Here is a 144,179-nt window from a genome sequence, read left to right on the forward strand (position 1 = left end):
TGAGTAATTCAGTCACATAATAGGGAAGGACATAGGAGAGCAGGGCCGGACTGACCGTAGCGGGCACCGGGCAATCCCCCAGTGCGCCGCACGGGTGGGGGCCGGTTTTGGGCCCCTGGGGCCGTTTTTGTTACAGGGCCGTTTTTGCAGCATAGCTGCAAAATCGGCCCTGTAACAAAATCGGCTGAAAACCAGCGCTATATGAAATCATAAAATAAATAAATAAAATAAACCGGCCCTGGCAAAGAGCTCGGCGGCACCCCCAAGCGGGGGCACTTTGCCAGGGCCGGTTTTGGTTTCCAGTCCGGCCCTGTAGGAGAGATAAGGTTAAACAAGAAAAGGACTCTAAAAGAGTCTTTTTCATACTTAAGAGAGTGCTTCAGTGGGAAAATGATGCATGGAGTCCTGGACAGCCGTGCAGCACTCCTGCACATACTTCTGAGGAAGCAACACAATGAATAAGAAGTTACTAAATGGGGAAGATATAACAGAAATGACAGGAAGCAGAAGCAGTGACTGACAGAATATGCAGAACTCACACGATGCCACCTTGTCGAATCAATGAGTCATTTTTAGTTTTGGGAACTCTTTTTTTTTTTTTAAGAATGTCAGTGTATTATGTTAGTTCATCATAAGTCTTTGTGGTACACACAACTCTGTGACTGTAAAATCAGCTGTGAGCATTGCCAGCTCTCTTCCGTGCATTCAGCTGATCAGGGACTACTACGCATGGACTCGTGCCTCGCAGGCTGTCGCGGAGCTCTTGAGGGCAAAGATGATGGAGAGGGTGTCCTGTGCCCAGGGTTTTAAGTGGGCCGGGTCCTGCCGGAGGTCAGCAATGGCAGTTTTTAAAAGCAGGTGCCAAGACGGGTCCCTATCAGACTCTCCATTTTTGACCTTGCCCTCAGGATGAAAAAAATATCTTAACTCTGCAGCAGTGCCATCCTTCACTGCCTCTGATGAAACTTCAAAGAGACTCGTTATAGTTCTTTCACACTCATCATTTCAGAACTGAAGCATTTTCAATATTATATAAAACGAAGCCATAATTGTTGCTTATTTATCTTATGCAACTAACAACCATTGGCAAAGCCAATAGACCTGACTTGTTGTATGTATAATGTTACTTGTTGTATCATATATCTGGATGTAATGATAGAAACAGCAAAATGCCAGTCGGGCAGCACACTATGATAAGCACAGATTTTTAGCTTAGGAGTTATAATCCACGCCCTTAATTACATCAAACATGCCCCTTTGAGAGACCCCCCAGTTTTTTCATCCCACTTAAAGCCCTGCCTGTGCCCATGTGTATTGGCATGGTGCCCTGTGGTGAAAAGTCCCTCTCAACTGGCACAGGCCTGGTCCGGGTTCAGTGAACAACAGTTCAAACATACACTCACTTAGCTAAGATAAACATGCATACACAAGTGGGCAAGTCGTAATCACGAAATACACACAACTCGCCACACAGTGGCATCACAAAGACCTAGCACACAATATGATACCGTAGGCATGTTGCCATCTGCCACCCATTACGAGCATAGGAGCGCACAAATGGGCTCCACGACTCAAGTGAAGAGGTCTCCATTGTGTCATTCGGGGCCAGTCACACATTATCAACACATTGAGCACAAATCCATTTACTTTTTCTGTAGATCTTAATAAACCATGGATACTGTGTATCTTTGTTTGCTTTTTTATTTACATTTTTAAAGAGCTTTTATCTAAGGCGGAGGCCCCCGAGCCCCCGGATAATAACGAAAAGATGAAAACACATATCCAGTTCATTAAGTACTCAATTCTGAAAAACATATTTGTTCAATTAAGACTCCATAGAGATGCGCAGGACGGCTTGTTCCCAGACCTGGAGTGGCCACAACAGAGAGAGGGGGCCCTGGTAGGCTGCGGAGTATGGGCCTTCTTTCACCCAGCACTAAAAGCAGCCCTGGAGAAGTGTCTCCCAAGTTTCTCATAGGCACACACATGATGGGTTCTGCACAGAAATAATGCTCCTACATATTCTGCCAGTCCCAAATCTATTTACATTTGTCACCAGTTTTTCTCCGGTCTTGTGGGCTCCTTTGAAATTCTCAGATTTTCGTGATTTTATTTGGGTAAGTGTGGTCCCATCTTAGTATCGATATAGCTTTATTGGCTCCCAGTGCTAATCCCTTGGAACGAGAGACAGAGCCACCACGTTCAGGGACCGGTGTCAAAATAATTTTTAAGGCTTCAGCTCCCGCATGCTTGCTATCTAAGATGTTGACCCAGGTAAAGCAATCGAATGTCCTTGTGCTCGGTCTGTGTAGGCAGACTAGGTGCCTTACAACTGTCACAGTGACGCACAGGCCTGGACTGGCCATAGCGGGCATCGGGCGCTTCCCCGTTGGGTCAGAAGGTTGGGGGCTGGTTTTCGAGCGGTGGGGCCTCTATTTCTTACTGCAAACCGGTTTTGCAGCAGTGCTGCCTGCTACAAAATTGGTTCCTTGTAACAAAAGCTCGGTCGAACGTAACTTCCAGGGCTGGTTTGCTATCTCAGTCCGGCCCTGGTGGTGCAACGAAACCTGAGGGGGCTCCCCTGTAAAGTACATGGAAGCCGCCCCCAGAACTCACTTAGGAGCTCTCAGGCCAGGGTACTGTGCTGAGGGGGCCCCCTGGAGCTCGCACCCCACTGCACTGCGGGGCTACGAAGGCCTTTGTTACGCCACTGAACTGTAGTAACATAAAGTACATGAGTTACATGTTGCCGCACTATGGTCTTCCTCCTGTGACCCCGCCGCACAGGGCAGGGCTGGGTATTTTAAAACTACATTTGTCCCCTTTCTAGGAATGTACTGAAGGGGAGCTCTCATTGGAGGTGGGTTGTTGAGGGGGTGGGAGGAGGTTTCTGGGACTCAGACCCCTTCCCAATGGAAATATGTCTGTTTAGGGATGCTGGTCTTCTGTTGTTTCAGGATGTCTGGACATGCGGCATATTCCAGCATCAACTTCAGAAATTCCAGGTTGTCACCTGGTACCAGTAAGCAGTATTTGGACAGTGCAGGTACCAGTGCTGCCCTCAGACTGAGGCCCAAGCTCAGATTCGAGAGAGAAGAAACGAGGGCTGCCGACAAAGCGTTAGGCTTAAGCAAGCATTAACATAAGTCTGGCAGTCCCCTTTCTTCGTGGAAGGGTGGGGGGCTGTAATGGGGATACACTACTCTGTGTGGTCATTATAGAGGTAATATTAATATTGGCCATGTATCATAGGACAAACAATTTGTTTTAAATAACAAAAAAGGTAAAAATATTTGTTGGGTCATAATTCTGCCTATGAGTGTAAGATGTGGTGAAGTGGTAGAGCAGGCGGAGGCTCGGGTCAACAGTCCACCTCATCCCATCACAATGCGACTCGTGGTATCTGCAACTTACAGAAGAGTATGTCACTGCACAGGAGAAAACTGACCCGATCACTCAGAGTGATAACTGGATGAGCTGGGACTTGAACAGAGTAATCCAACGTCTGAGGCACCAGAGGACACCTCTCGCCCAGATGACAGAGGCGTGACAAAGGTAGCGGTCAGGGTATGAAACACTGATAGGAGTGCAGCGGCAAGATGCGTGCATCAGCCTGACACAGCTATCCCAGTCTGTTGTTTCTTAGACTACTTGGACATGATAAATCTGTGATTGTAGAGTCGGCACTGTGAGCCGGATATACAGAGTTAACTTACACTTTTGCATAAGTTTACACTTAAGAGTAAATTTACTAATTTACTACTTTTTTGTAGTGACAAACGGTACTTTTGTAGAAACATACACATTTGCACTAACTTCCACTTTTGTAGTAAGTCCAGCACTACACGTGGTCAACCACTGGTACTTCACAGCCTCCCATAAACCATAATGAAGGTATGGCGGACTTACTGCAAAAATGTACGTTACTACAAAAGTGCAGTTTGTGAATACTGAAAAGTAGCAAACTTACTCAAAAGTGAAAGATACTACAAAAGTGAAGTTTGTGAATAGGAATAAGTAGTATGTTTTCTAGTACTACTGTAGTATTAGAAAACTTACTTCAAAGTACAGTTTGTGACTCAGGCTCACAACACTAGCATTGCATTCTGTGGACAGGGAGATTCTCTTCCCACAAAGACTTCGAGTTGAAAATAACACAATGTTTCAGATAGAGGTATTGTGGTTTAACATCTCAAAAATGCTCACAGTGGCAAATCTGGTTCCTGATTACAAGTTGTTACAAGTGTTATCTTTTTATGAAGATTAATATCAGGTTCTCAAAGGAGTTAAGACTTTAAGATTCGAGCGCCTAAAATCCATAGGCATGAGATATTCCACAGCGGTGCACCCTTGGTCACTAATGTCCTTCCAGAGTGTGAGTGCTAGTGACATCCTCCTGTCACCGGTGAGGACCAGGGTGAAGAGCAACTCACAGACTGTACACCTCATTTCTGGGATTCCTTAGGTCCTCCATGGCACTGTCCATGGCCAGTGTCCCTGGAGAAGAGGCATTGTTCTGCCCACAGCCGGGGCAATTTAGTGTTCACCAGAGAGGCCCGCCATTACCCTAGGCTCCAGTCTCATACAACCCCGTTGCGCATGGGGTGAGTCCGAACTCTGTATATGATCACGGCTGTGGCCGGGCAGAGAAGCAAGGACATCATGATGATGATGGTGGCCAGGATGATGAGGACGATGACCCAAACATCCAGGATGTGCTTGGGGACAGCGGCCGCCGTGGGATCTGCAAGGTCGTTCATGCTGGCCCATTAGTTCTCGCCGTCTCTGCAACAAAATTAACAGGAAGCGTTACTGAAAGCTTCAACTACCACAAGAAGCCTACTGCAGGTCTTCACACACTGCCCACCTCTCTTGCACGACATTATTTTGAAAATTATATAATTGCACATTTAAATGTTTATGGAAGTTGCTATGCGGGAAACGCACACTCATTCAGCCATGGTCAGTGGCACCACACTCATTGTTTTGGTAGAGTTAAGACTGCCACCTCGTCCCATACCTGCTGAGTTTTCACTCAATATCCAGCTCCGACCATGTTACTGCAGCTCCTACGCTTGCAGCATCCTTCCAGCCTGGCAGCAAAGTAATGCACAGAATGTACCACTTATTCTATTTAACAATAGCGCTCTTGAACCACAAGGCACTAGTGCCCTGTACAATAAAGTGGTAAAGGCCCAGAGACAACAACAGTGACCATCAACAGAGCTAAAAATATAACTTTCCAAAGCAGAGTGAGGATAAAGTCTTGGGGGCCCCGGGAAGGGTGTAGGGGATTGGAGTGGAAATCACAGTGGTTGATTTTTCGACCTATGGGAGCCCCTAAATTAGGTCACGGTTGTGGATGTTACTAAACTGAAGATCCGTTATGACAAAAAAAAATAGTTTATGAAAAAGCAAAATGCACCAAAAGAATAACTAAACTTAGCGCTACCAAGTGACCCATAAGAAAATCACAGTTTTGGCACTATAGGAGTTAGGAGTTATTTTTATCCTGCTGCAAGTAGTTTACTGAAATGCATCCTAAAAAGTGATTAACACATTCATCCTAATGTTCCTTTCAAGGTACGGTGAGGTTGAGACCCCACCCCTGTCATCTTACAGCTTTGCTTTTCACAACTGATTTGAACACATCTCTGTTTGCATTCTGCACAACTCTCTCCGGAAGCGAAAGAGTTACGTAAACATGAAATCGACTGGTCCAGGCAAGCTGGAATTGTCATTTTCCAAAAAAACAAGTGTTTGGCAATGGTTATAATATGACAATGATTGGCAAATCCAATATGTCTCACCTTTCGAAGGCATTACCCAACCTTTTGGCTTTGATGCTTTTTGTCAATACTTTTTCGGCATCGGCAAAAAGAAACAAGCATTGCAACTGCAATAGGTGTCGCATTTGTTGGAGTCTAGGTAAAAAAAGATTATAATGCCAATAACTCCACCTCCAACAAATGCGAGACCTGTCACATTTGAAATGCTTGTTTTTGTTGAGCTCTCAGAGAAGGAGTAGAGTATCCAATGGGCCATGACAAATGAGTTACATGCAAATACTGCCTGAAGGAATATAATAAACAATAACTTATGTATTTTATGCTCAGCGCTTCATACAACGGTATAAACTGTTGGTAAGGGCAGTAAGTAACAGGTAATTTACTATTATAAAATGAAAAGCACTTCATTAAACGACTTGAGACAGACTGTCCGAGTACCTTGTTATGCAAAAAGCGACTAGGACGTCAGAAAAAAAATTAACTAAGAACATGGGCAGCTGAAGAGAAATGTTACAACTTCAAAAAAAGAAAAGAAAGCAATACAGCCAGTAGCTGGTGTAACTTTCGTGCAAGCAAATGAACACAATCATTTGCAATGCAATAGGTCTCGCATTACTGAAAGTTTGAGCTATAAGCTTGGCTAATAATAATGCAACGCCAGTAGCTCATACTTTCTGTAATGTGTGAGCTATTGAATTGCAAAGCAATCACAGCACTTGCGCTTTAGCTTTAAACATATTATGCTAAAGTACGGGTGGCGTGATTGTTTCAAAAGGAAAGCAATAGAAAAAAAGTGTTTTTTCTATTTCTTTACTTTTGAAGCAATCGCAGCACGCGCGCTTTCGCTTAAGATGTTTAAAGCTTAAGCGAAGTGCCGCAATTGTAACAAAAGTAAACAAAAAAGAATGGCGGACGCACACCACTTTTTTTTCTATATATTTACTTTTGGTACAATGGTGGCACCTGTGCTTTAGTTTTAAACATCTTATGCGAAAACGTGGGAACCGTGATTGCTTCAAAAGCAAAGAAATCGGAAAAAAATGCACATTTTTCTTTCTATTTCTTTACTTTTGAAGCAATTGCGGCACCGGCGCTTTAGCTTAAGATGATTAAAAGTGAGGCGCTGGTGCTGCATTGTAAAAAAAAGTAAATAAACAGAAGGAAAAAAAAGACATGCGCCGCGTTAAGTGCCGCAAATAACAAAGGAAAGGCGCAGCCGCCATTATTACAGCTGCGGAGAATATATATATAGCGATGTGGGAGAGCATGTCTACAGCAGGCAGAAAAAGCCATTTTAAAAAATAGTGCTGGGAGGCTGTATTTAAAACGTACTGAGTAACAACACATATAACAGGGGGTATCCTCATGGGACGTTACAACAAGAGAAAAGGTGGTACTATGGAGGGATTACTAAACCTATTGACCAATGACAAGCCACAATTTACAAAGGACAGTGATAGAAGCCAATCAAAAAGATGGGTGGAAAGTGGGTGGAGCGTCATGCCCATATCCTGACTACAGCATGTCTCAAAGAGACAGTGCCAAGTGTTGCCAAGGCGAGACCTAAAATGAAAGATTTGTTTACCTATGCAAAACCGCATCGGCAAAAACAACAAGGAATGGCAAAGGCAACAGGTCTCCAGGTATTGGCTTTGGGAATTGAGTGTGGGGCTGGATAACGGGACGGTTAAAGAAGCGCTATAAGGCCAGTTCTGTCTGATAAATTTAGCTTTTTTTCTTACCTTCTGTCAGCTGCAAGGGGGAAGAATAAACAGAGACCGGGAGGGTGGGAGGAGGATAAGAATCACGGACAGGGGGAAGAAGAAACAGGGACAAGAGGGCGGGTGGGAGAGGGTGGAGAAACAGCATGGTTGAGAAGAAGCGGGCCAGTGGGGGAAGAAGAAACAAGGACAGGGTGGGGAAAAGCTAGCAAACCAATATGACGCAGCCAGCATTGCCTGCGTCATATCGCTTTTTTTGGGAAGAAATAGTAAGTGAATACCAGGATACAAGTCATTCAATCAAACGAATAATAAAGAAGGGAAGTGACAAACACAAGAAGAGAAATGAATACCACTGAATAAGATCCAACCACATGAGGTTGATGAAAAATACAACCAATGGATGAACTGGCACAAAGTCCTCTGTAAGTATTGGTAATGTCAACAATAGATCTTCAACAACTAACAGCTAAAAGATGTCCGAAGGCGAAACCTAAAAAAGGAAGGGAAAAACTGCATCCCACCAACATTCTTGGCACAGGATTAACATTGCGATAAACAAAGCAGAGACTTGCTTCCTCTTCTCCAGTTACAGTTCTCCATTTCAGAACCTCTAGGGCTCTCATCGCTGAAATGTGTAGAGCTCACGGTACTTTGAAGCAACTCCCTCCCCTAATCTGTTACAGCAAATGCAAACCAAATGTTTCCATAGGGTTTTCACAAAAGCTGCACATCTGGCATGTCACTTCCCGCCATTCCACGAAACATGAGGTCTTTCACAAACAAAGCCACTCTATGAAAACGGATTTTCAGTATATAAAGTAGTGAATGGACCATATATGTGCTCAACAAATAACCCAATAACCAATTACGTACCTCACAACATTAAAGACTCTGACAAAGCACTCACTTTGGCCTCCAAAACTATGATCAGCCCACGGCTATGAACATCAGAGAAGTGTACTGAGGCCTGCCGTCAACCTATGTCGACCTCAAGGAATGGATTTAGCTTTTCCACATTTCATCTAGATTAGAAACAGAAGGCCTTTAAGAACGTTACCCGCACCCATGAATGTCAGTTGCAGTGGCACAGCAAAGGTAACACGGGCTCTAAGTCAAGGCAGGCAAATAGGCATGTCTCCTGGTGTGGCAGTAAAAACAAATAGCCATAACTGGGGTGTAGTGGATCGCCTATACCCATAGCCCTGGTGCCACTGCACGGGCTGCACCGTTGATTGCTACCACTGCACGGGCTGCACCGTTGATTGCTATGCCCCAGATCATGTAGGTGTTGCCAGTCTTCAAAACCACAACCTGTGTCATTTCCCTCGCCACCCTTATGCTCCCGAGACGCTCTGCTTTAGATGAATAATCCCATGATTTGGAAGCACTCCTTGACGGCTGGGTGGATTACCTCATTTATATATTGCGCATTGAATGCACCGCATCTTGCCACGGATCTGCCTATTGGATGACCAATGTCCAACCCAAGATTTACGGAAAAAGATACGGTTTTATAACTCTCTGAATTGCATGTGTTTCTTCCCATGCCTGAGGCAAAGGGGAGGGAATTCCAAAGTCTAGGTGCAATACTTGAGAAACTCTGACCTCCTAGCTGCTGATGCGAGTGTCTATGAGTAATCAAATCATTTTTATTTGATGACCTCAGCTTACACTTTGACCAATCTTTTTGCATAATAATCCTTCCGGTATGTTGCATCATCTCAAGTGATAACTTTGCAGGAAGCACATAGGACCTAAATCTTTCCATTTCGCTTTTTTCAAATGGATAGGTCGCCAAGGCATGGTGACATGGTTATGTTATTAAAGTCCTGATGTTACTCTTACTCTAGCATTTTAGGTAACCTATAATCTCACTGGGTAATGCTTTGACAGCCCAACCAGTAGGGTGTTGGCATCATCTAGCCACAGATCACCCATAGCACCTAATATTGTGTCTTAGGTGTCCTGGGATGAAAACATGCCACTCCTCAGCATCGCCGGATGAACAAAAACCTGTTTACCATCTGACAAATGTGAGAGGACATTGTTAGATCACTATCTAAGATAACACCCAAATGCTGTAATTTGTCTGATAGTAAAAGCGTCTGCAAAGAGTCCACGAATGGCATCTCGCAACACTGAGCTCTCAAGTGGTTTACCGCCCCACCGAACCATGTAAATTCCATTTTACCCCATTCAGTTGAAGCCAGTTGTTGTTCATCCACCCTTCCAGCTACTTCAAACACTCAGCCAAAATGACCTATTAAGAACTGGACCCATCAATCACATATTCCACCTTGTAATCATACTCAATAATGGCCATTTATTACAACAACAACAAAAGACAGGGAGAAACTAAGCACTTCGGTGGCATGAGCAGGCAGTGGTGCCCTCATCGCATCTCCTTGTAGGACCTGTACTCACCAGTTGCATGCTGTAAGAGTATGGCTGCTGCTCCCGTGTGCACAGTACTTTCACCCTTCCTCCACCCCAGAGAGCAGCGGAGACCACTGTGCCATGAACGGCTCGTATCACTGTCTGTGTCCTAAACTGGCGGGAATCAATCACCGTCCATCAACACGCTGCAGCCTTGAATTTTCAGCATTGATGTTTTTAAATAGATTATGCCATTGTACCACATCAGGCTCAAGGGATGTAAGATGCCAATAGCTGTCATTCTGGGGGCTACGGGAGGATGGAAGCGTGGGAGGGCCATTCCTGCAATCCCTGTGATCAAACATTCCCAACGCCCCTTCCCTTGACACAAGCGCACGGGCAAGGCCCTCCTGCGGCATCCAATGGCATTCGAGCAGAGGTGCACGTGCGGAGTTACCCACTCTAGCGTGTAAGTGGTTTATAACTGACGCCACAAACACAGGGAGGAGCAAGGCGTGGAGTTTTAGTTCTGCTTCCCTGCTGGCTTTGTGCGCGGCCTTCGCGGCTTCGATGAACTCGTGGTCACGGCCTGACAACGCCGAGGCTCCTGCGCGCCCCAACAGGCTCGGGCATGCAGCAGAGCAGGAGGCAGGCGCCCGATCACAGCGTTTGCCTTCCCGCGCCTACACACGCAGTCTGTCAGGCGAGGAGGCGTTTCTTAAAGGGACAGCCGTCTACAAGAGGCACGGGAAATACAGAACACCTGCTAAATGTTATCAGATAAGAGTTTTCAATGAGATCGTCTTCATTTCATTATAATAACACATTCGGTTTGCCGACGTGCGTGAATTCAAAGTTCAAAAATGATAAGAAATATAGGAGGTGCAGTGCAATGCAGAATGCAGGGCCAATTCAACGTTATATGCGGAGGTTGGTGCAGAGGGTTCGATGGAAAGAGAAGTGCGTGTGGAAGGGGTAAGAATAGAAATATAGTGATAAAAGCGAAGATACGAATGTAGTGAAGGGATCTCTCTGACCGGAAGAGCAGCACAAAGGTGAAAAGTAATAGCGTAAATGGACTTTGCAAGTTCAAAAAACAGCTGGCCGAGAGGGTGATGGTGCGCCTATGGAAACTGCTTTAAGCGGGATTGTCTGAGGAGAGTTCAATTAGCACAGATTGACTGTATATGCGCAAGTACAGCAACGTGCCTTTTTGTCCTCAGCAGACATTTGTTCTTTCAGTTTGGCAGTTGCACCGTGGCTCATGATGGAAGCAGGCCTCTTACTTCTCTGCCAAGAAGTGGGCGGTCATCAGTTTGGTTCTTTCCAGGCCGGATCCCCTCATGAGTGGCCGTATTAATCTTTTGCAGGCTTGATAGGATGAACTGCATAAGAGCACAAAGTGGATGAGGGACTCCGGGTGATAGCGGCAGCATGGACATGAACTCATCTTCATAGAGCTGCATTATATCTTCCAGAAGCAGTAAACTGTGTTGGGAACTTAAATCAATGTTTTACCTTGAAATCTGAGGTATCTAAGGGACCCTAGACAGAGTGGATGGTGACAGCTGATAGGATGGGCAGAACACCCACCAAAAGCCAATATACTTCACCAGAAAAGAAATAACTTTCTCACAAGGCCTCAGGCCCATTTAGCAGCGATGAAATAAATATGTGTTTGTGCGCTCGTCTGTCATGGCCTCTCTCGAACCTCCCTGTACCGGTCTCAGTGCAAACAAGGGATATGCTTACAGGAAGGGGCACTAAAGCTGTACTGGATCGCAAATTTACCTCCAGAGGATCCTTTCTCTACAGACCTGCAGACTGCAGCATAAGGCAGAAGCACAGACCTCTTCAGGCTGAAAACCCCGGCCACCTGCTCCAAACTGAGAACACTGCTTCAGAGCCTCACAGACGAAGGTAGTGCAGCCAATCTTGTTCCCTGTCCAAGGGTTCCCACGGTGGGATCAAATCACACAGCGGAAGGAAGCCCACCGACCGGTCAGAGGCCCCATTCATCCGTGGTTGATGTCCTGTGACACAGCATAGGGGGCTAGGGACCCTACTGGAAGAAAGGAAATGTGCCCTTTGCCCCAAGTTGGATATTAAAGCACAGCCATAAATGGGGTGCAGATGGCCCCTCATTCCCATGGGCCCGGCGCCACTGCTCCCACTGTACTACAAACAGCCACACCTGTTGCTCTCCTTGCTGATAGCTCTCCAGCACTGATAAGCAACCACATCAGCGTAGGCGCTGTGTAGACAAGAGATATTGAACACACTTTGTACTGCAATAAAAAAAAACTATGTGCTGCATAATTAAACCTGAACGTTTGCCACCGGTGCACCTAGAAACAGCGTGGGCAAAGAGCCAGTAAGATTGCTGACTATGCACCACACTAGTCCACCAATTCTAGCAGCCTAAACTGCGCTGCCATGATAGAAAGTCGCCAACGGGCCACGCACTGCAGGACCTGGAACCTCTCCCAGTGGAGGTGGTTCGGTGGCTCCAATAAATATAACATATTCACATTCTATATTTTAATTTCTAGAGTATAGAGCACCACACCCTTCATACAGGTTCAACATATTAACACAGCTGAGCCTTCTTTCATTATGCAGCGGTAACATTTAGTTACCTCAAACAGAAGGTCCAGCACAACTATGGCAGGAAACAGTCAGTGAATGTGTCCATTAAGAGAACAAAGCAGTGGGAAAGATATAAAAGAGCAGAAGGCCATGATGGGGTATGGAAGGGGACGGAGCCCTGATGAACTGTGTATCTCATGAGGAGTACAACATGGAAGAGGGGTGACTGTATAGCTTTCAAGCCTTCCTCGCCCCTGTCACAGCAGTCCACATGAACCCTGTTCATCCTGCTTTTCCTGGAAACAGAGTCCTTTCACAATTAGTCTCTGTCCGGCGGAAGAGTATACACTTCTCTCGAATCCGCTCCAGACCTTGGATCTGTTCCATCAAAGCCTGGAGCCATTTTGCGTGCTCCACAGCGTTACCGGACAGGGCTGCTCCACTCCTCCTCAGCGCAGAATGGGTTTTCTAACAGGAGAGCTACGAGGACTCCCTTTTGGCTGGCCATCCTTAGCGGCATCCTGCACATCTGAAAGAGATGTAGAGGGCTTGCCGCCACTGAAGCACTCAAGACATTACTCACTGATGAATTATGCAATGCTGTCCTCTCTTTCACACGAAGGCTTCGAGAACTGCTACTGAATGAACTAAAATATGCTACAGACCCCTGCACTCCTTCTGACCGTAGCATATTGCTCCATTCATACATTCGATAATATGGAACCTTCCTTTCTGGCCTCCCTCATTAGAAGATACACCGATCTCCATCCTATGTGCGAAGAAACAAGGGATTTGGGTTGTTGATAAACAACTTACTATGTCAATTTGATGGTAATAAGCTGTTTGCATCAGTTACAGATCTCAAAATCAATTTTTCATCTCTTGTCTCTGGTGCAGAGAGTTCAAATTGTAAATGCGTTCAATCATCAAGGCTTGAACACTGTAATACTATCTAGTTTGGTTTACCTGCCAAAACTCTGAATAAATTCCAACTCATGCAGAACTCGGCATTTAAACTAATATTCAAACTCAAAAGGTCCAATCATATTTCCCCAGCGCTAGCCAAGTTGCACTAGTTACCAGTAAAGCAGAGACACCGGTTTAAAGCCTTGTGTTTGGGTCATAAAGCTTTTTGGATTGGTTTTCAGAATACTTTATCTCAGAAGCTATTGATATCTAAACCGACTCGCTTCTTGAGATCAGAGAACGCTTTTCTGTCTAATGTTCCCAGATTTTGCAGAACTATGTTGGGAGGGAGAGCGTCTTCGGTGGCTGTGACAAGACTTTGGAATACCTTGCCAAGAGCTACGTGTGTACAATCCTCGCTAGCATCATTGTGGAAATGCCTGAAGACATGGTTCTTTCCAACATGTTCGCTTTTGTCTAGTTACTCTGTGTTTGAAGCATGTTTCTGTGATATCATTTTCCAAACGGCTGTGCGCACCAATATACCTTTGGGTGAATGTTGCGCCACACAAATATCAAAACTAAACCTACACTGGATAGGTACAGTTTGAACTCCTCTATTTGCCCTGGTACCCTTTTCTTGTACAGGAGATATGTGTGCCATGCTTTTTACCACGATGAAGATCTTTTGGGCATTCCCTTTCGATACCTCTTGGAACGGTAGCAGCAGGTAACCTGGGAATATGGCCAGAGCTTCCAAAAAGCGAGCTAAGCCAATAGCATTTGGCACCACTTAGTGGTGGCACCGAATCACTGCATTCTGCTTTTAAAAAAACTACTTATTTTCGGAGCAAGGGGAGCGCTCCAGATTGGAAAATTCTACTTCACCTCGAGCTGATTATCTTCACTCTGTTTATGCCTAAGAATGCTAGCTTCTGGTTTTCTTTCTTTTTTGCTCTTCTTGATTTCCACCCTGGCAAAGTTCTGGTGTTGTACATCACAGTGGCCTCCTGCAAGGTTTTTGGTCTGTAATGACGCTGTTTGCAGCACAGTGTTAACATTGGCCTTGCACATTTGACAGATCTTCATGTGTCAGGGGATCGACCAAATTTCTGAGTGAAGCAGAAATCACAAAAACAGCATGAAGCCACGTCCAAACTGTCTACTTTTCTGACAAAGATGGGCAAGCCACTAAAGGTTCAAGCTAGGCTCGAGCCACATGCCTCAGCTCGAGGTCCTCTTGGATCCTCAGCATCAAAAAGATCTGAGGTTTCATGTGGCTTCTGCCTGCCATCCAAGCTCAAACCTGATGTACCAAGAATCAAGTATAAACCATTAATCTTTGATGTAAAACAGGAGCGAGAAAGGGATATTCATCTATGGGCTGAATGGCACATTGTGGACCCAGAAATCCTGGGATCAATCTCTGCTTCCTTATTTAACCAAAGTGTGTGATCCTAGGCAAATATTTTATTTCAGCATGCCTCATTATTTTTCAACATTAGATTGTGAAGCACCTTGAAATACATGAGTACAGAATGTGTGTTGTACAACAACTTCTTGTGTTTGAGTTAACAGATTATAATTTTGCTCCACTTATAATTGGAATCTAGGACACATATAATTTGCATATGACAACTGACTTGCCTGTTACACAGCGAACTTAACAACTATTGACAGATCTCCCTACTCCGGTTCCTGGCCAAAGTATTAGAAAAAGCCATCAACCAACAACTCTGCTCACATCTCCTACTAGACTCCTCCCAATACGGATTCCGCAGCAACCACAGCATAGAGACAGCCCTCTTGCAGCTACCAACGACATCTGAGCCCTATTCGGCCAAGGAGAGACTGTGGCTCTGATACTCCTAGACCTCTTGGCAGTCTTCGATATGGTCTCCCACCAAACACTCATCACAAGGCTGCACAACATAGGCATCCAAGGAGTTGCTCTCAGATGAATCGCCTCTTTTCTCATCGGAAAAACGCAGAAAGTCCACCTTCCCCCTTCACCTCCGAACCCAAGGAAATCAACTGTGGAATACCCCAAGAATCCTTGCTCAGCCCCACCCTCTTCCACACTTATTTGACAACTCTGGCCAGCATTACCAAAACCCATGGACTAATCATTATATCCTACAACGACGACACACAGCTCATCCTCTCCTTCTCCGAAGACACCACCAACACCAACTTCCGTAACTGCATGACAGATGTCACCAACTGAATGAAGGACAACTGCCTCAACATGGACAAGACAGAGGTGCAGATTCTCTGATACAAAAGTTCCCCATGGAATGAATCCTGGCGGCCCTCAGAATTCGGACCTACGCCTGCCCCCACTGACCACGCTAGAAACCTAGACATCATTCTGGACAACAAGCTAACCATGACGTCTCAGGCTAACTACATCTCCTCCTCCTGCTTCTTCATCCTCTGCATGCTTCGTAAGATATTCAAATGGCTACCCCTAAGTTTAAGACGCACCATCACCCAGGCCCTCATCTCCAGCCGACTGGACTACGGCAACGCTCTCTACTCAGGGAATGCAGCTCAACTCCTCCGACACCTACAGAACACCACAGCTAGACTCGTCCTGGAACTCCTTAGACAACCCCACATCACCCGCTACCTCTGGGAACTCCACTGGCTCCCTCTACAGAAAATATGCCAGTTCAAGCACCGGACCCGGCATACAAGGCCCTATACAACTATGGACCCACCTACTTGAGCCACAACCTAAACTTCCATCAGCCCTTTCTCTAAACCTCCCCCCCATATCCGACGTAGCAGATGAGGAGGCTGCTCCTTCTCCTACCTACTAGCGCAGACATGGAACAAGCTACCCTTCCATCCACAGACCTCTCCATTTCTTCCAGAATTCCAAAAGAACCTGAAGACCTGGCTATTTGGCTAATCAACTGGACACTGACGGCACCTGGATACCCTGACGGGTGACAAGTAGCGCTCTATAAATCTACTGATTGATTGATTTGTAAGTTCACTAATGGCATTGTTGTCAAGGTGGGAGAGGCATGAATGTTACTTACTTCATGTTTTAAAACCATCACTTTTAATAGATGCCTATGAATACATTGTACTGGTCTGATCTGTTGTACCAAGGTCAAATGCTTCTGCTTGTTAAAGAAACACACTTTTTTGAATTATTATATTTTTATATGATATTTGCTACATGGTTTTTATGGCAAACTTTTTCATGGATGAGTTAGTGCACATGATCTTAGAGCCTAGCAAGACCCTTGACTCGACTTTCACTTTTAATTTGCTGGCTTGCCCACCTCTAATAAAAACAAGACCTCCTTGTAAGGGTAACAAGCCATACCGAGAAGCTGGATACCTAAGGCTTACTGCAAACTAAATACACATCAGGAAACTCTGAAAATTGAGTTGTTCAGACCATCACTTGACCAAGATCTGGACACATGAACGAGTCACATTAGATAGCTGTACTCCATCTGCAAGTGCTCAATATAAACTGTGTCCGTAAGCTACCTGAAACGAAAACCCATTCCTCTATTACAAAGAACTACTGACCCAGAATAGTGGGACTAGTTCTGTCACACTATTGTTGATGGCTGGGACTAAAGAGTAACAACCCAACCCCAGTGCATCATTTGTAAAAGAATAGGTGACAGGCCCAAAGTTTGCTCCGAAGCTCACAGCCAGTCCTATCAAATGTTGGGTGCGAATACCAGGGCGGCCTAGTCTTGATTCCATCTCATGCATCTTTCATCTACATCAGGCACTCCCTGACTCTTTATCTCGCTCGTGTAGGTTCTTGTTCGCACTGGGTTTCATTTTCCACAGGTTTTCTGTTTTTCTCTTCTGCCTTCTTTTCCCCATGTGTGTTTCTTTCTCTCTTGATTGGCGTCAAAGTCTGATGAGAAAAAAATAAGTGTTGGTCCCCAAAAATGAGTGCCTGGGGACCACCGGCTCAAATTAAGCACCGCCAACGACAGTGACCCACACGTAATCGCTGCTCAACTACATCCACAACAAATGTATTCGATACGGACATGCCACTCCTAAAAGGCTAGTACAAAGCAAATGCGTGATAAAAAAAACACCAAAATAAATACATGTATTTTGCCTATTTTTGTTCCGAACCTTGCGATTTGCCCACCTTCTCCAAAATAAAAATAAAATTCTTCAATGGTCAGCGTTGACTAATGAAAATTCCAAGAACTTCCCGCAAAGGTAATACCCGGCTGGAGTGTCTCTAATATCTGCAAAAAGCATCAGCAAAGGGTTCTTCATTCCTGGAGTCAGAGTTGTGTGCTTGCGCCAAGATTCGTCGAAAGACGCCGGGCTGAGAGGGAAACACGATGCTGCTGTTCGGTTAAAAAAACGCGCCCGACAGCTGTTTTGAATCGTCTGAGTGCACGCCACAGGCCCCTGCAATTCTCAGAATCCGTATCCAGTGATATTTACCCTACCACGCCACTGCTAAAAGCAGGCAAAGAAAACATGTTAAAAAAGTACCTCCTGCGGTTTATTGTTTTGCACTGCGTCTGGCACATGGTATTTCAACCTGAACTGGCGGTGAATGTTGCTCCAGCGAGCCCAGGCCTGATGTTAACGACTTCCATGCCATATTTCCAGAACTCTGATTCTGGAAAAAAATTACATCACCAGATCCGGAACAGTATTGTTTAGATAAGCCTCAAGAAGCAGCTCAAGATGTGGCCTAACGGCTAGAGCGGTCGACCTCCAATCGGGGGAACGGGGTTTGAGTCTCGACAAGGACGCCAACATCTTGTGAATCCGGGCAAATCAGAAATGAATGTGTCCTCATGTAGCGCAACTGGTGCTCGTGTAAAGAGTTCTGATATCTTCGGGTCAAGCTCCGCTGCATAAAACTCCGTAAAAAAACAAAGAGCAATGCAAGGGAGGTATTACCGCAGCCAGGGCGCTCAATGATACACAAAGCCAGACTGAAGAGGGGCAAACCCCCTGTCCTATCCTGAGTGTTCTAACGCTTGGAAAAATGTTTTAAAACAATCTGCCTCCCTTAAACCGAAGGCAGGGGGGGGGGGGAGGGGTGGGTAGGTGACATCCCATTTCTCAGCACACCAAAGACACTTAAAAGTTTTATGTTTTGTCAAAAGCTCCCCAAATCAACATGCAAACCAATAAATGAATACGTGAATAGCTCCTATCCAGTATCATTCTCTACAAAACACATCAGCGAATCCCCGGGCAGTCATCCTACATGAGTGATGTTCAGATTATGCAAGTCTAAACAGGAGGGCCACGCTGTATTGTGGGGTCTGGTGCACTAAACTAGTGACCAGAGGTAGGTGCGCCATACCCCTGCTCCTAATGTGCGAGCGAGCGGCTGCGTGTCTCAATTCAAGGCCTACCCCAGCTTGCCTGGAACTTGTACCCATGAGGGAAAATGATGGAGCCTGGAACATGCTGCGCCCAAACTGGTCCTTGGGAGGATAATGTCAGTGTTCAGCGTGATGAAGCCGCTGGCCGCGAAGGATGCAGGAGTCATAAATAATGTCCAGTTACAGCAGATTAGTGGTATTTTCCGGCAGACAGGACTTATACAATAGCAGCACTGCGGCTGGTGCCTTCCTTGCATTGATGCATTGATGCACATGTATCTGCAGAGCACAGGCCTATCCAGGGAGCACCGGAGCCCTGAGCAAGGGCTGGAGGTCAGTATTACCACTTAAGATCTTTTCAAAAGCAGAGTACATATTCCTGTCAATCTACTACTGCTTCCTACTGGCCCTCCTAGTCTTACCACCTATGTATGCATTTATACATCATAAATGGGCATCTGTAGAGTAAGTTAGGGAGGAACAAAGCACTGAACACTGGCACACGATTCTAACAGTGGAGCGGGATCATCATATGAGGTGAGTCTTAGTGCGCGGATATGAGGTGTTCGCTGAGGAGGAGGGTCCTTCCTGAAACACAGAAAGTTTGGGGCAGATCTGTTTTTCTCTTTTTGGCCCTTGTCTAGCGTTTCTAATCTGGTCATGTCCTGGTTCTGCTGTTATGTTGTGAGCCAATGTGCTGGCCAGGCGTGCAGGGGTTCTAGGGCCCTGTACATAACGCAGCCAATCATGAGGATGGTGCAGACAAGGAGGGGAACCAGTGCAGATCCATTCGGATTTATTTAATACAAACACTGCTGGAAATCATCAGAGTGCGTTACACAGAACAACAGAAATGCAAAGTCCGGATTCTGTGGGGTAATCTATTCAGCTGCTGGGAGGATCACGAGTTTCTTGTGAAATGGAGATGTTTGAGAGAAGTTCTTGGTTCCTGTCTGAAATGGAACAGGGAAGAAGGGAGATTGATGTGCTGAGGGATGTTGTTCCTTACCCTTGAAGCACAACCAATGGATGCTTGTGTCTTGTTTTTAGCTCTTTGTTGCACTTCTTGATATTCAGTCTATCGATATTGTTGTTTACTTTCTGCCAATGGCCACCCTTGATGCTGGTTTTTTTAAACTGAGACCTGGTTGCCCCTGCAGGCTTTGAGGTTCCTGCAGATGTGTACATTTAGCTAGGATGTGCCTGGAGGGACCCAGTAAAGTCATCGCATTTCTTGAACGCTTTTTTGGTCAGCTGGACAAATACATGCTGGACTCCAAAGAATTCAATTGCTATCTAGACACCGACGAGCAGGGAATTGCCATCTAGCAGGTGGGAGAAGGCCACTGCTGAATGGTGGTTCAGTAGTCAGCTTTGGAGGCCACCTTTGCTTTTTCACCACATAGAATAAAAATGTAGAATAAAAAAATTGAGACACAACATCCTTAAAATAATGTAGCTTTTCAAGGAAATACGTGAAATATTCCAATACTGGACAGGCTGAGAGAACCAATGTAGCATCATATTATTTCTTTAAAATATTTTTGAAAGCGCAAGGAGTGCCCATTGAGCCAGGTTAGGACTGGAAAGACCAGCGGCACACAGATGTTTTATTGTAATCTAAATGTATCAGAGGTGGCCCACCATTGGAGCAGAGGAGTGTCGCCCCCCTGTTGCCAATGCAGCAAAAGTGAAAAATAAAAATTAATAAAATGAATTGCAGTTTTGTTTTTCACTGCCCCCAGCCCGAGCAGTGTTTGGGGGCGGGGCACTGCTGCTGACTGGCAGCAGCGGAGTGATGATCGCTCCTCCAGTTTACACTGCGCATATCACTTTGGCCAGCCATCTTGCGACGAGCAGCCTGACTTGTGCAGTGTAAACCTCTCCACCCAGCTAGGTGGAGAGCAGGCACAAGCCTCCTCTGCCTGCTGGGGCGTCGAGGCAGCCTGCTCCACCCAATCCTGGCGCTGCACTCATGCTTATTGTGCGCACCATGAGAGCAGCGTCGGGATTTGCAGAAGGGAGTTGCCTGAGGCTTCATGATGTGCTGTGGAGCTGGCTTCAGAAGAAAATAGGAAAACATGGTGCAAAACTTGGGTAGGTACTTTAAAAAAAATATCTCTTCATCCACCCCCCCCCCCCCCACCCCCCCACTGGGAATGTCTCTCGGTCCCCCTGACGCCCCTCCAGTGTTGAGGGTCATGGCCCGCTACTGAAATGTATATGCTTGAAGATTTTCAAGTATCTGTGGACGTGTCTGAAGTTTGCTTTGAGGCAAAGAGGCAAAGGTTAGGACAGGCAGTTGCAGGGCAGAGCTTCGAGAATGCACAGACCAGACAAACAACATTTGTATCTCAGAGCAAGAGAGCCAGTGAGGAAAAGACATTGGGAGGTCAACGTTAAAGGTCTGTTCCTGTGGGAGAATCCGTTTGAAAAGGTGTTCACTAGTGGTGGCTGGTGACATTTGAAAGTGGTAAGGCATAAATGTTGGGTATTACTTTAATGTAGCTATCGAAGCCAGCAAGCTTAATGGACAAACCTGGGTTCCAGGGTGGGTCCTCCTTAAGAGAAAAATGTTAAAAAGATTGACAAATGGTGCATTTGAAAGCAAATATATTTAGTGAGAAAGCAAGGTTTGTAAAGCAGTGGGAACGTATAGTCTTGAAACATTAAACACATTAAGCCATATCTTACTGTATTAATATGTTCAGCAGTTACTTTAATGTGCACACTGTGCAGTGGGACACCTTCAGGCACTTTAAAAGTGTGTGCTTGCCCAGTGTCTTACATTGCATGCAGCATCAGCTTTGGATGAAAATGCTCTAACTAGGCTTTGAGAAGCCCCCAAAGCTGCTGGCAGGAACCAGTCATTTACAAATATATGCAGACATTTTTTTAGTGGGATGAAAAAAAGTGAGGGCTCTCTAAAGGGGAACATGTAAAATACATTTCTATGATTCCCATAGAGTGCCACCAGACTGGTATTTTGGTTTCTCTCTGAGATGTTATTACATCCAGATATATAACACAACAACTGACATACACCAAAGACCTGTCAATACGATTGGCTTTGTCAATGGTTGTTAGCTGTTTATGATAAATGAATACCAACAATGATTTGTATAAATAATTAACATTGGAAATGTTTCAATTCTGAAATAGTGAGACTGTGAATTACATATTATTGAGGTCAACCTTCAATTATGTTTACTTTATGTTAGCTATGCATGCCCCTTTTCTCTGCACATCCCATACATCTGCACATGTTCAACCTCCTCTCTTTTCTCTTCAGCACTCTCTTGTCACTCTCCCCCATATGCACTTCCTCATAGATCCCTCATTTCACCACCCAAAACATGCACTGCTCTCCCTCACATTTTAGCACTTTATTTCCTTTTTATTTTGCCTTGTAGATATTGTGACATCTCTGCACACCTTCACACACATTTAAATGGAATTTCAATTGCAACTGGAATCCATGATCATTGTTCTGCGTGCTCTTCAGGGATGCCAACCCATTGAGAGGCCAACCTTTGCCATCAGCCTCGGCGCCAGCGCTCTCAATCAAAGCTCCCCATAAACACCTAGCACAACTCAAAGTATGGTATGCAGGAGAAATAAGATGCACAAAAAAAAGAAACACAATGCGATGAAATAGCTAATTCTCTTGGAGAATGCAAGAGTAAGTAAAATGTGAAATATGAGAGGAACTAAATCACTGGCATGTATTCCCATAACTCTTTTCACATTCATTGTTCGTATATCAATCCATGTTTTTGACATTAATGTTAAGCGCATGAACACAAGGCCAGTTTTCAAGCCATGCAGCAGATAACAGTCTTTACTGTAAGTACATATTTCTTGCTTTTCGCTCGACTTGGATATTTGGACCAACTTTGCGAGTGAAACAAAAACACTGCTCGTATTTTGGATCAATTTTGCAGGCGACAAGCACAGCAGCTCCATTTCCAAAGAGCCAGTGTCCTACAGCCAGAGCCTGCGGTATCACAGTGGGGGAGGTTAGCATGACAAGGAGTCTCAGTACAATATACATAGCACATGATTAACATTATAACACTTACCATTAAGGAGGACAAGGCACCAAATCATGTGTGCTTGCATCCACTTCTACGTGTGACAACTGGAAAAGGGTAGGATCTATGCCTGTGAATGACGGACGTCTGGCCTCAGGCAGGGACGCACACTTTGGCGCCTGAAACCGTGTGTCTGATAGCTACACTGGCCTACAGCGGATACCACCACAGACCACAGTGAAGGCTTTTAGAAAGGTAAGCCCGGCTTCGTGCGTCACAGTGCAGGAAGTTTGATTTGCTGCCTGGCTCCTGACTCCTGCTTTAGAGCGAGGCGTGGCACGCAGCCTTGGACTGAAGCCCAGACTTAAATACGATACGATCATCTCTCTAAATAAATCGATCTACTTAATATTGTTTGATGTAAATGTGTAGGAATTTCAGAGGAGTGCAGCCCCAGAGCCATAAAGGAGAAACCACCCCTGTCCTGTGCCTTGGGATAGGAGTAAGGTTTGGAAATGGGATTATGGTCATGGCAACCAGTGGAGTGACGTCAGTGCAAGTGCTCTGTGATCAGAATACAACAGATGCTGGAACGTAAAGCAAAGAAGGAATGCTTCCTTCCGGGCACTAGCTTCTCGGTAGAGCTGGTCTACTCTTAAAGGGACAGGACTCACCGGCAGATCTCGGTAGAGAGTGGTTGCTGTAGAGAGTGAGCACCACTAACCATTCGCTCTGCCAGTCTGAATGTCGCGCTCGGGCTGTAGAAAAACACCGTCAGGGTACACTCTGTGCTCTTTCTCCAGTCCCCAGCTCAGCATGCAGACTGGCAGACTGAGAGTAGCTAAAGATAGGGGGCGCCACTGGGCAGAGGGCGCCAGCTGATTAAAAGAAAATGAACATTTCTAAATATATGTCAGAAACGGTACAACATTATAACTAGGGCTCCCAGTTTTCAGTTTTTACTGATTTTTACAGATAAATACAGACAGAAAACAATGTGTTTCTTGTCTGTATTTATTTTTAAAAGTGGAAATATACTGAAAATTGTGGTGATTGGCAAGACTCTCCATACTATCTTTCATGATTTCCAGGAACAAACTGAGCAGCTAGACCAAGAGAGAGTTACAAAACAGGATCATAATTCCTTAAATACAGGCATTAGTTAACATATATTTGTAGCATAAAGTTGATATGCACCTATCGGTGTAGTGTTTTGTTATATGTGGCTGCTTAATTTGCTAAAACGCAACAGGCTTCCTCATATGAGTGCATTTCCAAGAGTTAAATAAATATGGAAATATACCATTTTACGCGTCCATTTATTCTAAAAACCCAAAATAAATATGGATAAATACATACGGAAATAAAAAATAAATACCATAAAACCAGGAGCCCTAATTATAACACTGAGATTTCGTTGTCTCTTGTGTATAACTAGATCATCAAGCCTTGGTTTTAACTGCCTGTTCGGGCACTGTAGCTGTAAATTTCAAATGAGAAAAGCAGGGATAGAAGTATCAGGAGGCAACTAAACAATGAATGATTGTGCTACTCAAGTCTGTAGCAAGTTGGGCTCTCTCTGTGCCATATATCTGGGTGCTCTTGTGGTGCTGCAAGGAAATGCCTCCAAGTTACAAGGAAGAATGTAGACCGAGATGCAACTTGAGACAACTTCAGACCTTCTAACTTGTCCCATGAAGGGTGACAGCAACCATCAAACATGTGAGTGTCAGTAAACTGGTCATTAGTAGCAGCCTTCACTTACAGCACATGCAGTCAGTAAAACTCTACTATGACGTGATGCATTATATAGTCGGGGGGTCGGGTTGCAAAAACCCACAAAGGTGGGCCCTTACAAATAACATCCTGCATACCAACTGAGAAGTCTGAATTATTAAGTGCCCTTGGGCACAATGTCACTTCATACTGGCAGCGATCACCCCGACCTCCTCCGTTCCTGTCAGAAGCCTGGGACTCACTCCACTTTTCCTTGATGTACCCCTCAGTGCAGTCAAGGGTTAGTCTTCCTCCCTGTACTGTGTTTTCACCCTATTATGTTCTGCCTCCCAAAAATGTCTCGCTGTATTGCACCCTGTGTATGCGATTTGCTGATGTCAGGCATTGCTGTAATCTGCAATCAGATGAGCAAATCACAGCATGGGCACTTTTAGTCTTTCATACTTATGCTGTTAATAAAATTAGTCCTGTTATCTTGGGCAAATGGACCTGCCGTTTACTGTGCTTACAGCAGCAGAAGACACGTATGACTCACTACATAAAAAGCAAATTACTATTATGTTTATTTTACTTTGACGTGATTCGCTGCGTGTTTACCTGCAATAAATTTGAGTACATTTAATTAACTCTGTGCTCTGCGTGTATTGAGGCATTGCGTGGCGTCTTGTTATGAATGACGGAGTCCGTGTGTAGTGAAGCCTTTAACCATCCACTCTCTTTCTGACTAGCGGGTTTCTCAGCGCCACCTGAAGCCTCATTTCCTGTGGTGCCCCTTTCAGCGCTTTTACAGGGTCGAAGGATATGTGCAGCCCCCCCCATAAACTCCGTTAGTTTGGAAGTTGCCAGCTCTGACCCATACTTCACCTCTGCTGTCAGCTTCTACGGTGAATTACAAAACTATTTTAAAAAGTCAGAAATGCATTCAAGGTAAATTTATTTCGATGATTTGAGATTTCCGGCTTTTTGAAAATCAGATTACCCCTGAAAATCAAAGCAAGTCCTACATTTCTATGACTAGTTTACACCTCCATGAAACTTTCTTCTGCTGGTTGTGAAAATTTACGTTTCATTTCCCCTCAAGGAAAATATTTTTTTCTGATTGAGAAATCTCCTCCCAAGATCCTATGCAATGTGGGGGTTCATATTGAATTTTTCACTTCACTTACGCAATTATTCTAATATTTTGTAGAACAAATCTGTTTGTACACGAGGTTTAAAAACAACAGAAAAGTCTTTAGAATGCACAAATAGTTTATACTTTACAGGGTGCTCACTGTCTTTGCAACGGATGCCCCCAATGTTCCCACCCTTCTACTAAGACTTTATCTGCACAAATTACTTCCTTAGTTTACATGTATACTCACCAACAGATGCACTTTAAAAATAGTTGTGCTGAAAATACCAAACGGAACTTTTATTTTCCATTAAAGACATGGTCAAGAGCTCTATGCTTGATTTCCACCATGCTCCAATCACCTAGTACCACTGCAAAGATTTCTGCTAGTGGCAACAAAGGACACTACACAACGCTACAGCAGGGACTCAAGCCACGCCTCCCCCGACAAGAAAAGGCTGCTAGAGCATACCTCAACCATACTTACCAGCAGCAGACGACACCACCATCCGAGAGTACAACAGCTTGTTCCAGTCGCAGAAAAAAACAACAGGATGTCCGCAGGTAAGGTATAGGGTTATGGTCCACAGGATGTGGACGTGGCCTAGAGGGTAAGTATGGGAGCAGGGGAGTTTCAGCTTGGGAATGTCTGCGGGGAGGTGCTGGTTTAAAAAAAAAACGTACCTTGCTCAGCCAGGTCCCGTGTCTTCTCTCCTGCTCGCCTGTGTCCGACTCCATGTCGGAAAAGGAATCAGGCAGCCAGGCTCCCACCACTAAGCCAATCACAATGCTGCAATGGAGAATTGTGATTGGTCGGAGCGCCGTGACACGGCGCTCAGCCAGGGAGGGGCTGAAGGGGTGGCATGTTCTCCATGCACACTGTAATGCAGCCTGCATGGAGTACAGGCGAGTGTGCATGACTGTTTTGGGTGGCCAGACTAAACAGTCACTGCGCACAGGAGTGTTCTACCACTCCTCCCCTGCAGCTCCGCCTCGCCACCTCACGCACTGCCGCAGCAGGAGGAAAAAATAAAATGATAATAACATTCCATTGTTATCATTTTATTTTTTCCTTTCTTTGCTGCTTTCCTGGCAGTGCGGCGACGCTCATCCACCTTAGTGGAGGAGCCAACACTGCAGGTGGGTGTTGCATCCTGTGTCACGGAATACTCCTAAATGCTTCTAAGCACTTTTAACCACCAGGAGGTATTGGGCCCAGCCGAGAACCTGCAGCCTACTGCTACTGCCGTTTTAGCCCTGATGAGTTTCAGTCCAGTAAAATCTTCAAATATATGAAAAACCTGGAAGGCTCTTGGCCCACACCATTCAGAGTATTGTAATCAAATCTAGACATTGTCAGTATATAAGGCCACTCAGTCTGTGGCACTTGGAGTCTATTTGAAATGCCTCGATGGGCATCAAACCATATCCATTCCACCAACTGCTTGATTACGGTGGAGGGTAATAGATACAATGGGCAGCCGTGCCTGGTGACTCGTCTCACCAGGGAAGGTTCGGAAGTCCCACACCCCACCTTTACTCTTGCCGAAAGGTGCGTGTATAAAAGTTTATTATTTTGAATGAAATTGGGATCAGTATTAATTTTGTGTAGTAGAGCAAATACATAATCCCACTCTACTGAGCCAAAATCCTTCTCAGAATTGGCCACAAGCAATGCCCGTGAACCGGCTAATCTGTGTGCAAGGCGTTGCAAGAACTGCTTATATTATGTCTAGTAGCTCCTCCCAGCATGAATCCAGACTGGTCCAACCAGACCAGTGAGCATTTCACCTTTTATAATATACTGACTAAGGCTTTGGACAATATCTTAGCCTTCATATTTAGGAGAGGAATTGTCTGACATGAGAAGCACTGTTTGTGGGGATCAACCCTGCTTGTTATTTACAGCTATTTCAGCCAGCCTCAAGTCTGCTGGAAGTTCCCAGCACTGTAGTGACTCCATCAGGATCTCCACAAGTAGGTAAAATAAGTTTGGATGAGTTGAACTTCAAATATTTGGCAGGGAAGCCCTTGGGGACAAGGGTCATACCAGTCTGTAATTGACTCAAGGCCCATGCAAATTCCCTACCAGCAGTGCTTAATTTGAGTCGGTGGTTTCTGGTGCTCAGCACCAGTACTTAATCATCAGCACCGGAGCTTGAGCACCGATTAAGGACACATTAATTTTTTGTGAGCACAGGGAGATTAGGTGATTCACCCAGAATCAAAGGATGTTGCGCCTACAACAAGACTTGAACCTGGTTTCCCAGCTCCGAAGTCGGCAGCTCTGGCCATTACACCACATCCCCTCCCCCCTTGTAGGGTTTGTTGGTTCTGTGTTAGGCAGCGCTAACTGGCGAAATGGGCTGGTCGAAGCTGCCTCCTGACGAGAGCCCTGGCACTTCTTTTTTTTTACAAATTAACCACTGCCTACCAGTAATATCCTCCTCAAAAAGAATTTTCTCCTCATCTGGAAGCCATCTCACAGAGATATTATTCATGAAGCTGGCCAATGCATCAGGGGCTAGAGTAGCTGTCCATGAGTGCAATGCAGCAAAAAAGGATGCAAAGGCCTGAGTGATTTTCCGGCCAGCTCTGACCTTGGAGCCCTGATGGTTAACTATGTACACAGTGGGATCTTCTTTGTTTACAGTTTCAGCACAGCCAATGCAGTGTATTGCTGGCCTATTACCCTATTGGTAGATGTCATGGTGCGCAAGATTTTACCAAGAGCTAGGGGATTCTAAATATTGATATTTAAGGAGTCAAGCCTATAGGTAGTGGTCGCTTTTTGGGGCTTACAGAATCTGCCTGTTAAGTAATTAAGATCTCCCCTTATCGTGGCCCTATAAGACTTCTGAGAGCACCCTGAATGAGCTCACTGAACACGGTATTTTCAAAGTATTTGTCTATTGCATCTGTAAAGCATGTTCTAAATTCTGTGTCAGGCAACCACCATCATGTATTCACTACCCACAATCCCACCTCTGTTGACAATTCAACTGGCAAGGGATCCGTTTCTGTGGATCAGCAACCCGATAAATCTCTGAGTTCAGCATCAGGAAGAAAACCAGCCGAGAGATGGGATTGTGATCCCCGGAGTGACATGTAATGCATTGCTCGCTCAGGTGAAATGTTCACCAAACATCTATGGCCGCAAGGGCATCAAGGAATTTAGCTAGTGGAGAGAGGTCCTGCTGTGTAGGCCCTGTCATCTCTGTCCTGTCACCTTTCCAATCAGCAACCCCATTTATGTCTCCACCCAGGACTCACAACCCAAAATGGATTTGTGCCAGCTTTTTACCTATTGTCCCCAGGTAAGGAGAAGGACTAAACATTCATCAAATATAAGGGCTTCCCAAGCAAAACACCTGTGATTACCACAAATCGCCCCAAATTGTTGTGCCATACCTGTGTTACGGTAAAGGCAAATGACTGGATTAGTATGGCGAATGCCCTCAATCACTGCTGAAATCCGCATGAAACACCTGTGAGAAGCCAAATCGGGTCAGAAATGTACATCTGAAACCCACAAGATGAGTTTCCTGTTGAAGATGTAAGCCTGGGTTGAGTCATTTGGCTGCCCTGAGGAGCACACCTCTTTCGATCTTGTCGACAAGACTGTTCACATTCCAGGATTAAAAGTTGTCCCTCTGGAAATATTCAGTTTGGTCCGGCCATGGGAATTTAAACAAATGAGATGTCGGGATATTTTAACTAAAACATTGGAAGTAATCCCAACCCTCCCTCGACTCTACACTTCAAAAATATGAATTATCTGTTGCGGGATGGAACAAAGACCCCCACTAATGTGGCAAAAGAGCAAATCAGTTTCTTTGTTTCCTGTAGCAACTTCCCCCCACTCTAAACATGATCAAATTAGTGAAATGGGTTCCTATCTGTGAGGTACCTGCTGTATGGGGGAAACACTAAACACCTAACTTGCTTGCCCAACCATCTCAACCACCTGCCCCATAACTCATTGGTCTCACCCTTCTCATTAGTTTATACAGTTCCCGGAACAACTTGCATGAGGAACCATCATCCCCCAGACAGGTCAGCCCCTAGTCAATTGTTCGATTAATCAGTTTTCAATCAGACGCGATCTTGCCAGTATTCAATACTCCGGATGGTGTCCTCTTGATCAAGATTCATCTGAGGTGGAGTACCTGAGGCTCTGCAATTTCAAGATTGGGAGTGGTTTCTGTTTCAAAGGTAGTTACGGTACGCCCTAAGCAGTAGAGCAGCCGTGGAAGCCGAAGATCCAGCAGCGAGTGCCAGGTTCTGTGTGGTCTGATATTGTATCTCTCCTCCACCCATTTCCAGGGATGTGATACATACATATAACAGAAGAGTGAGGTCTATGTTGCTTCTGTTAGCATAGCCGTACCAGTCACAGGCCAAGATCCAGGGCACACTAGCAGAACAAATCTCAGTACATTTCACCATTAGGTCAAAAACACCACAGTCATTGAGGCCCCGCTAGAGATTGCGCCTATAGTACAGCATAGGGAGAGTCCACTCACACTCCCATTGTTGCCACAATTAGCCTCAGTGGGTCATCAGCAGATCCAGCATGACTTCTCCAGCCCCAGCGGCATTAGATTGGCCGGGAAGGGCAGATGAGAGTCCGGGATTTGCTCTGCCTCCAGCTCACCTCGCAGTGCCCGATTCTGTCGGTGCCTGACTCTCACCACCAGGAGCTGTGAGCAGATTCCCTGAAAGTGGCCCAAGCCATCACCATCAGAGCAGGAGCCTCCTCTCGACTACTGTCAGTCTTTCTTTGTCACGTGCTCTCCACTGTACCATAGCCAACATCTCACAGGGCCACAGGGTGACATTGACGGTCCTCTGTGCTTCAAGTAACAAGAATCGCGCTACGGCGGGTACTGACCTTCAATCATTTACCGTTCCCGGTTGCCCAGGGGGTCGGGGTCGAGGCAGGCAGTAGGATTTTGGAGACTTGTGAATGGGCGCGGTGCAGAGTTAGCAAGTTGAATCCATCATCTTGGTTAGCAACCTGAGCCTACGTTTTAAGGATGGCTGAGATATGATCAGCAAATTAGGCCAATGGAAGATCAAGCGCCTTTCCTTGATAGTTCCAAACCTCTCTCCATTATGAAGATCTTCAACCAGGCAAATGCCTATACTGGACCAGTTTAGCAATTTAATATTTAATTTTGAGGCGATGACTGTGCCATAGAGTCAGTGAGAGTGGCTAGTCTGCTTGAGTAGACAACAACCCAATGCTTGGAGAAAGCAGCTTATCACAAATACATTTAATTTTTATGAACACAAAGCAGAGAGTGACTAACATCCATATGGGGGTGTCACAAGCAACTTGCAACCTTCATCCAGCCTCATAAAATTAAACAGAACAGAGATCACTGGTTCCGGGAGTTCCTAACAAATTTTATAAAATGGTCTAAATCCAGAGCCTTAAGTGGATCATTATATTTAATAAACATCTTGCAAACATGCTTGTTATTGACTAGAAAGGGTCACATTTGCGGTCCAAGAGAAAGAGAGAGATTAGTGACGTGAACTGAAAATAAATACTTAAGTCCCTAATTGATACTGTTTAACTTTTACACAGGCCCTGACCTCGAGTTGCATGGTAATGCAAAGTCCAGGAATTCCTAGAGGAAATGGTATATCTGGAGGAGAACAGAGCTGTTGAATTTTCGCCACCATCTTAAAACAATAGTGAACACAAGTTTAGAGTGGGTTTCTTGGGAATTACCACTTCATCCACAAATGATAGGGATTTCCATTAGCACCCAACTCTGGATCAGGCTGGTAGTCTATATCCCTTAATGCAAGAAACCTTGATAAGCTTCACAGTTAATTGTGATAAACGGAGGAACAGGCTAGTGAAAAAAAGACAAGGAGCTGACCATTGACAACAGTGAGCCCAGTCTTGCCAGGATCTCATGTTAGCGCATGAGATAGTGTTATGGCAGATTTAATGGTCACAGGCAAGTCATCTTTCTTTTAACATCCACAGGCTGAAATGATGCACTGAGTATCAATAAAAGCACTATCATGCTTTGAACTGTACGCTACAAAACCCACATCCGTCTGCTGATGCTACCAACAGCTCCCAGGCGATGTCTTCCGAAGATGATGCTGCAAAGCGGGTAACCAACACACTACTGGATTTTCTAAATGCAGTGAGGAGTCTGAGTATTAAGGATTTCTGTTCACTAAAGAACTGGTTGAGTAGATGTTTAGGTCATTTTCCAGGGCCTCTACTCTATTTCACATCTTCCCTGAATGGAATACACACTCACAGGTGTACTTTGTCTGTCTTGTCACCAGTTCCAGTGCCTGAGGCATTTTTGTTGAGAACATATGTCAAAGAGGTTGGTCCTTTGATGGCGCGCTTAGAAAGGTAGCAGGGGATTGGTTGTTGCATTGCAGGGCATCGAAATCAGTCCTTAAAAGGGTCACCAGTAGAAACATAGTAGAATGAAAGTGTTTTTATCTAAACTACCCCAACCAAAATTACCTCCTAATGACATAATTTCCAAAGACAGGAAAAACAGAGTTTTCGAGTATCTAATATAAGCGTCTTATTATAGCTGCTCAAGGAATTTCAGATAAAACACTTAGTGGGACAATAGTAAGGAGGGCCCTACTCCTAGAGTTCTCCATGGATGAAGTCACTGGATTGAAAACGTTACTACTCTGGGCCTTGGCTGCCTAACTTTCCCAGCCGAGATACCTAAGAGAAATTAAAAACTTAAAAGATCGAGTTTAAGAAACAACGTATTGTAAAGTTACACACTTAGAGCAGAGAGGGAAATGTGTAGGGGAAGATAGGCTGACAGGGTAACAGAGCTGGTCCATCACACCGTTTATGTTAGTGAACACAGTTTTAAAAATACCAACACTATTGTAAAATATGGACTTCCCGGAGCTCGCACTGTACCAGTACTGGAAGTGTACTGCTGAGGACTCGAGACACAGGACAGCCTCTGGGATACCAAATACGGACTGTGTAACATATATTGCAACGTCTTTCTTATATAAAAAAAAACTTTGCTGATTGCCAGTTTTCAAAAAGGGAGATTACTTAAGAACGAAGGACACAGTTCTCATTAATAATTCAGGTATATACTTGAGGCCTTGCTGAGAGGCAATGTTTCTAAATTACCAAGAAATCAATCAATGTTTCCAGGCATAAGGCAGGAGAGCGCTGCAGCGATGGAGTATACACTACAATAAAAGGGTTTCAGCCATGAAGAGAAACGAGTGACGCAGTCAAAGCAGTGATAAACCAGCGGTACCATAGGTACACATGCAATTGGAAGAGGAGCTTTAACCAGCACGTTTCCTCATCTGACAATGTGCAGTGTGAGGTCTTGTACAGTCCGACTAGCAAAACCCACTGTAGAGGTACGGGGGGCAAAACTTTCAATACGTGAATTGCCGCCCTGATTTAATCTGCGAGGGCTCACAGATCACGGAGTCACATTGTGCATTTCTTAAAGGTAAGTCTACTCAGAGCCCGGGCCGGGTAGGCGAAGCCGGACCCGTTAGGGGCCCGGGCAAAACGCCGTCCGGGGGCGGCGCCCCTCCCCCGGCCACCCCCACAGGAATTTAAATGAAGGGCTAGGCCGTCGGGGGCCAGGATTGGCCCCGAAGGCAGGAGCGAGCCCCCCCCAATCAGGGGTCGCGCTCGTGGGCCAGGGGGGGGAATAAAAGGGGGGCCACCAGGGCAGGTCTCCACAATTCCCCCTCCCGGGCCAAGGGATGGGGGTTACTACTACGATAAGTGCCTCCCCATGGGCTGCGCAATATCATGTTCACATTTTGAGGCTTTTAGCAGTTTCTTAGAATGGGAACTGGGGCAGCGGACGCCAAGTGGAGGGCGGGTCCACTATCTGGACGATTTTCTGTTCGTGGGTAGGGCAGGCACAGAGGACTGCACCAACCTCCTCGCTAGTTTCAGGGCGCTGACGGAAGAGCTCGGGATCCCGCTAGCCCACGAGAAAACAGAGGGTCCCACAACAAAACTGACATTCCTGGGGATAGAGCTGGACTCAGTGGCAGGGACATGCAAGCTGCCACCTGACAAGATAGCGGACATGCGCAACGATATACGTAGGCTGAGGCAGCAGAAGAAGGCGACCCTGGGAGAGCTGCAGCAGCTACTGGGGAAACTGAACTTTGCCACAAGGGTCATCCCCGCAGGACGCGCTTTCGCCCGGCGGATAGCCTGGCTCACGAGGGGTCTGGCACACAAACACCACAGGGTTCGCATCACGCAGGGAGTAAGGGACGACTTGGTCCAATGGGAGAGTTTTCTAACAGAGTTCAATGGCACCCTGATCTGGCGGGCCCCCTGGGCTCTGGCTTGTGAAGTGGAACTCTACACTGACGCAGCAGGGGGTTACGGCTTCGGGGCCCTGTTGGGGACGGCGTGGTCGGCAGGGGCTTGGCCGGAGGCATGGCGCACAGCAGGGTTAACCTCAAACATATCTCTACTAGAACTGTTTCCCATTGTAGTAGCTTTCCACATCTGGGCCTCCCAACTAGCGAATAGACAGATTACTTTGTGGTCAGACAACCACGCAGTGGTGCAGGCGATCAATACAGGAACAGCGCGTTGCCCAGCAGTGGCGGCCTTGCTGAGAAAGTTAGTGGGCTGCCAGTTGAGAGGGAACATTGCATTAAGGGCCAGGCACATTCCGGGCGTGGAAAACTTAGTGGCGGATGCTATTTCTCGTTTCCAGTGGGACAGATTCAGGAAGCTAGCTCCGGGCGCAGACGTGCAGATGACCCCGATGCCGGAGGAAGCGTGGGCATGGGTGGAAGCGGTTTGAGATGGCTGCTGGAGAATGCACTGGCCCCAAAGACCAACAGCCGGTATCGAAAATGCTGGGAAACTTTCAGGGCTCAAGCTGGCCTGCGGAGGGGGCAGTTGGCCTCAAAAAGGGACATCCTGGAGTTCATCGAGTGGGCTTTCCAGGAAGGGAAAACAAAATCTTGGGCACAAGCACATTTAAGTGCAGTAGCTTACTACACGAAATTGGCAGGGCAGGCCGATCAAACAGGGGGATTTGAATGCCGCATGGCCATGAAAGGGTGGGGTAGGTTGCAGCAGGCACCGGAGGATGCAAGGCGCCCCATCCATTTCAGATTACTGCAGGCAATGCTGGGGGTCCTGGACGGGATATGCTTCTCGTGGTGTGAAGTCAAGCTGTTCCGGGCGGCATTTGCAGTAGCTTTCTTCGGGGCATATAGGGTCAGCGAGGTGGTAGCCCCCTCGGTGGTAGAGGCAGGAGCAGCTTGCTTACAGAGAGAAGGGGTGGTCATGCAGGAGGAGCACATGGACATACTGCTAAGGAGGTCCAAGACGGACCAGACAGGCAAGGGAGCATGGACCAGACTGCGCTGCACGGACAATGAAGACCATTGCCCGGTATGTTTGCTAAAGAGGCACCTAGAGAGCGTGCAGGGGAGGACGGGGCCGCTATTTCAGCACAAAGATGGATCTTTCCTCAGCCGCTTTCAGTTTATAGCAGTAATGAGGAAGGCATTGGAAGCGTTGGGCCTCCCCGCTTGGGAATATGGGTCGCACTCCTTCAGGATCGGTGCGGCAACGACGGCGGCAGGGCTGGGCATGGGGGGGGGCGCTATTAAGGGGATAGGGCGGTGGGCATCCGGCGCGTACAAGCGGTACATTCGCCCAGCAGCATTCTAAGCCCCCCCCTCCCCCCCTCTCCCATCTCTTCTAGGCTCGGAGGCTACACGCAAGAAGGTGTGGATCGTGGGGCACTCGTACGTTACGCGGGCACAGCGGTGGGCAGCGGCTAGACGGGACTTTGGCGGTATCTGGCTGCGGGACACCGACATAGAATGGTGGGGGCGCCCCGGGATGAGATGGGGGGAGCTGTTGTCCATGGTGCAGGAGGCACTACGGCGGGGCAGCAAGCCAGACGCAGTGGTGGTCCACTTGGGCGGGAATGACTTGGCGGCAATGGGGCGAAAGGCACTCCTGGAGAACATGCGGAAGGGCCTCACAGCATTAGCAAGAATGACACGCCCCGCGGACATAATTTTTTCAGAAATCATAGTGCGGAGCACCTGGCGGGGGGCGATTGACCTGGGGGCCGTGGAAAAGTCTAGGAAAAAACTTAATATCACCATGGCAAAAGTATGTAAGGCAAATGGCTGGGGCTTCGTGCGGCATGGGTTCATAAACTTAAGATCCCCGGGGTATCACAGCGGAGACGGAGTTCACCTCACAGGGGTGGGTATGGATATGTTCCTGCTGAACATCGTGGGGGTTCTGGAACAGAGGGGTTTCCTATGACAGTCGGGGGTAGGAGGCGGCGAGGGGGGAGCTCCCTCTGATCGAAAAACCATAGGGAGCGTGGCGGAGCTAGGCAGACTAAGCTAACAAAAGAAAGGGGAGAACCCAGTAGAAGATAGATGAGAGGCTCTCGCAATGCCTTGGGGATGCCGCACGGCAGGGGCACTGAGGGAGCCAAAAGGGCGGCACGCCGCCAACAAGGATTAGAGACAATACTCTCCCCATGACCCTTGGGATGCCTCACGGCAGGGGCTCAGAGGGAGACAAAAACAAAGGACCCAGTCACAAGAAGTTACAGTAGATACACAAGAAAGGCCCTTGGGATGCCAGCCGGCAGGGGCCTCGGGGAGAAGGGAGGGCCCCTGTAAGGTCACAGGGCGAGCGGGACGGCACTTGCGGCCCGGGCAGGTCTAAACGGAGATCCGCCCATTCGGTAGCAAGCTGAAGCCTAAACCCGGAAGCAGAAAGGGTTCCCTCCCCTCCCAGTTGATTGACAGAGCTGGGACAAGATTAACCATGCATTATGTACATGACCTTGAACAATGCGTTACGATTGTATAAAGTTTTGTGATATGAATAAACTGCGACCTTTTCAGGCACCCAACAGAAGTTGTCAGTGGTGATTTGAGGTAGCAGAGCATAACAGGTTGGAAGAGGGGGGGAAGCAGGGAGGGGAGATCCGACGCCTGGATGGGGTTAGAGCCCGGGCCGGGTAGGCGAAGCCGGACCCGTTAGGGGCCCGGGCAAAACGCCGTCCGGGGGCGGCGCCCCTCCCCCGGCCACCCCCACAGGAATTTAAATGAAGGGCTAGGCCGTCGGGGGCCAGGATTGGCCCCGAAGGCAGGAGCGAGCCCCCCCCAATCAGGGGTCGCGCTCGTGGGCCAGGGGGGGGAATAAAAGGGGGGCCACCAGGGCAGGTCTCCACAATTCCCCCTCCCGGGCCAAGGGCGAGTGAAGAAGAAACCCACCCACCCACACCTAAGAGTCGGGCGTCGCAGCTGCAAGGTGGAGGGTAGCGGAGCTAGGCAGGCTAAGCTAACAAAAGAAAGGGGAGAACCCAGTAGAAGATAGATGAGAGGCTCTCGCAATGCCTTGGGGATGCCGCACGGCAGGGGCACTGAGGGAGCCAAAAGGGCGGCACGCCGCCAACAAGGATTAGAGACAATACTCTCCCCATGACCCTTGGGATGCCTCACGGCAGGGGCTCAGAGGGAGACAAAAACAAAGGACCCAGTCACAAGAAGTTACAGTAGATACACAAGAAAGGCCCTTGGGATGCCAGCCGGCAGGGGCCTCGGGGAGAAGGGAGGGCCCCTGTAAGGTCACAGGGCGAGCGGGACGGCACTTGCGGCCCGGGCAGGTCTAAACGGAGATCCGCCCATTCGGTAGCAAGCTGAAGCCTAAACCCGGAAGCAGAAAGGGTTCCCTCCCCTCCCAGTTGATTGACAGAGCTGGGACAAGATTAACCATGCATTATGTACATGACCTTGAACAATGCGTTACGATTGTATAAAGTTTTGTGATATGAATAAACTGCGACCTTTTCAGGCACCCAACAGAAGTTGTCAGTGGTGATTTGAGGTAGCAGAGCATAACAGGTTGGAAGAGGGGGGGAAGCAGGGAGGGGAGATCCGACGCCTGGATGGGGTTATGTCTGTGCTGGGTCTCACAATCTGCTAACACGAAGGTGCACGGGCGACTGTGCAGAAGTGCAGAGATAGGACACTAGAGAGGGAGCCGGGACGGGAACCTGAGCATCTGTTGCACCCTGGGCGGGTTGGATACTTTGGGATGTTAGCCCAGACTAGATGGTGTGAAGTATGGTGGATCCGGGGATTCTAACATGGGCAAGTGAGGAGGAAGCAAGGTTGTCTGACCGTGCTGACACCGGCGTTAGCTATCACTAACCTTCTCTTGACAATGAGACCTCAGAAGAAACAAACATGGAGGCAAATCCCAGAAAAGTCCACTGGCCCAAGCTCAGGAACTCACTGAACCCACTGGTAGCGTGGAAACAAACTACCTCTGTTTCAAGAAAGACCTGAAAACATAACTGTTTCACCATAAATTCAGCCAAACTCCAAATCACCAGGAAAAGTGATTGAAGAACATCGGCCGGGGCGCTCCTGTCGCTCAGGGGACTTTGAGCACCGCTTTCTGTCTATCACCTACTTGGTTCATTTAGTGCTTTGAAGTAACCACAAGGAAACCTATAGCACTTTATATACCGGCTCAAGTTCTTTCTATGAATCTGTTTCAATCGAGATTGCTCCCCTGCACACTCCGAAGCACGCCCTCACCTCTCGCTTCGTCAGTGTTACTGCTGTACTACAGGAATGGATATCCTGCTTGCTGTGGTTGTTTGTATCTCTGTTTTCTCTCAAAAAGCCCTGAAGTTATCAAAGAGAAGCAAGAGTGTAATGGCCCCTAATGTAAGCAAGGAAAATGGATTAGACTGCCCTACAATGTTTTTTTTTGTGAAAGCGACCCATGCCGCGCTTTCACTTTAATGGACACCCCTGTCTTTAGAAGTGGCTCTTCCAAAGAACGGTGAGCAGCTGCCACTAAAGTGAAAGCTGGGTATGGGGCACTATTTTTAAAAAACAAGCGTTTGTTGGTCAAGTTGACAAACAAATATTTTTTTTTTGTAAAAGCAGCCCATTCTGTGCTTTCACTTTAATAGCAGCTGCGCACCTTTCTTCAGAAAAGCCGCGTCTAAAGAAAGGGGCGCGGCTGCCATTAAAATGAAAGCTCAGCATTGGGAGCTTTAAAACCAAAAAGTTAATAAATAGGAAGAAAAAAAACCATGAGGCCGCGTTCTGCACCGCACACAATAAACCAAAGGCATGGCAGCAATTATATCAACTTAGGCGTGCCGTGTTTAGAAAACCAAAAAGAGAGCCATTTAACCAAATAGTGCTCTGAGGCTGTAATTGAAGCCTACCGAGTAACAACACATGTAACATGGGATGTCCTCATGGGAGGTAACAAGATGAGACAAGGCGGTACTAAGGCGGGACTACTAAGCTTATCAACCAATTAAAGGCCAAAGTTTACAAAGGACGGCAACAGGAGTCCCTTAAAAAGTTAGGCAGACAGTGGGCGAAGCTTCAAGTCAATAACTGAATACAGCATGTCTCGAAGAGACAGAGCAAGCGCTTTTTAGGCGAGACCTAAAAAAGAAAACTACAAGGATACTCCAGGAATAAATGAAAAATAGGGGGATGGAGGAGCTGATACAATCAGTTAGGACTTTTTGGCTTGAAACAGTTCTCTCCACAGTGGCTTACATATCTGCAGTGCTCATACTGCTGTAGGGACTCACTTGCTCTGGTAAAAGTGCCTCCCACAGGCATCAACGATGTGCATTATACACACTACTGCATCTTATTCGATGGCTTGCCTTCCTCTTCTTGTGTATGACCCTGCCCTAGGGTCATCCTCTTTACTATCCTTTTGTTTGGCAGACTTGTATCATTTGACTGGAATTGTTCCACTAATCAAAGTTAGAGAACTATGTTTTTCTTTTTCTTTAAGCACTTCATGAGAGTGCGTGTTTTCCAGCTGTCTCCTTTGAGTGCCTCACTCCTCAAATTACCTGCCTTGCACACTTTTAGTTGCTCTCTTCCCCCACTTACGCTCTCCCTTGTGTGATTTTGTGTCAGTAATATCTGCTCCTTTGTTTTCCCATTTACTAACTCCGTCAAGTGCTATGGTTTCAGTCTATAGAGTTCCTCGTTCCTCCCTTATCCGACCACCCTGGCTTTTTTTAATTACTTTTAGTTAATCCCCTCGTCAACTCAGTATTGCTACCTCCCCAATCCATCACACTTCCTTCAACCTCTCCTTTTGGGCTTGCCCATCCTTACTGTGTTTTTAAAAATATATTTTTTGGATGGCCCAGCCTCTCTCATTTGCTGCAGGGCTGCTTAGGTTTCCGAAATGTAATTTAGCGCAAGTGAAAATATATGTTTTTATTTGCCACCTCAAGTGGATCTACCATCCTGAATCTGTAAAAAAAAAAAAAAAGGAAATAAAATGGCACCTATGTCATTTAGTGGACATGAGTATCACACGTGTGCTTGCCTACTGAATGATGCATTATGCCAGCAGCGTCCTAATGCGTTTGTACTCATATGAGTATTGCCTTATCACTTCTTTTTTTGTCAATGCTGTACACTATGATACTGTACAACATCGGCAAAGCCAATAGATCAGAAAGGTGAGACCTATTAGCTTTGCCAGTGCTTGTTCCTTTCAGATGTTTCTTCTCCCTCTGCATCGGCTCTGCCTCCTCTTACGTTGCCTCTGAACTGGGTGAAGCTGTTTCAGCCCTGTTATGGTCCTGTCACTACTCACCACTTTCAACTCTCCCAACACACTGCCTGGGTAAATGTTGGAGGTTAACAGTAAATTTCAGTGGTGACTCTTTCCCTATTTGGGCCTGTTAGACATGGAAATGACCTATGGCCAGAATCCCTGACACTCCTCTCAGCCGTCATATCCAACTTCTTTGACCTTTCTCAGAACCTCCACTCAATGTCTGCTCAAATATTGTACCTGGTAGTATCACATCCTTCCCTATGAGCTGCACCATAGCATTTCTGGGTACCCCTATAGACTAAATTCCACTGCATATAGCCTGTCATGGACTGAAAATGTGTCACTTCTGCGTACAGCTAATAGATCCACTACTGGTGTAAATACCTTTCCTGGGCAGAGCAATTGTTGCTTCTGAATGCATCATATGGCTAGCCCCTCCACTGCAGTATTCACTCAGTAGAGCAATTGTCACTTCTGGGTTTTCCCCAAGGACCCACTACCAGAGGATTTAACCTCCGTTAGGGTAAGTCATTTTCTTCCTGGGCGGAGCCTTTTCCCCTACTGTTTATACCCAATCAGACCGGCCCTTAGGTTTATCACTTTCCAGTGCGATAATTCCACTTTACTAGAGGGAGCCATCACCTCTTCTGGGTAGTCCCTAAAGAATATTCACTGGGGTATATAAGTTTCCTGTGGTGAAGTCTTCATTGCTTCTGGGTGTTCCCCATTGACCCAGTGTCACTCTTGATGGAGATTGTACCTTTACTGGATACAGCCATTGTTGCTTATGAGCATTCCTAGTAGACCCACATCCAGGGTAAAAATGTGTCTTTTGTGACTGTTTTTCTCCTTGTTATACACCATAGACCCACTATTGTGGTCTGTGAAACTCCTTTGGAAACCTGAACACTGGATTTGAGCTGACCTTCTGGTCTTCTTGCTCCTCTTCACACTGGTGTTTAACCTTCAGAATCATCATGGCTGTAGATACTCCTTAGCAAGCGCTATATAAATGAAAACCCTTCCCTCTTCTATCCCTCCACTATCCTTTTCAATCCAAATAAAAGACTAACATATCCACCACTCAAATTAATTTCATATTTCACTAAACTAATTCACCATTAATCCTTTTTGGCTTCCGGAGTAGCATGCTACTCGCAGAAAAAAGCACTTTGACGCTTCGTCGGGGTAGTAAACGCTATATAAATGCAATTTCAATACAATAGAACTGGTTATTGTCACCATTATTCAACCTTTCACCTTAGCCCTCACCACCCTCTTTAGCTCTGTCCCTTACAATTGCTCGTAGTTCCCCTACTCTTACCACAGCCCATGCACCTCGGAAGCCCCCCTGAGACATCAGCAAAACTTGGACACAAGCTTCCCAAAATAGAGTCACAAAACTTAGAAGCCACATTCTTCCATAGCGTCACCCCACTAACATCCTCCGCGAGCTGAGCCAAAACCCAAAGCCTCTGGATTTTCTTCTCCTCCAAGACCCAATGTCTGAGAAACCAAACACACACAGGTAAGCTAAAATCTCATCAGGGTAGGGTGGAACATCGAGACACAACCTAAGCAATACTACTATCATGTCTGTCGAACATTTGTCTCAGCATGCACTACAGCCAGATCTGCTACGCACCCACTCTGACCTAAACAGAAACACCCGAGCAACATCCCATTCTGGCACAGGAAATTTCCAAGACATCACAACAGAAAACCTTTCACACTAGTCAACTATCTGTTGTGACATTGACAACGTTCATACCAAGTAGTAAGTCTATCACTAGTATGCCAGATGTCATACTATGATTACAAACAACAGGAGCCACCCGAGGGCTCTGTGAACCTGGGTCTATCTTTATGAGAGGATCAGTGGTTTGCATGGATCCCATTTAAACAATAGTAAATTTTACACAGTGAAATCACTGTAGGCAGTAAATGCATATTAATATAAATGCAGGTTTTAAATGTAGAAAGTGGTTTATTGCATCATAAACTAAATACATTCCGATTTATGTGACAAAGTCCAGGAACAACGATCCCAGTGATTAGAAACCACAAAATAAACTTAATACATTCCAATTTATGCGACGAATCCATGCGGAGTGATCCCTAATGAGAAGAAACCACAAAAACGGGTGAACAACGGTACGTGAATAAACAGTTGTGTGTTGATATACAAATAACTCAGACCGTGTTATCTGTTACAACAGGCCAACAGTCTGCTGTGTTTGGGTAATTCACGAAATGCCAACAGGTTTGTCTGTATGTAAATTGTCTATGGCGTTTCAAACCCTTAATCCCATCCAGGGGTCTCTTCTGGGCATGAGGATAACTGGGGGCACCTAGGAGAGACCAAGGGGTCAGAATTACAATCTGGTATGCAGGTAAAACTCCATGGTAAGGAGGAAAGATATAATATGTTCCTTGTATGGCTCAGGGGTATTGTGATGAATAATAGATGACTGGGCAGGGCTGCGAAACCACAACGTGCACGCTGCCACTGAGGTGAGTCACCTAAGTGAAAGGAATATATCTGCTCACTGGTTTAGTAACCTGGTCGGAAATTATATACACAATAATATCCTAAAAATTAAGCTAAGAAGGGGGTGGAATACCCATCTTACCCATGTGTGGGAAGCGTGCTGCCGTAGCAGCAGCTGTGTCCAATCTAAAGGGCAGGAAATGTTGCTCCAACAATAGGATCCAATCCAGAGGGGGGCAAGGATGGGTATGCTGCCCTCGTGAAAGTCAATCCAAGTCTTATGTGCCAAGACACGTTCAGGGGCAATTGTGTGCCGCTTGAAGATGACGTGTGCTGGGAGTAGAATGGACACACTGATCTCCTGGGACATGTTTTAGAAGTGAGTGGTAGGGCCCTAAGGTGGATCAGTTCCTACGGATTGTCAGGAACAAGCACATTTAGATCAATACACTTCACAGCAGCATCTTTGATGCGCGGCATATCTGGCGCTTTGCCTAATCTAGAGGCCATATTTATGACTCATGGTCTGTCGTGTCAAATGTACGCTGAAACAACGCAATTCTGTTGGATCGTACTAATAAGTCTACCAGCAGGATTATTATATCACAGTGTCTGATAGCACTTAAAAATTGGATGGCGAGATACGATCTCTACCGCAATGCTAGAAAAACTATTTGCCTAACGCTATCTCTTAATGTCTCAGTCGACTGGCTTACAAAACTTGAACCTCCAGCTAAATCTATTTTAGCAGTCTGGAATCTGGGTGTGATCTTTGATATGGAGTTGTCTTTTATTCCCACCTGTCTGTTAACATACTTTACAACCTTCTATAACATATAACAAAGATTTGCCATTTGTTGAGAACTAAGCAGAGATTGCCTTTGTTCAAGCAATTGTATTTTCAAGTCCTTGTTACTGTATGGAAATCTATTTGAATCTTCCATAGTTTTCTATGACCATGTTTCAAGCAGTATAACACCTATCTATAATACTTGTGTAAAATCTAAGCATGAGCATGCCTCAAGATGGAGAAAGAATTTGGAGTGGCTGAGTCGCACTATCCCCTAAACGATTTTACAGCTGAATTTAAAAAGTACCTTATGAATCAAGAATAATTTAGTCAGAATAAAGACTTGTACATAGTGCTTTATACTTGTTTTATTTCTTTTTTCTTTTATATATTTTTATTTCTTGGAACGTATTTGTAAAATACTTTGTTATACATTGAGCCTAGAAACTATATGTTTTCCTTGTACTGAGTCTCCATAAATGCATAATAAAACGAGGAGGGGTAATGAAGAAAACACCTGGGCTGCTCCCTAAAGACCCCTTGTTATGCTGGATTCCACTGTGCCTGCCTTTTATACACTCTGCTTGCGTTTCACGACAAGGGTTCATTCTAATCCATCATAATCAGATTAACACAATGTTCTGGTCTGAGGAAACACAGCTTTGGTAGGACATTTTAATAAACATGCCCATATGATTTCTGTCTTGTTTGTGTACATTCCGAAATATATGCAAAAAAAATCTGAAAAGTAAATTGAATAATTGCCCAACGGCAATCTTGAATGCAGTCCTGTGTCCCTTTATGAGCTGTTAATGGCCGTACATCTGTGCATGATGGATGACGTACGGATGTTCAGTGCGGTCGCATCCTAAATTGGTGATTAGTTGCATTAGCAAACAAGAAACCTCTTTGGGCTCCGCTAATTTCTCAGACATCATTAAATTCCCCTGACTCGTTAGCTATTCGCTATGGCGATGCTGGCTTTTCTCAGGCGCATGAAACCGGGACGGATTCATATCGTCTGGGGGCGCAGGAAGGAAGGGGAAGCCCCCCCTGACAGGATGGAGCTGGGATAGAGGGAAATAGATGTGTTGACAAGCTGCGCCTCTACAAGTGCAGTAAGGCTGGGGCACAGTCAGGTTTCTGGCTTCCCAGAAGGCTAGTATTTATTAAAGGATGTTAGGGCTGGGGCAGAGTCAGCCATTTATCATTTTAATTGGGTTTATGAAAGTCGGTTATGACTGGTGTTGAATTAGCAGGAGTGGTGGCGCTGCTTGCTTCAAGTGCGCATGACAGTTTGGCCTGCTGTGAAAGCCCGGCCAAACACTCATGCACACTTTGATCTCACCACCCCATCTGTGCTTTACAGCCGGGTGGAGAACAAGCAGAGGGCCATAGACCCTTAGGGCCAGATGTATCTAACAGGCACATGCATCAAAGCTATTTGCGATCGCAAACGGCGCGAATCGCAAAAATCGGCCGTTTGCGATCGCAAAAATAGCTTTTGCGATGCATGAAACAACTTGCCACTCGCAATTTAAGAAATCGCAAATTATTGTGATTTCTTAAATAGCGATTGCATTTAAGGAATCCCTAATTGAGATTCCTTAAATGCAATGCATTACAGTTTCCAAAATAGCGATTTCGCTATTAGCGTGAGCAAATTACCATGAGGCTGGACCTCATGGTAATTTGCGAAAACTTAGAAAAATGCACTTATTTGCATTTTAATAAGTTTCATGTTGCCCACACACATGCCCTTAGAGCATGTGTGTATGCAACATTTGTGCAGAGTGAACATACATGGGTGCAATAGGGTGTCATTTTGACACCCTTGCACCATCGAAATTGCGGGAGCAATTTGCGAGTACCTACTGGTACTCGCAAATTGCTCCCGCAATCTCTAATTCATTCCTATGGGCCTGGAGGCCCATAGGAATGAATGGGAAGACATTCCTTAATTGCGACTCGCAATTTGCCAGTCGCAATTAAGGAATTTGTGGGAATCGCTATTTCTTTAGCGATTCCTACATGCATAGGGTTTTGCTATTCCTTAATTGCGATTCCTTAATAATCGCTATTAAGGAATCGCTAAACCCTATGATGATGCATGTGCCTGAAAGGGTTTTATCCATTCTGTGTCTATGGGGAAATGTGTTCATACATATGGCCCTAAGTGATGCTGCTCTCATGCTGGGTAACACCAGCATGAAAGCCGCATCTGGATTGTCGTAGGGAACCCTGTGATGACGGGAGACGAGGCTTAGGAGCAGAAGCCAGAAGAGCACCGATGCTGGTGAATGCAGGTAAGCATTATTTTTTGTTACATTCATTTACCCTCGCACTGCCCCCCTGTGCTGCCCTATCCCCACCACTTAAATGCCACAGCAGCTGCCACTGCCTATCGACTTTGCCAATGCCTATTTATTCCAACCTCCTAATTGTTCTATAATTTTCTTCCTCCTAATTTCCCCCTTTTCAGCTTTTATTTCTCTTCTCTGGGTCAAAGTCTCATGATGAAAAATAAGTCCCAGTCCCCAAAAATGAGTGTCCCTGCCCACCACCTGAAACTACCAGCACAAATTAAGCACTACAAATACGTCTAACCTTAGATCTGAATCTACTTGTGAACATTTACTATAAGCAGTGCGGCTTCACAATGCAAACAACTTATTTGGAAGCTTCTATTGCCCACTGTGAAACATTGGTTCGCCCCTTTTCGTGTAATTATCGAGATTTTTAAGTTGACACCTGACAGGTGTGATATGTACAGCCAGTCATGGCCTTTAAACGTGCACTCATTTGCAACCTGCTTCTTGTAGTTTTACTTCTCCCATTATAGATGGAGTGCTAAAAGTAGCAGGATGCAATCGGATAGAAGTTAAAAATGTACTGCAAGATCATCACACTCTGGCTGCAGGATTCTAGGTCAGATGTACAAAGAACAGATTCGCAAAAGCGGTCGCAATTTTGAATTTGGGAACCAACCTATGCGCTAATAGGTCTGTTACAAAAAACACAATTTATAGTGGGTCACAATTCGACCTACCTCATCAGTATTCACGATGCAAATGCAACTCACTCTAATTAGATGGCAACACAAGGATGGTGGCTTGCTCATGTCAGCTCATGTCTGTGATCGCATTTTAATACAGTATGTTATTTAATGCAGCTCCTTCAAGGAAACAGGTCTGCATTAAAGATTTTTTTTATTTTAAGGGTTGGCATTGCCCTTCTCTGGACCACTACTACAAAACAAACTTTTTTCCATTTACATAGGGGAATGTGTCACATTGGACACCTTCCCATTTTGTTACAACCTTCTTTAAAGAGTTGGTGGCTAACAAATTGGCGGTCGCAAACCATTGACACCAAGCATTCCGAATCACTTTGGACTTCTAAAGGGCTTCGCAGATTAGACAGACAAACAACATGTGGTGCTTCTCCATGCCATCTGGGCACCTTTCACGGCTCCAAAATAACATTACGGGATTACATTGAGAGGGGAAAGTGAGACTTGCGAAAACTAACCACCCGGAAACGAACAGTGACGAGAAAAGACAGATGTTTACCGAACACAACAAGGAAGCTGCAAAGAACAGGTAGTTGCTGGCGGCGGAATGGAAATTCTGAAAAGAAGGTCCGTTCATTGAACTACCCCGGGTGGCACTCTTCTGTTTCTTTGTCTCTTTCTCCCCCCAGGGTCCCTCCCTCTCCTCACCCTCAGGCGCCACCACGCACAGGCAGTATGTTGCGACTAACTTCTAACTTCCTCACTCTGTGCAGAAGGAGAGTAAAGATAAACGCGTGTGTTGTTCTGCGCTACCTCTCATTCACGCCGATAGTGATATGTGTGTTTTACCGTAACTTGGAAACAAGGGGCTCCATGGGGGTTATTGTTTAATATAGCGCCTCAGAAACGACTTAGTAGCACTTTAAGCCCTGGCAAGGGAGAAGACAGCGAGAAGTAAAGACTAAGGGCAAAATAACGGGGGCAGTGAGATTTCAATGCACCGAAAGAGAATCGGGGAGGGGAGGGGACGCTTCAGTGTGCTTCGGAGTCTCTTCTGAGATGGTGGCGGGAAGTTGCGGTGGAAATGCGGAGACTGAGGTAAAAGGAAACATTCACGTCCATAGTAGAGAATGCCCTTCAGTACTCCCCACAAACCATGGGGCTTGAATGCTATAAATACAAGACACCGCAAACGTTAAACACAAGACTTTCCAGAAAAGATTGTTTAATAAACCAATACATACCTGCAGTACTTCCAGGCGCAGATGTGGCTCAGCAGCCCCCCATGGCTGGCAGAGGCGGCTCCGTCACACAGGGGTCCTGCACGTGGCAGAAGGCTACCTATGACGACATCCCAGGCACGAAGCACGGCGGAGACAAGGCTTCGCAAGACTGCTGCCCCGGCCGGCGCGAGCACTCTCCAGGTTCCTCCACTCCGCAGACACAAAATCAGAGAGGGAGAGATCACTCAGGCCGGGACTTCTCACACTGCCTGGCAGTGACTGCCAATTTACGTTTCCACAATCCCCGAGGGAAGGAGAAAGTACACGAGCTGCCTATCAGCAGCCGCACAGGGCACTCTTTGTCTGAGGAAGGCTGGAGGCCGCCTAGCGTAGAGAGGCGCACAGCACCCGAGGCGCGCGCGCACGTGTGCAGGCGGACGATCACAGCAGAGCATCCGGCATCCGGGCAGCCTGGGGCAAAGCAATGAATGTCTCCTGTCCTATGAAGACTGAGCCTGCAGAAGCAGACTTTGCACCCCACATGGCGAGGCTACCAGTTCTGCTGATTCGTGAAATAGCACATTCCGTGCCAGTACTGAGCCGTGGACCGAGATAAGGGACAACGAATGAATATAACACATGACATATACAACAAGCATTGCAAAACGTCTGGCATTTGTGACAGTTTGAGCTGTTAGCATTGTAAATTGCAATGCCTTTTATTTATGTGTTTTGAAAACCTGCACGCGTAAGCAAATACTTTAAATACAAAGTGTGTGTTTACGCACCGCCTGCCTTTTTTCCAAACATAAATAAAAGTCAATGTCATTTACAATGCCAATAGCTCAAATTATTGGAAATGCAAGACCTGTTGCATTGCCAATAGGTCTCGCTTTTGGGACCTAATAAGTGTGTGGTCAGAGCTATTAGCTTTGCCAATGTGTTTAAGGTATGTTGTAGACCAAGATAAGCTGTACAACTGACTGTAATTGGGAAGTTCGGGGGTGGTTACACTCCGTTAATTTACAGTTGCAAAGAAAACAAGCATCTGCAATGCAATAGGTCTCGCATTTGCGAGAGTTTGAGCTATTGGCATTTTAAATGACAATGCCTTTTATTTATGTGTTGGTTTTTAAAACATAAATAAAAGGCATTATCATTTACAATGCAAATAGCTTAAACTCTCGAAAATGTGAGCCCTATTGCATTGCAAATGCTTGTTTTGTACAGTGCAGAGTTCGAGTTACTGTTTCTGGGAACAGACAGGGGAAAAGTCATGAGCTGGGTTGCTGGGCACAGAATATCCCATTTATAATTCAGCTGACGGACCTCAGTGAGAATTTACTCATGTGACTTCGCCTGACACAAAGAAGAAGTAGATAAAATAGACACCAGAGGTCCAATAAGAACCAAAAATAACATTTACAACATCAGTGAAAATAATGCTCGGTTATTTCAATGCAGCAATCCTCTGCCAACTTCGCTTTTCCTCGCCTCTTGTATTGGCATCAAACACTTGTTTACTTTGCAGTTTTTTGTAGACAAGCTACACACGAAGAGGAGCTCTGCAATTTTTCCATTAACCCCTTCGCCGCGGCAGGAATTCCGCCGCGGCGCTGGGGGGGGTTTGGGGGCAGCGCGGTGGCGCTGTGCTCGTGACGGAACCACTCCGTCACGAGCCACGGTTGAGCTGTGCTCATGACTGAGTGGTTCCGTCACGTCTCCGCCCACTGCGCTAATCGCACGCACAGGCGGGGAATTAGCGCCGCGTGGGAGGAGCGGCCGCCAACGTCCACATCATGACGGAACCACTCCGTCATGAGCACAGCGCAACCGTGGCTCATGACGGAGTGGTTCCGTCATGAGCGGGGAAGGGGTTAAGCGAAAAAGCCCTGTCAGTGTGAATGTGCGTTCTCTGTTTGGTCAGCTGCCGCCGCGCAGGTTGAGGCGCAGATAACGACTGCATAATAATAAAGTCCAGGAGTTCACAGTACACAGCAAGTGTTAAACTAATGGTGTGAGAGAAAATTGACCTGCAGCGGGGACGCGCGGTTCTTTTCCATTCTTCGGCTTCCACGGACTGAGGTGCAGATAACTTGTGCGTCATAATAAAGTCCAGGAGTTCACAGTACACAGCAAGTGTTAAACTAATGGGGTGAAAGAAAATTGACCTGCAGCGAGGACGCGCTGTTCTTTTCCATTCTTCGGCTTCCACTGGCAAAAAAAACAAGCAAAAGCGAAAGCACGTTGTGCTGAAACGCCGCGACCCGTACGTGTGCACATCTCCTGTCCGTACGCGTGCACATCTCCTGTCCCTCTTCGGAAGAAAAATCGATGACAATAGATCTCGCAAGCGAGCAACGCATGCGCTGCGTCGCTAGGCGAGCCTTAAAAAAATCACTGGCTTAGTTAAAATAATTTCTAGTGATTTAGCTTACTTCAAGCGTTCCATCCTTCACTTTTTGTCTAGCCTAATCATGAGTGGCATCAAATAAAATACTTATGTTATCGACAACCACTGGAATTTACAGTCTCAAAAAAACAACACTAAATCTTCTATGACACCTGAGGGTAAATATTTTGGGTTGTATTGTGTTTCGTTTTCAAAACTGTCTCAAGAATATGATGACCGGGAATCTTGGCTAATTGATTATGACTTTTTACCCACAGCAACACAGACAGAATAAAAAAAGTACTTAGTGGAGCGCCCAAATGGTGGGTGAAAGGAGCATGTGCACACTATCTAATTTGACACAGTGCTGACATGCTACTACTGAGGGAGCGAGCTGCAGTGTACAGCTAGTATACAACCTCTGTGCCTCAGTGAGGCCGACACGTGATCTCTGTGATTTTTATTTAGTGTTTTCTATAGCGCAAACATGACTCAATCCTGGGTGTCAGAGAGCTTTTCAACTGAACAGCAAGTAGTTACGTTCCTAGTTTACAAATTACAATTAATATGCATATTAAGTCTTACTAGGTGACCACTCGGGTTATAGTAGTACATGACATGACATATTTGCATATAAAATGTAAAACCATTCCTAAAGAAAACATGGAGTCAGAACTGGATGACCGTTACAAGACCAGACCAATATCAATGTGGCTTGATAGAGGTAACTTCATTAGCCAACGTCCCTGAATCTTGCGTATGTACTAGGGTATCCAAACAGGTCTGACTATGGTCCATATGAGAGACTCGATGAAAGCCCCCCAGACTTGTGCAATCCTAGGAGTCATTACTCTGATAATAGCAGTACAATCATCCCGTTTATCTTCACCTATTAGCACATCTGAAAAAAAAGTAGCTTCAGGAATGACTCAAGGTCTCAAAGGAGCCGTGAGAGCACCCTAGTTAGTTAAGGGAGGAATTTACGCATGAGAAAGGACTTGGCCTCTTTTTTGAATCGCAAGACGGAGGTTATTCCTCTGATATTCGGTGGCAACGCATTCCAAATTCTTGGCGCAGCTCCCAAAAATGCTCTGTCGTAAGTTCTCTATTTTTACTGAAACTTGCTGGTTTCAGCAGGAAATCAGCGGTCCCTCTCAAAGATATAAGGCCTCCTGAGATCATAATTTTCTGGGCAAGGTTTTATAGTGTAGAGCTTTGTGTGTAATACACGCCATCTTTAGCTAAATTCTTGTCTCGTACAGTAGCCAGTTGAGCTCTTTCAGATGTGGAGTGACGTGGTCAAATTTTCTAGTACCCGTTACGAGTCTCGCAGCAGCATTCAGGCAGGCTTTTAGTGGAGCTGTAGAAATCTTAGGAAGTCCTGCTAGAGTTGTGCATCCATATTCAATCCTTGAGATAACCAAGGCTTGGACAGCCGTTTTCAGGTCAGTAGTGTGGATGAACGGTTTCAATTTTCTGAGATAGCTCAGATGGAATCGGGCATTTTTTGCCATAGTGTTGATGTGAGCTTGCATGTTTAAATCTTTATCAAGTATGATTCCAAGTGACTTGGTAGTTTCAACTAGAGTCGGAGTACCATTTAGCGCTGTGATCAGTTTGGTCTATTCCTTGATCATCGTGGAGGATTTAGGGGGAGGGGATCAGAAGGAATTCTGTTTTCTGTGAGATGAGTTTAAGATGATTGCTTGAAAGCCAGTTAACGGTCTTTTGTAGAGCTTGGTTCAATGTGTTGATCTCTTCAAACGATGTGATCTTCATATACAGCTGAGTGTCGTCTGCATACATATGGAAGGAGATGTTAGCCTGCTGCAGTACCTCAGTGAGTGGCTCAATGTACAGGTTGAATAGGGATAGGGAAAAATATGAACCTTGAGGAAATCCAATGTGATTCGGGATGGAAGGTATAGCCCGTGGTTCACCAAGAATCGTTGCGATCTGTTCTCTAAGAAGGAATGAAACCATTTCAGGGCTGTACCCAACAGACCCATCCTATTCTCCAATCGGTCTAATAGTTTGCCATGATTCACAGTGTCAAATGCTGAAGATAGGTCGAGGAGGACTAGTAGACAGGTTTCGTTACGGTCTAGAGCAAGAAGAGCATCATCAACTATGTGCAAAATTGCTGTTTCCGTACTGTGGTCTGGTCTAAAGCCTGATTGGCAGTCATTTAGTAGCTTATATTCAGTGATGCGATGGTTCAGTTGTTGTTGGGCAAATATTTCCAAAACCTTGGCCAGTATGGAAATGTTTGTTAGCGGTCTAAAGTTGTTTGGGTCCGAAGGATTCTTGGTAGGTTTTTTTCAGTAGAGGGATGACCTGGCCTATTTTTAGGCAGTCAGGAAAGAAACCTTGGGAATGCGAGGCATAAATAATTTTAGTCCAACTAGGGATGACCATGAGGTTGACCGTAGGCCAACATTTTGCGGAAAGAGGATTCTTGTAATGGTTGTTCGGTTTTAAGCACAGTAAGGTTTTGGTGATGTCTTCCTGATAATAAAGTTTGAAGGTTGCCCAATGGGCATTTTTTTTGGGCACTGTTTGTGCAGGCTGGGCTGGCTGTTTCTCTTTAGTACTCTTTTGAGTCACAAGTTTGCCAGCAGTAACCTTGAGTTCACTTTCCAGGGAGCTAGCTTTGGAAGTAAAAAATGCAGAAAAGTCTTCACAGCTCAGAACCGATTGAGCTGTTAGTTGGGAGGATTTGGCCAATTTGTTCGACTGATCCTTTAGTAGATCAAAGAGTTTTCTAGGTCTGTTCTTAGCATTATTAAGTTAATTTCTAAAAAAGTATTTTTTTGACTGGAGTACACTTTTATTGTAGGCTTTCCTGATCTTTCTTAGCTAATTAAGATGTGGTGATGATGGGAGCTGTCTCCATTTCCTTTTTGTGAGTCTGAGTTTCCGTCTTTCTTCATTCAGAGAGCCATTGAACCATGGGTTTTTATCTTTAACTGGAGTTCTTTTAAGTTTTAAAGGGGCAATGTTATTGATTATTTTAGACATTGTACAGTTGTAATGATCCGTAAGCTCGCTGATGTCCACCATTTCAGGAGGAGGTTGAAGTTCGTTCTCGCAATTTACTGTTAGCGACTCCATCTTCAGGCCTTTTGTATCTCTACCCATTGCTTAGGCTTGACTGCTTGTGTGGCTCTTTTCTTCTTTAAGGATGTAATTTGGAAGGTGATGATGTGGTGATCTGACCAGTCGCAAGGGACATTAGCGATTGAATCTACCGCCCTTTTTTTGGAGATGATCCAGTCTATTGTAGCGCCTTTAGAGTGAGTTGGACCACAAGCCTGCACTAGAGAGTGATCTGATAGGAAGTTTTAGAAAATATTGACCTGATTATCTATAATGTTATTTCAATGTAGATTGAAGTCCCCTAGAAAGATATCAATGGAATATGGATCCAAATTTACTGTAATAATTTCCATTAGTTGGTCTATGAACAATGCATTTTTACCTGGGGGTGGTAGAACGTGTGTAGGTTAAAGTGTTGATTATCTGAGAGACTTAGGGCCAGATGTACGACCTGCAAAATAGTGCATCGCAAATTGCGAGTCATTTGCGACTCACAATTTGCGAGGCGCTTTTTTGCATGTACAACAGTGTGTTTACCACTGTTTGCGATTCCCAATGGGGTCGCAAATTGCGAGACTCATAAATATTAATGAGCCTCTCGCAATTTCCGGGCCCATTGTGAATGACAGGCCCTCCCAGGGATGGTGGCCTGCTGGGCTCAGCAGACCACCATGTCTAGGACTGCTTTTGTAATACAGGAAAACAGGATGCATTTAAAAATGAAAAATGAAACTTTTCAGTTTATTTTTTTTAAGGGCAGGCAGTGGTCTCTGGGACCACTGCCTGCTCTTAAAAAATATTTTCCAACATACTCACAAAGGTGAAGGTGTCCTCTGGGGACCCCTTCCCCTTTGTGAGTGGTTTACCACCTACTTGAAGTAGGTGGTAAACTGAGAGTGTTTTGCGGCCGCAAATGCGGTCGCAAAACACTAGTACATAGCATGTTGACTCGCTATTAGGAAGGGACGCCCCTTCCTAATACCGAGAGTCACAAATGCTATTTTGCGAGTCAGTGACTCGCAAAATATCATTTGTACATGCTATTACCCTTTTTTGCGGCCACAAACGGGAGGTTCTCCCGTTTGCGGCCGCAAAAAAGGGTCGTACATCTTGCCCCAAGAGAGAGCCTCAGGTATTAACAGGACTCAAGAGGGTCAGAGTGAACTTTTGAGATGGATATGTTTGATCTGTGGATACAGGTCACTCCTCCACCTGTTTTGTTTAGCCTGTCTAGTCTCACAATATTGTAGTTTGGCGGAACCAATAGGTCTAGGCACGGGGACGAGGCATTATTAAGCCACGTTTCCGTTAGAATAGCTACGTCAACACCCTGGTTCATAAATAAGTCGGCAATGTCTGGTGCATGTTTCATTGCTGAACAGCAATTCAGTAGTAAGCACAAAAGCTGTTTTGGAGGGATATTTTGAATAGAGTCTTGCCCTACAGGTATTAATGTTATTTCTTTCAGGTTGTTGGCATTTAACTTTCTAGGATTCACCTGTGTTATTCTGTTTACATTGATCGGAACCGCTCTAATTGGTTGATCCGTTCTCTTCGGGGGCGGGGCTGGATTACAACTCGTACGATTGTAATAAGGATTGAGTTTCGGAGCCCATCAGATAACTGAGGATTTTAGGAGGACGAAAAATCCTATTTAACAGAGGCAGGGGGGTCGTGTTAATCTTGTCAAGTTTGGTGTGTAATGAGTGTATTGATTTTTGAATCTGGATAATTTTGGAGAGATAGCTTTCTGAGAGAAGTAGAATATTCTTCATGTTCCTGAGGGCGTTTTGCATGTCTATTGCTATCCTATCGGTCTGGGCATTGAGGGAATCTAGCTCAATTTGTGGGGGAGGGGAGAGAAGTGGAAGTTGCATCTTGTCTGCAGTCATGGAGATGTGAACGCTAGATGTCTCTAGTTCCACGTGATTGTGACTATTTCGTTTTCTTCTGATGATTTTTCCTTCAACTGTAGGGATAGGAACTGATAGGGATTGGAAATGTAATTAAAGTGTGATGGTCTAGTAACTTGTATTGTATATGGTTCACTGTTAAGTATGTTTCTGACCCTCGGGACAGATCGGAATCAGGCTAGAAAATCTATAGTTACACAGATGCAATAAAAAGCAAAGATAAAAGTGTGGTGCAGGGTGTCACGGGGGAGCAGCCTACCTGCGCAGCAGCCCCTCGCATAAGAGCTGGGAGGCCTGCGTCTTTGCATCACAAATTAAACAAAACAAACAGATGCCAGTTAAGCGTAGCAAAACTATAAAAGTTACGTTGCTTTCCAAAATTGAAATTGTTTCTAAAGAACGATCTTCTATAACACCTGAGGCTAAATAGGTTGGGTTGTATTGGGTTTCAGTTTCAAAACTGTCTCAATAATATGACGACCGGGAATCTTGGCTAATTGATTCTGACTTTTTACCCGCAGCAGCACAGACAGTATAAAAACAAGCATTTGCAATGCAACAAGTCTCGCATTTACGCAAGACCTATTGCATTGCAAATGGTTGGTATCACGGAGAGCAGGAGGGTGGGAGGAGAAGGCATGGACAACGGGATGGAGGGCGGGGAGAAAGCACAGACAGGTTCGGGGGGTTGGGGAGAAGGCACGGACAATGGGAGGGAAGGTGGGAGGGGAGAAGAAGGCACGGACAACAGGAGGGAGGGCGGGGGGGTAAAGAAGGCACCAAAGCATGTCCTGCTTGAAGTAGGAGAACCTCATTAAAGAAAATGGTGCTCAAAGTCTAAATAACACGCACCGTGTAACAACCGAAGTAAAGGGGACAGCCGCTACTATGGCCAGACAATGACACAAGCCAATGGCAAATATGGGCGGAGAGTGGGCGGGGCTTCTATTTGTTACTCCACCACAACAAGTCTCGCAGAGCAGCACATGCACTCTGGCTCTAGGCTCGACCTAAAAAGAAAAGGGCAGTTTGTCCTTGAGATGCACTTCTGTGATTGCATTTACAAAAAGAAAGGCAGTTTGTTGTAATAGATGCACTTTTGTGACTGCATTTACAGAAAGAATAGGGAGAGCAGTTTCTCCTCTAGGTGCACTTCAGTGATTGCAGTTACAACTAGGATATTTTGCCATTCATGTTTGAACTGCTCTTGTGGAAAAAGGGAGAAGTGCTGATGACAAACTCCATGGCTGGGAGACAAATGGCTTGAGATTCCACTTTTCTGCATATTTGGAAGATTCTGTGATTTGAAACGTATCCCACTTTGGGAATGTATTTTAATGTCAATAACTCACATCAAACCTTAAATAAACATGTGTATCCATTGGTTAAATTAAATAACGTAATAAGCTGTAACCTGTTAGTGAAATGGGAAACAAATACTTAAAATTGGGATATTTTGCTCTTTCTGCCACACCTCTGACTCCGCCCACTGACCCAATCCAGGGGTTATTCCCGCCCTCTGATTCTTTGCCCACAGTTCCCCTACTTTTTTTCCCCCACTTCGACCACTACGTATCAATTACAGTGTTTTAAAAAAATACTAATTATGCGTCTCTGAACAATATTAATCCACTCTAGCCATTTCAATGCGAAGTCCTGGTTCGGTCATACTTTGGATTACCAAGGAACCTTATTACAAGTTCAGAACTACATGCCTTTTGGAGAGATAGGCATATGGTACAAAAGAGGTACTGCCAAAGTTACAAAAAAGCATTTGCAATGCAATAGGTCTCGCATTGCTGAAAGTTTGAGCTATTGCAAACAATAATGCAACGCAAATAGCTCAAACTTTCAGTAATGCGAGACCTATTGAATTGCAAATGCCTGTTTGAAATCTTCCGCTTGGCTGTTCTTAAATGTTGGCATGTATGCACCCTTGGGCCCCGGCGCCACTGCACCTGCTGCGTCATTGATAACTGTGCCCATGAGTTGGAGGAGAAGGTTGCCAATATTAGAGATCATTGTGTTAGTAAATTGTAGTTAACTGTCTTCCTTCCGAGTCTTTCAGGAAGTAGTGACACGGGCGGGAAGTCGCGTTTTGTTGTTGCTAGAGTTAGAAAAAAAGCCCTAGGGCAGGTAGACGCAGGCAGACAGAAAGCCATTGTCTGCAGGGCTCCGTGTTCAGCCGTCCGGACTGGGCATGAGAGCCGCGGCCCGGGGGCGGAGGGTGGGGCACACCACTTCCCACGGGAGGGCAGGTTCACGTCCGGGGCGGAGGGACGTGTGCACCGCTCGCTGCGGGAGGAGAGCTGCGCAACTCGGCACTGACGAGGGGTCCCCGGATACAACGCCCCCCGGTAGGTTATGATGATTCTGAATGTCGCTTTTCTCGTTTTACTTAGATCAAGGTCTGAACTGCTATGGTTACTAAACTACTTTGGGGGTCGCGATAGCTCGTGCACACCTGCTAAAGTAGCTCAGAGAGTCAGGTGCGTGCTGCAGAGATCTGTGCGAAACCAACAGAGTCAAATCGCGAGACGAAAGTCTTTTATCCTTCTGATGTCGATAAAGTGCACACAGTTAACTTGGGTAATATTAACATATCATGTGCACGTGCATACGAATCAGCAACCTGTAGTATCGGCCCTTCGGTTGCAGTGTCAATTATCACATACACTGATGTGATGATAATATTATATTCACCTCTTTTATTTATTTCGCAGTTATGTTAAGAGTTTTTTGTTGTGACCATTTCTTATCTGAGAAAGGCTTGCGTTTGTACAGATTATGCATAGCTGGTAGGATAGCTCAGTGAGTAAAATGCCTGATATCTGCATGAAGCCACATGTTCCAGGTGGAGATTCTGACAGGGCTGAGGTAGCCTTTCATCATTTTGAGGTCGATAACTGCAATAAAAACAAGCCGGGTAAAAGTGGCGACGAACAAAACACGGCTTCTTTCATTTACTTGCTTCCCCGTGAAATGGATCCCCCCCCCCAAAAAAAAGCCAGCGAGAGGTGCGCGCCCGCCACAGCGAGCTGTGGTTTCAATTATCGCGCCCGTGTCTGGGCACGATAATTGAAGCCACATGGCCTATTGGTGTCTATTATGCGCACCAAGTGCGTAATAGACACCAATAGGCCGTGGGCGGAGCAATGTGCCCGCCTTTGGCCAATTGTGTGCAGTCTTTTATAAAAAGACGCACGCAAAGGCCAATGGGGTAGCACTAAAGGAATCACACACGCATGAGCGTGTGCGATTCCTAGGTCAGTGCTAAAACCCCGTTTTTCACTCACTAATGGTCTCGCGCTGCGCGAGCACTGTTACGCAGTGCAACGCAGGCGCGAGACCTAAAAAGTACTTAGTGGTGTGCCCCAATGGTGGGGGAAAGGAGCATGCGCAAGCTATTTAATTTGACACAGAACTGACGTGCTACTACTGAGAGAGAGCAGCAGAGTACAGCTAGTATACAACCTCAGTGCCTCAGTGTTGCCGACACGTGATCCCGCAATGTATATTTTGATTGGAGTGTGATGGTCTAGTAACTTGTATTTTAGATGGTGTGCTGTTAAGTATGTTTCTGACCCTCGGGGTGGATCGGAATCAGGCTGGAAAATAGTTACAGAGATGCAATAAAAATTAAAGATAAAAGGGTGGTGCAGGGTGTCACGGAGGAGCGCCCTACCTCATCAGCAGCCCCTCGCAAGAGTTGGGAGGCCCACGTCTTCGCAGCTCAAATTAAACAAAACAAACAGACGACAGTTAAGTGTAGCCAAACTATAAATGTTACGTTGCTTTCCAAAATTGAAATTCTTTCTAAACTAATAAATCTGCTCTGTAGACACCGAGTCTGTGACACCACATTCTACCATGCGCTGATCTCTGAGGTAGATGTCTCACTTAGGCAACACATGCAGGGCACAAATCCTAAACAAACATTGGTCAATCCAAGAAAATATGCTACAGTGAATAGAACTGGAAGAAAAGTAAGTGGTCTGCACAGGAACCAATGAAAAGGCAAGAAAGAGAGGGGGTGGGATGTAAACGCTTTGCAGGCCATACCTAAAAAACAAGCCGAATTACTGTTAAAAGGAAGCCCAAACCAAGCAAATATCTTACTAGAAAAAGCCCAACTGTAGGTGGAGATCGAAAAGTGCAAAAAGCCTCATCAAAAAATACAATCAATGGAGCGGGAGCCACGGTGGGGGAGAAAGCAGTAAAAAAGGCAGCAGTAACACAACTGTGGCAATAAGAGCAGGTGGGAGCAAGAATGCTATATTTGAATGTAAGCAGGTAGGGCGCTTAAGCTAAACACAAAAAAACAGTAAAAGAGCAGGAATCAAGAAAAATATAGCCCACCAAAGAACAGATAAAGGATCATAGCGGAATGAGACAGTACTAAGTCCCTGCTCTGTGGGAGGAACAGAAGAGAGAAAGGAGGGACAAAGAGGCAGGACTGACCACTAGCAAGCAAGGATTTTTAAAGGCCACAAAAATAGACAAATGAAAAGCATTGGCAAGTAGGGGGATGGACTTGAAGCCCACAGACTGATTACAGCAGGTGTTGAAGAGACAGCACATGCGCTGTCTAGCTTGACCTAAACATGTGTGTTACATTCACCCTGAAGCAACAAGTCAACAGATCTACATGGCTTCCAGTGTTGGAATTGGAAAAAATACACTGGGGTCAATGAGCAGCAGAGGAAAGGGATGAAAACACAAGGGAGAGAGTCGTGAAAAGCGGTGTCTGACAAACATTCTATAAATTTACTTTTAATAAATATGCAGCCAAGAAACTGGAAAGAAGAAAAGATGTGACGGTAAATACGTTCTGCTTAATTAATTGGCCACAAAGAGCTGCATTTTAAAATATTTTGTAGGCTAAGGCATCTGCTGCAGAGATCTGTGTGTGACTAGCAAATTTCAGGGCATAATGAGAAAGGTAAAATAACTCTGTTGGTTAATGCACTTTCTGGAAAGATTGATGTTTTGTCTAGCCCCAGTTTTGACTCATAAAGTTGCATATGGAGTTAATGTGCCTGCTGCCAAGTATACTGTACAACATGCAGATCACAGATTTGTATTTTACTGAGATAGGTAAGTGGGTTATTGCTTTTGAAACAGATCCTTTTGTTACTCCCAGTTTATAAGTTGCAATATCATACATGCAATCCTAATATCACACAAGGTGCTATTAAGCTGCATTAAGGTGCTTCATGCACACTGCAAGTCATGGGTTTAGATCCTTACTGTTTTTATTCAATCTGTTATTGTTCTAAGTTCGCAAACAAGGATTCTTTTCTGTAGCAACAAGGGGGCATATGTACAAAAGCAGTTTTGCAGTTGGAAATAGGTCTGATTGGCAGGATCGGGCCATTACTGACTGCAAAAATGCTTTCCCATATGTACAAAAGCAAAAGGAACACATTTTGGACAGAATGCTGAACAGTGCAAAGATTTACCCCCAGTCACAAAGATCTGGGTTTAATCCATTGTTCTTTTGCTCACCACACCACCCCAGTGTCGACCCGGCAATATGCCAATAAGTCTTGACCCTGTTCCTCATGCGAACAGTCCAGCCTGAACTGCCAAGCCTGGTCCTCCCTGGACCAGAAACAAGCATACTGGGACCGGTTTCGGGGCATCACCCCTCATTAGCCAGACTAACTTGAATCCAGTGGCACACTGAGCACGGGACCCACGTCTGGGCATACCCTTCCCACTTAGGGTGACACAAGCAAAAGGAACAAATGGTGTACGGAATGCTGAACTATGCAAACATTCACCACCAGTCACAAAGATCTGAATTTAATCCATCGTTCTTTTGCTCACCTCGCGGCCCCAGTTTGGACCGAGCCATATACAAAACAGTCTTCACCCTCTTCCTCATGGGAACAGTCCAGCCCGAACTACCAAGCCAGGTCCTCCCTGTACTGGAAACAAGCATCTTGGGACCGGTTTCAGGGCATCACCCCTAATCAGCCAGGCTAGCTTGATTCCTGTGTCGCAGTGAGCAAGGGACCCAGATCTGGGCATACCCTTCCCATTTAGGGTGACAAAAGCAAAAGGACCAAATGATGGACGGAATGCAGAACAATGCAAACATTCACCCCCAGTCACAAATATCTGGATTTAATCCATTGTTCTTTTGCTCACCACGCAACCCCAGTTTGGACCCAGCCATATGCAAATCAGTCTTGACCCTGCTCCTCATGGGAACAGTCCAGCCCAAACTGACAAGCCAGGTCCTCCCAGGACCTTAAACAAGCATCCTGGGACCGGTTTCGGGGCATCACCCTTCATCAGCCAGGCTAGCTTAAATCCAGTGGAGCAGTGAGCACGGGACCCACGTGTGGGCATAACCTTCCCACGTGGGGCGACAAAAGCAAAAGGAACGAATGATGGGCGGAATGCAGAACATTGCAAATATTCACCCCCAGTCACAAAGATCTGGATTTAATCCATTGTTCTTTTGGTCACCACGCCACCCCAGTTTGGACCTAGACATATGCAAATCAGTCTTAACCCTCTTCCTCATGGGAAAAGTCCAGCCTGAACTGCCAAGCCAGGTCCTCCCTGGACAGGAAACAAGCATCCTGGGACCGGTTTTGGGGCATCACCCCTCATCAGCCAGGCTAACTTGAATCCAGTGGCACAGTGAACACGGGACACAGATCTGGGCAGACCCTTCCCATTTTGGGTGACAAAAGCAAAAGGAACAAATGATGGATGGAATGCTGAATAATGCAAACATACACCCCCAGTCACAAAGATCTGGGTTTACTCAATTGTTCTTTTGCTTACCACACCACCCCAGTTTGGACCCAGCATATGCAAATCACTCTTGACCCTGTTCCTCATGGAAACAGTCCAACCCGAACTGCCAAGCCAAGTCCTCCCTGGAATGCAAACAAGCATCCTGGGACCGGTTTTGGAGCATCACTCCTCATCAGCCAGGCTAGCTTGAATCCAGAGGTGCAGTGAGCACGGGACCCACATCTGGGAATACCCTTCCCACTTAGGACAAAAAAAGCAAAAGGAACACATGATGGACGGAATGCTGAACAATGCAAACATTCACCCCCAGTCACAAAGGTCTGGGTTTATTCCATCGTTTTTTTGCTCACCTCGCCACCTCTTTTTAGACCCAGCCATAAGGAAATCATTATTGACCCTTTCCTCATGGGAACAGTCAAGCACGAACTGGCAAGCCAGGTCTCCCTGGACCGGAAACAAGCATCCTGGGACCGGCTTCAGCTCATCAGCCAGGCTTGCTTGAATCCAGTGGCGCAGTGAGTATAGGACCCACATCTGGGCATCCCCCCCCCCTACTTAGGGGGACGAAAGCAAAAGGAACAATTGGACGGAATGCTGAGCAATGCAAACATTCACCCCCAGCCACAAAGATCTAAGTTTAATTTATCGTTCTTTTACTCACCACGCCACCCCTGTTTGGATCCAGCCACTGAAGTCAAGCTAGCCTTGCTATTGAGGGGTGATACCATGAAACGGTTCCTAGTATGCTTGTTTCCAGTCCAGGGGGGACTTGGCCTGGCAGTTCGGGCTGGACTGTTCCCATGGAGAACAGGGTCAAGACTGATTTGTATATGGCTGATTCTAAACTAGAAAGGCATACGGAGGAAAGAAACATTGGATTTAGTCCCAGATCTCTGTACTGGGGTGAATGCATGACATTGTTTAGCATTCTGTCCATCAATTGTTCTTTTTGAATTTGTCACCCCAAGTAGGACGGGTATGTCCAGATGGGGTACTGTGCTCTCCATGCCACTGCAGTCAAGCTAGACTGGCTGATGAGGGGTGATACCCTGAAATTGGTCCTATGCTTCTTGTTTCCAGCCCAGGGAGGATCTGGCCTGGCAGTTAGGGCTGGACTGTTCCCATGGAGAACATGGTCAAGACTGATTTGCATATGACTGGGTCTAAATTGGAAAGGCACGGGGAGCAAAAGAACAATGGATTTAGGCCCAGATCTCTGTACTGGGGTGCACTCACGTGACTGATAGTTGCCCGTCTGTGTAATTACAAGGACAGAGAGACCATCCTGAGGCTGGCCAGAGAATGACATTTGCTTGCTTGAAATTCATGCTCGCAAAGCACTTCCTCCAGAAAGCAGCCACCTACTCACTTATATATCCAGGCAAGCTGTGCATCAATCTCAATGGCAAAACCCACTATATCACAGATTCCAATGCCACTGTGAAATTCTCTCTCAAATTGGCGACCCAAGTAAACAGTTTAGACTCGCCCGGAACTGAATCTGGTGGGCATCTTAGTGACAACAACTGACGGACACCCTGGACCCGCTGCACAGGGACACCATAGGGGGCAGTGCGGTGACCTGGGGCGAAGTGGCAGAGACCACTCCTTGGTGACTGAGGGGCTTTCAACTCAATTCAGGCACATCTGCGTTATGTCCGCAGACAGTGGAATTAAGACCAACCTAGCCGCAATTTTCAGATATTGCACTGCTTTATAGCCTTTTTTCTCTCAATTATAGAATTTTTTGCCCTCTTATGATTCTTTCGGTTACCCTCGGCCACTGGATTTAGCGCTTACTGGGCTGTTGGCTGGACCTCCTGTGTCACCTGGTATGTATCCCTTTATGTTAACTGAGAATTGAGGTGTTGGGATAGGTGAGGGCTGAGAGATGATCTTTCAACCGGCTGCAAGTTTTGAAGTGGGTGGGGGGTGGATGTTGAGTTGTTCTTTCACAGTTGACTTCCCACAGGGCGTGATCACCCGTGCAGTTAAACACGCTCATAATAGTACCCAGATGCAACAAATACGTCTACTATGCATAGACTTTGGAATACACGATCCCTTCTCAATCAGCAGCTAATATTAGGTGCTTGACTTGGAATGTCGCAGGGTAAACAACCAGCACAAGGCGAGACAGGTACTCGCCTATCTCCGTAGACACCTCATAGTTATCTGCTTTCTACAGGAGCTGCATCTGACTGATGATAAACGCCCCATATTTTTGCTGGCTGGATTACGAAAACACATGTGGCCGCCTAATCCAATTATGCTTGCGAAATAGCTATTCTCATCTGGAAAGGTACAATGTGGCACACATGCAAGGTTCTAAGCGACATGGAAGGCAGATGTGTTATACTGCATGGCATATTGCAAGGCCATCTGGTCACCCTGCCCTCCATATATGGGCCCATTAAAGATAGCCCTGAGTTTTTTGCGGCTGTATGGTCCCTGATTCCTGGCGCTGGTCCTGGGACGGTGCTCTGGGTGCGAACTTCAAAGTGATATCCAATCATGTAGCAGTCAGATCCAGTGACATCAGATGCCCACATCCTGGGGCCTCTGCTCGTCTAAAAATCATCATGCAAGATAGTGACCTTATAAATATATATATATCTATATCTATATCTACATATATATTCACTGAAAAAACCATGGGTTTCACACACGTTATAGTTAGGAATTAGCATTTAAAAAACCTTTGAAATTCACTGAAAAAACCATGGGTTTCACACACGTTATAGTTAGGAATTAGCATTTAAAAAACCTTAGAAATTCAATGAAAAAACCAAAGGTTTCACACATGTTATAGTTAGCTGGACATTTCACTCGTAAAAAACCAATGAAATTCCCCCGTTATAGTTAGTTCAGCTAACTATAACTCGCGCGCCCGCAATGCACTACTGATGACGTCACATATTACATCACTCATGACATGGTCAGTGACATCACTCATGACATCACTGATGACATCATCCAGTGAATGTGTGTTTTTCTGAAAATTAAATATGTTTTATATATGTATATCTCAAGGTCGATGGAAGAATAAATGAGTATATAAGTGTCTAAATTGAGGATTTGTTTCTGAAAAATTGATTGTATAACTGACTGATTAAGTGTATCTTTTTGAATACATGGCTTAGTGAGTAATGTTTAAATGTGTAAATACCTGTATCAGTCTCTCACTTTGTATATAAGTGGCTGCATGGGTTGGTGAGTAGCTACATGAGTGTCTATATAGGTTAATAGTTGGTTTTTTGAGTATCAGTATGAGTGTCTGAGTGTCTTCATGGTGCGGTGGGGGGTATTACGTAGTGCATAGATGCATGAATGAGTGACTCACTGTTTGTATGTGTTGAAGACAGCATGTGTGCAGGACTGTATGGGTGGATGAGTGTGTGCATGGGTGTGTTAGTGAGTGAATGACTGTCTCAATAGTGTCTTCATAAGTAACTACATATGTTTTAAACTAGTATATGTGACTATTGGTGTTTATAAGTGAGTATATGTGAGAGTGAGAGATTGGAAGAGTTCCTGTATGAATAAGTATGTGTTTCTATAAGTGATTGTTTAAAAGACTAAGTATGTGTAAGTTTCTGTAAAAGTAAGTGTGGTGGTGTGTGTATAACTGTATATGCAAGTAAATGGATGTTTGATTCTTTATTAGCATGAGTGACTATGTGTGAGTAACTCTATGGATGAGTGGCATTGTGTTACAGGATGTTTAGGTGTATGAGTACATATGATGTGTGAGTGCATGTATGAGTGACTGTATAGGATTGTTGGTGGATGAGTGGATGTGTATGTGGATCTTAGAATTACTGAATAGGTTGTTGTAATTGGTATTGGTATGTCCATTTTTTTGAAAATTTTAGTCTCTATTTTTGAATGTTTGTATCAAAGGTTATATTAGGGTGAGAGGAGGTCTACCACTCTGTCACAAGGATAATGTCATCAGTGATGTCATTTGAGATGTCATCAGTGATGTCATGAGTGATGTCACTGACCATGTCATGAGTGATGTAATATGTGACGTCATCAGTAGTGCATTGCGGGCGCGCGAGTTATAGTTAGCTGAACTAACTATAACGGGGGAATTTCATTGGTTTTTTACGAGTGAAATGTCCAGCTAACTATAACATGTGTGAAACCTTTGGTTTTTTCATTGAATTTCTAAGGTTTTATAAATGCTAATTCCTAACTATAAAGTGTGTGAAACCCATGGTTTTTTCAGTGAATTTCAAAGGTTTTTTAAATGCTAATTCCTAACTATAACGTGTGTGAAACCCATGGTTTTTTCAGTGAATTTCAAAGGTTTTTTAAATGCTAATTCCTAACTATAACGTGTGTGAAACCCATGGTTTTTTTCAGTGAATTTGCAAGGTTTTTTAAATGCTAATTGTTTTTTTTTTCTTCTTTTTTTTTTACATATTTTTATTTTAATTTTCTATCCTTTTTTAAAGACTATGGTTAAATTTTTAAAATTCTACAATATGTTTTTTTAAACATTTTTTATAAAATAAACAGGTAAAATTTATTAGCAATACATTTTTTCCTTTTTTTTTTCTTTTTTTTTTAGTGCACGTACGGTAAGCTTACGGTAAGCGTACGGTTTACGCAATGTCCGTAATTTATCTACGCTGTTTGCGTATAGTTACGCAATTTGCGTAGCCGCGCGTACTCCGAGTGGGGCGCGTACACGTGTACGCTACACGCGCACGTTACGCGGAAGTGTCGGGGAGTGACTGTTATGCGCATGCGCGCGAGCGCGTGTCTTTTTTACGCGCATGCGTACTTTTGCCGTAAGCGTACCGTAAGCGTACGGTAGGTCATGTGATCATGAAACACAACTTTTGATTGGTTGAAACTACTTTCAGTTCTAGAACTCTCCTACACCACACCCATTCCCCTCATTTCTGCTTGTGATCCCTTAGGAGAAGGAGCTGGGTTGTCTTTGTGATACGATGGCAGAACAGCAGAGCTCTTCTGAGAGTGAGGCTAGCAGCACTACCTTGAGGCAGAGAGCGAGGAAACAAAAGACCTCTTACGTATGGGAGTATTTTACTTTTCCAGAAGGCCAGCAAAAGGTAAATGCACCCTTAGTGACTTGCAAGCTGTGTAAGCGTGTACTTTCAAGAGGTAATCCTGACAGGAAGTATTCCTTTGGGAATCACACCATGATGAGACACCTTAAGGATGTACACAGAAGGACACATGCTCGACTTACTGAAGGTAACCCTTCAGTAAATCAACCAAGCACATCCACAGCAGCTCAGCCTGGACCATCATCTGCAGGGCCGAGTCCTTCTTCTGCAGGTCAGGTGAGCCCTTCATCTGTGGGGGGAGCATCTCCTTTTTCTGGTCCTCTGGAAATTAACCCTCGGTTTGCGAGGGTTGAAGTACGGTGCGCCACTTGTCACGATCTAATTACTTATAGGGAGACCAGTGTTTCCCTAGTGAACAGTAAAATAGATCAGCACACTTGTCGTACCGTCTAATATTCCCAATCTTTCTTTCCTCTGTCCCTGCATGAACACAACGGCTCTTTTAAGAGCCAACCTTACCTTTCATCTATTTTTTATATATTTTTTTTAAAACTTTTTTTTTTTTTGTTTTTTACGGTACGCGTAATTGTTTTTTTTTTTTTTTTTAAAAACACTAAAAATCAATTATCACATTACAAGGTCCTTGAGAGACTACAATTAAAAACTGAAAATGTGATTGTAGAGAAGTGGAAAAAAGGGACCATGACATTATTGACTTACCATTCCCACTCAAAAAAAGATTTATTCATTTAATTTTTTTTTTTTAATTGCTTTAAAAATGGTTCTAGTTTTCGAAAATTTTCTATCTCAATCTGAAAAAAAAGAAAAAAGTATTAATATTTAATAAAACATTTAATAATACAGTACACATATTTACATATTTTTCAAAAAATATTTTTGCCTTTTTTTTGCTGTTTTCAGAAAATATTGCATTTCACTATAAATTGTGAAAGCAATTGCATTCATCATTTAACAGCAGGCAAAAAAAAAATTAACAATCTCAAAGATTGTTTTTAAAAAAGCCCACAATCTCTTTTTGCATGAACATAACTTTATAGAAATGCATAATATTCTTAAAAAATATCATCTAATATCAATACTTATTTCTTTAAAATACCGTCTGATATTTTTGTTTCAGAAGTATAATCACAATAATATATGTCAAATAACTCCACAATACATCTGGTTCCATTTCCTTTAGGCCAAATAGTAATTTTAAAATTCTTTTTTTGTTTAATTTCCAATGGTAATCCAATAAAAAACAAAAGTTTAAATTGTACAGATGTCACCGATTCTCTGTAACATTTTGGTTTCCGAAAGATTAATTAATAATTAAATAAGTCCACAATAGAATTGATTACTTTTCCGCATGGCCAAATAGTAATTTGAAAAATCTTTTTTGAAAAAATTTCCAATGGCAATCCAATAACATTCCAAAATTTAAATTGTGCAGATGTTACCGATTTTTTCGAAATTTTTGGTTTTCCAAAGTTTCCTTAAAAAATGGAAAAATTCCACATTACAATTGGTTACCTTTCCATTAGGCCAAATGATAATTTGTTAAATCTTTTTATTTGTAAATTCCAAATGGTAATCCAATAAAATGGTAAAATTGTTTTGTCCAGATGTTGCCAAATCTCTCTAAAATTTAGGTTTCAGGAAGATTAGATAGGAATTTGCTAAATCAAAAGGCAAACGTTGCTTAAAAATCAATTGGGAATCATTACACAGTGTCCAGCCTTTTTCACATTTAAGATAAACTGTGTAATGACCAGAAGTTACAGTAGGTCCATCATGGAAAATTATTGCAACTGTTACAAAAGTTTTTCCTGAAATTGATAATTGCTGTCCTGTAAACTTCTTTATTAAAGTATCCAATTTTGAACCATCAGCTCTACATCGTTGCATCATTAAAATTACATACTGTCTGTATTCCTTTAAAATTAATGTTGAAAACATGTCAGATTTACACTCACCGCATTGCATGCTATGATTAGCATCTTTAACTAATTTAGCAAAAGTGACTGTTTTACTCTCTGGCAATGTTAAATAAATAAACCTTTCAGAATCAACATTAGAGCCACATATATTATAACAGTTTTCACAACTATGTTCCCATTTATAAGAGAGACCAAATACATTTTCAATGGGAACCCCTTCTTCTTCCAGTACCTGAAGAAAATAAATCAAGAATTCCTGTGCGTCTTGCTGTACATTTTGAGAAAACTGTGTTCGTCCTGAACATACATCTAAAACTTTTCTAATTTCAGTAGCACTTTCTATTTGAGTTTTATCATTACTCAGCTTTTCAAAAAGGAGACTCAGCACAGAACAGAATCTTTTTCCCTGATTTACTATTATCTGCTCTTGCAAACTTTCCAGATAAAATGCAACATTCAGCACTACATTAGCGTAGCAGTTGACACCAGAGCTATTTTCAAAATAACATCCTACAACCTGTTCTTTTCCTTATTCTTTTTGCTTGCAATTACATCACTCCTCTTTTTTTTCCTCCTCTCTACATCTTCATTACAGATATTCTCATTTCTCCTTTTACGAGAAACTACACGTTTCTCCAACACAGGATACTGACCTAAATGAGGAGCATAGCTTCTTCTTAATCTATTATACTCCTTTACACAATTTGTATCAGCACTAACTTTTGAATCATCAAAGTCTATCATGAATAAACCTGATAATGTTTTCACTCGTGACAAAGCAACATATGCCATACCTTCTTTGAACACAGTTGAACCAATGTTCACAAATGCACAATCTACAGTCAATCCTTGAGACTTGTGAATAGTTACAGCATATGCTAGCGAAAACGGAAACTGCTTCCTACGTACATATAAGTCTTTCACAAGCATGAAACGAACTGAACAACGACAAATGTCTTTAACTTCTTCTATCTGATCAAATTTTATTTTTAAACATTCAATTCCATCTTTTTTCTGATAATTAATAAAACCCACAACTCTTCCCATAGCTCCATTAACTAAACCTTTTTCAACATCCAAATTTCTCCTTAAAAATACTCTACAGTTCATGCAAACATATAGATTTTTTTCTAATCCAGCTGTTTTGGAAATCTTCTTCTCTAGTGAATCCAATTTATTTTTCAGTGTGCCTGTTAATGTGACAGTAATTCTTCCATCCTCAATTTCGTCCACTGCTTCCAATTTCCTGATATCTTCCTTTTCCAATTTCAAAAGCTCCTCATTGAATATTGAGCATTCACGTAGAGTTGGCATTAAGCAGATGAAACTTTTGTTTTCTGCAATGTTCTTGTATATCTTCTCTGCAACTATTTCTTCCTTTGGAAATAATTTATGTAGCAGCCGACTCTGTAATGCTTTTTTGCCAGCTTCTGTGAGTAGTCCAATCCTGATATCTTTCAGAATACTTCCATATTCTTCATCGTTTGCTTGCCTCATATTAGTTGTAAGTTCCTTGTACTCAAAGAAGGACCAAATATTTGTATTACCGATGCTTCCCAATGACTTCTTCGTGTCTTCATGTGTCACAGTATTAAACACTGGTTGTCCTTTAACTGGAGTAAGTTGCAAAAGATCTCCAAAAACTATGACGTGTTTTCCTCCAAATAACACGTCATAGTCTGTCTTCAGAATTTGCTGCATTCTTAAATGCACAAAGGCAAGCATTAAGTTCGATACCATGCTCACCTCATCAATAATGAGAACTTGCATCTTCTTCAATACTCTTGAAACTTCCAAGCATGCTTCTCCAGTTAGCTTGTTGTATTGTATTTTGTTCTCATGCTCCACTGGTAACATTAGCAAACGATGTAAAGTGATTCCTTTTATGTTATATGCTGCTAACCCAGTTGGAGCAGTAACCACACAAGACAAAGTAGAATCCGTTTTTAGCTGTAGGTAGCTTCTGATGACTTTTATTAGGAAACTTTTTCCAGTTCCAGCTTGTCCGCTTACATACATCCTGATTGGATGAAATTATGTGCATGAGCACTCTTTTTTTTCATGTAGAAATCCGTGATCAATTTTTTTTCTGATCTCTTCATAAATTTGTTGCTGCTCTTCGTTCAGTTGTCTTTCCAAATTTTGTAAGTCTATAAATTCTCCTTGAGCTTGATTCATAGCCGTTTCCACTTCATTCATGGCTATTGATGCTTCATTTTCAACGATTGGTTGTCCTAGGGGATCTTGACTGAGTGTTCCTGAACTTTGGCTGTCCTGAGAACTGTCTCTAGCTATTTCTGCTGCAATTGTAGTTTCCTGTTCAATTTCTTCATTTAACATTTGCAGATAAGTTGTGAATGTATTGCATTGTATGCTGTCTTTGCAAGCATTAAAAGAATCTTCATAGCTTTGAAATTCTCCCAGTAGTTCATCCTCTGTACGCCATGGTTTAAACAGCTGTAAAAGAGCCAAGTAGTAAAATTCCTTTTTGTCAGTAGTGTCGCAACTCAGCTTCCGGTGATTTATCAAACTTCCTTTTGTTTGCTTCACCAAACATCCTTCCTCACCAATGACTTTATATTTTCCATTGTTGATGTCTTCTGCGGCTTTCCGTGAATAAATGTAGTTCTGCAGCACTTCATAGAGACACATGTTCTCCAGATGATGACTTCTCTTGGGATAATATGTGTCCAACATGTTTGATTTCAAAATATCTGTACTTTCTGGGTCATTCTCGGCCAAATATTCAATTTCTCCAACAGATTTCAGTACCCGATTTCTCATTGCTGCAAGGCCTAAACTTGCCCAAATTATTCTTCTTGATTTCGAGTAGAGACTTGCAGAAGATAACCTATCTGAACATTCGTAGGATCCAATTTCTCGATGCGATAACATCTTCAAACTGAAACTGTACAGCTTCTTACTGACAGTTTTCTCGTGAGAAATCTCTTCCCACATTTCCTTCAATTCTGTTTTTTCTGATTTCGTAATGTAAGACGTTACATATCGAGCAACAGCAATGGAATTGTCAGCTACATACTGTATATCCATGTTAGCGTTCCACATGGATAAAATCACTGGGTTGTAGTCATTTATATTTTTTGATTCTTCTTTTCTTTTAAGGTTGTAGGTATTCTTAGGTGATTTTCTTGTGATAGTATGTCTCACAGATGACATAAAACTGTTAACTCTTCCATTTGAAAGAACAGGTCTAGGAAATCCAAATCGACATTTAGTGTAGTATTTATCTTTGCTCTTGTATTTCCGTCGACAGTATTTTCCACACCGATGACTTTGGAAACGTAAAACTTGCTCCTTTAACTTTTTCTCTTCTGTGCTTTTTGGTATAGCACATGTTGCATATTCTTCAATGTAAGATAACACTGCTTCATCAGTATCTGTTCCAAACTTTGGGGCATCCTTGATCCACAACAGCATATGAATATGAGGAGCACCTCTTGCCTGGTACTCTTTTCTCCAAAAGAAATCCACTACTTCTCCTAGAGGTGGATTTTTTTTATTGCAGATGAAGGACATCATAGCCTCAAATCTATGATTGAAATATCTGCAAACATTAACCGGATCCAATGAGCACAGTTCTCCTGCTGTCTTGTATTCGATGTTTTTAATGTTTGAATTTGCCTCTCGTAGAAAATCCAGTAAATCATCCCAAGCGTACTCCGCACAGCTTAGGGTAACGAACCATGTTGGTGTTCCTAAATTCCGTAACATGCATTTTAATTCACCATGGCGTCGGTACCAATATTCATTTGTCCCACGCTGACAAGCCATCAGATTGATCAGTTGTGTTTCCAAATGATCATCTCGGTGCTGCACTTTCTCCATAAAATCCTTAGCAGACACATTTTGCAAATGTACTCCACTTTTTAAAATGTGATTTACTGCATAAGACAATGCGGACAAGTCGCTTTCAAATAAAAGATGGAACAAATAAGGAATACTTTGTCGAAATCTGGGATCTTCAGCATATAGTCTTGTAGTCCGATACTCAGAAGCTGGAATCTGTTCCGGACGTTCATCGTATCGTCCTCCTTTTCCTTTAGGAAACAGCTGGGGAAAACATCGAGCTTCCAAGCTCTCCTCCCATACACTCACGGGAGTTCCTTTTGCTTTCTTCATCTGAAATAGATCAATATTGTCTCCCATAACTTCTTTTGAATGAAGAGGATGTATGCTAAAATGTTCATAAATTTCTTCTTCCTTTGACTTGTCCACTTTTTCAATTTGTCCAGTTGGTGTTTCTGTGTCTTCTTGTAAATCTTCTTCTTCTTCTTCTTCTTCTTCTTCTTCTATATAAATTGATTCATACCATTTGTTATTCCTTTTCAAATACAAATTTGCTCTTTGTACTTTCCGTACATCTACCAGCTCCTGCCAAATCTTCTTATTCTTTGTAGGTACACCATTAACCAGAATAATTAATGGTTCAGTTTCCAAAGTATCCGCATCAATAGTTTCCATATTTTTTTTCAAATCCAAGGGCAAATACACCACTCTACCTTTTAAACCTCTCAGTAAATCTGAAGGAGGTAATTTACCAGTTTTGGGCTCCATACGTACTATGGTCTGGAACGGATGAACACATTGAATGAGTATAGACTCATATGTATTTAATTCAGAAAGTTCAGCAGGAATAGCATCCAATTCTAAATTATTATGTACAGCTCTGGTCGGCATTCTATTTTCCTCTAACTTGTTGTAACAGTATTTACAAATACGCTGAACTTCACCCAATTCAAAACAATTTTCAAGAAATATATATGTGGCAAAATCCTTCCACTTATAATTATCTTCATTTTCACTCTTTCTGTAGAGATCAACATACCTGGTTTGTTTTCTATAATGAGTTCTGCGGCAACAAATACAAGTAATATTTGGTCTTTCATTAGAGATTATTGCAAATTTTGTTATGTGATCATTAAATGTCTTACTTACAAAGGGTTCTACATTCTCTTCCACTTCTTCCTCATTTACTGTGTCCTTCTCTGCACTGTTTTGTTCAGGGCCAAAGTAACAAAACTGAATTTCATCAACAACCTTCTCTACATCTGATACCGTTCCACGGAACAGAGCCCTATTCAATTCATCTAACTTTATTGCTGGACTTTTAGCAAAATACAACCGTCTCACAAACTTTCTCATTTCAGTATGATGAACAGCCAGCATCCTAAAATGATGGAAAACACTATTACACACTTTTCTAGATAGACAAGCCAGAGAATGACCCTGCAAACCAGTATTCTCTCTCACTCTGCATGGATCCAAACTTTGAAGCACCTTAATCTTCTGTTTTACACTTTTTTTGCTATATTCTCTTAGAAACTCACGAAATTTATCAATAGATTCCTGACGCACAGTGCAAATACTACTACAATTCCAAGTGTACACTGGGGCTTTAGGACGTCTCCCCATAGCCTCATCCGCCATCACTTGTACCTCATCTCTTGGAACCATTATCTCCTTCTCCATTATGCAACCATTTTTCACTTCATAAGCACGACCTCTGGTGTCAACTGCATGCAGCAAACTATTACTTTGAAAATAACTCTCTTCATTAAAAAAAGGTTCACTACTTGAACTATGCATCCATTTTCCTAAAAACACTTTAGAAAAGTTTGTTCTGTTCACTACTCTTTTCCTTTTGCTATGTGATTTCAGTACATTAACCATTTTGTCTAATGTACGCATCCTATTCAAAATTAAAATGAATAGTTTCCTTTTTAATTCTAATGCCTTTGCTGCAATGGCTTCAATTTCTTTTTTTCTCTTATAAAACTTAGACTTTTGCTTATATTTCTTCACATCCTTTATCAAATTGGACATAACTCTTCTCTGAAACATTTTTCTACGTATCTCTTTAAACGCTGTTTTTCTGTTTAAGTTAATCTTTTTAGTTGCAGAAGGTATATTTGCATTAACTAAATTCTCAATTTTTTCCTGTGCTTTTCGATTGAAATCATTCTTTCCAGTACAGACATTTTGTACATTTTTCCTTTTTTTGAATATGTTTTTTAGAATTTTTTTTGTCTGCTTACCAGAAGATTTTTTCTTTTTCCCAACATGAGCATCTTCAACTAACTTAGGTCCTCCAGTTGTCTTCAAATATAGGTTTTTTTTGTGGTCTTTTTTTACTCTGGATTTTGTAGGCATCTTAAATTTTGTTCACTGCTCTTCAGCAATACCTGAAAAAAACTAAAAAAAAAATTCCTTTATTTTATTTAAATATATTACTACATTTGTTTTCACATTAGTCACAAAACGAAATTTCTTTGCCAATTTGAAAGCACACTTACTGCTCTTTTTTTTGGCAAGTGATAATCACTTTTACAGACTGACACATTATGAATCCACTTTTCAGATTTTTTAAAAAGCACATGTCCAAACTGCTTTTTCAGACCATCACCATTTGTAACCTGGGTGACTGCCTACACTCCAGCAAGGGCAACCAGCCTTAGTGATGCTGAATGTATTTGCATTACTGACTGAAACCTCAAACCCCACTCGCTTGTGAATACTGTGCATGATTCCACATGGTAAGCAGCTGGGTGTGTGCTAAGAGTCTGCTTCTGCACCAAAAAATGGCTCCCCCTTTCCTTCTAATGCAACTGTGAAATCACCAGAGCAATACGCAATAAATCTCTGCCTGTAATTCCTATTTGCACACAGAGTCATGTTTTCACATTAGTCACAAAACGAAATTTCTTTGCCAATTTGAAAGCACACTTGCTGCTCTTTTTTTTGGCAAGTGATAAACACTTTTACAGACTGACACATTATGAATCCACTTTTCAGATTTTTTAAAAAGCACATGTCCAAACTGCTTTTTCAGACCAGCACCATTTGTAACCTGGGTGACTGCCTACACTCCAGCAAGGGCAACCAGCCTTAGTGATGCTGAATGTATTTGAATTACTGACTGAAACCTCAAACCCCACTCGCTTGTGAATACTGTGCATGATTCCACATGGTAAGCAGCTGGCTGTGTGCTAAGAGTCTGCTTCTGCACCAAAAAATGGCTCCCCCTTTCCATCTAATGCAACTGTGAAATCACCAGAGCAATACGCAATAAATCTCTGCCTATAATTCCTCTTTGCACACAGAGTCATGTTTTCACATTAGGCCCTTAAACGAAATTTCTTTGCCAATTTGAAAGCACACTTACTGCTCTTTTTTTTGGCAAGTGATAAACACTTTTACAGACTGACACATTATGAATCCACTTTTCAGATTTTTTAAAAAGCACATGTCCAAACTGCTTTTTCAGACCAGCAACATTTGTAACCTGGGTGACTGCCTACACTCCAGCAAGGGCAAACAGCCTTAGTGATGCTGAATGTGTTTGCATTACTGGCTGAAACCTCAAACCCCACTCGCTTGTGAATACTGTGCATGTTTCCACATGGTAAGCAGCTGGCTGTGTGTTAAGAGTCTGCTTCTGCACCAAAAAATGGCTCCCCCTTTCCATCTAATGCAACTGTGAAATCACCAGAGCAATACGCAATAAATCTCTGCCTGTAATTCCTATTTGCACACAGAGTCATGTTTTCACATTAGTCACAAAATGAAATTTCTTTGCCAATTTGAAAGCACACTTACTGCTCTTTTTTTTGGCAAGTGATAAACACTTTTACAGACTGACACATTATGAATCCACTTTTCAGATTTTGTAAAAAGCACATGTCCAAACTGCTTTTTCAGACCAGCAACATTTGTAACCTGGGTGACTGCCTACACTCCAGCAAGGGCAACCAGCCTTAGTGATGCTGAATGTATTTGCATTACTGACTGAAACCTCAAACCCCACTCGCTTGTGAATACTGTGCATGATTCCACATAGTAAGCAGCTGGGTGTGTGCTAAGAGTCTGCTTCTGCACCAAAAAATGGCTCCCCCTTTCCATCTAATGCAACTGTGAAATCACCAGAGCAATACGCAATAAATCTCTGCCTGTAATTCCTATTTGCACACAGAGTCATGTTTTCACATTAGTCACAAAACGAAATTTCTTTGCCAATTTGAAAGCACACTTACTGCTCTTTTTTTTTGGCAAGTGATAAACACTTTTACAGACTGACACATTATGAATCCACTTTTCAGATTTTTTAAGAAGCACATGTCCAAACTGCTTTTTCAGACCAGCACCATTTGTAACCTGGGTGACTGCCTACACTCCAGCAAGGGCAAACAGCCTTAGTGATGCTGAATGTATTTGCATTACTGAGTCCAACCTCAAACCCCAGTCGCTTGTGAATACTGTGCATGATTCCACATAGTAAGCAGCTGGGTGTGTGCTAAGAGTCTGCTTCTGCACCAAAAAATGGCTCCCCCTTTCCATCTAATGCAACTGTGAAATCACCAGAGCAATACGCAATACATCTCTGCCTATAATTCCTCTTTGCACACAGAGTCATGTTTTCACATTAGTCACAAAACGAAATTTCTTTGCCAATTTGAAAGCACACTTACTGCTCTTTTTTTTGGCAAGTGATAAACACTTTTACAGACTGACACATTATGAATCCACTTTTCAGATTTTTTAAAAAAGCACATGTCCAAACTGCTTTTTCAGACCAGCACCATTTGTAACCTGGGTGACTGCCTACACTCCAGCAAGGGCAAACAGCCTTAGTGATGCTGAATGTATTTGCATTACTGAGTCCAACCTCAAACCCTTAAACTATTCTTTTATTATACCAGTACACCTTAATTTATTGTGAAAACATAGTCCATATTATTTTACTTGTTCCTCACATTTAAATTTCTCCCAAAACAGAAAATAATAAACACAACTTCAACAAAAAGAATTGCATTTCTATTATTCATTTCTTAATTTACCATATACATCCCCTCTCAAACTCTAAACTCACCTTTAAAATTAGTTAGTTGTGAAAGAAATGTGGCACTCAAACAGCAGATTATCAGAGCCAGGATCTCTGTTCTTTACACCTCTCTCCTCTCAGCAGAACCAGATAATGGCAAACTTTCCCTCTCTTTTTCCACACATATACATGTTAGTTTCAAATCTCAGTGCTTGCCCCTTTTTTTCAAATGGAATCACACATTTCTATTGGTTGAAAACCAACCCTTTTCCAAAAGTACCCTTCCCCCAACTTGACTTCTGCCTAGTACCCTTCCCCCAACTTGACTTCTGCCTGCTACCATAGCAACAGCTCATGGAACACTGCTGTGTGGAGTCAGGTCAGAAGTTCGCCACACAATGTTTCAATTCCACAGAGCAAGAGTGCTTGACTTTTCAAACCTAACAGCAAATCCATAGTACTGTTCTTTGGTAACACATTTTTCTGTACCAATACAAAACATGCTTCTATTAATTTACACATACAGCCTAGTTTTTATTCTAGAATGGTATGAAACAGCCAATCAGTTCTTTTTTTTATGAAAAAAACATGTATGCCTCCATTTCCAAACTGTCTTTCTTTTCATATTGCCATTCTACTGAATTACACCTCCTGAGTGCATCCAGTTCTCCTTTGAAGATGTTCACAGTGTGGATTGTAGGGCACAGCTATGTCTTCTGGAGTGAAAAGTATGCAGAGAAAACAGGTATGGTGAGAGACCTTGCTTTGCCAAATGTAGACATTAAATGGATTGGTCAGAGAGGGTTAAAGTGGCACCAATTGATGCCATTGGTGAAATCCTTCATGCAAATCCAACACCCTGACCTCATAATAGTGCACTGTGGTGGCAATGACCTAGGCACTTTGACTGGGGTAGGTCTGGAAATGCTTATGAAGGACACCTTTGCACAACTGTTTTCACTTTTCCCTAAAACTGCCTTTGTGTTTTCTAACATATGCCAAAGGCAAAAATGGAACTGGTCCAATCATTTCTGTCCGCAGATTGACAAAGCAAGAAAGCACGTCAACAAATCTGTTTCTGCTTTCCTCCGTGACTATGGTATGGGTTCCATTTACCACAACAACTTGCGTTATGACATGCAAGACATTTATAGAGGAGATGGTGTGCACTTCAATGATGAAGGGAACAGAGTCTTCCTCTTGAACCTTAGACCCTGCATCGGTACTCACTTGTAGGTACCACTAAAAAATCACTTCATAAACACAACGGCTCTTTTTAGAGCCCCCTAATATCTAAACACTTAAATCTGATTTTCATTTCTTTTTTTTTTTTTTTTTACCGTACGCTTACCGTACGCGTACCCCGCGATTTTTTTTAAAATCAATAAATGTTTTCTTTGTACTTTTCTGTCCTTCTTTGACCCCCTTACAAATGTTAGGGGGTCTGTAACTCTCCTCCTTGCCCCCTTTTCTTGTTATCACTCTTTTTTTTCAGAGTGAAACACACGAAATGGCGGCCGCCGCTTCCTGGTTTCGACCGATTCGAATGTTTACTAAGATCTAAGAGCCAATCAGAATCGCGCTCGCGCACGCCACCGTACGCGTACGGTAAGCGTACCGTAAGCGCACCGTAAGCTGGCTCAGATATATATATTGATTTAAAGGCTATTTTCTCAGAATCTACTGAACAGATTTACACCAAACCTACAAAAGGCACTTCCTTGACCTGAGGACTACCTCTCTGCCAAATTTCTAGTAATTCTGTTCAGCCGTTCGGGCTGTAGCCCTGTCTAAAGGTCCTATGGAAAAATGCATGGGAAAAATGCGTTTTGGGACCCCCCTTTTATCTCAGCCCCCGCTTGACGAATCCCCCCGAGACTTTCAGGGTAGGAGCGGAGCGTAGCGCCCCACCTATTTTGAAAAATTTGCGAGGATTCGTCGACCGGCGCCAAAGTTATTCAAAATAGAATGTTGCGGATTTCCCATGGAAACGTGGTCCTAACTATAACTACCTACTGGCGACCGCCAGTAGGTAATATATATATATATATATATATATTCACTTAAAAAACCATAGGTTTCACACACGTTATAGTTAGGAATTAGCATTTAAAAAACCTTGCAAATTCACTTAAAAAACCATAGGTTTCACACAGGTTATAGTTAGGTGGACATTTCCCTCGTAAAAAACCAATGAAATTCCCCTGTTATAGTTAGTTCAGATAACTATAACTCGCGCGCCCGCAATCCACTGCTCATGACGTCCCATATTACATCACTCATGACATGGTCAGTGGCATCACTCATGACATCACTGATGACATCATCCTTGTGATAGAGTGGCGGTCGCGCCAGGTAGTTATAGTTAGGACCCTGTTTCCATAGGAAATCCGCAACATTCTATTTGGAATAACTTTGGCGCCGGTCGACGAATCCTTGCGAAATTTTCAAAATAGGTGGGGCGCTCCGCTCCGCTCCTACCCTGAAAGTCTCGGGGGGATTCGTCAAGCGGGGGCTGAGAAAAAAGGGGGGTCCCAAAACGCGTTTTTGCCATGCATTTTTCCATAGGACCTTTAGACACAGCTACAGCCCGAATGGCTGAATAGAATTACTTGAAATTTGGCAGAGAGGTAGTCCTCAGGTCAAGGAAGTGCCTTTTGTAGGTCTGGTGTAAATCTGTTCAGTAGGTCCTGAGAAAATAGCATTTAAATCAATATATATATCTATAGGCGCGCTCCGTGCGCTTACCGTAAGCTTACCGTACGCGCACGGTGCCGTGCGCGAGCGCGATTCTGATTGGTTGTTAGATCTTAGTAAACATTCGAATCGGTCGAAATCAGGAAGTGTCGGCCGCCATTTTGTCTCTCGCAGTCTGAGGGGGTGTAAAACAAAGGTGGATAACGTGAAAAAGGGGCAGGCTGGACAGTTCCTGACCCCCTAGCCTTTGTCAGGGGGTCTTAGAAGGACCCCCAAGGGCAAAAAATGAATTTAATTTTTTTTTTAAAAAAACGCCGAATGCGCGCAGCGTACGCGCACCGCGTAAACGGAGAAATTCCGCGAAATTCGCGAAATTACGCGTACCGTGCGCGCACGGTAAAAAAAAAATTTCAAATAGGAAAGCTTAAAAAAAAATACAAAAATTGTGAGGTAAGGTTGGCTCTTAAAAGAGCCGTTGGGTTCATAGAGGGATGGAGGAAAGAAAGAATGGGAATATTATGAGCGTCTACAAACGTGTTGGTCTATCTTATTGTTAATAAGGGGAACACTGGTCTCCCCAAAAACAATAGGACCAGAACATGTTATACACCTCATTACAACCCTCCCAAATCGAGGGTTAACATCCAGAGGAGCAGAAGAAGGTGATGCTCCCACCTCAGAGGAAGGGCTCAGCTGAGCTGCCGATGATGTACTCGGCTGAGCTTCTGAGGCTGGGCTCTGGTGACTTACTGAAGAGTTTTCTCCAGTATGTCGAGCAAAGGTCCTGGGATGTCTATCCCTAAGGTGTCTCATCATAGAGTGATTTCCAAAGGAATACTTTTTCCTAGGATTTCCTCTTGATAAAACACGGTCACAAAGTGTGCAAGTGACCAGTGGAGCATTGACCTTTTTCTCCCCCTCTGGAAAAGTAAAATACTCCCATATAAAAGAATTCTTCTGTTTCCTCCTTCTCTGGATGATGGTGGTGCTGCTAGCCTCACTCTCAGAAGAGGTCTGCTGTTCTGCCATTGTATCCCAAAGACAATTCAGCTCCTGCTCCTAGAGAATCACAAGCAGTAATGAGGGGAATGGGTGTGGTGTGGGAAGTTTCTGGAACAGAAAGTAGTTTCAACCAATGAAAAGTGTTCTTTCAAGCAGTAATGAGGGGAATGGGTGTGTTGTGGGAAGTTTCTGGAACTGAAAGTAGTTTCAACCAATGAAAAGTGTTCTTTCAAGCAGTAATGAGGGGAATGGGTGTGTTGTGGGAAGTTTCTGGAACTGAAAGTAATTTCAACCAATGAAAAGTGTTCTTTGTGGATCACATGACCTACCGTGCGCGCTCCGTAAACTTATGGTACGCGCTCGTAAACAAGTACGCATGCGCAAACGTGACGCTTACGGAGCGCTTACGGAGCGCGTACGTAAGATGCACTCGCGCATGCGCATTACACGCCCCTGCGTAACCGCGACGTTGCTTCCGCGTGTACGCGTACGTCGCGCACATATCACGTAAGCGCGCTGTACTTATGACGTGCGGAGCGCGGAGTGTCAGCTTACCGTACGCGTATCCTATTACGTACGCGCACCGTACTTATGACGTACGGAGCGCGTACCGTCATCTTACCATATGCGCACGGAAAAAAATGCAAAAAAACAAAAACCTTTCTATAATGCAGGATATAGTACATATATTATTTTAAACATAGATTTAAAAAAAAATCACAAAAAAAATTTGCATTTAAAAAACCGTACAAATTCACTGAAAAAACCATGGGTTTTACACACGTTATAGTTAGGAATTAGCATTTAAAAAACCTTGAAAATTCACTGAAAAAACCATAGGTTTCACACATGTTATAGTTAGCGGAAATTTTAATCATAAAAAAACATTGAAATTCCCCCGTTATAGTTAGTGCAGGCAACTATAACTCACGCAACCGCAATCCTCTGCTGATGACATATGTGTCTTTATGAAAAAAAAATATTTGCAATATATGTATAGCTAAAATTTAATGGAAGACATGGGCAAATAAGTGTGTAAATACAGTATTAGCATCAGCAGAGGATTGCGGTTGCGTGAGTTATAGTTGCCTGCACTAACTATAACGGGGGAATTTCAATGGTTTTTTATAATTAAAATTTCCACTAACTATAACATGTGTGAAACCTATGGTTTTTTCAGTGAATATATATATATATTACCTACTGGCGGTCGCCAGTAGGTAGTTATAGTTAGGACCCCTTTTCCATAGGAAATCCGCAACATTCTATTTTGAATAACTTTGGCGCCGGTCGATGAATCCTCGCGAATTTCTCAAAATAGGTGGGGCGCTACGCTCCGCTCCTACCCTGAAAGTCTCGGGGGGGATTCGTCAAGCGGGGGCTGAGATAAAAGGGGGGTCCCAAAACGCGTTTTTCCCATGCATTTTTCCATAGGACCTTTAGACAGAGCTACAGCCCGAACGGCTGAACAGAATTACTAGAAATTTGGCAGAGAGGTAGTCCCTATGTCAAGGAAGTGCCTTTTGTAGGTTTGGTGTAAATCTGTTCAGTAGATTCTGAGAAAATAGCCTTTAAATCAATATATATATCTGAGCCCGCTTACGGTACGCTTACCGTACGCTTACCGTACGCGTACGGTGGCGTGCGCGAGCGCGATTCTGATTGGCTCTTAGATCTTAGTAAACATTCGAATCGGCCGAAACCAGGAAGCGGCGGCCGCCATTTTGTCTCTCGCACTGAGTGTTATTTATCAAACATGATGCCCAAAAACATGTTACGGGGCTGTTTTGACAACTCCCTCCCACATAGTCATGTTGAGGGAGTCCCCAAACATCCCCCAAGAGCAAAAACGGTTTTATTTTTTTTTCGGCAATTTCGCCGAGTACGCTTACCGTACGCTTACCGTAAGCGTACGGTAAAAAATAGAAATAAAAAAAACACTATCCACACTTACCCCACCCCCTGTGCTTTTGGTGGCCGTAGGCCACCAAATGTACAGGGCTTATTACATCAGCAAAAAAACTATATTTTGGCAACATGAAATTATAAAATCGAAATAAAAAAAACACTATCCACATTGACCCCACCCCCTGTGCTTTTGGTGGCCGAAGGCCACCAAATGTACAGGGCTTATTAAAGTTGATAAAAACCGTGCACGGAACGCACTGCGTTAAGTGGGCGCGCACGCCTCGAATGGCGTAAAGTAACTTAGCATTTAAAAAACCGTACAAATTCACTGAAAAAACCATAGGTTTCACACACGTTATAGTTAGGAATTAGCATTTAAAAAACCTTGCAAATTCACTGAAAAAACCATAGGTTTCACACATGTTATAGTTAGCGGAAATTTTACTGATAAAAAACCAATGAAATTGCCCCGTTATAGTTAGTGCTGGCAACTATAACTCACGCGACCGCAATCTTCTGCTGATGACATATGTGTCTTTATAAAAAAAAATGTTTGTAATATATGTATAGCTAAAAATGTATGGAAGAAGACATGGGCAAATAAGTGTCTAAATACAGTATTAGCATCAGCAGAGGATTGCGGTCGCGTGAGTTATAGTTGCCAGCACTAACTATAACGGGGCAATTTCATTGGTTTTTTATCAGTAAAATTTCCGCTAACTATAACATGTGTGAAACCTATGGTTTTTTCAGTGAATATATATATATATATATATATATATATATATATATATATACACACATATAGCAACTAAAGAACACTTAGAGTTTGGAAGGCACGTGCATAGCTTCCATACACAACACATAGTCTAGAATTGATTATTGGCTGGTCAGAAGAGGCATTTTTCTTTGGACCACTAGAATAGAACATCTCCCCAGGACCCAGGACATTGTCAAATCACACCCCTGTCTTCTTGGAGATCACTCTTCCAGCCACCCACAGATGGACTTTCTTGTGGAAACTTCCCCTGATTTTTAATTTTACGGAGTTTTATATAACGCGAACTTGACCCGAAGGTATCAGAGCGCTGTACATAGCACCAAAGGCGTTACATAAGGACACATTCAATTTTTGTTAGGCATGGGGAGGTTAAGTTATTTGCCCAGAATCACAGGATGTTCAGCGTCGTTGCCGAGACTCGAACCCAGTTCCCCAGATTCGAGGACGACCGCCCTAGCCGTTAGGCCAACTCCTCTGAATGTAGTCAGAGATCCTGTCTTCCAAGACAAAACAAAATTAGATATCCTTGATCGCCTCAATTATTTGGGATGCGTTCAAAGCTATTATTCGTGGAGCATGCATGTCCAAACAGGCTGGGGTGCTGAGGGCATTATGAGTACAGTTTATTCAACTGCAAACAGATATTCGCACACTTACCTTCAACGAATCTAGAGACACAAATGTACTTGCCTCCATCAGAAATAAACTTGTAGAATATGAAGAGACGGCAATTAGGGAAACTCACTACTTAGATAGGGAGGCAGTGGCTAGGCATTATAGTTGAGGGGGACAGAGCCGTAAATCACTGGCCAGGCTTCGCTGTAAATCTTGGGCCAGCAACTACATCATGGAACTGACTTAGGACCAGCAGACTATCCATACTGATCCTGACAGCATTGTACACACTATTGCCAGCTTTTATCTGTGCCACCTAACTGTGGTGTATGATCCTGGTCACTGAAGCACATATTTCGATTCAATACAACTCCTCTAGCTGGAAGATGCCCATCAACAATACCTTGATGTGTCCTTAATAGCTTAGGGTATGGTGCATATTATCCAGAGTATGTCTGGGGATAAAGCGTCGGGCCTCGACGGAGTAACCTCATCCTTTTACAAAGAATAAGCCCAGATTCTTGCCCCTATTTGCTAACAGTGTATGAAGAGGCACTACAAACTGGCGAGCAGTCTCCCTCCCTGCAAAAAGCAGTAATCATCCCTAATCTGAAACCTATTAAGCTGTCTCACAGCCGCAACTCTTATTTACCACTCTCGATGATCAACTTTGATAATAAAAGTCTTGCAAAATTGATTGCAACCTGATTACTGCCACTCTTCCTGGATATCGATTCGGTTTCATCCTAAGGCGCTCTCCAGCTCATAATTTGTGCACTTTGTTCACCCTCTTTTATTCCATAGACCTTCTACTTAGCGCTGCCACTGGTCTACTTGACACTATCAAAGCGTTTGATTCATTAGAGTATACTGATCTCTTCCATTTTTTGACTCGTACAGGGGTCAGCTCTCAATTCCTTTGCTGGATCAAATTCCTCTACATGCTCCTAGTGCAAGGCTGTGTATAAATGGTGAGATCACCCCTCCCTGTCCCATTCTAAGGGGCACCAGTCAGGAAGCCCATTGTCACCCATCCAATTTCTAATTGCTATGGAACCCCTAGCAGCCCGGTTATGGCAACATCCTTCACACAGAGGCCTTGCCTTTACAGCCAGAGGAATACTCACCTCAGTGTACGCGGGTGTAGTCATGCTTTATGTCCGTGACCCTCAGACTAACATCTCCCCCGCGATTCGATAGATCATCGAGTTTGCGGGTCAAACAGTACTTTATATTAACTGGTCTAAATCTGTGATCCACCTGCTCACTCTGGCAAAAGACTTCTTTGAATCTGAATTCACATTACAATGGGAAACCGTGCTGGCCCGCAATCTTGAAATTTGTTTAAGTAGAAATATAGAAGAACTTTGGAGGGCGAACTATGGCAGGTTAATGATTCAGCAGGAGGAGGAAATTCCACCCTGGTCCAGGTTACCACTGTCCAGGGCAGGGAGAATCGCCTTTGCCAAAATGGTAGTTCTCCCCAAATTTCAATATCTGTTCATTAATATTTCCATTCCCCTTAGTTCACAATTTCTCAGACGGCTACCGACTAACATTATGGCTTTGGCCTGGGCTGGTACACAGTCAAGAGTTACAAGGGAAATGTTGACCCTCCACTTTGAGCAGGGCGGTATCTAAGCTCCTGATATGGACTTGTACTATCACTGTGCCAAAGCACAGTTTGCAATCTTTTGGCTATGCCCCTCCCTCTTTCAGCCATACGCAGCCATTGAGTTGGATAGCATAGTCCCCTGCTCCATGGGCACCACTCTGTACCTGTCTGTCCGACAGCCTCGAGTGGCAATTGATTCCATGGCTTGCACGATGTGGGCTTGGGATAGGCTGCGGATGCCTGCTCTACTAGATTCTCTGTACTCGCTGAGCATACCGCTTCCCGCTACACCTGACACAGGTTTCTCACAACAGTTTCACACATTTCACAGCCTCTAGTCACCGGGGAAGTTCCTCACAGGACAGCGCATACTGACAGACCGGCACCATACCCCGCTTGATATCTTCATGTATCATAGACTTTGAGCAACCTACTGATTCCTCCAGGACATCTTTTCCAGGGCCCCACCTACACTCCATGCACTGTACATGTTGTTAACTACTCCGTCACCTCATAAACTAATAAAACATATATGCCACAATGCAGGAGAAGTCTTTGTTACTTCACCCGAAGGCTCACTCTGCTCGAGAGGAAGATTTAGAGTCTTCCTCAACTGCGGACCAGTGGTGCTGCTGATGTGCCCAGTAGAGTTCTCTCTCACTCAAAGATAGACTGCACCTCTTGCGCATTAAATTCATGTATAGAATGTATCTCACACCTACCCAATTATTCAAGATGCAGCTCTCGGAAGATACACTGGGCCTCATCTCCAAGAAAATGACACAGCGCGGCTCCACATGCCAATTAGCTGTACCATGCTGTGTCATTTTCAAAGCACTGGGATGCGTCTTATTAACAACAATACGATGCATCCCTGTGCTTTCCCCTGAGCTGGCGCACAATTGACTTCCATGCGCCAGTGCAGGCACCCTTGCGTCATTTTGCAAGGTGTCTGCACTGCAGGGATGATTTTGTTCCTTCATGCACAAAAACAATTAATGGCATTTTCCTCTTTCTATGTGTGCTGCAGAATGCATAGAAAGAGGAAAAATGAGGAGAAATAGAAGTATTTCTCCTCATTGTGCCATGGGAGGCACAGGATTCTGATGCATTCCCATTTTTACAAAATGTTGTAAATCTGGGAATGCCTCAAGTTCCATGGATGTTGCGTGCGAACACCCACAACAACACCCATGGATTGACCCTTTCACGACGAGTAATGCATGAAAGGGGCACATATTTACAAGGCCATGAAAAGTAATGCAGGGTGACGTTGCGTGGCCTTGTAAATATGGGCAAGCTCATTGCACCACTGGTGCATCAAAATAAGCCCCACTGTGTATTAGATACATGTGGGGGTGAGCACAGCTACATTTTTAGATCTTGCTTGGGACTGTCCCACAGTGGCCCAATGCTGGTCTAGCGTCTTTGATATTATCACCTTGATTACAGATCAGTGCCCCCAGAGATCTCCCCTGGTGGCTCTCTTGGGATAAGTGAAGGATGTTCCGCCCATAGTTAAGCGACTGACCGCAATGCTGCTGCTCTGGGCTAAGCAGAGAGGATGTGGTCTCACGGCTAGACTGCCGACTTTGGAGCTGGGAAACCAAGGTTTGAGCCTCGGGGTTGACTCCACATCCCGTGATTCTGGGCAAATCACTTGATCTCCCCATCCCTACCCAAAAAAATGAATCTGTCCTTGTGTAACGTAACTGGTGCTTACGTAAAGCGCTCCAATACCTTTGGGTCGAGTGCGCACTAAATAAATCTGCACAAAAGAAAAAAGCGTAGAGTGAACATGCCTTGGGGCTGACGTCCCGCTCCCCACCTTTTGTGTTGGCTGCAGGACACAGCATATTGTCAGGAGTAGCTCGAGGCATAATAGGAGATGATGCGGGAGCACTTGCGCCTCCCCTTGATCAATTACCTTACTTTGCAGATGGAGACTAGAGCTGAGGGGGACACTTTCAGCCCCAGATCACATGATGCTTCGCCTAAGCCATTGTGCTGTCAGAAATCCAGTAATATGTTTCGTGTTCCTTGCACCGGGGTCTTCCTGTTCACATAAAATTATTGATGTCTCCGCTGATACATATCTACTGAAAACCCATGGACTATAGATACTTTGTTCTCATGCAGATCAGGCTGCCTACTATGATGTCAATTTCTTTGCTACGATGTTTGTGGTGGTGCTATTGACTTAATGTGCTCTGCAATGTGTAGCCCTCTCCCCCTCCCATTGTGTTGTTCCTCCAAATCTATCTAACCCTATCAATAAAATACATTAACAAAAATTTAACGACACAAATGGGTGAATCAATAGCAATGATAACTTGGAATGTCCAAGGCTTAAATAATTATACCAAAAGAATTAGGGTGGGAGCGTATGTATGCAAAATGACAGTTCAAATCTCCTGCCTGCAAAAACCATACCTACAGCCAGACCAAGCAAATAAACTCAGACACAAGTAACAAAGTAGGCTGTATCACGCAAGTTGCAGCCTACATGCCAGAGGGGCGGAGATATGGATAGTGCTGCACTCCTGATTGAAGTCAATGCAGCAGACGCTGATACCGAAGGTCGATCTGTCATGATAAGTGGTAGACTGACTGGTAGGGATCTTGTAATAGTGGTCCTATATGCCCCGAATACAGATGATGCTGATTTGTTTCTGGCAGTGAGTTAGAGAGTAGAGCAGTTTGCTGGTGTGCCAACTATATGGATGGGAACTTCAATTCTTGGCTAGATGGGCCTGGACAGGACACCACTGTGCCTGACATATAAGCAAAAAATGGCATGATCACTGCGCGAGGCAATATTATATCTGGACTTGGTAGATGTATGGAGACACCACCACTCATAGAACTGAGGATTTTTGCACCATGCTAAAGCGATCAACACACACTCCAGGCTAGATTGTGCATTAATGATTAGTCCAGATGTTCACAGAATCTTAGATATGAGATACAGAATTAGGATCTTCCACGATCAATTCCAATTCATCTTTGGGTAACAGTGCTGACATTATAGAACCTCGATTCCTACCTGGAGACTGCCGAGAGACATTCTCCAGAGAAAGAATGCACACACAGATATTGCAAGAGGAATTATCTCAGTACTTTGAGGACCTCTACACACCACAAGGGACTAGAATGGGATGTATTGAAAATGGTTATGACAGGAATTGTTCTAACTTATGTATTCTATACCAGGAAGGCATTAGATAATGGAATTAAAAAAACACGAGGAACAACTGGACGTTTTGCAGGCATGAACATCATCAGATAATACATTATAACTTGAAAAAGACCATAGACGTCCTGGGAAAACAAGAGGAGAAAGGATCATTACACAACACCCAGTAAATACAGCTACTGAATAGAGAAGGAGATTTGCCTGGGAGACTGCAAGAATGGCTTTTTGAGGCGAGACAAAGCCCCTCCCCCTACTACAGCAATTCAAACTGAACAAGGCTTAATAGTTAACACACAGACGGAAATCAAGAAAGTCTTCTGTAATTACTACAAAACACTCTAAAAGCAGCCATGTTCCACATCACAACAATCAGACCACCTGAAGACGAGGTATTTTCTCGCTGTGCAAACTAACACTACTTGGAGTGTCAATCACACTGGGTGAAATTAGAGCAGCAGTATTTGACCCGGACTCCTCCAAATCCCCTGGATTGAATGTCGGACAAACTACTATTGGTAGATCAGGCCCCCACTGAATTAGGGGAACTTCCCAAAACTATGAGGGAGGTAGTGATACCAGTGGCATAGCTAGAGCTTCTGGTGCCCGGGGCTATCCCTCAGATTGCCACCCTTGGCCGGTAGTGGGGGGAGTGGGTTTTCTGGGGGGAAAGGACGGCGAGCAGCGCGGGTGGATTGGCAGGGTTTAAGTTACGATGCCACTCTCTACTCCAATGCAGGAGAAAGCAAAGGTCAGGGCAGAGGTGCTGCGTGCCAATCACTAACCTCTCCCAGCTCCCAGAGAACACGCGCTGCCAAGGCGCACGTACTCAACTGAGTAACCACCCTTTTAATAGAGTGGCCTGGAACCTCACACTTTAATGTAAATGCAATGGAGGGAGACAAAAGCACACAGCTTGTTATCTCTTCACATGTACTTAAGAGAGGCATGCTTTTGACATTGTTAGGTCCCTTTTTGTAAGTGCATGAACTGGAAGAATGTCAGATGTGTTGGTCTGTCTCAGTTTTTACACACAAGTTAAATAGCACTATTTTATTTCTTTTAAAGCGCTACGCATCCCAATGCAGGGTGTCAGACCGATTTACATAACATACAGATTGACAATAAATTAAGCAAATGTGTAAATCAGTGCACAAGATGTGTTGCATGAGTCAGTGATGGTTAAAAGGTGTAGCAGTCACATATCCTGCATAGCTCACTGTGCATTATTATAAGGCTTACTATTTATGAACTGCAAGTAACGAAAGGATCTGTGTTCAAAGCAGTAACCCACTTACCTAGCTACATTAAAAAAAAAAAAACATTCTGCCACCTGCATATTGCATGCTTTGCAGGCACATTAACCTTCTATACTACTTTGAGTCAGTCTGGAACTACACAAAACAGAAATCTCTCCAAGAAATACTTTAACCTCCTGGGCTATCTCACCGATTATTATTCTCTGATATTTACTGGGCACCTTTGCAGCACATGTCTTAACCCCATAAAAATATTAGAAAACGGAGACTTTGTAACCAATTAAGCATAACAGATTTACCAACATGCTCCTCCATGTTACCAAGTGTTTTTGTGGCAGGGTTTTAAAAAATTAGTAAAATTAGTTGAGGCCGAGATTTTACATTGGGATTGCACCACTTTTTTAGCACAAACCCCAAAGCAAAATCTAATTTGTTAAATCGCATAATGCGCTTAAATGCACTCATGGTATGTGATGTCACTTACTGTGATGCCACGTGTGGTGTAATGCATTGTGACATCACAGGCCGTGATGGCACATACCATGAACGGTTAGAACGGTTACATAACATCGCAGGGCAAGGGGGTTAAACTGTGTCCAAAGCCTCCCTAAACAGGACCGTTTTGAGCTGTTGCCTGAAACGTCTGTTTTTTTCCTACAATAAAGTTCCCAAGCACTAATTCAAGAATGCAAAATAGTGGTCTAAAGATCAGGACCATTTTTCTAAAGAGAGACAACTGGGAAGTAAGTAAAAACACATTTATGGAGAGGGCTGTACACTTCAGCAGCTCTCCACTACACAAGAAAAAAATACAAGTACAGAGGTACAGTGTGCATTTTTGTTGTGCAATGGTCCCTAGGCCCAAAACATTCGTATGTCATATAATACATGAAGGAATATCGGTACACCTGCATTTCCCCCTCTCCTGCCACCCAATAGAAAATGTGAAGTGATATTGCGTGTGCGACTTGTGTGAAGCTGGAATGTTCTGCATGCGTCAGTTACTCATCCCATCTTGGGTTTTTCTTTGCATTTTTGGAACTTGCAGTCCTTGTTGTATAATAAGATCTGCAGGACTACATATCCCATAAAGGGAAGAAAAAACTGACGAGCGACTCAAGCATAGGACTGTGAAGGTTTGGAGCTCAGCGCACAGAGGAGGCGAAATTCGTGGAAAGCACTGGAAAGCAGTAGCCGCTCACCTGATACACGGTGTTTACTTTACGGGCTCGCATTTGGAAGCGGTAGCAGCTTAATCGCTTCAACTTTGCTGAGCGCAGCTTTCGTGGTAACGATAAGGACATAACAAGCGTTGTGATTAAGGGCCTGCCTCTGTTTCATTACTATCACCTCATAATGGCTGCGCATGTCCTCTCATGCGCGTGGTGGTGACGTGCCTGTAAGTGCACCGCGTGTGGGTCACTGCTGGAGCGCGGGGGCTTGCTAAAAATGATTTCCAGGGCCGTCATTAGAAGCGCCTTAGCACGCTACAAGACGGCCCTGGGATGCATATTTACATGCGCCGCACCACCACTATGGTAGGGGGTGCAGCATGCATTTGCAAGCAGGTGCACTTGCACTTACGCACATGTGTGGTGTGGTGTTAGTCAGCGACAGCCGCCGGCCGCCGCACGCGTGGGGTGGCCGGGTGTACTGTCATCACTGTACTGTAATAAATCCAGGGCTGACCACGGGTGGCAGGCCACCTATGTCTTGCCGCCGCCACCGGCTGGCCGCCCCAAAATAGTGCCGTCTGAGACGGACCGCCCCCACCTAGCTACACCACTGAGTGATACTAGTGCTATCAAGTACCTGAGATGGCCGGCAAAACCCTCATGGACAGTGAAGGGAGTGCACTACCACTCCCCCACCAGCAGTGTCAGCCCCTGTTTTAGTGTCATTTTATTTGAGCATGGTGGCAGGGGGGGGCGGCACTCCTCCGCTCTAATGGAGGGGCCGCCACTGCTGTACTCTCAGAGTCAGTTACAAGCAGCCCACAGTCAGTCTTCAGATAGCATGGCCAGGGGGTAGGCAGCGCTCTCCACTATGGGAGAAGAGCAGGGCACTTGGTTGTACTCCAAAGTACAGAGATCTGCCAGGGGTAGCAGCATCATAAAAGAAGTTGAGCCCAGTGGCCAGGACAAAATGGAAGCAGGATAGTACAATTCACCATGCCACGAGGGACTTTTGAGCCAACACTCACCTTTGATATTTATGACGTAAAAGTAGTTTGATATGTCCCTATTGTATATTGAAAAACAGGTCCGCTCTAATTTTTGCCTTATGTAAATCTTTACGTAACACTAGTGAGTAAACCCATTACGTAGCAAACTATTTTTACACCAGCCCTTTTAAACAATAAGCAAAAATGGTGTAAAAGTCCCATTACTTTCTGGTCATTTTCAGAATTCCTATTCACTTTTCCTTCACCTTGCCCTTTACAACAAAATGATTTATGCATGCATCTCGCAAGACTGATATTTTATTGCCCAGAAGAAAAATTGGCCTGTGAGAGTGTGACACCTTTTGTGTGTAGGTCTCCCTCGTTTCGTTGTCCACTTATCTCTCTCCTCCTCTCCAATCGTCACCTCCTACTCTGTTCTCCTCATCCTTCTTATCAGCCTCTTCCCCTCCTCTTCCCTCTTTTTATGGCCAATCAATTGCCTTTCCAGGTAGGACCTCCCCAACCCTCTCCTCTTGTCGCAAGAAGACCTTTGTTAGTGTTGAGCTGGTTGTTGTTGTCCCGGCCCACCATCTTTCCTCTAATTGTTCATTTTTCATTTCTAGGTCTTGTCGTTTGTGAGGAGGTGAGTGGGGAAAAGGAAGACAGCTACCCCATTGTACAGGTAAGGAGATGTGCTGGAACGGGGGTTCGTCACAAGACACAAGAAGATGAAGCCTGGTCTATGGTACCAAATGAACCTGTCTGCCAGTGTTGGCCCAACTAGCATCCCAGCTGCCCCTTCGCATATTTTGCCTGCAGGTTTGCCCTTTGTGCTCACTATATCTAAATGCCTGGAAATTTGTGAGACTTGATAGCCAAAGGATCCAGTGGGACCCAGTAGGAACAGAGTAGTAAGAGCCTGTAGTGGGCATTTCTGAAACTTGAGGACCTGCCTCTCTACTCTGCTGTGTGCCTGGCTGAGTCACAGAATTGAGAGACAAGAACTGGAGAATCCTGTCTCGCTTGTTGTAATGCTACAGGCAGTTATACATTGTGAGATCGTGTATTGACTCCATTTTGGATTAATTACATTTTTGTGAGCACGGTTTTGTTTCGTGTCTGTCTGACCATGCATTTCAGCTGTGAACGCAGGCAGGGTGAGGTTACTTGCATGCACAGGTTGTTTATGTTTCTCAATTCACTGAGCGAGAGAGATAAGCTGATAGAACAAATGATGTGGGATGCGTACAGTGTCCAAGGAGGAATATGTGAAGAATTCTGTATGAGAACTGTCATCAGAGCCTGGCCAGCTCCATTGAGTGACCTCGATGCAGCGAGTGTAGCCAGCACCTACAGTACAGACGAAGGGAGGGGGAGCTTCTAGAAGTCTATCTCCTTGTTAGTGAAAGGTATAAAGACAGAGACCTCTTGGTGCTTTGACAGGAACTCTCTTGCAGAGAAGACGCGCTGCCCAGGGATGTTTTTTGTGTGCCCTGTTGAGATCTCCTGCCTGAAACTGTCAACGGGTTCCCCAGTCGTGCTGACGAGGATGATGCCAAACAGAAAGCCGGTGACGTATTCCAAGTTCCAATTACTTATGCTTGTGTATATACTTTCACTGCATGCATTTATTTTACATGTATATTATTGCCATTTGATATATGAGAACTTGCTGCAATAAACATTCTCCTTTACTTTACAAATGAGTGTTTAGCTTTGTTCACATTGAAATTTGGTATTCTAAAGTGTGTAGAGTCCTATTTTGAAGAGTGTTCACATTGTGCCCTGGTATTTTGAAGTCTTGCCCAGGTGCTCTGAAGAAAAAGCAAGACACTTATTTAAAATTGATAACTTTATCTTTAGTCAGGGTGATATTACTGCATCACACATTGCTGTCGGCTTCAAAGCAACCTCTTTTGATCCTCTCAAATCACATGCTCTTGAAATCTGGAAACCTTCGTTGCTTGACCACATTGGTTGTGTCTACTGGAGAAAGAGAGGGTCTCAAAATACTAGAAAGAGATAACTGGCAACTCAAGATCGAGCCTTGGTTGTCAATGGACATCTTCTGCCACTTTTGTTTCTTCAGGTTTCCACTTGCTATGAACTGAACAATGTCTGAGCTTGTTGAACCCTTGTTGGGTGATGCCTTGAGACCTATCACAGTGGTGAGGATTTTGCTCTAGAAAGGAAACTAGATTCTAATTTTGCTGGCAAAATGTCCATTTGGCATAGTGGCTGACCTAAGTTCTCCACCGCCCTGCAAGTGAAAAATGTTCCATATTTAGAGTTCTCCACCAGGAACCCACACTTTTAAGCTTCCATCTATATAGAGGTTGTCTCCATCATGAGTGCAGTCACATTTTTGGGGTACCTCTGATGGAAGTGCCATCAAGACCCTTGTAGGGCTTCCATGAAATGTGAGGACTGGAAATGTCTCCCTCTAAAATGGTGTGCGGGGGTAATTGTCAATGTCCAGTTTCATTAATATACTGCAACTGTTTCCTGGCAAGGTGAAGACACTATCCTTAACATTTGGTGAAAATGTGCAAACGTTTCCTTGATAATGTTTAATAGTTCCATCTCTTCCATACTTGGGTTGGATCGGCCACTATAGATAGGGCACTCCACTTATTTGTACTTTTGGTGGAAACAGAAGTCCACCGTCTGTGAAATGGCAGCTATTGAGAGAACTCCAAATAGGGTACTTTGACACCAAATACCTATTTTTTGGTGGATGTTTTGTCAATATCTTCTCAAAATCAGGCAAGTTGTTGGTAAATATGTCCAATTCATTTAACACACCATCTGTATCCCAGCACATCCATTCATTTGTCTCATCTTTTTTCATCAAAGTCCTACTCATCACTGGTCATTTTTTCACCGCTGTTAATTTTTTCCATAAACTTTGTTCACGTTCTGTAGCAGCCAATGTTAAAGATGCCCCCACTGACTTTCATTTAGATTGTTAGATCTAATTCTTTGTACTTTTCTTTTATTTTTCTCTAATATGTGTTGGTTAGTAGCTAATACACCTTTCCATCATGTAACATTTTTGGGGGACTTTGCCTTTTCGTTCTTTAGTTGTATTGCTGCTTGCTGTGTTGCATTCTTTCAACCCTCCAATAGTTATTTAGACTCATTCTTGACATCAACACATTTATTTCCCTAAACGAAGAGAGAAAGATATTTTAAAGGAATATTTAGTTCCTTTCATTATGCTGTTATGAACGTTTAGCCTCATCTCATAAAACATGTTTGTCCACCTTCTTCCTCTGAGCATCCCTGTTGAAATTTTATACTGTTGACCATCTGTTTATCGGTTTGCAACTTCCAATTTGATGTAGCGGTAGATTGTCAAAGTTCCAAATGAGCACTAGTGCTTCATTATTTTATAGCAATTGGAAACAGAACTGACCTCTTAGTCTGAACAGACAACCCTAGCCCATATGGAACTGTGTGAGTAGAAAGATCCTCCTAGTGACTTAAGGTGCAAGAGAAATGAGCTGTATTATGACCAAGGAGCTAGAATGGTCAAAAGATAGGACTCTGAAGAAGAGGGCGCTCCAGATTAGAAGAGTGAATAGCCACAATCCTGAGATCCGAGCTGTAAGTCTTGATCCAGTGCAACATGTTTTGTCAGATGAGCCAGACTGTAAGCGATAACCCATGGTTGGTTAAGCATAGGCATCACCTCTGTAGAATATTTAGAGAGAGCTTCTATTAGAAAATGTGTCTGCAGATTAACGTTCTTTTGGAATTTGGTTGTACCATTAATCAACTCAAAAATGTAAACAGTGGGAATAGCTCTGATGGGGAAAATACCTTCCACAATTTTAGCTTTGCAGACACAAATCCAAATTGATTATATGCAAATAAAGGAGTGTCTTTCAAGAATGGTTAGTCTAATCTCACAGCAGTATTTTAGTGATAAAAGGGGCAGGACTAAGCATGTAACCAGATTTGGGATATTTCAGAGAATACTGCATTCTCTGCATAAGTGTGACCAGATTTACTGTAAAAGGCAGGGCCAATCCCACTCTTTACAGTGTGAAATATGGGAAATATTTCACTGTGGCCTGTCAAATATGGATTTCATCATCCTCACCAGACACACCGTCACCCAAGCCTTCATCACCAGCCGCCTGGACTACGGAAACTTCCTCTATGTGGGCATCACCTAACAACTACTGAGCAGACTGCAAACCATCCAAAATGCTGCAGCCAGGCTCATCCTTGACCACCCGAGAAGAGCTCACATCACCCCCACCTCAGAGTACCTCACTGGCTCCCTGTCCAAAAAAGGTACTGGCCATGCTTACAAGACCCTGCACAAAAAGCCTACCTCCACCACATACTGAACTTCCACCAACCGGCAGACAACCAAGCTCCGCCTCCCTCTCCCTCACCCACATGCCCCGCTTCCACAATAGCAGAAGCTGTGACCGCACCATCTCCTACCTGGCCACCAAGACCTGGAATGGCCTCCCACTCCACCTCCGGACTGCACCCTACAGAAGTTCAGAGATGGCCTAAAATTGTGGATCTTTCGACTGACAACTGCCAGCAGCAGGCCCCACCCACCCCCCACAGCACCTGGATACCCTCACAGGTGATTGATAATGACATCCCCCTAAACCCCTTTTTTAGAGCTTTACCAATTCCACGGCTACCAATAATATATGGCAGAGAGGTCCAAATTATATGGCAAAAAATGCAAGTAAGGCAGCACATTCTTTGATAGTACTGTTTTTATCCATTTGATATACAAACATTTTTGGCAAAATCTGCACATTTTGGAAATTATGTGGCAAATGGAGCAGATCCATATTCACTAAGTAAGCACTCTCTATTGGCCATTGTTTTAATAACAATTCCAATCAGTACCAATTGCTAGCTGCACTTCAAATTAAATAGCTTTTTCAAGCTCACTGCCACAAAATAAACATGTTCTATCAAAAATACATAAAGGGTACATCACAGCTCTTTACACATTTTAATATCTTAGCAAGTCAGACACCTGTTATCATTTATATTTCAAACCGGTGTAATTCATGTCAGGGATCCATTAAAAACACCCTACACAGACCTCCCAGTTAGTGTCGAGCTCCACCATCTGCTTGTGTGCTCTTGCACACATACACACATACACACGTTGCAATAATGCATTTTAGCAGTGGGGTACCTCATTTTATGGTATGTTATGGCATTTAATGGTATCTTAGCCAATTGTGTCATTCTTTAGTGGTCATTTGGGAGCAGGAAAGAACTACTTAACCATGAAAATTGTATTCATTTAAAAACAAACAAAATGCAACATCAGTATGGAATACATTGTCTAGCCGATGCTAAGAAAGAGGTCCAAGTCCATTAACAAATTTTGAAGAAGGATATTTTTCAAGCATTAAAATAATATTTTATGCATGTCTCCTTCATGTCATCTTGTTTAATTTAGTCTCACTCACCAAGGCTAGTACTTACTAGTCTATCTCATCTTCATTTCTTGCATCTCTCTAATCTCTAAAAATGTGTAACACTTTCTCAATACATCCACGCAGTGAACCGTTGTCTTTAGTATCCTTAAGCCAGGGTTGTGTATTCTAAATGAAAATAAATAAGTCAGATAGAATGCTTCAAGCAAGGGCCTGTTTGTTGTTTACTTCAAATGTAAATACCCCAGCCATGGTCACGTCAACGTTGGTCCTCCCTGTTTTATAAGATGCATGTAGTTTGTCGCTCATATCTTGCTCAGTGACATGAAACTGATAGAAAGGCAAGGTTTACGCTAGTAACAATAAAATAAGTAACTATTCCAGAATAATCACACTTTTGTAACATATGGACCCAGTCAGCACTGATGCACATATATGGCTTAGACGTGTGTCGGCATGTATTGCACAGGACCTATGTGTTGGAACCTATGTGTATGACGTCCCCTCCCTTCAAAAAGTGTCACTGTGAATGAAGCTCTTTCTCAGACCTGATGCTAAGTTGTGAAATTCGATTCCTGATAGAATAATAATAATTCACCTCAAATTCTAGAGAACATTAAAACCTGACTCTTTTCATTCACACATAACTGCATGCAGAGACCATTCCCACGAAAATAAGCATTGGTAAAAAAAAAAGTAATGGCCAGTCTGTTCTGACACATAAATTCTCTTCCTTTTATGGGGATGTGCACATGTGATCAGGAAAAATGCCATACTTCACAATACAAGGGAACCAATGGCTGAAGTTGGCCCACCCAATGCCCATTACTGTACACTATTGTGGATAGAAGCATAATGTCAATGACAGATGAAGAAACCAAAGGACTGACCCAAAGTCCTTCTATGTATGTCATTTTTATTTATGAAGTATTTTGATTACTTGAGGTTGACAAAGCTTAAGTTGTCTTTTGGCCAAACCTAAAAGAAGGTTAATTCTCAAATGTGCACCGGTGTCTACTGACACATTTTTATGTGTTATCTCAAGCTTTTGTGCAGCTCCCAGTTCACCACACCATGGCCCTGATGTATCAATGGGTTTTAGCCCTTCTGTGTTTATGTGGAAATGCGTTGATACATAAGGGCTCATGATCATGTTTAGACCACGTTGACTAACCTCACGCTCATTGAACGTCTCTCATGTGGGGCCTAACCAGAACCAACACCCTATCAAATATACACCCGGTAAAGAGTATCCAGAAATCTGATGTGTTTTGGGCCTTATCAGGTGTATGACATTCCATGCAAATTCTAAATACAATACAATCATGGACGTCAATTAGAGGTTGGCAGGGGTCACCCCTGGGACCCACAAGCCACCAGTTGCGACCCCTGCCACGTTGCTTGCGACCCCTGTTGTTTGTCAGCCTAGGCAAGTGCTCTGGTGGCATAAAATCAGCCACAGTGCGAGCAGCGCTTGATTGCACCGCCTTGCTGAAGCTCTGCCTGCAGAGACATCATGATGACCTGCAAGCTGGGCCAGGGTGGGAGAAAGAACTAATCTCACTTGTTGCTATGGTGATCCCAGGACGGCTGGTCGGCGCAGTCCTTGATTTGATAATTTGTATGTATGAGTGAATGAGCATGAAGCTTGTGCAGCATGGCTGGGCATGATAGAAGAGTGACTAACTACACGTGCTGTAGCTAGAAGCACATGTGTGTAAGTGCAAGTGTTCACCTGCTGCACCCTAGCCTAGCTGAAGACGTGGTGCCTGGTGCGATCTGTGTACCACTATGTTAGGGACCCAGGGCTGTCAATCTGGTACATTACTGAGGTCTTTTTTAGGCCAGAATCTACAAGGCACCAGGGGGGAGGTCAGAGAGGGAGAGGCAAGGGTCGGCAGAACCAGGAACAGACATGGCAGGTTCATTCCCCCAGGATCACACGCAGTAGGGGCAGGACGCCCCTGTGAATAACATAGTGGTTAACCTCTCTGTTTACCAATTAGCCCCAGCTGAACTTCATGTCCTAAATAAGGGCTTGGGTTATGTACCGACCCCTAAACATAACACATTTAAATTCAGGACTGAGTTCTATGAAATGATGCAAAAAATACAGCTTCACAAGATACTTGATCCACCCTCAGTGTTCTCAACAAATTTACACCGACCTTTGGTGTTTTGTCCCCCGGCTTCCTCTTTGGGCCCTGAAGTAGCAGTGTTTGAGCAACAGGTGCTATAAGATATCACCAGTCACCAGCTTGGAACAGTCGTGTGGTCAACAAACATTCCAGAACATGAGCAAAACCGATTGGTCAGCAATCAAATCTCTACAGGAGAATGATAAAATAAAAATAAAACCGTCTGACAAAGGCGGTGCAATCGTGGTATTGAATATCAAAGACTACGAAACAGCGGTATTGAGGTTACTAGGGGTACGTTCAAATTACAGACCACTGGTGAGAGCTCCTACGGGGAGCTTCAAGATCTGCTAAGGGCAATGGTGGCAGATTCCAGGCAAAAGAAGTGGATAACCCACAAAGAAGCTGAGTTTCTGATTAATCCCAAACCAAGAATTCCTGCATTTTACATCTTGCCTAAAAATTGTAAAGCTCAACGTCCACCTCCTGGACGCCCGATTGTTTCAGGTATCTAATCATTATTGGAACCCCTCTCACAATTTGCTGATTTCTTTTAAAGGCAAACTGTCATTAACCAACCCTCTTTTGTCCAGGACACTACCGACATCCTTAATATCCTGGACCCTCTGGAATATGACCCAGTGAACCAATTGTTGGTCATCATCGACATTGAATTCCTGTATACCAGCATTCCCCAAGATGCCACACTGCTGGCAGCAGTGCGTGCACTTGGGGGTCGTGAGTGGTTCTATGACACACCTCCTTCCTAAGTTTTGAAGTGTGTGGAATTGGCATTAACACAGAATTTATTTGGCTACCCGAACTAACTATACCTCCAGGTCTCTGGGACCTCGATGGGGGCAACTTTTGCGTATTGGGCAATGAACAGCTGTGACCCAGGCAAGAGGGTGTGTCTAATGCCCGGTATCCGTCCACCTGGGACTTCTTCAGGGCTAGAAAATATATACAAAACATAAACTTATTTACAATATATACAAAAATTACAAACCAAATCTATTTACACTGTACATGAAACCAGACGTAACATGGTGTACCAATTTAATTACTTTGCTCTATGCATTCCATCATTTTAACATGTGTTGGCCTAACAATTCTATCCTGAGGTGTTTAACCAAGATCAATGTTTACTGTACTAAGTGTAAGTATTAATATTTACACAAGGAGAAAACAATGACATACACAATGGGCCACACTATTTATTATCAGTATTTAGTTTCCCACGAGAAATGAACAGTAAAAAGAGAGGTTCGCCAAGTATTTTCTTATTTACAATTCTCCATTAGGAGATTTTACAGTGGCGTTTCTTTGTACATGGAAAAAATATCCCCACACCAGTATCAAGAACATCAGGTTTACGAAAAATTACTTATGACTTTTATTCGTCATGGGTCTACCATGGTTAATTGGTATGAATATAATATCAAGATACACTGTCATACCTCAACAGGCGAGAGATCTTCTTGCATGTTCTTCATGTTGTGCCATATAACAGGAGAATAGAATGTGTAATGTATCTGTAACAAATGTAAAAATAAAAGTTTCACCATGATTCCAATAAATACAATGGTCTATGACAACGTTATTTTACAGCAAAACACTCTAGCACCTTCCTTCGAAAAGCGGGACCATGACCAAATGATCAGGGTTATCTGAGTTGAGACACCATAATAAGTGTAAAACAAATTATTGTTCAACTAATTTATATACACTTCAATAGCAATGACGTTATATCAGCATAAACCATCGTTTTTAAACTCTAAGGGCATTCTGATAGATATCTGCAGAATGTCCATGCTCATCTACAGTGGTCAATGGACCGAAAACTATCATCCAATCACAATTGTGAAAGTCAGCCTAGTGGTTTGTCATCAACTTAGAGCTAGTGTAAGCGCCATATTAAAATGGCTCCAAATGTCCCAGACCCCATTTCGTACAATTCAGTGAATATAATTCTATGTCAGGACCGGAGGCTCCGATTAAGCTTCTCATTTCTTTGCTTTATTACAATGAAAAAAACTTTTTTTATTCCATAAAACTGCAAATCCCATGAGTCTCATGTACTATACTACCATAGAGACTATACCTATATAAGGCCCAACTGAGGCAAACACCTCCTCTTTCTTTGCTGCTCCGCAGCCAGTTAAGTGCCTCTCACTTACTGCTTTTTCATACGATTGTGGTGTATGGGTTTCTTGAGTGCACTGCTTGTGTTTGATGCCTTTACAGGTGTAACAATTTGGTTTCTGTTGTGTGCTTGGTCTGCGTTGGCAAAGCTGATTACTTGATCGCTAGCGTTCGATTGTGTTGTTTGTTATGCTGTTGTAGTCCGTATTACTGAGGGGATCGCTGGCGCTCCTGTGCTTTTGCGCGTGCTTCGCGCTGCCTGGTTACCGGCTGATAGCTCGCGCGTGTGTGCGGCAATCAGGGAGCACTTCGGCCTCCCCGGCCGGGCGCTCTGCGCCCGTGGCCTTCAAAGAGTGGAGTGGGAGTTTCTTGGGGGCTGAGGACGGCGCGTCTGTGCTCGCGTGCGTCCTCTTTCTTCCTCTACGGGCGGCCAATACCGGGCATGCCATTATTCCGACTTAGTTATGATCAGAGTTCGTTCAGAGCGGGAAATGCTCGTATTTCAAACAAAAAAACCCGTATTTTAGCCCCGATGACACCTGACACTCTGGTTTTGCTGAGGGTTGGAAAATAGTTGCATAGGCTCTGCCTAGAGAGGTTGGCAGGCCCTCCCTCCACTATTTACCATCTTTGATTCAGGCTTGATTGCCTGGCCTGCCTGGGGTTGTTCCTCTCCCCCTTATTTGCTCTTGCCTACGCACCATCGGTTGTGCTCTAGGGTGACAGCTACCGCTTGCACCATGGCTGATTATTGTTATGAGGAGGAGTATTTTGATTTCGAGCCTTCGGGCTCATTCGAGCAAGACCTCGTGGAGGCCTTGGATGCTGGAGTGCAGCAATCAGTGAGCTGTGAGGGCGATTGCACCCCTTAAGCGGCATCTTAACAATTATGCGCTGCAGCAGGGCTGGCTCCCAGCCACAAATATCCGTCCCAAACCAACGGGAAAGGAGAATACTAATCCTCACTCGGAGGACTTCGCTCGGCTATCCAGGGCCCTAGCAAATGACCACGCCTATCTGGCGCAAACGGAACAAACTGAGTCTTCCCACAAAGACAAGGGAGATTCCTCGGCTGACGGCGAGTCCGATCAGGAGGAATTCGCTCAACCAGCAAAAAAGACCAGGAAGGAAGATCATGTGGAGCCTACTCCACCACCTAAACATCTTACCTTCGACCCGACAGACATCATTCATCCTAATTCTATGGCATGGATGCCCTTGCAAGAAGTGGAGGACTATCTTCAGTCAAACCTCCGACGCCCCTTCGACAAGGACGTCAGGGCGCGACTTAAGTCTGAATGCCCGAGACCTGACCTGGCAGCTCGCGTGGCGGAGACCCCTGAAGTGGATCCGACCATGCTGACATACCCTAAAAAATACTCAAAGGACCCAAAAAAGGGCATTGACCGTGCCTGGCGGTCATGCCAGGATAAACTCCTAGATCTTTCAGGGCCTTTGGCCAATATTCTCAAGATGGGTCTCCAGGCAAAGGAGTCCGGGTCTCCGGTGGATCCCTACGACCTCATTGGTTGGGTGCAACATGCTGTGTGTCTGTTAGGCAATGCCAACTGCGCCATGTCTAGCGAGAGGAGGAGGTCTATCCTCCTCAAACTGGACCCCAAACTGGCGGAATTATCCTTCTCAGATGCAGGCCCAGTAGCCCAGGGTCTCCTCTTCGGGCAACCCTTTCTGAAAGAACTCACCAAATTTGTGGCCACTTTCAGTGGCCTAGATAAGGCGCAGGAATCTCTACGACGTGCCTTCCGACCGCATGGAATGGTCTATTCACCTGCTGAAAACCCTGGGTTTCATTGTGAACCTTCAAAAGTCCTTTCTGGTGCCCACACAATCTATAGAGTTTCTGGGTTTTCAGGTGGACTCTTGCAGCTGCCAGCTTCTGCTGCCCACATCCACGATCAGAACGATCAAGAAAGAATTGAGATCGATAGTGAGCAAGCAGACTGTGTCCTTGAGATCCATAGCCCGGGTAGTGGGCTTGCTGGCCTCCTCGATCCAGGCCATCTTTTCAGGTCCCCTTCACTACCGTGCTCTCCAACGTTTAAAAATTCAACATCTCCGCAAAGGCCTCAGCTATGCCGAACAGATCCCTCTTTCAGAGGAAGCGAGGTTGGAAAAGTTGTAGTGGCTCGACCACATGGAATCGTGGAATGGCAGAGCCATATTCGGTTCCAAACCGGAAGTAGTGATCGAATCGGACGCCAGCCACTGGGGCTGGGAAGCCCGCTGCGGTCCGATCGACGGGGGGACGATAGTCTCCGGAGGAGCTCTTCCTTCATATCAATTGCCTGGAGTTGCTGGCGGGCTCGTTCGCGATTCGCAGCCTCTCCCCACAGAAGACGAATTGTTGCATTCTCCTGAGAATGGACAATATATCAGCGGTCCGGTACGTGAACAAACTTGGGGGTACGAGATCCCGCATCCTGGCGGAAATTGACAAGGATTTTTGGCACTACTGCCTTCAGTACAATCTATCAGTAGTGGCGGAATACCTCCCGGGATGACAGAACGAAGTGGCCGATTGGCACTCCCGTTACCTACGGGACTACAGTGATTGGCGACTACACCCACGAGTCTTCCGAATGCTGAACCTCTTATGGGGACCCTGCCAGTTGGGGCGTGGCTGGGCGCGCTTGCATGATGGCCGCGAGAGAGTGATCCTGGCACTTTCTCCTGGCTGGGCTTCTCCTGGACTCTGGGCGCTGACGAGGGTGAGACCCGTGTTCCCCTCGCCACCATAGAGCACGAGCTGGTTGGTGCGGCTGCGGGGAGCTCCGGTCCTGCCGCATGAGAGCTGCAGCCGGCAGACGCGGTGCGGTGGGCGTGTGCCGCGGCTGACCGCATCAACGAATTTAGCCCGCGGCTCGGCACGAGGGACCCAGGCCGCACAGGCTGGAGCACCGGTGACGGAGGAGGTGTGGCGCCACCGGAACCTCTGAATGCGGTGCCCTGGGCCAGCGACGACAGCAGGAACAGGACCGGTCGTGTGGTGACCGGCCGGGGCTGCCCTGCCATCGTGAGTCACCCGGGACGTAGTGCTGGCAGCGACGGAGGTGCGGAGGTGTTCGCGGCCTGCTGGTGGTGCCGCGGGGTGAGCAGCCTTGCGGTGTGGCGGTGCGGGGGGGCCCCCCTGCAGACTCCCTGAGGTGCTGCAACGGCCCCGTCCAAGTGCCTGAAGTGACCCGGTGAGTGGACTGGCAGAGCGCTAGGAGGCGATCCCCCGGAGGGGCTCTGCAGACCGGTCAGATGCAGTGAGGCGGTCAGGTGGACAGGGCGGACCTCCCTACGTGCAGCAGTGGAGTGGTGGGCCTGACGCCGGACACTGGGGTGGCCCTCGCTGTGGCGGATTGCGCAGTGACTTGCTTTGCCTGTGCAGGGGCCTGGAGCCCCGGAGCCTGGTGAGCGACCGGTGGACGGCCTGGTGCCGGTCAGCGAGCTGAGCAGAGGTGGAGGAGGGGGAGACCGCTTGGCATTGACGTGAGGGGAGCACCTGGACTCCTGTCACACATCGAAGGTGTTGGCACGTGGTGGTGGCGCCTGGATCCGTGCATGCAGTAAGACACCGAGGAACTAGGAGAGGCACGGACGGACCCGTAGGTGCCGGAGATGGCATGCGCTACACTCGGTGCCTTGGCATAGCTGGCACCGGGAGCCGTTTGAGGTGTGTCGCCACCGGTAACGCGCCTGTAGCGCTGAAGTGGTGCCCAACAGTGGACGATTACACAGGAGCGGCCGCCAAGGGGAGAGGCGGCGGATATTCACCAGCCCTAATTTCCAGGGGACACCGATGCTCAGGCGGAGGAGGGGTACCCAAAAGGGGATTCAGACACATCAGGGGAGTGGCGAGTGGCAGCCTCTGTGGGCCCGTGGCATCAGTGAGTAGCGGGGGACTGGCATCTCCTGGTTTGTGGTGGTGGACTCTGCGGGGAGGACTCTGGCTTTCCCTCTCTGTCTCTCACTCTCGCGGCGGTGCAGGAGGCCTACGGTGTCAGCTCTCTACTGTTGTGGTGGACTGGGGGTCTAGGCCCGGACCGCCTGCCCGGTGCTGAAGTTACCAGCAGATGCCTACTGCTCAGCAATTGGTCATGTGCCGGCTGCGTGGCGTGCCAAGGGAGGGCCGGACACTGGTGGCGGGCTCGGGCCCCATGGCGGAGAGTCGCGGCGAGGGCGTGGAGCCCCGGGCAGCGGCGTTGGCGGCGAAATTGGACACAGTGCTTGCCACAGTGGAGCGAATCGACTCTACGCTGGAGCAGACAAAGGCCTCTCTAGAATCCCGAATCGACAAGGTCACAGTGGACTTCACCCTCCTTCATGTTGACCACCGCAAGTTAGCGGACACAGTGGCCCTACAGCGCCAGGCCCTCCAGGATGTCCAACCAGTGGGGAACAACCATACTGTAACCGACTTAATCGATCGCGTCCACACCTTGGAGGATCGGGCCGAGGATGCCGAAGGGCGCTCCCGGCACAGTAATATCAGGGTGGTGGGACTGCCGGAGGGCGAGGAGGGACGACAGCCAGAGCAATACGTCGAGGGATGGCTTCGAGATCTGCTTGGTCCGAGGGTACTCTCCCCGCAGTTTGTGGTGGAGCGGGCCCACTGGGTCCCAGCACAGCGGCCCAAGCCAGAGGCTCGGCCCCGCCCCTTCTTGTTCAAACTCCTCAAATACCGGGACAGAGATGTGGTGCTCCGCGAGTCCAGGAAGTTGGGCGCAATCGCAGTGGGAAGTGGGCAGGTGATGTTCTTCCCGGACTACACGGCGGTGGTGCAGAAGCGGTGGAGCAACTATCTGGCGGTGAAGCGCCGACTACGTGACCTGGAGATCCCATACTCTCTGTTATTTCCGTCACGCCTCAGAGTGGTCACAAAGGAGGGGACCCGCTTCTTCGATGCCCCATCGGAGGTCTGGGACTGGCTAGAGGAGACGGGGCAGAGTGGTGGACAGAGACCACCAGATCCGGAACCTGGCAATCATAGGGGGAAGAGGCCCCGGCGGAGGCGACGGAGAAGGTCCCGAAGAGATGCGGGATTGGGCCCGGGGGTGGTGCCTAGCCCGGAGCGGATACGCCTGGAGCGCCAGGGAGCGCTGGCAGCGGTGGCAACCCTTGGATCTACAAGTAGTCAGGGAGAAGCGGACACTCACAGGCATAGCGATCCTGAGACCAGCAGATCGTCCTCTCCATCCACCACGCTCTCCGAGGACCAACTAATGGCGCTGGTGACCCCCCAGACTTCCGAGCAGATCATGTGAGCCGGGAGCGACGTGGGGACAGCACCCGCTGACATGCACGTCACCAAGAGACAGACAATGAGTCTTGGTGGCCGACTGCTTAAAGGCTCTGATGTATAAAGTGGTAAAGTGTTGTGTGATGGCGGTGCTGCGTCTAGCTGGCAGTTGTGTGAGTGCGGGGGGGATGGGAGGCCCTGCCCCCAGGGGGGGGACGGCATGCCGGGCGGAATCTGCGACTGGAGGGGTAGACAGCTGTAGTTAGGCCACACCCCCATACCTGTCCAAGCCCATGCCACAGGAGACACCCACAGCGGGTGCGGGGGCACCGTGGTAGGGGAGCAGCTCACGGCAGCTAAAGCCACAATAAGCACCCGTTAGCCACTACCTGGCTTAGTTTTACTCCATAAGCGTTAGCTTATAGTTTGGACGAATGCCCGCACAGGGGTTTGCACTGATAGTTATATTGGTTTTGTTGTTCAGTTCGCGTGCTTGGCACCGCGTATATGTTTCTTTGTTCTGTTTATTGATGCAGCGCACCAGCTTGACATATAGAGCTCCTGTTCCCCATGTTGGTCGAGCGGACCCTGGCCCCGCCACCTATGCAGACTATAATTGTTCCAAATGGCCACCACCAACATAATCACATGGAATATTCGGGGCATGCACACGCCAGCTCGTAGATATTCCATTTTCGCTTATCTGCAGAGACACAAGGCGGCCATAGCCCTCCTTCAGGAGACTTACATGACACAGGCAGAAATAGCCCGGTTGCGTACCCGCTGGAGGAGTCAGCTATTAGGAACCACATATTCAGCGCGCGCCAGGGGCACGTTGGTCTGGGTGAGGGCGGGCACCCCATTTACATGTATGGAGGTACTGCTCGACCCGGCCGGGAGATACACTTTAGTGCGCGGGCAACTCAATGGGCAGCACATATTGCTAGGCTCATTGTACGCCCCGAACGTTGAACATCCATCATTCCTTGCCCGTCTGTCGACGGTGTTAGCACCGTATGCGGGTCTCCCTTGGCTACTGGGTGGGGATTTCAACTTGGTCCTCGACGTGCACCTTGACCGGTCCTTTCCGCCCCTCCGTAATACACAAGTGGGCTTGAACGCACAGGCTCTGAATGACTGGATGTCGCGCTGGGCTTTGGTCGATGTGTGGCGCAATCTACACCCCGACGACCGCGTCTACTCGTACTACTTGGCAGTACACAACCTCCATGTGCGTTTTGACAGGGTGGTGGGCTCCTATCCTTTACTTATCCTGTTAGATCAGGCAGAATATCTAGGTTGGACGCACTCCGATCACAACCCCCTTAGGCTGTGCCTCCGATGGAACCCTGGCCGTCCCCCAACCCCTACGTGGCGCCTCCAGTCGGCAGCTCTGGAGGATATAGAATTCCGAGCCTCCTTGGGCACCGCGATAGAGCAGTTCTTTGACCTTAACGAGGGCACCACGAGCAGCGAACTGATAGAGTGGGATGCCCATAAGTCCAGCATCAGGGGGCATTGCTTAGGCGCGACATGGAATATTCGCAAGCAACTCACATTGTCACTTGCTGCCTTGGAATCTCGCCTACTCTCGTGCGAACGGCTCGGGGAGGGCAGCGGTCGTGACTCGAACCAGCTGCTGACACTTCGGGCGCGTCATGCCAAACTGCTGGAGCGCCTGCGCTGTCACGATTATGCGGCCCACTCGGCTCGTGTTCATGCCACGTCAGATAGGGCAGGGAGACTACTGGCCTGGCTGCACAGGCAGGAGACTGTTCAGGCTCCGATCGGCGCTATACGCGGGCCTGACGGGTCGTTGGTGTACATGCAGTGGGAGATCCACCAGGTAATGACGGCGCATTACGCGTCTCTGTATCGTTCGACGGGATGTCGGCAGGCACATGACTTAGACCAGTTCTTGGAGGCTGCTTGTCTGCCCACGGTCCCAGATGAGCACCAGGAGTCACTCGAGAGTCCCCCTACTGCGGACAAGATCAGGGATGCGGTTGCCTCTTTGGCCACTGGGAAGGCGCCGGGTCCCGATGGGCTCCTGGCGGAGTATTATAAAACCTATCGGGAAACACTGATACCCAAATTGCACACTCTTTATCTAGCCACCCTTGAGGAGCGTACCTTGCCCGGTTCAATGCGAGAGGCCTATCTGGTATCTCTGCTCAAACCTGGGCGGGATCCCACCCAGCTGGGGTCTTACCGCCCCCTCGCTCTGCTTAATGCGGATTATAAAATTCTGGCGAAGGTGTTGGCAGAGCGCCTGGCACCAGTGGTGCCGGCGCTGGTGCATGTCGACCAAAATGGCTTTGTACCTAAGCGCAGTACCTCTCTTAACTTGCGGCGGTTTTTTCGAGTGGCGTCAGACAGTGCCCAACAAATGCCCAGGGCGGGCTGCCTAGTTTTAGACCTTGAAAAGGCCTTTGACTGCCTGGAATGGGGATATTTGGTGGCGGCATTGTAGCACTTCGGGCTGGGCCTCGGCTTCCTCCAACTGGCAGCCCTTCTGTACAAGGACCCCACGGTGAGAGTGAGAACCGGTCCGTACATATCTGATGCCATCCCTATTGGCCGCGGCACCAGGCAGGGGTGCCCGCTCTCACCCCTCCTGTTTGCGCTTGCGGTGGAGCCGCTGGCGGCCACACTCCGCAGGGAGCTGACTGACGGCATTCCCCTAGGCGATGCGACACATCAAGTGTCACTCTATGCGGATGACCTTTTGTTCTTGTCAGGGATGTGTCTCACATTCCTGTTGACCTGTAGCGTATTCTGCTGGAATTCGAGGCCCTCTCAGGTCTCCGGATGAACGCTGCTAAGTCCTGCCTATATGCGTTCAGGGCCAACACCCAAGATCCAAGTTATCATCTTGGGGGAGTGCAGGTGCAATGGCGACCGGACACCTTTTGCTATTTGGGTATCCAAATATGCCGTCAGCCGGCGGATCTTGTGGAGGGCAACTTGGGCAGAGCCGTATCCACAGTCCGGGCTCAGATGAGGTTCTGGGGTACGCTTCCTCTCTCGGTCACCGGCCGCATAGCATTAGTTAAAATGGTGATTTTACCCCGTCTCCTGTACTATTTCGCCAATCTGCCCGTTTATGTCCCGGCGTCCTTCTTCGCAGGATTGGCGCGGTCCCTCCGGGACCTCCTGTGGGGTGCCACGCGTCACAGGGTCGCGTTGCCTAAGCTGTACCTCCCCACTGACCAAGGGGGACTTGCAATGCCGTGTTTCGAACATTACTATCTGGCTGCGCAGCTTCAGTGGATAGCCCGTTGGCTGGCAGATAGACGTCGTGAGGATACCGCGACTGCGGCGCCCCCCCTTTCACTGGCTGACGTCCTTGGGCTCTTCCATCCGGCTACGAGGGTGTCAAGGCCTGAGCCTCTTCTACTGGCAGTGGCCTACAAATGCTATCGCTGGTGTCTCCGTCTTACCCGGTCCCAGACCCCCTATGCCCCGGCTATACCGCTCGAAGGCTCCCCTAGTGGGCAGCGGGTGCTTAGTGCTTCGGAACTAGAAGACTGGAGCGCGGCAGACATACACACCTTAGGAGACCTCTATCGAGATGGGACTCTTCTTTTGTTTGCCGCCCTGGCGGAGAAGACGGGGTTAGCTCCAGGCCACTTTCTCCGTCACCGGGCTCTGGTGGCGACGCTCGCGGGCTGCTGGGGGGACCTAAGGGAGGAGCCAGAACAACATCTAATGGTACAATATCTTCATGTTATGGGGTGGGGGAGGCACCTGGTTAAATGGTTCGCGGCGTCCTTACGTACGCATACGCCGCTTAGCCTGGCGCCGCTGCGTGATAAGTGGGAGGCAGATCTGGCTCGACCCGTGACTGACAAGGAGTGGGATGGGGTACTGCAGGGCCCGAAGAGAGTTCCCAGGAACATGCGCTTTCATCAAATACAATTCTTCATCTTAGACAGAGCATATCTCACGCCCGCCTATATTAATAGATACTTTCACCGTGCGGATGCATGCTGCCCCCGCTGTGCGGAACTGGATGTTGGCCTGATCCATATGCTGTGGAGCTGTCCTGTACTGAACACATACTGGCAGGCAGTGCAGGAGGCGCTCTGCGAGTGCACAGGTCGTGATATCCCATTTGAGTGGCCAGCCTACCTATTACACCTTTTCCACAGAACACCTTCCACAAAGGTCACCTCTGGGTTCATAGACCTGGGGTTTGTGGTGGCGAAACGGCTTCTTACCAAACGTTGGAAGACGGCTGCCCCACCACACATGAGGGCATGGCGTGGTTCTTTACTGGTCTGGGCTAGGGCGGAGATCGTGGCCCTCTGGAGGGAGGAAACGCTAGGCCTCAGGAAGACGCCCATTGCAGCCCAGTGGGAGGCGCTATTACAGATCATGATGCGTCTAGGGGAGGATTCCGCAGAGGACTGTCAGGTACATGATGAGGGCGCCGCTCCGGGTGGTGGGGAGTTGGTTTGTCCAGCAGAGTGGTACAAAAGGGGGTGGTGATGGACGGAGCATCAGAACCAATCAAACACTCACAGCCAGTCAACAGATCTGGGTTTGATCCATCACCGTTCTTTAGCCAACTCTGCCACCCCAGTTCAGACATGGTCATATGCAAATCAGTCTGACCCTGTGCCTCATGGGAATAGTCCAGCCCGAACTGCCAAGTCATGGCTTCCCTGGACCGGAAACAAGCTTCCTAGGACCAGTTTCTGGCATTTCAGCCGTCTTCAGCCAGGCTTGCTTGAATCCAGTGGCAAAGTGAGCAAGGGACTCACGTCTGAGCATACCCTGCCAACTTATGGCGAACAAAGCGGTACAAAAGGGGGTGGTGATGGACGGAGCATCAGAACCAATCAAACACTCACACCCAGTCAACAGATCTGGGTTTGATCCATCACCGTTCTTTAGCCCACTCTGCCACCCCTGTTCAGACATGGTCATATGCAAATCAGTCTGACCCTGTGCCTCATGGGAATAGTCCAGCCCGAACTACCAAGTCATGGCTTCCCTGGACCGGAAACAAGCTTCCTAGGACCGGTTTCTGGCATTTCAGCCGTCTTCAGCCAGGCTTGCTTGAATCCAGTGGCAAAGTGAGCAAGAGACTCACGTCTGAGCAAACCCTGCCAACTTTTGGCGAACAAAGCGGTACAAAAGGGGGTGGTGATGGACGGAGCATCAGAACCAATCAAACACTCACACCCAGTCAACAGATCTGGGTTTGATCCATCACCGTTCTTTAGCCCACTCTGCCACCCCAGTTCAGACATGGCCATATGCAAATCAGTCTGACCCTGTGCCTCATGGGAACAGTCCAGCCCGAACTGCCAAGCCATGGCTTCCCTGGACCGGAAACAAGCTTCCTAGGACCGGTTTCTGGCATTTCAGCCGTCTTCAGCCAGGCTTGCTTGAATCCAGTGGCAAACTGAGCAAGGGACTCACGTCTGAGCATACCCTGCCAACTTATGGGGAACAAAGCGGTACAAAAGGGGGTGGTGATGGATGGAGCATCAGAACCAATCAAACACTCACACCCAGTCAACAGATCTGGGTTTGATCCTTCACCGTTCTTTAGCCCACTCTGCCACCCCAGTTCAGGCTGGACTGTTCCCATGAGGCACAGGGTCAGACTGATTTGCATATGGCCATGTCTGAACTGGGGTGGCAGAGTGGGCTAAAGAACGGTGATGGATCAAACCCAGATCTGTTGACTGGTTGTGAGTGTTTGATTTGTTCTTTTGCTCCGTCCATCACCACCCCCTTTTGTATCGCTTTGTTCGCCATAAGTTGGCAGGGTATGCTCAGACGTGAGTCCCTTGCTCACTTTGCCACTGGATTCAAGCAAGCCTGGCTGAATATGGCTGAAATGCCAGAAACCGGTCCTAGGAAGCTTGTTTCCGGTCCAGGGAAGGCATGGCTTGGCAGTTCGGGCTGGACTGTTCCCATGAGGCACAGGGTCAGACTGATTTGCATATAGCCATGTCTGAACTGGGGTGGCAGAGTGGGCTAAAGAACGGTGATGGATCAAACCCAGATCTGTTGACTGGTTGTGAGTGTTTGATTTGTTCTGATGCTCCGTCCATCACCACCCCCTTTTGTACCGCTTTGTTCACCATAAGTTGGCAGGGTATGCTCAGACATGAGTCCCTTGCTCACTTTGCCACTGGATTCAAGCAAGCCTGGCTGAAATGCCAGAAACCGGTCCTAGGAAGCTTGTTTCCGGTCCAGGGAAGGCATGGCTTGGCAGTTCGGGCTGGACTGTTCCCATGAGGCACAGGGTCAGACTGATTTGCATATGGCCATGTCTGAACTGGGGTGGCAGAGTGGGCTAAAGAACGGTGATGGATCAAACCCAGATCGGTTGACTGGTTGTGAGTGTTTGATTTGTTCTGATGCTCCGTCCATCACCACCCCCTTTTGTACCGCTTTGTTCGCCATAAGTTGGCAGGGTATGCTCAGACGTGAGTCCCTTGCTCACTTTGCCACTGGATTCAAGCAAGCCTGGCTGAAGATGGCTGAAATGACAGAAACCGGTCCTAGGAAGCTTGTTTCCGGTCCAGGGAAGGCATGGCTTGGCAGTTCGGGCTGGACTGTTCCCATGAGGCACAGGGTCAGACTGATTTGCATGTGGCCATGTCTGAACTGGGGTGGCAGAGTGGGCTAAAGAACGGTGATGGATCAAACCCAGATCTGTTGACTGGTTGTGAGTGTTTGATTTGTTCTGATGCTCCGTCCACCACCACCCCCTTTTGTACCGCTTTGTTCGCCATAAGTTGGCAGGGTAAGCTCTGACGTGAGTCCCTTGCTCACTTTGCCACTGGATTCAAGCAAGCCTGGCTGAAGATGGCTCAAATGCCAGAAACCGGTCCTAGGAAGCTTGTTTCCGGTCCAGGGAAGGCATGGCTTGGCAGTTCAGGCTGGACTGTTCCCATGAGGCACAGGGTCAGACTAATTTGCATATGGCCATGTCTGAACTGGGGTGGCAGAGTGGGCTAAAAAACGGTGATGGATCAAACCCAGATCTGTTGACTGGTTGTGAGTGTTTGATTTGTTCTGATGCTCCGTCCATCACCACCCCCTTTTGTACCGCTTTGTCCAGCAGAGTGCCATGGCATATGGCAGCGTAGACTTAGTCAGATTGGCGAGGCATAGGTGCAGACGTAACGCAGCCTGTACAGTGACCTGAGTGGGAGGTACGGGGCTGGGGGGGACGACCTACGGGACATTGGGTGAGCAATACTTGGACAATGGCCGGACATTGCTGCTGTTATCATTGTTGTTGGTTTGCTGGGGCCATAGCTGCCCAATTGTTTGGTCCCTGTTATTGGTATACAAATTTGCCATTTGTTTATGGAGAAACCCTAGGGGAGAATGGGTGCAATAGTAAAACTCTCGCCTTGGGGTCACTCCTTATGTGGTAGGGCCTCAGGACACAAAACGGCTCTATGGTTGGCGCCGCTGTCGTGGGGGCCTTCGCTGTGATAGGGAACCAAGAGATACACCCATTCTTACAGTTCATTGTATGCCAGCCTGAGTACATAGCCATGATTTAAATGTTGCTGCACATTATTCTGTTTTATGATGTGATGTACACCTTTCAAAAATCTCAATAAACAGATTTATAAATAAATAATGGGGACCTTGCCAGTTGGACTTGTTTGCGTCACGACTGAACAAACAACTCCCGGATTTTTACAGCTGGCGCCCGGAGGCTCTGGCCTCAGATGCGTTTCTTCAGACCTGGCCTTCCCGCCTTTTGTCATGATAACCAGGGTCCTGGCCCAGGCCAGACGCCAACAGACAGAGTTGGTGTTGGTTACACCCTTGTGGAGAGCCCAAGCATGGTTCCCGATAGCCCTGGAAATGTCTTGTGCTGTACCAATTCTCCTCCCCCAGAGATGGAACCTGTTGCTGGACCCTCTCAAGGTCCCTCATCCATTAGTGGACGCAGGTCAGCTACCGCTTGTAGCGTGGCAGGTTTCAGGGACAGATGGCAGGTCCCAGGCCTTTCATCAGACGCTTCTGCTTTCGTCAAGCAAGCATGGTCAGATAATACCCATAAGCGGTATTCATCAGCATGGAGCAAGTGGTGTAGCTGGTGTGTTCAACGGCACGTCGATCCCACTACAGCTAATGTCTCCATGGTCATGAATTTCCTTGCTTCTTTGGCATCATCGGGTTTTGCGTATAGAACAGTAAACAATTTCCGATCTGCTATCTCGGCTGGGCATGCTCAGTTAGAAGGCAAGCCGGTGGGAGAACACCCTCTGGTGTGTAAATTACTTAGAGGCATCCGGATGGTCAGACCTCCGTGTCCGAAGTACTTCTTTTTGTGGGACGTTACGGTGGTGCTCCGATTTCTGGAATCTTGGCCGACTAACGATCACCTGTAGCGGGAACAGCTTTCAGCCAAGCTGGCGATGTTATTGTGTCTGGTCTCTTGCAAGAGAGTTTCTGATATTCGGGCTTTGGACCTCGCAGGTCGTCTGTTCTCCCCGGAAGGGGTGACTTTTACTATTTCCAGACGTACCAAAAGTAATTCCACTTCGGTGTCTTATCCGGCTTTTACGGATAATCCCAACTTATGTGTGGTGTAATGTGTAAAGGTGTACGAGGTGAGTACATCTAATTTCCATTCTGACATTCAAGGTCAACTGTTTATTGCATTGCAAAAACCCTTTCGCTAAGTATCGTCAGCTACTTTGGCGAGATGGGTGCGTTGGCTTATGAATGAAGCGGGCATTGATGTGTCCAGGTTCAGTGCTCATTCTGTTCGTGGCGCAATGGCGTCTAAGTCCTTTTCCTTAGGTGTAAGCCTAACCGACATCATGAATACTGCGGACTGGTCAAATGGATCTACTTTTAAATCGTTCTATTACAAACCTATAGTAGATATTGCATCAGTGGTGGTGGCTAAGCTTTAAACAAGCATAATCGGAGCCTCCGGTCCTGACATAGAATTAAAAATTTGCGAACATTCGTGACAAGAATTTTCAATTGAACACCATGGTGTTAGCACTCATAGAAACAGATAGGCGCCATATTGGAATGGCTTCAAGGCATTTAAAGTTCTCACGTAGAGCACAGCATATATAACCATCCTCTGTATAAGAGGACATAACAACGAAACACCCACAGCACCATAGTTAACATTATGTTGCTGCATAAACACACATTCAGCATATATAGACAGCCTTACAGAAAACCATAATTTAAAGGATGACGGCCGCAATATGCGAATGGAGCTAGTACTCAAACACAATCAAATGCCATGTTGGAATTACTTCAAATTTAGAATTTCTCTTGTAAGGCTCAGCAATGCAATGCAACTTTCCTACGTTAAGCGGCCCAACAAGGGAACACCGCGACATCAGTTTACACAATATGTTGCCACATAAACACGCATCAAAACAATGCGGACAGCCTTCCAGAGAGCAGTCGTTATGTGGCTGTCGGCCGTCATGTCACAGCAGAACTAAGTACTCAAAAGGAAGTGCCATATTGATTATATATAAGTGGCGTATTAGCTGATTTAAGTCAACACGGTAAACATTGGTTCTTATTGATTTTACAAAGAACAAAAGGACATGCACACATAAGTCAGTCAAAAGGGAGCATATTGTGAATTACTAGAGATCATACAAACAATTTAGGCGTAAACGTCCCGCAACACGGAAAGGTGGGGAGTACCTGGAAAACAAGTAATTGCAAAACTTAAGGAGCATGGTAGCTCCAACGAATCACAGCATGACGTCCGGTTCCGTGAAAAGAACCGAGCGCCATTACTGTGGCTCATTTTATATTAAGTCATTAACCTCCTACACATGGACGCTGTCCCAAACACAAAGAATGGACTGCGGTAAATACGAACACCATATTAGAAAGGCTCCGATCGCGTATATTTCTATTGCGCAGCGGTCAGGAGTGGTGAACCATTCCTTAAAAGACAGTCACAATGTGAAAAGTGCCCCACCATCATAGATCTCAGTGAATAATAGGAATAAACCTCATTATACCCACAGTTATACTGGGAATCCACCACCACCTGGACGATATCACGAACACAATAAAAGGACTATGGCAAGTGTGGGCGCCATATTGAAATGGTTCGGATTGAGTGTGTTTCTATTAAATAAAGCCTAGATTTAGTTGAACATGCCCTAAACAACAGTCATGGTGAAAAACATATCACTACATCATAGCCCAAGTGCTGAGAGAGAGTAAACTTCCATTTGCCAACAGTCCTGATAGAAGAGGACACACGGCATCATTTGTTACAGTAGGTTCGAGTGGTAGGAAGGCCAGCATATGCGACCAGTGGACGCCATATTAGAATGGCTCCAAACGTATGTGAGTGTGCCTAGCAGAGCCCAGAATGGGTAGTCTACCTTTGAAAAAAATTACCCACTATACCGTATGGGTGCATCCCAATTATACACATGTAGTACTCTTATGAACATTGGGATTTACCAGAAAATTACCAAACAGCAGAAGTGTACCCATACCCTGAAGTACAATTGCGCCAGTAAAATCAGAGACAATATCACAAATGTCTTCTCACACCTTTTTTCCTTTCTGTAATTGATGTGAGGATGTGTGTGGTGGGTTGACAAACTGTAAACTTTTAGAAGAAAAAACACTTGGGGTTGGGCACGACTGCTGAATAAGCATAGCCTGATGTAGGAGTAGATATATTCAAATAAATCCTGCCCGTGTTCTTTTGTTGATGTAACATTGAAAGGCTGCAGTGTTCTATGTAACCAGGTCATTTTTGTATGAATCAGTGAGTGGAGGGCGACCTGGCTATTATCACTCTGTTGCTCCAATTGTTTTGATAAGCACGAAAGCGCTACCAATGATGGCAGCCCTGGCAAAAATTATTGGTCAGTCCCCGTGCAGCAGTAAAGGTTTCGTTGATGTGGCGTGGAGTCAGAGTCGAGTTGGACTCGTGCCTGCTATGTGGGTGCCAGGTGTCAAGACTCTAGAGTGACTGACAAGGATCAGTGCAAGTTGGGACCGGGCCATGAGTGACTTGCTTCAATTAATTGTCACTCTCTTACTGAATCGAATGGTCAGACCTCAGGGGGGCCGTCGAGCAGGTGAGGTTGTGTGAGAGTGAGATTGACTGAGTCATCACATTGACTCTACTAGAGTCTCGACTCTCAGACTCCCCTTGTGCTGGTCATTGTAACTCCTGTGAGCTGCGGGCTCTGGGCAAACCTCTAACAGAATCAACAAGTAAAGTAAGATAAGATTACCTGTTTATGGAGTTGGCACAAGATTTTCAAATGCCCTGCAAAACTTCAGTAATGATTATTAAAGAGCACATATTTTAGGTTCAACCCTTCTAGCGGTGTAGCCTTCGTTTTGGTAATGTGAATAACACATTAATTGGTATTGTTTTATGTTGAACACGCAGTCCGTGTAGCCACAGCATGCACACATCTGTCAGTGAGTGCTGGTGGTCTGGACAACAAGACATTGTCTGTCTTGAACACCACCAAGGCTGGAATGGCCGTAGCTGGCACCTGGCGACAGATGGGCATTTCCCCAGGAGACTGGAAGGGTGATGGACAGCAGAGGCGCAACTAGAGCCAAATTTCGGGGGGGGCTGAGCAAAAATTTCGGGGGGGGCTGAACTTTACACAATAGGCAGAGTGGAGCTGCAGGGGCTCTTAGAAGGGGTGAAACAACAGCAAGGACTCATTAACATGCAAATGGTCTTTAAAAGACCTGTAAAGTGCTCGGGTGCGGCTGCTTTTTTGCCCGGGAAGGTGTCTCATCCCGGGCTGCCACACACGACGGGGGGGGCTGAAGCCCTTTGAGTCCAATGGGTGTTGCGCGCCTGATGGACAGACTTTATTAATGGGGCCGGATTTGTAGCAGTTCAGCAGTTTTAAAAGCACTGTAAAGTTCCTTGTATATTCAGCAATTTTTGGGCAACAATAAAAGTGTCAAGTTAACTCTGGTGATTTATTAAGGTACCTGCTGGAGAGACAGGGGAGTTTTCTCTAGCAGCAGTTTTCCCTTATCTAAGGTAGCGCAGAGGGTTGATATTCCTGCTGCAAAGAAAGTGTGGCATGTGGCATGACCTCAGTTTCGGACCTGAGCCTGCTGCGTGGGTGCTGGGTGTCACTAGTCTCTAGAGTGAGTGACTGACTTCAGCGCAATTTGGGGAACAGACTCCCAGTCTCGACCGGGACGTGAGTGACTTGCTTCACTTAATTGTCACTCTCTGACTGAGTCTGACGGTCGGAACTCAGACGGGTCGCAGGGTAGGTAGTGTGTGAGTTAGACTGACAAAGTCATTACATCGACTAGACTAGAATCTCGACTCTCCGATTCCCCTTGTGGTGACAGTGGCTGTGACTCCTGTGAGCCACGGGGCCTGGGCAAACCTCTAACATAAGCAACAAGTAAAGTAAGATAAGATTATCTGTTTTTGGAGTTGACACAAGATTTTCAAATGCCCTGCTGCAAAACTTCGGAAATGATTGCTAAAGAGCACATATTTCAGGTTCAACCCTTTTAGCGATCTAGCCATCGTTTAGGTAATGGGAATAACACATTAATTGCCATTGTTTAGTGTCAAACACTGCATCCGTGTAGCCATAGCATGTGCACGCGAGTCAGTGCTGGTGGACTGGCCAACAAGACAATGCCTATTTTGAATACCTCCAGGGCCAGAATGGCCGTACCGAATATCGGGCGACGGGCGGGTGTTTCTCTGAGAGGCTGGAAGAGTGGGGGTCAGGTTTTGTTAGTGTGAACCGGTTTTGTAGCAGTGCAACAGTTTTAACAGCTCTGCAAAGTTCCTTGTATAGTCAGCAGTGTTCAGGCAACAATAAAAGTGCCAAGTTAACTCTGGTGATTTATTAGCGTACCTGCTAGAGAGAGATGGGTGTTTTCATCTCTTATCTAAAGTAGCGCAGAGGGTTAATATGTCTGTTGCAAAGAACGTGTACAACGCATATGAAAGAACAATATTTTATGTGGCTAGCTCAGTGGGTACTGCTTTTGTCATAGAGATTTTGTTGTTACTGTGCAGTTCATAAGTTACTTTCGTAATCCAGCACAGTGAGCTATGAACTGCCATATAAGAGCTGCATGCAAGCTGCATGGTACAGGTTAGAAAGTTATGTTTTTTCCAGTCTTTCTGTCCTGATGAAGGTTTTTTTGGGTAGAAATAAATTCTTATTAATAAAGTCAACCCAACCACTGTGTTATGTTTTGTATCTTGAGCTTGTGCTTCTCCAGACCAAGCACTTTTAAAATGTGCCTACCAGTATGGATGACATGTGAATCCTACACCTTGTAGTCTCCTTTGCCTTTTGTAACATTGTCTATACACTGATTTACACACATATGATTAATTGTCTGTGTATGTGTGTGTGATGGATTTTCAAAATGTGGAAAGTTTTGCTTTAGGAGCAGTGATTAATGGAGTCCTTTTTAAACGCAGACTGTAACATCTACATTTGTAAAGCAAGCATTCATGCCTTTGGGCATTCTAGCTGTTAGATAAGATGTTTGTTGCTGGTAAGGTTTGCTAATGCAGAGCAAGCATATTATTGATCAACGCAAGTACTGTACCAGTGATGTGCATGTGCAATCAATGGTAGTAAATATGGAAAGTTCCAATGGCTCCACAGGCTTAGAAGTATGTATACCATGTCATGGAAAGTAAGGTTGCTGGGAGAACGTGATCTGCATTAAATAGCATTGTTATCTACATTCCAAAACTGAGATTTGATTACATGGCACTCTCAGTTTCTATAACAAATTATAAAGTAAACTTGTTTTTAAAATTATAGGCCCATCAACAATCCCATTTTGTAAGGTATTTGATATTGATTATGTCTGATTTCAACTTGACTAGCATATTCTCCATTGTTGTACTCTATTCTTAATCAATGCTACATTATCTTAATTGTATATCTGAAGACACTACCTGAAACAATGTATGGAGCTGCATTTTCAATAGGATTTGAAGTATGTCTGTTCAAAGGGTACTTCTTTTGTATCTGTTGAGATTTTCCAGCCTCTGTGTGTGAAGTAAGTACCCAAAAGTAACCAAAAGTAAGATGCATCACTTCATGTGATAGCTCCAAGCCAAAGGTCATGCAATGTCACTTTCTTTGATTTCATGGTGTCCAAAGGTCACGTGATGTCACTTTCTGTTATGTCATCAGATCAAATGCCTTGCGGTGTCACTTACTGTAATATCCTCAGGGTGGGCCAAAGGGCAGGTGATGTCACTTCCTGTAATGCCACCAGGTCAAAGTTTGTGTGATATCACTTCCTGTGACATCAGGTGGAGGGTCACATGGCATGTGATGTCACTTCTTCTATCCCTGACTTTTTAATGCATCAGCATCCATGAATACAATATTTTCCAACACCAATCTTGCAGTTATATGACCTCCTGGTAAATACAGTGAGGACAAACTGAGGGTGAGCAGGGGCAGTGGCGTAACAAAGGCCCCCGCAGTGCGGGGGCACTCCGAGCTCCAGTGGGCTCCCTCAGCACAGTACCCTGGCTGAGAGCATCTGAGTGAGTCCAGAGGAGGGCCCATCTATGTACTTTGCAGCAGCCGCAGCCCGTGCAGGTAAGAGCGGTGGTGCCGGGTGGGGAGGTATTTTGACAGACAATGACGAGGGAAAATTAAATAAATAATTCATTTTCCCTTGTCATCATCCATTGAAATCCCCACCACCCGGCCTCAACGCCACACCGCCCCACCGCTCTTACCTGCACGGGCCGCGGCTGCTTTGCAGAGGGGCCACCTCAAGTTTCGTTACGTCACTGAGCAGGGGTGCAAGAAGAGGAGAGCAGTGGCAAAAAATGAAGTGGTCCACAAAAACTGTTCTTCCCATATGGGTCAACATACGTTGAGCTATCCTGGCAGAGAATCCTGAAACCGGCTCATCAGTTTCACTTGTTTACGTGTTTGTAAGGGTTAAGCATGCATCTTTCATGATCATGGGCATTTTGTAAAGACAGCGGTTCCCCTGTAATATTAATCCTCTCATTTGCTTTTCTCTTGAATATAGTTTATCATAAATAGAAATCTTCGTTGTGGTGAATAACATAGCAACCTATTCATAATAACCCGGCTTCAAAGGATTACAAGGAACCAAAGGTAGCTTACAAGAACATCCTCTCGGCTGAATCATTTCAGAGATAATGAGTGCCCTCTTTGTAAGGACATGCCCTTTGTGAAATGTTTAGTAAACGCGCCAATAAAAATAATGCCAGCACGCTCGGAAAGCACAGCTAACCCTTGTGGATGACCTTGGTTTACACGGAAGCGCATGCTATCTTTAGTTCAATGGGAAAATGAGCCCCCGGCGCTAACCTGCTATAATGTTCACATTCATTGAGTAAAAACGGTGCGATTTTTCGGGTTACTTCTTCTAACATTTGGACTGAGTCGCTCTAAATGTTGGCAGGAGGAGGCAAGCACCCGGAGTGGAGATGGTGAGTCGCCCTCACGAGAGTTATGGCCGCTTGCCTCTGCAGGATAAGTTTTTAGCAGGGTCAAGCCAGTGCACTGAGCTCAATGCGTCCCTAGTTTTACCTTGTCCGAAAGGGGTTCAGGGCGACAGTGGGCTGCTGGCTCATTGTGAGTGCGTTCGTCACGCTGTCCTCACTGGAATGGGGTCGGGGGGGGGGGGGGGGGGGCGGTGCTGAGGTGAAGGAGAATACAAGTTAGTTGGAGTTGTGAGAGAGAAGCCATCATGTGATGTTTGTTTGTCGGCGCAGAAGGATGCAATGCCAGGATATATATCCCTTTCAGACTCCTTTTCACTTTTTGCACCTAGATTAGTTCTTGATTTGAGAGCATTCCTGTGACCTCTATCAGGCTTGTCCTTAGGGAAGTCACATGCTTCTGTGAAGATGAACCAGTAACTCAACTCCGCATCTCGGGGACACAGCTGCAGGTTCAGAGGTGGCCCGCGTGGTAAAGAGTGCCTACATGAAGACTCAGGACTGAGGAATGGGGGCATTTTCCTGGATGTTTACAGAAGATGTACTGGTAGGACTCAAAGAGAGTGACAAATGAATGGAGTACAGCACAAGTGTGTTGAGGATCATAAAAGTAATTAGTACTAGCCATTAGACAGGTATGAAAAATTACTTGTTCCTCTAAGACATGAATGACACTCAAACGTGTGCCTTGTTTCAATCACATTTTAGTTTCAATGAAGCTTTATGGGGAAAGGGAATATAGTTATAATAAAAGGATGCTCACAAGGAGGTAGGCAATTCTCAGTCATCTTACATATTCTTTTATGTCATTATTCAAGCATCAAATAGGACACAGAGTTCACATACGAGAAACTTATGCTGCCTAAGCCTGGTATGTAAAGTTCTACTGATAGTACAAGTCGACTTAGCCTCAGATATTGCAGAATGAGCTCCTGCTTTACCAATCACTGCATAAGATTAACAAGCATTTACAATGCAATGGTCTCGGCATTGGTAAAGTTAGAGCTATTGGCATTGCTCATGACATTATTTTTGTTTATGTTTTTAAAACATTTAAAGAAACGGCATTGTCATGAGCAATGACAATAGCTCTAACTTTAACAATGCCGAGACCGTTGCATTGTAAATGCTTGTTGTGCCTTGTTATCGCGGACCTAGGACACACATACGGATCTGGCATCTCGCGCATTTTGTAATTATTCAGTAACATACCATCACCAATCGCATAAGACGCTAGGTAAAACAAGCGTTGGTTGCTAATTTATCACCTCACATCTCAGTGCCAATCTCTTAAGATCTGGGGGCAGCAGTCACAGCTATGCGGCAAACGGAGCACCGACCCTGGGGCACTGATTGCAGGAAGGGTCGTGACTTTAAAAAAAAATGCTTGTGCTAAGCTTCTTTCGGGTTCTCCGCCCCTCGCTCCATGGCACTCAGATGAGAACTGTGCCTCCGCATAAACCCTCCCCTCCCCGCTCTATCTATGTGGGGCCGCACTTCCAGCTCTGCGCACAAGCTATAACTATAACAAAATAATGTAGCATTGTATCACTGCCGAAGTTCCTGGTGCATTCGGCAAAGAAGGATCACGAGGCAAAACGATCACATCACATAGTCTAGCAAGACCAGGGTGGTGCAAGCTTCACTTCATTAGAGAAAACGCAAAACATATGTTGCAAGTGCAACACCAAGGGGGAGACTTTTGTTTGCTTTTTGACTAACTTGTATCTGTAATGGGGAGATAGTTTGGATGCGCCTATGGTGAAATGACTGTGCACACAACAGACATGCGTAATACTCCAAAACACTGCACGGATACAGTCCATGTTCACGCGCGAGGCACGCAGACCTACATACAGAAAGCTCTCAATACACAACCACGCTCACTGAACACTAACAGTTATTGCAATGCCATGGCACAAGTCCAAAAAAAAGGGGGGGGGGGGCTAACTAAGTTAACATGCAAGTCACATCACGACGTGTGACGTCACTGCACGCGACATCGACTGTGATATCAAAGGAAGTGACATCACATCATCTGTAAAATAATTAAAAAAAATGAGCATTTAAATGGCTATTCGTGTAAATACTCACACATAACAATACAGCTGACATTCCTTGCAGTACAAGCTCTTATATTTAAGGACTGAACAAAGTGAAAAGCTTGCTTCCAAACCGGAGTGTCCCTTGAATGCTTGCTAAGTGATAACAAGCCTTTGTTTCCCCTCCACTGCGCTAGCTCCAGGGTGCTCCCACAAAAGGAGAACTGATGGCCTTTAAATTAGCCTTTTGTCTTGGGCTCAGCGGGTGGGGGGATCCACTGCCCCCTGCACGTTGTTACCCCGCGGAAAGCAGTCAACAGCGCAGGCGATCCTGAATATGGCAAGGGGACAACTCACTAGAGCGCAACATCTTAGCAGGGGGGGGGGGGACGTCTACCCTCTACCAAACTTAGCAAAATTGGTACCTTAGTTAAAGTAACCCAGGTGCATTCGCTGTTCTTTATGTGTTAAAGACGCTGCTCTTGCCGGCGTTACTCATGTTATCGTCCCTGGATAGGTCGGGGTTGCTGTTTTCATCGCTACTAAGCTTCTGCTTCTTGCCCGGCATCTCGCTGTTTCCCGCCAGAGTCGCCCCGCTCTCGGACATGTTCCGCTTCCTAGATTGCCTCCCAGACTCGGTTCAACCAATGGCGGCCATGCAGCTGCTGCTGCAAACGCTAGCAGTCTATCGAAACAGAAATAAGACAAGGAGGAAGCTGCGAGCTGCAATGGATACAAAAAACGAGGAGAGCGAGACCAGGGGAAATGGATACCGCTGGAAATAAACGATTCTGGATCGGCAGCGCGCACAGCGTTCGGTAATCTCAGCAGCAGAGGGATGAGGCACGTGGAGGGGCCGGGATGTTTTTTCATCGCAGTCTGTAAAGAGGGAGAAAACAAGGAGATCAGGTGAGGGAGCAACGCCGGGACACCACCGCCTTTCTCCGAGGCACAGCAGAAAATGCCTCGGAGAAAGGGAGTGTCCTTTTCGGATTGGGGGGCGTGTTTTGCTGTTGTCTCCTCCCTGAGACTTCTCGCAAAAAACACGCCCCCCGATCCGAAAAGGACGGGGCAGGATTAGAGTGACGGGACCTCTTCTCCAATGGCTGGCCAGCATTTACTAGGCCAGCCAATGGAGAACAGGGAAGAAGAGGGGCGGGTTCAAGCCCCTCTTCACCCAAGTCATTATGTCTCGCGAGTGAGACTGCGCAAGCGCAGCCATCGCTAGCCGAGACCTAAAAAGGGAATAAACTTCATGCAACATATTTCACAACTTAAACTACAGAACAACCAGGGGCGGCTCCTCAGCAATGGCGGAGGGGCATCGTCCCACTGGCTCAGAGCCAACAAGTGAAAAATAAAACTATATTTTACTATTGTTTTTTTTTTCACTTGCCGGCTTTGAGCCAGCATGTTCAGGGAGGGGCAGGGCATGGGATGGGGAAGAGGAGTGCTATGTGCACTTCTAAGAGCACATGTGTGTTTGGCCAGCCGTCTCAGGCCAGCCAAATACTCATGCAGAATGAGCTCCTGCTTTACCAATCACTGCATAAGATTAAAAAGGGAATAAACTTCATGCAACATATTTCACAACTTAAAATACAGAACAACCAGGGGCGGCTCCTCAGCAATGGCGGAGGGGTATCATCCCACTGGCTCAGAGCCAACAAGTGAAAAATAAAACTATATTTTACTATTGTTTTGTTTTTCACTTGCCGGCTTTGAGCCAGCATGTGCAGGGAGGGGCAGGGCATGGGATGGGGGAAGAGGAGTGCTATGTGCACTTCTAAGTGCACATGTGTGTTTGGCCGGCCGTCTCAGGCCAGCCAAATACTCATGCACACTTAGGTTTCTCCTACCCGGCTAGATTGAGCAGCCAGCCTGGAGAAACCCCACAGACTCCCTGACTTGAGCGGAGCATCTTCTCAACCCACTCAGGACGATCCTAACGATACTCTCAAGCATGAGAGCAGCGCGGGGGATTTGATAGGAGTCTGTGACACTGCCCCAGTGCCTGCTGGGACAGGGAAGTTCACTGAGGCGCAACGGGATGCTGAAGACGGCTGGCAGGTTAAGGTAAGTGTTTTTTAGGTCGAGCGTTGCGCAGCGTGCATGTGCTGCACTATGGAGAGGCCTCTTGGAATCACTCCAGACTTTCTCTAAACTCATGCGTGTGGTTTTTTATTTTCCACACATTCTACTGGCCTTTGCATGTGGCTTTCAAAAATGAAAGTACACAATTGGCCAAAGGCGGGTTGCATGTCCCACCTTTTCTGTAAATGTTTACTCCCACGGCATCCAGCTGTCGGGAGCGTGCAGCGGCTTGCAGAGTGCCATCTGTTGTGGATCATGTTACAAATTAGCACGGTCGCTTTCACTTTCGCCGCCGCACAGGCGCGCTTGTTTTGGCCTGCCTAACAGGCAGCACACAACTTGTGTTAATGGGAAGTGATTGTGCTTTCAAGGACAAAACTTCTGACTGTACGAGCTCGGAAACCAGGTCCCATTCTTAAATGTTGCTCAATAGGGTGTGATTTTGGACAAAAGCATTTATTTTCCCTACATGCAGTAAAAATACAGGTGTCCTGGACTGCAGATAAAGTATTTCTGTTGATTATTAGGGGCTGCTGTTGAGCACCAGAAACCACTATCTCATATTTAGCACTGCACTTTCCCTATGTTTAAAACACCGCTACATAATATAAAGCACGGTAACCTACATTCAATATTGGTTTCACTATTGAAACATGGCACACAACCTGTGTAAATATGAAGGGGATGTGCATTAAAGAACAAAACTTCTGGCTCCAGTCGCACTCCCAATGCTTAATTTGTAACCTTACAACTGCCGGGGCTTTTATTAGGCAGCAGCTTCAGACAACATACTTCTTTTTTTAAGCCTGCCTAACAGGCAGCACACAACTCATGTATGTATGTCAGTGATGTCATGAGTGATGTCACTGACCATGTCATGAGTGATGTAATATGTGACGTCATCAGCAGTGCATTGCGGGCGCGCGAGTTATAGTTAGCTGAACTAACTATAACGGGGGAATTTCAATGGTTTTGTACAAGTGAAAAGTCCAGCTAACTATAACACCCCTGAAACCTATGGTTTTTTCAGTGAATTTCTGAGGTTTTTTAAATGCTAATTCCTAACTATAACGTGCCTGAAACCTATGGTTTTTTCTGTGAATTTCACAGGTTTTTTAAATGCCAATTTCTAACTATGCCTACAGAGATAGGACATGTGAAGAAAGAAGAAAAAATGCACAGAAAGAAAAAAAAGAAGTGCAGAAAGAAGCAACAGAAGTCCTCAAAGATGAAGAAAAGTGCAGGAAGAAGGATAACGTGCAGAAAGAACAAAAAGAAGAGCAGAAAGAAGCCTTGTTGCAAAATCATCCTGTACCCTCAACTTTTTCAGACGGATACTGGTGGTAACTGAGTCTGACTAACCAGTACTAGAGCCAGTGCTAGGTTAAAAGACACTTAGAATACAGTGAAAACACCTACATACACTAGGGAACATTATGCGTTGGGGTCCCCCTGTGATTAGCATGACCTCCTCTGTAAGTCCCTAGTATATAATAGGGCAGGGGGATTAAAACTACCTCTTAAAACAGGCCACAGGGCGTTTTTGCACACGTTAACTCAGGCCCCGTCCCCTCCCTTCACCACTGTGTAAACACGCCCTGTGTCCGTTTTTAGTTGGGAGATTAAGTTCATTTGAATCCTGAGGGTCCCTAGGGTCCAACTAGCCCACTAGGTACCTCCAGTAAGTGCCACAGAGCTGCGTTGCAGAGAGGTGTAAAAAGTGGCACAGCCTGGACCACCTCTCTGCAATGCAGCTCAGTGGCGCCTACTGGAAGCCCTTGGTGGGCTAGTTAGCCACCAGGGGCCCTCAGTATTGAGGGGAAATTATATCCCCAATTTAAAAACGTGCCATAGTGCGCGTTTGCACACGCCACCTCAGGCCCCGTCCCCTCCCTTCACCACTGTGTAAACGCGCCCTGTGGCTGTTCTCAGTTGAGAGATTAAGTCCCCTTGAATCCTAAGGGTCCCTAGGGTCAAACTAGACCACTAGGTACCTCCAGTAAGCGCCACAGAGCTGCGTTGCAGAGAGGTGTAAAAAGGGGCTTGGCCTCAGAACACCTGTCTGCAGCGCAGCTCCCTGGCGCATACTGGAGATGCCTGTTGGGCTAGTTGGCCCTCAGGGACCATCAGTATTGAAGAGGAATTAATTCCCCAACTTACAATTCGCCAGGGGGCGCGTTTGCAGAGTGCTGCAAGGAGGGGGCATGGCCTGCGGCACGATGCCAGTCTTTTATTTATTTTAATTTTTTAAGAAGGGGGGCTGTGTGGTTCCCCTTCTTATTCTAATTTATTGGCCCTGATGACCCCACCCCCCAGGGCCTGTCTCCTAATTATATTTTTTTGACCCCAATCCCCAGGGCCGGCCACTGTTTTTTATTATTTAAAAAATATATATATTTATAGACACACCTAGGACATGCTGGACAAACCGTACGTACCTATCACCATGACGATTTGCGTGATATTCATTAAAAGGCGACTATGCATACAATGAATCCACGTGGAATGTATTTACACCACTAGTGAAGCTCTGACATGTCTGATGCCCTAAGGTGCCTAGTCCCGGTAGACACCCTTGTCGTTTATTTATACAAACATGGGTAGCTATTGACGGGCACATTTAATACACATGCACACCAAGCCATTCAAAGGGGATTCGACAAAAATTCGACCAAAACTATGCAAGAAACCCCCCTCACGGTTAATAAAACACACATCCACTGCCGGATGTGTAATACTTTTTATTTTACTCTCTGGAAAGGGGACGAACATCACTTGAGAGTCACAGCGCGCTCCTGGCAGAGCCCAATGCTGTGTTACACCCACCATTGCCTGCTGAGTGCCACACACCTCTGTGTTGTATTCCACTAGCTAGTGCATATGCTATGACACTCTCTAGCCCATGTGCACTGTAACACCACCCCCGTGAATATGCCACACTTGTCTTCGCACGGGTTATATTGCCCCATCTAACGTGCCTTCTTCGATGCCTATGTTATAACGCACAGTGCTATGCCATGCATATTACAATCTGGGATCCATATCTTTGTCACAGTGCATATGCAATGTTACACTCCCCAGCACATATTTTATATTACAACTTTAGAGACTAGTTAGGTTACACAACACTGCCCTGTGCATATTACACTCCAAGGCGCATATCGCATAGCACGCGCTAGTGCCTGTGCTATCTCGTGCTCTCCAATGAATCTGTAATTGCGCACAATGTATTGCATATTATATTTCACGCCCGGTTCATCTTATATCACACTTTTTGGTGCATAGTTTATACCATACACTATATCTAGTTTTCATTTTCAATCGTGCTCTCAGGACTATGTTCTATATAACACTGTGTTCACCTACCCTTTTCACGGACATTACATTTTGCGATAGGGGGTGGAGGGTCAGGGGGTGTTTCTGCCAAGTGAGCCCGGAGTCACAGTCACAAACGTCCTCTTCTTCCTGAATAAAAGTGAGATTATGCTGCATACTTGTTCATATTTTAAGTAGTTCGCACAGACACACGTTTTAAAAACAATAAAGTTCCTAATACCCGCCTTCTCTGAACAGTTAGCTTGCTGCCCCATCCCCCTCCACCCTATCCTCTGTTGTGTGAATCCATGGACTAGCCTCCTCCCTCCTGCCATGCATGGTCTGATGTGCTGCCACTGCCCTCAATTTAGTATGATGTACCAGTCCACTCCTCCTGCCCTCCATTGCCCAATTCTATACCCCATCATTGACCTCCTGCTTAAACTCTGTGCTTAGCTTGCTGCCCCTATTCTCCTTCCCCTTGCCCTCCGATGTCTTTGTGCATGCCCCTGCTCCATCCTTTTTGCCCACCATGTTCCATGGACCTGCCACTCCTATCTACTCTGAGTGTTCTGTTGAGCTGCCACTCCCCTCCCACCTGCCTAGCATTGTCAGATGACTGTAACCTGTCCCTGCCACCTCCACCCTGCCTGTCCACATGCCATGCCCGTATCCTCTTCCTCCTGTCCTACATGGTCCATTATACTGCCACACCCTTCTGCCCTCCCTGGTCTGTTGTGCTGCAACTGCTCCTCCTGCCTGCCCCGTGCGGTCTGTTGTGAGGCCCCTTCCCCTGAACTTTCTTGTCTATGCACAGGTCCTGACCCTCCCTTCTATCCTCCATCGTCCTTTGTGCATGCCCCTGCACCCTCCTTCTTGCCCATCATAGCCATTGTGCTGCCACTAACCCTCCCACTTGCCATGCATGGTCTTCTGTGCTGCCATGGCCCCTCCCACCTTCCCTGTGTGGTCAGTTAGCTGCCCCTGACCCCCTCCCACCTACCCTCCATGGTCTGTGTGTATGCCATCACAGTCTCAGTGTTGCTCTTCATGGTGTGTCTTGCTTCTAGTGCCCATCCTGCCTGACCTCCTTGGCTATCTTGCTGCTCCTGCCCTGCCCCCTTGCCCCCAGCCCTCTGTTTACATGTGCAGACCCCTACTCCCTCCCACCTGGCTTGTCTGTTCCATTGTAATGCCCCTGATCCGTCCCTCCTGCCCTTTATGGTCTGTTATGCTGCAGCTTTCTCTCCTGTCTGTCCATTATGGTCAGCTAGCTACCATTGCCTCTTGCCCCTCTGTTCTCTGTTGTCCATGTGCATGGTCCTGTCCCCTCCCTCTTGCTTTCTATGGATTGTTGTGCTGCACTCCCGTCTCGCATGCCCTGTGTGGTGTATTGTGCTGCTGCAAACACTGATGCCTGCCCTGCAGGGTCAGTTTGGTGCACCTTTCCATGTCCCTCCTGTCCTCTGTTATCCAAGTCCATGTCCCTACCCCATTTCCTTCCATGATCCAATGTACCATACTTGCGAACATTTTGAACTTGGTAAGAGGGAGATTTTGAAAAAAAACTGGGGTATTGATTTTCCCCTTTGAGTTACATTAAAAAAGAGGAGATTGTAGACAGGAGACAGATCAAATAAAGCCCATTTGAGCTTAAAAACATTGGATGTTTCCTGGCTGAATCGGGTCTGTTGGCATGTATGGTTGTACTACCATTGCCTCTTCCTTCTGCCCACAATGGTCTATTACATTGCCACAGCCTCTCTTGCAAGTCCTGTATTGTTGGTTTGTTGCCCCTGCCCCCCTTTCCACTGCCCTCCATAGTCTGTGTGCTGCCACGGCCCTTCCTGCCTGCTCAGTGTGGTTAAATTGTTGCCTTTGCACCCTCCTACCAGCCTTCAATTTTCAGAGTCCGTGCCCCTGGCCTCTGCCTCTCAACAGTATCCTAATGAATAGCTAGATTGCTAACATTCTATATTTATTACAAAAGTGTGGAACGCCTGACGTCATCTTGATGTAATCAAAACTGTAATACCTAGAGCATTTCCTTTAGAAATTACATATATGAGAGGGTCTTATTGGCATCAAAATTATGGTTAGTGCTCTAAAATACTAAAATAAGGACATATTTTCTGAGTTTTCAAATAGCGACAAAGCACTTTTAAATTATTTGTTATCTTTATGTTTTTTTATCCAGTTGACCACTTGATTAAATGTTGCACTTAGGGGAGAGGATGTGGTGTTACTTCCAGAACTGCAGACTTTGCAACTGGGGAACCAGGTTGGAGTTTCTGCTTCAGCTCGACATTCTGTGATTCTGGTCCAGGGCTCTCCAACCTTTTCTGTAGTGAGAGCTACTTCTGATCAAGGAAAGTCTTCCCGAGCTACTAGCAAATTCTATACCTGTAAAATAGTGACTACACTATGACCACCCAAAGCAAGATTTTCAGTAGTTACCACCCAAGTATACCAAATGCGGTTACCAGCAGAAATGCTGGGAAAAAGTTCTTCAATATTAAATGCCTCCCCTTGACTTATGAAGTAACATTCAAATCTTGATATGCTCAGTGGCACAAAGAACATAAGCACAGCTGTACGTCTCCCCAGCTCAGCTTGAATTATCATTCACCAGTTTCTGAAAATGCACATTTTTCCTATCTAATGCCACTGTAGACAAACAAACTCAATTTTCCAGAAGAAATCCCATTTTTGAAAACTAAAACTGCCTTTAAAATATCAGTTTTCAGTTTTTGAGAAATGTACAGTCTCAAAACATCAGCTTGTCATTATCATCACGTACTCCCATGTACAAATGCCTCATATGGACAGACTACTTTGAATTCCCAGGTAAGACAGTCATATGCCATGGATGCTCACCATTGGTATAGGAAACAATGGTCCTAGACTTCTTTAAAGCTACAATTCAGTTATGAAAAACATTAATTAGTCAAAGGGCATGAGGGTAATTTATATCCTCTGCAGGCGAGCCTTCCTCAGGACGGGGGGAGGGGAGGCAACCTAGGGTGAGATACAGTCAAGATACAGCCCCTGAGGAAGACCCGCCTGCAGAGGATATAAATTACCCTCAATGCACCAGGGTCGAAACATCGACACTCTCCCCCAGTGGGCCTGCACCTGATATCATCCCAGCCTGCCTTTTCACAGATGAATGTTCTCTGTGCATCATCAGAAAATCATGAAATGTATATTTGTAAATCCATAAGGGACTGGCCTATCTGTAAAACTGGTGCCACTATGAACGACGACCAGTTTTACTAAGGATACCAGAATGTGTAATTGATTGGTTATTGAATTTGCCTTTTGAATTCCCCTCCTTTATATCTGTCGTACCTCACGAGCACTTTCCTTTTTCACACTCCCCTTGGAGCAACCTCTTTCTCTATTTGGAGCATTGAATATGGTGATCTGTTATAAAAGTAACTAAATAGGTCGTGTGGGGTCTGTTGGGGGCTTCCCTCCTCCTCTGGGGGACTAGTTAGTTTTTCATCTATGGGGCGACAGGCACACTGCACTTTGGGGGGGCTGTCTGGGCTCATGCAGGGGTGCAGGGAGGGGGGAGTTCTGTTGGGATGGGAGGGTGGGGGGGGTGTGTTGTTTGTTTGCACCGCAAGGCAAGCCCTTTACTGTATTGTTGCTCTCGAGATGCTCTGTGGGGGACGACTGATTGCTTCTACGTATGATGGGGGGTAGGGATTTGACTGTGTTGTCATGGAATGTTAACGGCTTGGGGGACAGGATTAAGCGTGGTGTGGTCCTGCAGTACCTGAAACGTATCTCACCAGATGTTATCTTCCTGCAGGAGACACACCTTATAGGTAACTCCTTTCATGCCATGAATCGGCGAGGCTATCGTTTGGTGGCCCACTCGGGCTTCACCTCGGGCTCGCGGGGGGTGGGTATCATGATTAAGAACTCGCTCCCGTTGGAGATTGATGAGGTGCGCCATGATGAGAGGGGACGCTACACTGTTCTGGTGGGTAGAATGGAGGGTAGAGTGTTTGTTTTTATATCAGTGTACGTCCCGCCTGGGTTACAATCTACTACATTTGCGGATTTGGGGCGCCTCCTCCTGGACCTCCCGGGTGGCCTGCTGGTGGTTGGGGGGGACTTTAATGCGGTAGTTTCTGGGTCTATGGATCGCCATCCCCCTAGGGACCTCCCCCGGGCACAGGCCTGGCTGTCCGGCCTTTTGGATGCTCTGGGCCTGGTGGATTGCTGGCGACTAAAGCATCCCGCACAGCGACAATACACCTTCCACTCGGGTGCCCATGGTAGCCTCTCCGGCTTGATTACATCCTTGTCCCGGCGGCCTATGCTGGGAGGGTGGGAGAGGTGTGCCATCTGGCGCGGGGCATTTCCGATCACTCCCCAGTACTGTTACATTTCGATGTCTTCCCTAGGGGGGAGGGCAGGGTGGCTCCAATCAATGCTTGGTACTTGCGTGACCCCACTATTCGTGCCGACTTGATCAAATCCTTACAGCGATACTTCGATGAGAATGTGGGGTCTGTCCCTTCGGCCATCTCCCTGTGGGAGGCTTTTAAGGTAGTTCTCAGAGGGGAGACCCTCTCCTTTATCTCCCATGCCCGGAGGCGCGAGCGGGAGGAGGTAACCCGGGTGGAGGCCGAAATTGCGGAACTAGAGGGTGACCTGGGGAGCGGGGTAACAGACGCCAAGTTGCATGTTCTGCACCTCAAGCAGGCGGCCTATAGGGCCCTCGTCACGGAGGCGGCCAGGGGCCTCAGTAGAGAGCAACAGGGGCGACTGTATGATGTGGGTGATAAGGCTGGTAAATTGATTGCTTGGTTGGACAAGAGGGAGAGAGCGAGTCGTGTGGTTCCTTTGATTGAGGGGATGGATGGTGTGCCTGTCACCGAGCCGGAGGCCATTGTCTCCTGCTTCGCGGATTACTTCCGCGGGGTGTACTCCCCGGTTTCTCCCTGCTCGGAGGAAGATTCTCATGCCCTGCTTCGGGACATCGCGCTGCCCTCCCTTACGGTGGAGGACAGGGATTTGCTGGACGCTCCTCCTACCTCGGACGAAATTGCCCTGGCTATTCGCTCGGTCGCATCCGGCAAGGCCATGGGCCCCAACGGTATACCCATCGAGCTCTACAAGCTGCGACCGGATGTACTGGCGCCCCACCTGCGCGCCATGTTCCTGGCGGCCCGCTCGCAGGGTTCCCTCCCGCCGGACCAGCGTCTGGCCACAATCGTGGTGATCCATAAGGAGGGGAGACCCCGTGAGCGGGTTACATCCTATAGGCCTATCTCGCTCTTGAACGCGGAGCCCAAAATCCTCGCCAAGGTACTGGCCAACCGGCTGGTTGGCGTGGTGGGCGATTTGGTCCAGCAAGACCAATCTGGCTTTATACCCCATCGCAACACGGCTCTTAATCTGCGACGCTTGCATGGGGTGCTCGCGCGTGTCCCGTTTGTGCGGGAGCCGGCCATCTTGGCGTCCTTAGACGCCACCATGGCGTTTGACACGCTTGAATGGCCATACATCTGGGCGATGCTGGCGAAATTTGGATTTGGACCGGGATTCATTAGCTGGGTCAAATTGTTGTATTCGGGCCCATTGGCGCAGGTGGTGGTGAATGGGCGAGTCTCGGCCCCCTTCGCGCTGGGGCGGGGCACGCGTCAGGGTTGCCCCTTGTCACCGCTCCTGTTTGCATTGGCCTTGGAGCCCTTGGCGGAGTGGCTGCGGTGGCACCCCTCCATCCGTGGTCTCCGCTGGACCCCCGAGCATGAGGACCGCGTGTCCCTCTACGCCGATGATATCCTTTTGTATCTCGCCTCCCCGCGTAACTCGCTGATTGTCCTGGTTGATGTTTTGCACTCCTTCGGTCGTAACTCAGGCCTTGTCATCAACTGGGCGAAATCCTGCGTGTATGTGCTCTCCGGGGAGGCTCCGGCCCTACCACGGGACTGCCCGATCCAGATTGCCTCCCAGGGGTTCCGGTACCTGGGTATATATATTACTCTAGACCCGGAGGCCCGCTACGAGCGGAACTTGCTACCCCCCCTCCAGCGCTTGCGGGAGGACGTTGCGCGCTGGCGGCGTCTTCCGCTTTCGTCGCTTGGCCGAGTGGCCTTGTTTAAGATGATGTCCTTGCCGCGCTTTCTGTATGCGCTTCAGAATACTATGGACTTGGTTCCGGCGCGCTACTTCCGTGAGGTGGAGAGCCTGCAGCGGCGCCTGTTCTGGGACGGGAGGCCGCGTATTGCTCTGGCTAAATTGACGCTCCCGTGGTACGATGGGGGGGTTGCCCTCCCGGACATTAAACGGTATTACTGGGCCTCCCAGCTAGCTGCAATTAATCATGGCCTTTACGGGCCCGCCCTGAACCCGGCATTTGAAATGGACAAGATGCTCCTGCCCGGTGGCGACTACAATCGAGCGCTCTACTCTGGCGCGCCCGACTCCCGTCTGACGGGACCGACGCGTGTCATGGTGCGTGTCTGGCACGCGGCTAATGCAGCGATGGGGTGGAAGGACCGTTTGACCCGGGCGACACCGCTATATGCGTCTGAGAGGTTGGGCTCCCTGTGGACATCGAAGGGCTTCGAGAAGTGGGACACGATCGGAATCAGCACAGTGGGAGACCTCTGGACAAGGGGTGGATTCAAAACTTTTGAGACGCTGCGGACGGAATTTCAGCTGCAAGGCAGTGAGTACTTTCGGTACTTACAAGTCCGCCACGCGCTGGGCTCCGTCTTCCCTGATGTCGCGTCCATCCCGGAGTCTTCCCCCCTGGAGGACAGAGTGCTGGATGGCCATGTCCCAGACAGCACGATCTCCCTTATATATAAAAAACTGATCAACGACAGATCGTGCCTGCTGACTAGTCTCCGCGAGGCCTGGGTTGCCGACGGGCTGGAACTGGACGACGAGGACTGGATTTCCGCGGTGGCCTCTCCGAAGGAGGTGGCCATCCCGGCTCGCCTTCGCTTCGTCCAGCTTAAGATCCTCCACCGGGTTTACGTGACGGGGCCAAGGCTTCTACGTATGGGCTTTGTTGGTGACGGATTGTGTAAGCGTGGCTGTGGTGCCTTGGCAACTTTCATGCATATTCTGTGGGAATGCCCACAGGTGGAGCGATTCTGGCGTGGTGTGCATGAGGTCCTGCGTGTGGTGACGCGTGTTGCGCTGTTGCCTGAAGCGAGGAGATGCTTGCTGAATGTGTGGGAACCAAATGACTATTCGGTCCCGCAGACGCGGTGGGTGACTCTGGGATACATGATAGCTAAGCGCGACATTGCTCAATTGTGGGGATCCCGGTGGCCCCCAGCGGTGTTGGCCTGGAAAGAACATATGGACTGGTGTATGTTTCGTGAAAAGGTAGTGTATGTGGCGAGGGGTAAGCCTGGGGCGTGGGTGAAAATCTGGGGCCCCTGGAACGCCTATCGCGGGGGTATTTGTGAGCCACCACTGCTACCGGCCGCCTCACCAGCTCCGTCCCCCTAGCCGACCCCCTCCCCCAGCCGCGGGCATGTGGTTCCCCTGTCCCTGATCTATTCCCATTCCCCTCTTCAGAGTTTGGCTGCTGGTTGGGATCCCCCACTTAAGGAGCACGTGCCGTCACTTTGGATGGCGGGTTGCCTTGCGGGTGTGGTTTTTTGTGTTGTTCTGTTTTGAAAAAAAGGAAACCGTATTGTGGGCTTGGAGTTATGTGGCCTGCACTATTGATATCTCCTGATTAACCGATCTGCACCGCCAAGAGACTCTTACTGTAGGTATGTCATATGCTTCTGCCACTCTAGCGGCCGGCCGGATGGTTGTAGGCCCATACTTGTAACCTTTTTTAACATGTAATAAACGGTTTCAAAAAAAATAAATAAATAAAAGTAACTAAATAATTCTATATGTACCGGATGCCCTTTGACTAATTAATGTTTTTCATAACTGAATTGTAGCTTTAAAGGAGTGTAGGACCGTTGTTTCCTATACCAATTGTTACTCAGGTCCGTGGACAATTGTGGGTTACCCCATTATATCATAATTAGGGCTCCCGGTTTTATGGTATGTATTTTTTTGACATTTCCGTCTGTATTTATCCATATTTATTTTTTGCTAAATTTATCTGTATTTATCCGTATTTATTTTGAGTTTTGTGGAAAACTGAAGCTGAAATGAGTATATTTCCACATTTATGTAACAGTAAATATGCTGTCATGATTGAATGCCTACTAGGTTTCAATGCTGTAACACACGCAGAAGATAAACCAATGCACTTATAAGAAAAATTGCAAATTTCAGTATCAACCTTGTGCTTATCTACTGCTGTTAAAGCCTCTGTATTAAAATTCCTTTCTTTTTTAGCCCCCTTACCTATCAATCCACACAGCTATTTGCCTGGCAGTCATTGCAGACAGTATTTAGAATTACTCAAAAGCAAACCAATGTCCGTTTTTATCCACATTTAAAAATAAATACAGACAAGAAAATAAATGTTTTCTGTCTGTATTTATCTGTAAAAATCAGTAAAAACGGAAAACAGTGAGCCTTAATCATAATGGATGCTCACCATAGCACCACGGATGCCTGAATTATACCAGTAATGCCCACCATTATACTAGGGCCACAGTTGTGCCAAGGCTGGAAACCAGAAGGATCTGGGATAAGACCACACATCAGTCATGACCATTAATATGCCAGGAATAGGTACATATAGGCCAGTCATGCTAAGAGTAGGTCTATGATGGCTGCCAGCATACCACAACTAGACCAAAAATACCAAAATAGTCAAGGATGACCAGAATTATGCCATTGACACTATGTCAGGAATGGACACAATTATGCCAAATATAACACTCTTATGATGGGGCTAGCATATATATTTGGCGGTTCTCGGCACCAGGCATAGTTTCAGGAAGCAATAGTGTTTATTATGGGCACACTCATAAATGTTGATGAATCTCTTAATTTTCTCTGGTCTGGATCATACCCTGTTCTCCTCAGGTCTTGAGCTGATCATGCGTCCAACTGACACGTTTTCACTCTGACTCCTGCAGTCCCGCACTTTGGTGGGTCAGCACTGATAACAGCTCAGGCTACTGCTACCATGCTTTTTTGATGGTGCACTGTTCACACACATGTTGTGACTGTTAAAGGAGGGACTGCAACATGGTCAATCTCCTTGTGGCTTAATTATATTGAGATTGGATACAGACTGTCATGTAGCAGGTCCTATAAGCTGGCACAGTGTGTGTTTGAGTATTAGTATGAGTTGCTGTGATATGTTTGGCTGGCTGTCACTCTGAGGGTCTTGAGATGATCAGTGCTACCTTCTTTAATAGGCACCTACTCTGAAATTGATACTTGGCTTGATTCACCTCAGAGAGCTACTTTGAAGGTACTGGCGAGCTACCAGTAGCTCCCGAGCTACTCGTTGGAGAATCTGGTCAAATCACTTAGTCTCCCCATGTCTACAACCAAAATGAATTTGTTCTTGTTGTGTGATGTAACCAATGCTCATGTAAAGCACTCCAATACCTGACAAGTCTGCACCATATAACACTGCAAAAACACAAAATAATAAGTGTTTTGCACAATTCTGGCATTGGGCTATATTTGGGCTACATCTGGGTGATTTTGGGCTACATTTGGGCTCTTTTGTCTCCGGTGGCCATCTTGGGAGATTTATTTGTTATGAAGTTTCCTAATTTCCTCATGTACTGCAGTCTCCTCAGTAGGAAATGCTTTCAGTTTTTTACTTTGATTCCATCATGAAGGTATTCAGATATGTCACACATTTGCCATAAATTCTGAATGTTAGCACTCTAGTTGCTCATTAGATCACTGTAGTAAAACTACTGTTCACCATGGAAGTCTGCTCCTGGTATTAAAAGTGCATGTTTCAGTCTGCATGTCAGAATTTTTTAATGAAATAGAAGAGGATTTGAGAAGTCACTCAAAATGTGCCCTCATTTTCTTTCTTCAGCATTAATCATAAAAACCCCTCATTTTGTTCCTTTTTAAATTAAATGTTTTAAGAGTTACCACTTTAATCCAAGCAAGATGGCTTCAGGTGTGCCATACTTTTGTCATAATGAAGACAGTAAGCGCTCTAGTTGTTTTTAAGAACACTCTGGGACATTCTGTCATTGGGCTATACTTGGGCTACATCTGGGTGATATTTGGGTTACATTTGGGCTCTTTTGTCTCTGGTGGCCATCTTGGGAGACTTATTTGTTATGAAGTTTCCTAATTTCCTCATTTACTGCAGTCTCCTCAGTAGGAAATACTTTCAGTTTTTTACTTTGATTCCATCAAGAAGGCATTCAGATGTGTCACACATTTGCCATACATTCAGGATGTTAGCACTCTTTTTGCTCATTAGATCACTGTAGTAAAGCTACTGCTCACCAGGGAAAACTGCTGCTGGTATTGAAAGTGCATGTTTCAGTCTGCATGTCAGAATTTTTTTAATGAAATAGAAGAGGATTTGAGAAGTCACTCAAAATGTGCCCTCATTTTTCTTTCTGCAGCACTAATCATACTTTTTATGGAAAAATGAACCCCCTCATTTTGTTCCTTTTTAAACTAAATGTTTTAAGAGTTACCACTTTAATACAAGCAAGATGGCTTCAGGTGTGCCATATGTTTATCATAAGTAGGACTGTTAGCGCTCTAGTTGTTCTTTGGAACACTCTGGGAAGCTGCAGTAGAACACAAAGGAATCAACTGACAGTCTCTGCCCTTGGATGTACATGTTTTACTGAGAATGTCAGACTTCATTCTCACATGACTGAGAAAGATAATGTGAATTTACAGAAAATAAGCTCTCAGTTTAGCTTATAGATCACCTTCCAAACCTCTGTGGGAAAAGTATGAGAAAATATTTTTCTCTCAATCATGATATCCCAGCAGAAGGCTTTTTCACATGGTGAAAACACCTTAGAACATACCACAATTCCTAAAATGAGTATGGTACCATCAACAAATGATTTATAATGTAACTAAAGTCTCAAAACCTTCTATTAACTGCAATGCTTTTTAATGAGGTGCTATCATGTATATTGGTCCCAAGATGGCTGCCAACACTTCTTGGATGAAGTGCTGACAGCCAATCAGATCTCAGGATGAGATGTGTGGTTAGGCTCCGCCCACATATATATATATGATTTTACTTTTGATTTTCTCAGGAACTACTGAACAGATTGACACCAGACCTGCAAAAGGCACTTCCCTGACCTGAGGACTACCTCTCTGCCAAATTTCAAGTAATTCTGTTCAGCCGTTCGGGCTGTACCTTGGACTAAAGGTCCCTATGGAAAATTGCATGGGGAAAACGCGTTTTGGGACCCCCCTTTTTTCTCAGCCCCCACTTGACGAATCCCCCCGAGACTTTCAGGGTAGGAGCGGAGCGGAGCGCCCCACCTATTTTGAAAATTTCGCGAGGATTCGTCAACCGGCGCCAAAGTTATTCCAAATAGAATGTTGCGGATTTCCTATGGAAACACGGTCTGAACTACCGCCAGTAGATAATATATACACATATATATATATATATATATATACATATATATATATATATATATATATATATATATATATATATATATTTATTTATTTATTTATTTTTTTCCCTGCCTAACAGGCAGCACAAAATCAGTGTAAACATGAAGGGAATGTGCTTTAAAGGACAAAACTTCTGGCTCCAGTCGCACACCCAATGCTTAATTTGTAACCTTACAACTGCCGGGGCTTTTATTAGGCAGCAGCTTCAGGCAAAATACTTTTTTTAGCCTGCCTAACAACTGTAAATGTGCTTCAAGGACAAAACTTCTAACTGTACGAGCTCGGAAACCAGGTTCCGTTCTCAAATGTTGCTCAATAGGGTGTGATTTTGGACAAAGCATTTAATTTCCTTACATCCAGTAAAAATACAGGTGTCTTGGACTGCAGATAAAGTATTTCTTTTGAAGTTCCCAAATGCGTGACCTATTGGCTATGCCAATGCTTGTTTCTTTTTAAATTAATACCCCCGTGCGTTCCCCCTCCTGCGCTCCCCCTTGCCCCTCACACCACCTCCACCTGCCACACTACCTCCTAATTGTGTCGGCCGCCACTGAGAACAATGCTATAGGAAAATTTAGGAAAACGAAAGGAGGGCTGTAAAAAGGCTATACATTCTCTTCCTTAGCCAAAAGGCTTGTGAATGAAAACAGAGTGGTGTTCATTATCACTGTGAAAATGAAGTGATCCTCTAATCTATTGGTACGCATTGTGTGGTTTGCAAGCAACAAATTGCTCACGGGACCCTAAACTGTTGCTTGCCAGACAACCTAACCTGCTATCTTCTTACCAATTGTTTCACTGGTCAAGCATTTCTTTTGTTTTGTAAGGCGAGAGAGAAGTCTTTCCTGATTGGTTTTCCTCAGTGTTGTTATTTCTTCGCACTTGTTCCATAGGTCCGAGGCATTATTGCTGGATCCTGTTTAACGGCGAGATCAGAAAGGGAGCGATAAACTTTCTGCTGAACATGCCACTGCAGTCAAGATCAGGAGGCATCAAGTGGCTGCTGATGAGTAGGGCTCTAGGTAGACTAAAACAGACAGAAGCCCCTTACTCCGGCTCCTGGCATTGTGCCAGACCCTGCCCATGTCCTGCCTTTCCTTTGCAGCAGATAAAGCGGTGGTATCCATGAGCTGAACGAGGCACCATAAACAACACAAAGAGGCTGCGCACATTAAAGTTAATTTAACCAGCGAACACAGGGCCCAACTAACCAGATTCAAGAAAACACTATACATTGAAACAACTAGAGCATCTTGATGTTCATGAAGGGTGCACACTATAAGCTTTATGGAAAACAGCAAAAGAAGACCAGAAGGACACTATGACAACTTTAAGTGTGCTTGCTATATAATTAGTAATTGGATTCATTATGGAAATGGCAGTGTCAGAAAATGTAGACTGTTGTTGTTGTGGGAGCTTCCAAAATGAATCGGAGAATTAAACGAAAACGCAGAGTGATAACTTGAGCATTTTGAAAATTGTGACATATGCTACCTGCCTGTTACAGAAAACCATGAAGTGTTAGCTGGAAATGTACCTGTGCTAATAGTGACATAATGAAAAAATTCAAAATGATAGCTTGAGACAATGTTCTTTGCAACCCCATCCTCTTGCCCCCCTTGTCTAATTTTTGGTTTTGGTCCTGTAAATGGGACATCTGCCATGGATGGCCCAGCGGCAATGAGTGCTTTTGTAAAATTATGTTCCTTGA

The 144,179-nt window shown here is 45.6% G+C and overlaps 1 protein-coding gene across 4 annotated transcripts; it reads right to left on the reverse strand.

Moving 5' to 3' along the window:
• Window positions 1-1,683: 1,683 nt before the first annotated feature.
• On the reverse strand, window positions 1,684-117,740 carry SMIM3 (small integral membrane protein 3). Of its 4 annotated transcripts, XM_085617697.1 has the most exons (4): window positions 117,668-117,740; window positions 102,057-102,131; window positions 100,627-100,785; window positions 1,684-4,785 (listed from the first exon to the last, which is right to left on the reverse strand). In XM_085617697.1, the coding sequence occupies exon 4, from the start codon at window positions 4,758-4,760 to the stop codon at window positions 4,581-4,583; it is 180 nt and encodes a 59-aa protein (XP_085473823.1). In that variant the 5' UTR covers window positions 4,761-4,785; window positions 100,627-100,785; window positions 102,057-102,131; window positions 117,668-117,740; the 3' UTR covers window positions 1,684-4,580. The 4 variants fall into 4 exon arrangements, with proteins under 4 accessions (XP_085473823.1, XP_085473822.1, XP_085473821.1 ...); XM_085617696.1 differs by lacking the exon at window positions 100,627-100,785; XM_085617695.1 differs by lacking the exons at window positions 100,627-100,785; window positions 102,057-102,131; window positions 117,668-117,740 and adding an exon at window positions 47,809-48,263.
• Between the last annotated feature and the right edge of the window lie 26,439 nt (window positions 117,741-144,179).

Source organism: Triturus cristatus, chromosome 7 (genome assembly GCF_964204655.1).
Source record: "Triturus cristatus chromosome 7, aTriCri1.1, whole genome shotgun sequence".
NCBI classification, from domain to species: domain Eukaryota; kingdom Metazoa; phylum Chordata; class Amphibia; order Caudata; family Salamandridae; genus Triturus; species Triturus cristatus.

Coding starts and splice junctions, on each gene's coding strand:
- SMIM3 (XM_085617696.1), bottom strand. CDS start 4,760: ATGAACGACCTTGCAGATCCCACGGCGGCCGCTGTCCCCAAGCACATC.